Raw genomic sequence first — 121,896 nt, 5'->3', positions numbered from 1 at the left:
TTTGTTTAAATTAGTTTGTCAAATTTTTGTTCCGTTAGATCGCAGTATTGAGTAAAATATATTTCGCACGAAATTTGTAATCTTAAACTTTATACACTTCTTAGTAACCAAAAATTTAAGATTACTAAAATAAAATTATCAAATTTTAAAACTTATAAAAAAGTAAAAATTAAATCTACTTAAACGAAATTTATATTATTTAGATTACTTAGGTCTAAATAATTTAATTAAAAAAGATAATAATTAGGTAAAAAAATTAGCTAAAACTTATTTACTAATTTTAATATTTCAAATATGAAAACTTACCTTTTAACCACAAGAATTAAATTTCAAGATGGCGTAGCCCTGTTGTTGTTTTCTCCTTTTGTTCGCCTCGGTTAAATTCTAAACAAGGAAAAGAAAAAAAGTAGCCTACAGTAATAAACCGATGGGCGAGATTTTTGTGCTCAAACTGTCGGCTACTTCGACCAGCTGTAGTGTAACGCAGCATGATTGCGCAATACAGTGTACAACTGAAATTAGTTGGTTTTTTGTTTTAAGATGTGTAGAAATAGTTTTTTATTGAATTTAAATTGCTATTTAGCTTAAAATAGAGTTGCAATGTTAAAAAACTATTAATAATTTAATTTATGTCAGGGAAACATTAATTTATAAAATTGTTTATGACGTCATAAGGTGTTATAAAAGTTATTTTTTTTTGTCGTTTTAAATAAAAAAATTTTCAGTTTTTTGTTAGCGAACTGTTTTCAGTTTTTAAACTCTTTTTTATCGGTTTACAGCCAAATAGAATTACATTTTAGAAGTAACAAATATTTTAGCTCGTTTTTATTATATAACAAAAGCAGAGATACAAAGATTATCGTCACAAAACAAGTAAGAAGAAAGGAATAAAAGGTGAGCACGAGTAGGCCTACTGATTCACTTTTGTTCATTTTTTACATTTCTTTCCCACGATTGAAGCCTGTTTTGTGTCAAATTAACCCCTATTCGCAAGTAAGTAATTGGTGCAATTAATTATGCGCCTGTTACCGATTCTACCAAGCAATTGGAAATTAAAAAAAATGTATTTTAAGAAATTTGACTTTAAAAATTTAAATTAAAAATGGTTGTGTTATGGTTTTAATGTGTGTGCAGTATATTATATATAAATGGGGCATTTCTAGTTTAATTTTCGCTTGTTAGTAACTCGAAATAAACCGCAATTTTCTAAAAATCGGCAATTTCACAGCGTGCAGTAATTGAAGCATAACCAACGTACCTATATGGCCTATTTTGCAAACGGATAAAACCGGAGTAAAGCCCATGTAAAAACTTAATACCACTTGAGAATATAAAAATGGACACAAATGGTCTATACTTTAGACCTATTGACTGGCACTTGATGTGACCTAAAGCAATTTATTTTGTTTGTTGTTTATAAATTTATAACCGGAGTTAATGTTGTATTTTTAAAGGTGCCTTAACAATATGTTAATATTAGGATAGGGCATATCATTGTAAATAGTTTCAATATATACTTTTCCAATAATTGCTTTAATATTTGTATATGACCTTCGTGTCGGTATTTGACCTTGAGTAGTGCTTTCTGATAAGGATATTTAATATTTGGTTTTCGTTTTTCATGCTATGTTTGAAAATAGAACCCACAATTTGGTTAAACAAAATGTTAAACACTAATTCTTTAAACAGTGAAGTTTAAACAGGATTAAACGTTTATATTTTTAGTTTGATTCACGTATGCATTCACATTACGATCTGAAAAACATTAAACTAACAGTTTTTAAACGAAAAAAGAAAAAATTATCAGATTGTGATTTAACTTAAGCAAAAAAAATGACTGGATCGAAAAATGAACCTAAGTCAGGTAAGAGATATTACTAAATAAACTTTATTATTTACTACATGCTTAAAAAAAGGGTTTAATATGACAGTCAAAAATTGACGTTTAATAGCATGCTATAAACTTATTTGCACAATAAAAATGTTTTTACGATAAATTTACTTTTTTTGATAATTTAAAAATTTTTTAACGACGTAATATGTTATCTATTAACATAAAGCTTACTACTATTATAAGGTAAATAAAAAAACTTTTTTACTCTTTTTTTATTACTTTTACATAAACTTTTTAAACTGTAAAAACTCATATTTATCATTTTTAAAATGTTTTTTTTTTATTAATTCTGTATATTGCTAACCTAATCATTATTTTAATTTTTAAAATAAAAATTTTAAAAAATAAATAAATTTACGCACAAAATAAATGTATAGTTGACTTTGTTATCAAAAAATATTTTAAATTTCTAACTCTTTTAAAATAAAAATTTTTTTTTTTAAATTAACTAGTATTAAATAAGAGCACGATGTGGTAAAAATGTATTGTCATTATTATTTAAAAGTTATGCTATACTACAAATTAATTATTCAATTAAAATAACAAAGTCAATTTACCATTTCAAAATATCTTGTTTGTATTATTAAATCGATTAAATTGTTACGTCACTATCAAAATATTGTTTTTTTACTCAGACAACACTGGACAAGATTACGACAATCCAGTGTTCGAGGACAATAACGATGAAAATCACGTGACTAATGGTCATATAACGAACGACGAGGTACGAGTGGTGTTTAGGGGATCCACCGAAGAAGGCTTGAAGAATGAAAAGGGTGATAGGTAAACAAAATTATTTTGTTTTAATAAAATTTTTGTACATAAAAAGTAAGAATTTCGGCATTTTCTTGTATTACCGAAAACGACGCTTAACCGAAATTTAAGGTCGAAATTTTTGATAATTTAAAAATTTATTTGGCCATGTTTTAGTAAAGATGTTAGGCTAAAAAGGGGGTTATTGGAAAAATTTGTACTATCTATAAAATGTCGTTTTTGAGCATATGGGTTTTAGTAAAAAATATATTTAGTAACTTAACAATTATCAAAATTTTCGAATGCTGTTTAGTTTAAACTTAATTTATAAAAACACTAAGTTGTTGAACGTCATCTTGCAAACAATTAAAAACAAATATTGTCGTTAATAAATTACTAGAAAACCCCCAACTTAAATATTGCGTTTTATGTAATCTTTTTACTTAGTCGTTATCGTTTTTATCGTAAAAGGGGGCGTGTCGACCACCAGGGGCGTAACAATTATTGTCATAGGCCTTGGCATCAAACGACAAACCAAAAGGTTTCGGGTTCAAGCCGCACCAATGTCACATTATTTGCCCTTAAGCCTGACATTTACAAACAGTTTAAACACACCAGAGGGTTTCGGGTTCGAGCCGCACTAATGCCACAGTATTTGCCCTTAAGCCTGGCTTTTACTGATAGCTTAAACACACCAAAAGGTTTGAGGTTCGAGCCGCACCAATGCTACATTATTTGCCCTTAAGTCTGGCATTTAGAAAATAGCTTAAACACACCAAAAGGTTTTAGGTTCGAGCCGCACCAATGCCACACTATTTGCCCTTGAGCCCGTTTTTTACAGATAGCTTACGTCACAACAGCACACCCTTACCCAATAAAATATAAAACTTTTTAAGTTAATAAGAAAAAAATAAAAAAGCCTAGTTAAATATTAAAAATATATTTTTTTTTTAATAGCTCAGGTAATTGTTTCATCATAACAATAAGCGTAATATGACCTCATAATGCAAGATTAATTAAACCGGATATTGCCCAACAATATAAAGAGCCACAATTTAGACCTGTTAATACTATTAACATAAACCGTTTACCATATGTTAATACTTAATAGATATTTACATATTTGGTTGGTATGTTGTTTAAAATGCAGTCTAAATTGTATAGAATGTTACATAGTAAGCTTAGTTATTGTTTATTACAATAGAACTAATAGAAAAAAGTTTTTATTATCAATAGAAACAATATAAAAATATATTTTCCGGTTTGATACGAAATTGGTGCATATGTATATAAAAGAATTAGGCTATATTATCAAACTCTAGTTTAATGCAAAAAAATAACAGTATTATGTAGTAATTTTAACTAAAAAAAAATTGATAATGATTTTTCCGCGTAGGCTGGTATATAAATAAAGGCAGATATTTAACGATATTGTTGTTGTAAGCATAGAAAAAAGATGGATTAAAATCTGTTAAATAAATATGAAAAGCAAAGAAATATACCCGAGCAACAGTTGGTCGGGTAGGAGAACAATAACAATTCCAATTCGGAGGTAGAGCTTTTATGTTTAACTTATTACTTGGTATTGAAACCACAATATTTTAACCTTGCAAATATTTGATTCGGTTTCGTTGAGCTATTGTGTGTTTTATATACTTATAAATCTCATTTTTTAAAACTTTACTATTAGATTCAATTTATTAGGAATTCCAATAATTAAAATCTCTAATATTTCTTATTATTAACATATTTTGCGCATTTATTGCGCAATTTTAGGTAATTTTTAAAGCAAAATAGGGTTGGATTATTGTGTGTTTTATATATATACATATTTGGATTTTTTTCTTTGAAACTTTATCATCAATTTTGATTCAAAAGGACATTTATAAAAAAAATTATTTTTATTCATATATTTTGCAAAAATATTACGCATTCGGTTAAATTTCGAGCAAAAATTCAGGCTATTGTTTATATACATAAATAAACTGACAAATATTGAACAATTTATGCGCAATCTTATTTATTAACATGAAATAATATTTAATTATTTGTTGATTATTTAAATATTAATCATATTATAAACAATAAAACAACGCAAACCTCATTTAATTATATTGGTTGAGCAAACTGTTTACAAATTAAATAATTTTAAATATTCTAGAGATTGTTAAAATAAAAATTAAATATTAACATTAAAAATAATAAATTATTAAAATTTAATTAATTACAAAAAAAAATTTATTTTATTTTTACAGATATCGAACTACTTCTCTTAATCCCAGTCTCGACTACGATGACGTCATATCGGCTGAACAGCTGACTAATGACGTCATCGGGACAGATTTCAAGGTCAACAAAACTACGTCACCAACCAATCTACATAATCGCCGCGCTTCAGTGGGCATCGTGAGAAGTGTTGGAAAGTCACGTGATTTAAAAACCGGTCAGTGATTGGTTCATTTATTGTTCTTTTGTATATATCTTTATCCTCGATGTGGGAAAGTCAAATGTGCGACTTTAACATAAAGTAACATCAGTTACTCCGACCCAGTTTCAAGTTGCCTGTGTCAGTTTGGAATTTTATAGATTATAGTCGCCTGACAATAAAGCTGCTGATTAATATTGGCTGAGCAGGAGTTCATACCGTTTAAAGCGCCTTACTTATAGGTGCTACGACATGAGGACAGTGGGGATCAAACTCTGAACTTTCTTTAGTAAAATTTACAAATATTAACTGTATTATATATAAACTAGAAAACAAAAACCGGACCAAATATAAGGTCGAATAAACCCTTTACAATTTGTCGTGCAGTCGGCATTTAAAATAAAAGATTATTTAAGTTCGTTTACAATAAGCTCAATATTAAATTACATCTTAAATTAAATAAACTTTTAAACCTGACTTTAATTATAACTAAACATGGTAACAGTATCTGTTATAGGTAACTTTATATTGTGAGGTAGCACAAGTTTGTGGAGTTTATGACGTCACAGAACATGTTTTATTCTTGTCACACAATGATGAAGTCACGTAATTTAAATCTGTTTTATTTATTTTTAGAAAGCGATTATTATCATAGAGAACTTATTCTTAAAATAAGAAAGGTAATTTTAAATATATTTCTTTTTTACTTACTTAAGGTCTGGTGTTTAATTCCCACCTTTGACATATCATAAAATATATATTTGTTTTAAAAATCTCTTTTTTTTTGTACTTTTTTTATTTTGATCTAAATTTTGTCAAAATTTTATTTTTACAGACCCTCCCACTCAAAAATTTTAAGGATGAGATTCGAGCTAGAAAGGATTTGGAAAAGTTCTTGGTTCAACCAGTTGTGTTATTAGATACACCTCATACGAGTAAGTTAAAAGTTTTGGTTAATTTAAGTGTATACTAACTTGTGTAGTAAATAATTTAAATTATTTTTAATTATAAGTAAACGTTAGTATATGCAAATTTTGAAATTGTAAAGTTAGCAAAATCGAAATTATAACTGTTGCTCTGTAGGTTCTTGGTTCGATTCCCACTGCTTCCATGTTGTAATAGGTGTACTGCTAGCATTTATAAGCGTATTGTATTCAATTTTCTTCGTCAGCAGTTTAATTATCGGGCAATGTTTAAGTCGCGCATTCGACTTTTCCACATCGAGGATAAATTTATATTTAATTTTTGTTAAACCTTTGTATTTAAATGATTTAAGGTCTTGAACTTATTGTTGACGAATTATTGAAAAAACTTCAGAAAGATTTGGATGTTGATGAGTCTATTACGTCACAAGCGGGCCAAAACTTCTTCACTTTTCAGGAAGAATGGGAGAACTCACGTGAGTGCAATCATGCGTAAACTTTAATTAAATTTATATAACGCTAAAATATTTAAGTTTTTTTTAATTAATTAACAAATATAAAACGAAATTAAGAATTTGCTCGACCTTTGTAATGTAAACCTTAGGTCATACTATTGATTCCTACTGCTGGCATGTTTAATTCTTAAGTTATACAAATACTTGTGTGTGTGTGTGGCATTGGTGCGGCTCGAACCCGAAACCTTTTGGTGTGTTTAAGCTATCTGTAAGCATCGGGCTTAAGGGTAAATAGGGTGGCATTGGTGCGGCTCGAACCCGAAACCTTTTGGTGTGTTTAAGCTATCTGTAAACGCCGGGCTCAAGGGTGAATAGTGTGGCATTGGTGCGGCTCGAACCCGAAACCTTTTTGTGTGTTTAAGCTATCAGTAAACGCAGGGCATGAGGACAAATAGTGTGGCATTAGTGCGGCTCGAACCCGAAACCTTTTAGTGTGTTTGAGCTATCTATAAACGCCGGGCTTGGGGCGAATAGTGTGGCAATAGTGCGGCTCGAACCCGAAACCTTTTAGTGTGTTTAAGTTATCTATGAACGCCGGGCTTGGGGAGAATAGTGTAGCTTTGGTGCGACTCCAACCTATAACCTCTCGGCTCGTAGTCCGATGTCATATGACCGGTATATCACACTACCGGACCCAAACACACGAGTTACTTACAAACTCTATATTATATATTAACAGTAGCTTCGGTCGATCAACTGAGGGAGACAATCCAAGGAGTTCGATATAAAGCGGAGGGTGCGGATTATGAGGAGACGTGGATCACGGCTTTGTAAGTTTTTTAATTTGAATTATCACAGATTATTATTAATGACGTCATAAATACACGTAACAAAGTAACGACGAAATGAATGATAAGTCAACGTCACAAGTGATTACCGATAACGTCATAAATAAAAACTAATAGTGACGTAACAAAGTAGTGACCTAATAAATTATACTAATATGACGTCACGAGTAAACCTAAAAATGACGTCACAAACAAACATAAAAATGACGTCACAAATAAACCTAATAGTAACGTCACAATTAATCTTATAATGGCGTTACAATTAATCTTATAATGACGTCACAATTAATCTTATAATGACGTCACAATATGTAGATGTTCGTTGCCGATGTTGAAGAAGAGTCACGTGGGGATAGCTAGATTGAAGAACCCTTTAAATTTGGGAAACAAATGTGAAGAAGTTAAATTTGTGCTCGCTGTGATAGCTCCCAGAAGAGAGGTAGGGAGTTTTTACTGTTGATAATGTTAATAAATTTACAATTTTTGTATATACATTAATCCTCGTTGTGGAAAGGTCAACTTTACGACCAAAACAGAGTAACATCAGTTACTCCGATCCAGTCTCGAGTTGCCTGTTTCAGTTTAGGATATTATACAAAAGGTTTGGGGTTTGAGCCGCACCAATGCCACACTGTTCGTCTTTAAGCTAGCTCAAAAAGATATCTTAAACACATCACAACAGCACACTCTTTCTAATAAAACTTTAACACATCGCCTAAAAGTGATATGGTAACAAAATTAACCGAGTTTTTGATCCAAAATGTTTAGAAATTCACTAAAAACGCGGTTGAGATCGGTCGAACCTTCTCCTCCATCATGTGCAACGATGAGTTCAGACTCAAACTTCTCGATGCATCTTGTGAGTCTGAGTTCAAGGAAGCTCTCACTCTGGAGAGTGTGAAGTATAAGAAACAGTTGAGTGAGTCGTTCTCCGACGACCATGAAGGCGGAAACGAAGCCGAGGTAAGTGTGTGTGACGTCATGCTTACGCCTTTGTGACGTCATAAAACATTGTATTTGTTTTTAATTTAGCAAAATAAAGTGTTTGTGACGTTTTATACGCACTAATTACGTCATTTAATATGTCATGACGTCATTTTAATTTTGTATGACGTCACATTAGTAAAACTACAGAGTTTTAGTTAACACAAAATATTGATTTTATTTAGTTTGAAGATTATCGTTTTCATGATTTTGGTCGCGGAGTTTTGGATGATTTAAAACGAAGAATACCATTTTACTGGTCCGACTTTAAAGATGGTAAGTACTATATTATTGGTATGTCTTCAGAATCTTTTTATAGTTTGTTTTAATAAAAGGTTAATATCATTTTATTGGTTTATTGTGACGAAGAGTTGGTATCATTTTATTGGTTTGTCTTAATAATTGGTTAATACCATTTTATTGGTCCGACTTTAAAGATGGTAAGTACCATATTATTGGTCTGTTTTGACAATTGTTTAGTATCTTTTTTAAAGTTTGTTTTAATAAATAGTTAATACCATTTTATTGGTTTGTCTTAATAAATGGTTAATACAATTTGATTGGTTTGTCTCAATAAATGGTTAAAATTATTTAATTGGTTTGGTTAACAAATGAAAGGTACCATTTTATTGGTTTGGTTAATAAATGGTTAAAATTATTTTATTGGCCTTTTTTAAAAAAAGTTAGAATTATTTGATTGGTGAGTTTTAATAAATGCTTAATGCCATTTTATTGAATTGTCTTAATAAATGGTTAATACCATGTTAATGATCTGTCTTTAAAAATGGTAGGTACCATGTTACTGGTCTTGAAAATTCTGTTTAACAATGCTAATTTTTGCAGCAAATTTAAATTGTTTTATAAAAATTATTAGAAGATTTTCGGAAAAAATTTTATGACGTCAGAGTTAATGTTATTAAATATTTGATATTTAAACTTTGTTGATATTAAAAACAATATTATAACGGATTAACAAAATTTAAATCAACGATCGAATTTTTCGTAACAAAAATGCTCATTATACACAATAATCTCTTACTTAATGACGTCATAGAATGTTAATTTTTACGTCAAATTTGATTTTCTAAGTTTTGTTTATATGCATATAAGGAAAGTTGACTAAATACGTTAAATTTTAATAATTGTTATTTAAGCTGAAGTATTTTAAACATTTTGCTATTTTTTGATGTATCTTTATCCTCAATGTGGGAAAGTCGAATGCGCGACTTAAACATAAAGTAACAACAGTTACCCTGACCCAGTCTCGAGTTGCCTTTAGCATTTTGGGATATTATAGATTATATTTGCCCGATAATTATACTGCTGATTAAGTGCTGGCTCAGCAGGTGTTCAGACCGTTTATAGCGCCTTACTCAAGGGCGCTACAGCATGAGAGCAGTGGGGATCGAACCACAACCTCATGTAGTGGAGCCAAGTGTTTTGTTATTTATCATTTTTTTTTATTTAGGTATTGTGGGCAAACATACGATCCATAAACTGGTGGCCACCGTATTTTTCCTTTATTTTGCTTGTCTCCTTCCTGATATTGCGTTCGGTACTTTGTACGAGAAAAATACAAACGGACAAATTGGTAAAAAATAAATAAAAGTATTTTTTTTGTATATATCTTTATCCTCGATGTGGGAAAGTCAAATGCGCGACTTAAACATAGAATAACAACTGTTACTCCGACCCAGTCTCGAGTTGCCTTCAGTAGTTTGGGATTTATTTATTTTAAATATTTCGGCATGGTTATTATTCTTATTATATTAAAAAAAAGATGTTCTTTTAGCTATTTTTGCATTGTTTTATTTTTTTTAAGCCAACGCAAGGTACGAATTAACGTTTAAAAAACGATTCGCTAAAAATGAGGTCGCATTTTTAGAGCAATTATTAGGTTCAAGTCATAATCTTCGTTTTTTTGTAACACTTAACGAGTTGCGTGGCATTTTTAAAATGTAACGTATTGTTAAACAATCGTTAATAATTTTTCGCACAAAAAACGAAACATTTTTGATTACTTTAAAACTGTATTATATATTTAAAAAATAAAAAAGAAAACAGTATATTTTAAAATTTTATAAAGTATAAAAAAAATAACTGTATTATTATTTATTTAATTTAAATTGTGGATGTTATTTCTAAATACTGAAAAACTCTTTTTTAGATGTTGTAGCTTGTATTTTATCTCAAACGATTGGTGGATTGTTTTTCGCATTTTTTAGTGGACAACCTATGCTTGTTTTACTTACAACTGCCCCTCTAGCTCTCTATGTTAAAGGTAGGTTATTGCTTTTCTTTAAATGTATTTGTAGAAAATTATAACATTTTCGTTGCCAAATTTAAGTATTTTCTAGAAAGTTATTTCTTTAGCAAATTTTTTGAAAACGCCGGGCTTAAGGGTAAACAGTGTGGCATTGGTGCGGCTCGAACCCGGAACCTTTTGGTGTGTTTAAACAATCTGTAAACGCCGCGCTTAAGAGCGAATAGTGTGGCATTGGTGCGACTCGAACCCGAAACCTTTTGGTGTGTTTAAGCTATCTGTAAACGCCAGGCTCAAGGACGAATAGTGTGGCATTGGTGCGGCTCGAACCCGAAACCTTCAGACTCGTAGTCTCGTAGTCCGATGCTATGACCATTATACAAAACTACCGAACCACGGTTAATTTTTTTAAATCTCTGTTTTTTATTTTGTTTTTACTTTTAATTTTTTTTTGCAGTTGTATTTCTGGTCAGTGAGACGTTTAACTTAAACTTTTTATCAATGTACACTCTGGTTGGAATATGGAACGGAGTTTTTCTTATTATTCAATCCATGTTTAATATCAGTAAACTCATGAAATACTCGTCAAGGTAATCATGTGTTATTTGATTTATTTCGTGGTTGTTACGTCATATTAGCAGTATTAACTATATCATAAAATTTAGTTTTTAAACATTTTTTGTGGCGCGCAGGTGAATTATTGCAGGCAATAATGGTTTAGAGTTAAAATGCCGACTATAGGGTGATTAATTGACTAGTATTTTTTGTATAAATCTTTATCCTCGATGTGGGAAGGTCGAATGCGCGACCTGAACATAAAGTAACATCAGTTACCCAGACCCAGTCTCGAGTTGCCTGTGGCAGTTTGGGATATTATATAGATTATAATTGCCCAATAATTATGCTGCTGATTAAGTGCTGGCTCAGTAGGAGTTCATACCGTTTATAACAGCTTACTTAAAGGCGCTACAGCATGAGATCAGTGGGGATCGAACTCAAGACATGCTGTCGGTATTTTAATATTTCAACTAAATGTTTTTATTTTAGGTCGACTGAGGAAATTTTTGGATTTTTTATTGCTCTTGCATTTACAGCTGATGCAATTAAAGCGGCAAAAATTAGTAAGATTATTAAATATAAGTTAAACTTTGTATTTAAATATTTACAGATTTCCAGAACATTTTTGCAAATTTTTTTAAGAATGTTTTTTTCTTAAAGATATATTTATAAAATTTAGTTATTGTTTTAATTTTTTTTGCTTATAGTAGTAACATGTTTTATATACTACTTGTTTAAAAAATAATTACACGGTTTATTTTAATTCTGCCCTGAGGATATTTAAATTGTTTTCATTTTTTAGATTTCGAGAAAAATTATCATTTTCCATCAACAACGACATCTCCTGGTAAAAAATTAGTTTAAAAATATTAATTGAAATTAAAAAAAATGTAAATTGAGAATTTTTATTAATTGTCAAAGTTTTTAATTTTTTAATTTATTAATTTTAGTCATGAATTCGACTACTGTTGCGACGACAATGGCGAGTGTGACGTCATCGAACACGACCTCCAGCGTAGAGAGTTTACTTCCGGATTGTGTGTCGAAAGATTTTTGTTTCCGGCCGGAGAACTCAGTTTTATTTTTGTTTTTAATGTTGGGAACTTTGTGGCTGGGGATGACTCTGCTCAGATTCGAAGATTCGTGAGTTTTAAAAAAAAGTTAAATTTTTTTTGTATATATCTTTATCCTCAATGTAGGAAGATTCTTTTAAAACATAGGTCTATCTAAAATAATAAAAAAAACTTTTGAATAAAACATTTTAATGACACTATAAAATTTATTATAATTGGTTTTAAACTCTATTAAATATTTTGTTTTAGTCAGTTCCTGTCGTCTACAAAGCGAGAAATACTGAAGGATTATGCCCTTGCTATCACTGTTATCTTCTTCTCATTTATTGGCTCATTCGTGTTTCAAGGAATACAACGTAAGTTTATTATTCTTAATATTTATCCTCAATGTGGAGAGGTCAACTAACATTAAGTAACATCGGTTACCCCGACTTAGTCACGGGTTGCATTTGCCAGTTTTTTTGTATTTATTTATCCTTAATGTGGAAGGGTCAACTTCACGACCTAAACATAGAGTAACATTTGTTACCCCAACCCAGTTTTAAGTTGCCTGTGCCAGTTTGGAATATAGATTATAATTACCCGTTTTTTTCCTTTTTGTTTTTTTGGGGCTTTTAGTTGTTGTGTGATAATACCGTTTTGTTTTCACCTTAAAAACTAAAAAAGTAAAATTATTGGAAGTTTAACATAGTTTGTTTTTAAGTAAGGTTTCTCCTATAAAATAACCTACAAACAAATATGAGTAAAACGTTATAAACGGTATAAACTCCTGCTGAGCCAATACTTAATCAGCAGAATAATTACCAGGCAATTAAAATTTATAATATCCCAAACTGCTAAAGTTAACTCGAGACTGGGTCGGAGTAACTGATGTTACTCTATGTATAGGTCGCTCATTAGACCTTACATCAAGGGTAAAGATATCCACAAAAATACATATAGATACATATAAAAATGTTGTTTAGTTGTTATATAATTTAACCTACTACTTCTTTTTAAAGTGGAGGCGTTTAACTACAGTGGGATATTATTCGAGTTTTCCAACGTTACCGGTGTTTCTATAGAAGGACATTTTCTTGCAGTAGGACTGGGTTTATGTTTAAGTATTTTGTTCTTCGTCGATCAAAATGTTTCGGCTGCCCTGGTCAACGCCCCAGAAAATAAGTAAGTTAATATTGTTTTTATATTTATTTATTTTCTGATGTGGGAAAGTCGAATGCGCCACTTAAACATAGAGTAACATCAGTTACCCCGACCCAGTCTCGAGTTGTCTGTGGCAGTTTGGATATTATGTAGATTATAATTGTTCGATAATTAAACTGCTGATTAAGTATTGGCTCAGCAGGAGTTTATATCGTTTATAGCGCCTTAATCGAAAGCTCTACAGCATGAGAGCATTGGGGATCAAACCCTGGACCTCGTGTAGTAATGCCAAGTGTTTCAACAACTACACCACAGTACTACTTTATAGGTAGTTGAATTTTTTTTGGAATTTTTTATTGTGTACAAATTTTTTTTATGTTCCAAAAAATATCCTGTGTTATTTTTTGTTTTACAAAAAATTGTAATATTAAAAAAATTGTTTGTGAAAATTTAAAATTTGCGATCGTTTTTCAACGTCATTCTACGCCGATTGTTGCGTAATAATGAGTCGACAAATTCACTAAAGCGTAACGACCCTCTCTCGTTTATAATTCTCTCTCTTTTTAAAAATTTTTTGCTTCATCAGCAAATTCCAAACATTTTATTTACACAATAAGTTTATGGTTAACTTATCACAAAAAACTAAAAAAAGATTAATATATTACATTAAATTCAGTTTAAATCTAAGGTGGTGTAGACAAAAAGTATAAATAAGTTTTTAGCTGAATATTAAGAATAATATAAAAGAATTTATTAAAATTTGAAGTTATGAAAATTAGTTAATGAACAACTTAGCATGACTTGCAAACTCAAATTTAAGAGCTTGTTTAAATTAAATTTACTTAAAAGCATTTATGTTTAGATGTTTAAATCTATATATACATCAATTAACAGACAGTTTAAAAGATTTAAAATGGTACGAAATATTGAATGTGTTTTATTTGATGTTGGGGGGGTTATTATCCCCCAACCCCAGATTAAAATTGCTAATTATGCGCAAGAACTTAAACTACCCCTCACATTTTTGAGGGAGGTTTTTATCAATGGAAAAGCATTCAAAAAACTGGAAAAAGGTGAATACACACTCTCTGAATTTCTTCCCATATTTGATGTTGAAGTAAAGAAACTTGCAGAAGAAAAGGGGTTGAATTTAGGCGACAAATTCTCAGCTCAAGAGCTTTTTAAACGAATTTCATCAATTAAAAAATCATCTACAGAACTTGAATCTATTGCTAACCAAGATATTCTAAGAGCGGCTACAATCCTTCGCTCAAATGGAATTAAAACTTGTGTTTTAACCAACAATTGGATCGTTGATGATAAAAACGATAAAATCATCACTTTAAAATTTGTCGCAGGTTTAAGAAACTACTTCAGTGAAGTTGTGCAGTCCGCACACTCGGGTTTAAGAAAACCTGACCCTAAAATCTACGAGCTAGCTTGTAGGAAAATGAAAGTGAGTCCGTATCAAACGGTTTTTCTCGACGATATTGGAGTCAACTTAAAATCTGCTTCCAACATTGGCATCACTCCTATTAAAGTAACCGACCCATTTGAAGCAGTGATGGAACTGGAGAAAATAACTGGTCTAAACTTACGGGACAAAGTCAAATACAGTCCTTTATTTCCAGCTCCTACTCTGCCTGAGGATTTGGTCCATGGGTTTGTGAAAATACGTGATGACATCAAAATTCATTATGTTGAGCTCGGAGAAGGACCGGTCGTGATTCTACTTCACGGTTTTCCTGATTTTTGGTTTGGTTGGAGACATCAGATTCCAGCCCTTGCTAATGCTGGGTACAGAGTAATTGCACTCGATCAGCGTGGCTATGGCGACAGCAGTGCTCCTTATGGGATACATGAATATTGTCAAGAGGAGTTGAGCAAAGATGTTATTGGGTTGATGGATGTACTAGGGGTTCATGTTGCTACGGTGATAGGCCATGACTGGGGTGGCCAATTGGCTTGGAATCTTGCCCTGCATTACCCTGATCGATTTAGGGGTGTCTGTGGGGTAAATACCCCATTTTTTGGGGTTAACCCTAAGCAGAGTCCGCTTAAAAGCATGCTGAAGAATCCCGGGGTGTTTGATTATCAACTTTACTTTCACACTCCTGGAGTCGCAGAAAAAGAACTCGAAAAAGATGTCAAAAAAACTCTGACCATTTTCTTACAAGGTGCAAATGATTATAAATCCAAAAATATCCTGGGTTCGACCTCAAATGTTCGCGCAAAAGGAGGGATTTTAGTCGGAGGGGATAAGATAAAAAGAGGTGGAATGTTAACCGAAAAAGAGTTAGAATATTACACTGAAAATTTCAAGAAAAATGGGTTCCGTGGTCCATTAAATTGGTATCGAAACATGGAAACTGATTGGAAATGGAGGTTAACTGTTGCACATCGCAAAATCTCGGTCCCAGGTTTGATGGTAACTGCTGAGAACGACGGAGTTTTAAAGCCAGAGTTTACAATTGGGATGGAGAAAAGGGTATCAAAGTTGGATAGGCTTCATATTAATAATTGCAGCCACTGGACCATGCAAGATCAGCCTTATAAGTTAAATCAAGGATTGATTGAATGGCTGAAAAAAATTCACCAAGTCTCAGCAAAATTGTAAAACTTTAATTTTTGGAGGCTCTTCTATTTTTTTTAATTTTGTGCTAAAATTATTCTTATAAATTTAAATTTTTTGTTATTTTTTACCATTAAGTATGAGTTAATTATTGTAGACTATTTGATTTTTTCATTTTTTGTTAATTTTTAGTTCTTTTTAAGCTAATTAAAGCTTTAAATCTAATTTAAATATTTAGCTCTTATTGTATGCACTTGTATAACTTTTTGCTTAAAATATTTCTTAAATATTTGATTTTTTAAATTTATTTTTGCATGTTTTATGCAAATTAACAACCATTAAGTTCATATTATATGCAATTATTTGTAATGCTAGTAGTAATAATAAGCTATTTTAATGTTGTGCTGTTATATTTTTGTAATTTTTTCTTTAATTTAAAACATTTTTAGTCAATTTGTAATACTTAAAAAATTAATGATACTTCTTATTTATAAAACCAAATTGTATATGTTAAAACAACTACAGAATATTAAGAAAAAGGCAGTTTAATATTTTAACATTTTAGTAAATTGATAAACATTAAATAAACCGGTCACAATTTTAATAGTTAAAATATAATTGCAACTCTCAACTAACATTTACCTGCGATAATATATGCAAGCCTAAATTCTTTTATTTTATAGACTTAATTAGTTCAACATAAAAATACCATTCACCAAGTTTTAATGTATATTATTAATATGAACATGTGGTTTACTGTAAATTATTTTCTGTAAAAATAAAACAATAAATAAAAACAACATGCAAAATTGTGAAAATCTAACATTTATATTAAATCATAAAAATATAAAATTAACAAAATTTAAAAAGTTATTCTTAAAATTTACAAATAAATAATTACCCAAAAAAAATATAATTTTTCCCAGATTAAAAAAGGGACCAGCTTACCACTGGGACTTGCTCGTTGTAGCGATTATCAACATTTTCCTCTCGTTGTTTAAACTTCCCTGGGTCCATGCAGCTTTACCCCACTCACCCCTCCATGTCAAAGCACTCGCTGATGTGGAACAACATGTCTCGGGGGTCGGGACCGTCACGGATCAGTAAGCACTGTTTTTATTTTAAAATATTCTTTAAATTTAAAATTTTTTTGATCATATTTGTTAAAGTAAAAAATATTAATTAAACAAAGATGATAAAAAATTTTAAACAGATTTTCAAACTATTAAATTTTAATAATTTTAATTACAATAAAAGTACAATAATTTGTGTAATTGACTAAGAGAGTTGGGAAGACAAGGGCATACAATATGTTAATTTGGTTATTGTAATCTGTGCGGTTGTTTTAATTTGACATATTATCATAAATTGATTTAATACAAAACAATAATTTTTAAAAGGTTATAAAAAAAAGACTAAAAAAAAAGATTTAAATTCTGTTTTTGTTTTTACAGGATTGTTAAAGTAAGAGAAACTCGGCTGACAACAATCCTCTCTCATATTTTGATCGGACTTTCTCTTTTATTTATTCCCATCCTCCAGTATATTCCTGTTGCTGTGCTTCAGGTAATAACTAAAATAAATATTAAATTGGGGACAAACCCAAGACTTTATTACATAATAAAGTATCATGTAAGGTCTTTGGTTTGATTCCCAATTGGTATATTCTGTTCCTTTAGTGCAGTATACAATCTGGATTTAATTCTAACTACCTCCATTTTGTAACCCTTTATATAAGGAGCTAATGGTGTTTTCTGTGATGCCTAAAGAATAATTTACAGTTTGGTAATCAGTTAATATACTTAGTCATTCAACCCGACACATTATTTCTAAATGTAAAAAAAAGCTTAAATTCAAAAAAAAAATTAAAAATAAATATACTAAACAGTACTTAATTAAAATTTTAGGGATTATTTTTGTTTATTGGATTTTCATCTTTTGCTGGAAACCAATTTTTTGATCGACTTTTGTTGTTCTTCACAGAAGGGGTAAATATTATTATTTTATACACAAAAGTAATGTTAATGCACTTAAAGTTGCTATACCTGAAACAATATAGCAATGCAAATGAACACATGTTACTCTTATGTTGTGATTAAAACCAACTAAATGTAACAACATTTTAGTGGTTAAAAAAAGAGATCATAATTTTACTAAAATCATTTTTAAATTATTACTAAATGTAAATTTATTTAAATATAAACAAACTTTTGATACAGAGTTCATATCCCCCAAACCATTATGTTCGCAAGGTCCCCCAACGTACATTACACCTCTTCACACTCTGTCAAATTGTTCAACTTGTTATTGTGTCTGGATTTGGTTTCGCTCCACAATTTTATCTCAAAATGGTTTTTCCAGTTCTTATTTTGCTTCTTTTACCAGTCAGGTAAGTTAACATATATTTTTTTTGAATATATCTTTATCCTCTATGTGGGAAGGTTGAATGCGCGACTTAAACATAGAGTAACATCAGATACTCCGACCCAGTCTCGAGTTGCCTGTGGCAGTTTGGGATATTATAGATTATAATTGCCTAAAATTAAACTGCTGATTAAGTATTGGCTTAGTAGGAGTTTAAACTGTTTATAGCGCCTTACTTACAGCATGAGAGCAGTGGGAATCGAACCCAGCATATCTTGTTGTAAAACTAAGTGTTCTAACCACTAGGAGATAAGGCTTTTATAAAAACTGCTAATTAAACACTTTTTTAATTGTAGGCACAAAATTTTGCCGCTTTTTATTGAACGCAAATACCTGGCTGTGTTGGATTCCTAGATTTTAACATTTTTAAAAAAAAGGTGTTTTATTTTTAATTCATTTTTGAATTTGAATTGGTGTGTTATGTTTTCTATAGTTTCTGGTTCGAATTATGCCTTTTTTTAATGAAATATGCTTAGCGTGCTTCTTTAAATTTATTCTATTTAAAATTTCTTTTTACCTTTTAATTTTATTTTTACTTTCTTGCAAATGATTGCTTTGATGTAAAATGTCTAATTTTTAAACTTGTGTAAAATGTGATTTTTTATTCTCTGTAGGGTGCTTGAATTTTTTTTGTTTGAATTTAGTTTTTAAATATTATTACAATCCAATTTCTGATCTTATTTAAAATAATTTTTTGAAAGGGTCGGTGGGATTTCATATTTAAATACCATTAACATATACATTAAGCACATAAAACTTTAAGTTAAGAACCTTAAATTTTAGTCACTTAGAAAGTAAGGATTTTTCTTTTATATTTTATTATGATAAGTTGAAAATCTATTTCAACTATCTTAACTTAATCACAAATTTCATTGAGGACTGTGTTTTATATTTTTTTTAAATTTTAACACAAAAGTACATACTTTAACAATCTTTTTTTAATAAGTGTTTGGCATTTGGCCTGGAACTTCAAAAAAAGCTGTATAAATCAGCAGCTTAAATATCAGGCAAATATAATTAATAACATTCTAAACTACTAAAGTCAATTTGATACTTGGTTGAGAGATATAAACAGTATGCTATGTTTGGCCATAAATTTTGACCCTATGTTAGAATAAATGTAGCCTTATGTTTATCCAAGAAATCAACTTAGCCACCACATCAAGGATAAATAATTTATGTAAACTAAAATAACCTAACAAAGAAAAAATTCTTTATTTAAACAGCTCTTTAATTTCTAACAATATTACTCATCACAAACTGAATTGTTAAAATAATTTTATTTACATTTAAGTCTATGTCACAGTTATGTTAAAACTTACATACCCCAAACTGCATTACATTTCACCAACACATTTTACAAAAAAGAAAAAGGGTTTCTATGCACCTACTGCTTAAATACAAACAAGCATGGGTATAAATTAAGTTAATAGGGAAAATATGCATTTAAGAATTATTGTAAATTTTAAAGTAATAAAGGGTGCATGCATTCACTTAGTTATCAAAAATGTCATGTGAAGAAATAATAATATAATTCAACAAAATAAAAAAAACTGCTATTTGTGGTGCGGGTAAATTATTAGGGGCAAATATTGGTCAAAAATTGCAACCATATAACGACAATTAAAATTTCAACTGTAGGAGTATCATCTAATTGAATTTATTTATGTAACAGGTAGATTTGCATACTAAATTTATTGTTGACATATTTTATGATGACATAGATTGGGTTTTAATGAAGGTGTAATATTTTTAATTTCAAAAATATATAAAAAAAAAAGAAACAAATTGTTTTAGAAGTACTTTTAGAAATAGTGCAACAAAATAGAAAAATAGATTTTTATGATAAAATACAACAAACGTGAAATTTAAAATTCTAAAAAAGTATCATAATTTCGTTTTACAACAATAGGTTTTCGATACAAAACATCAGTTTTTGAACTATTATTCCAACAAATATAATCCTGTTTTTTAAAGAGATTTAAAAAATAAATTAATTTATTTTTGTAAAAAATAAATAAATTAATTTATTTTTGTATCAGTTATTGAACTGGCATTCCAACAAATAGGATCCTGTTTTTTAAATTTATTTAAGATATAAAAAAATAAATCGGCCTATTCAGTAACATTTCAACTTTGGTAAAAGCATATTACTAAACACCATTTTACTGAACATATTTTTTGAAAATATTTTGCCATTTTACAGAGTAGGGTTGAGGGGTTTAATAGGTTTAATAGAGGGTCAGACTAAAAGCGATTTTATTGTCAGAAAAATGGCATTTTTGGGCATCTGGTTTTCAGTAACATTTCAGTATTCTCTTAAACTCTAAAAAGAGAAAATTAAAGGTGTTGGTGTTAATATTTATTGACTAGCACCTTGATTTGGAAGTCTAAAAACTTCACATTTTCCTGAAGGACCCTCCAAAGTAATTCCACCAAACACAAACAAATTGCCCTGAAATGCAGTGGAAGCTGCCGTGCTTCTTGCTGTGTTCATTTCAGTCAATCTTTTCCACTTTTTATTTGTCGGATCGAACATCTCGGTGGATTTCATCGGTTTTCCATCATTGCCGAGACCACCGCTAACAACGACTTGGTTGTCGACGACAACGGTCATAAAATCTCCACGCTTCGTCGGAATCGACATTTTCTTAGATGTGTCCCAGTCACCTTTTTCGTTTTGTTCGGCGGAATAAATCTCACAAGTGTCGCAGAAACCTTGTTGTGCATTTTGACGCAGCCCACCGACCGACACCAAATATTTGTCGGTGTTTGCATAACAGGGAAACACCCTTTTGCTAGGTATATCGGGGTAAACGACCCAGGATCGGAAGTCGAAGTTGTACACCTCGAACGAGGCAACAGGGATTTTACCCTGGCGGCCACCAAGAACGTAACCATTGCTGTTCCGGTAAAATGCAGTTGCAGCATATCTAGCAGTCGGCATGGGTGGAAAAGCTTGCCACTTTTCGTTCGCGGAACTTATCACAAGACACTTGAAATGGTCGCGTGGATTTGTATCCACTGCCATCCCACCAAAAATGTGGATTTTATTATCCTTTAAGAAAAATGCCATTCCCATCAAAGGCTCAGATAATGGCTGTAAACGTTTCCATTTATTTTCGGCAATTGAGTAAATTTCAACGGCATCAACTGGTGCTTGTGTAGGACCTACTCCCCCAATTGCGACAATCCTTCCTTCTATCGAGGCAACAATAGGGGCAGCTCGCTTTGTGGGCATACTCTTTAACTTGGTCCAAGTATTTTCCTTTACGTCATATACTTCTAGTGTGTTGATGGGTTGCCCTTTTTCATCACATCCACCGATTACATAAATTAAGCCGTTGTAACATGTTACTGATGCATAAACACGAGGCGCATTCATCGACGCAATTTCAGACCAAGTGAAGTTAACTAACGACATTTTGATCAACAAAAAAGTTTAAAACGTCAAAGTCTAAAAGTCTAAAAATGTATTTTTAGTTTTACTTTTTAATTATTTGATAACAAAAAAAAATCATTGCAATAGTAAACGGTTTAGGTACCCCTGCCAATAGTTAAATAAATTAAACAAATCAAAAACAAACTTTTCAACTTGTTTTTTTTGCAACCGATAAAGTTACTTGGAAACAACATTGGATAGCTAAGCTCGTGGACAGCTTATTCGGATAACTAAACGCGCGGACAGCTAGGCGTCGGATAACTTATACGCAGATTATTTATTCTAATATTTTTGGGGTAATAAAAGTGTTTAAAATTGTTTTTTATTTTTAAAGTTTGGTTTCGTGTGAACTATCTTGGGTCGATGACGTAATAGTTGTTTTTCCGAAACCGTATTTATGATTTTTCTTTTAAACACGTGATTTCTTATCAGTAAAAAGGTGTAAGTTTCGCACATTTTGCTGATAACACAAGCAAAGTTTGACTTTATCTATGGAATAGTTGTTTTGTTGGAATTTTAAATATTTAATATTAAAAAACAAAGCTTTTGTTGGAAATATTCTTTATTACTTGAAAATCTAAACGAAGACTAGAAGATTTTATGAGAAAAAAAACAAAAAGTTAAGTATAAGAAAATTACATTTATTCAAATTTCAGTAAACTTTAATAAAATATAGTTAAAATAGATTAATTTTTATATTTTGCTAATAAATCAGTAATTTAATCTAAAAGCAATTTTTTTGTAATAGTATATGTTTTAACTTTAACATTAAGCTTTTACTTTTTTGTATTAAATAAGTTTTTTTAACAGATCTTAGTTTGTTCAATGTTGGTTCACTGAATGTGTGTGATAAAGTTACTGAACTCTAATTTATTTGGAGCCTACAAACAATCTGTTAGTGTCAACAAGTGAGTAGTATAATCTGGTATTATAACCAAGGTAAGATTAAAGATTTTAAATTTATTTAAAACCAGTCTGGAAAGCAAGGCAGCGTGCATGCTTAAAATTTTTGTTGTTAAAACGCTTAAAATTTGTGTTGTTTTAACTATATACATTTAATTTAATAGTTATACCAGAATTAGAAAAAAAATATGCGTTAATCATGTTTTGCAGAATTTTTGTTATATTTTTTTATATTAATTAACGCTTGCACGCTGAAAAATGCCTCCTATTCCAGACTAATTTTATTACCCAACTTAACATCGAATAAATTTGGTTACTTAATTTTGGTTATCATAGATATCAATAGTGTTTTGATGTTTTTATTTGCATTGTATATAACCATGTTTAAAAATAATATATGCTTTATGCCTAATGTCATTCACTTTACTGGTCTTTTTTTTCAATTGTGTAAAGTAGTCATAAAGTATCTTTATAATCATTTGTGCTGTGTACACATTCTAAGAATGTTTCTTTACGAAAGCAAGTAAGTTATTTTGCTGGTCCGCAGGTAGCACACATGCTGCTGCGCGTTCTAATAATAGACCCTAATAAAAACGGGAAACCAATCGTTTAAATGCTTTTGACAAAGGTTTTTTAAAAAAATAACTAAAAATATTTCTGATTAAGGCACTAGCATGGAATTATAAAATAATAAAATTATAATTTTAATAAAATCTAAACAACCAACAAACTAAAAAAGAAAAATGTAATAATGAATTTATCATTTTTAAATAATTTTTAGTAATCAGCTTATAGCTATGCTACCCAATTAAAAATTTTTTATAAATTTTTTTTAAAATGTTATTTTATAAAAAAAAGAATTTTACCAACACTGCAGTTAATTATTTTCCAATTTTTCTTTATTTCTTTTTTTTTAATTTTATAGTTTGGTCGTTCCTGGAGTACCTACTATATATTAAAAATCTTTTTACAAAACATTTAAAATTTTTTTTATATTTTTAAATATTATAGTGTGGTCGTTCCTGGAGTACCCACTATAATATCATACTATTTTTTTTCAAAACCTTAACAAAAACACATTGAATTCCATTGAGTTTTATTTGCATATTAATTTTGGATTTTGCCATTAAAATCAAACTGATTTATGGTCAATAAAAAATAAAATTAACAGCAATCAAGAAGCTAAAAAAGTTGAATTAATCTTGCAAATGCATCAAGAACAAAAAAATTAATTCAAAAAGACTATTTTAATAAAAACTGCAAGCGAAGTTGTGATGATTTAAACAAAATTAAAAACTTGAAGAAACAATATACAAACAGATCATCATCTACAAGCAAAGTATTAATGAAAACCAAAAAAAATATTATAACAAAAGAATTCTACTACAGAAAAAAAACAATTTTATGGAATATGTACCCAGAAAATATTGGAATAACTGGTGAACAATCAAAAAGTTTAACATTGTAAATATTGAATTGTTTTATCACAAAAAAGGCAATACACCAAAAATCATGCTGGATTTCATCTAAGCATGCCTTGAAAAAAAAATTATAGTTTACCAATGCAGGAAGAATGAGTAACTACCTAGAACTGCTGACTTGCTGCAGTGGTCCAAAGATTGAACATCGGGCGTTAAAAAAACTTGAGGTTCTTCAAAAAAACTTGGACATCCTGTTGCAATGCTCTAATGTAAATGGTGCTTACTTTATCATGTCAAACAGCTGGAATACAAATGTTTAAACCTAAACGAAAACATTGTCAAATATCCTAAAAAAACATGCAGGAAATTTGAAATGATGAATATCCAAAAAAAACAAGCAAGAAATTTGAAATGATGATAATCTACATTAAAAACTAACAATTTAAAAAAAAAACAAAGACTTAAAAAACAAAAATGGAAATTCGCATCAAGTTCAAAAATTAATTTTGCAAATAAATATTAGGATGAATTTTATGTTTATGTTGTGGTCATTCGAGGCGAACCCAGCATAACATACACAATTAACACACACTAGGTATTACAATCACATATATATAGCATAATTTAAATGCAAAATCAAATATATTTTCTTCCTACAAAGTTATGTTGTGGTCATTCTTTAAAAACCCAATATGACACACACTAATAAATACACGGCATATGGTAAAATTGACATCCAAAGTTAAATATATTTTGTTTAACTTAACATGATTCTTCTGTGTCTAAAATTCTACATTGAAATAAAAAATGTTTCAAGAAAGCAAAAAAAGAAATTCAAATTTCAATAGAAAAAAAATTATACATAGCTGTAAGCTTTAAAATTTTAATAAATATTCCATGTTAGTACAATAATTTATACAGTAAACCTTTGTCAAAAGTTTTTAAACGAATGAACCCGTTAAATTGGGTCTATTATTAGAAATCGTATGCAGAATTGTGCTACAGGCGTGTCACGAAATAGCTTACTTGTTTTTGTAATGTAACATTCTGGCATGTGTGTATGGTATAAACGATTGTAAACGATACTATTATGACTATGATACACAATTAAAAAAGGGGGTCTGTATATATGTATTACATCAAGTATGAAGTGTGTATAATTTTAAATTTGTTTATCATATATTACACATACAAACAAAAAAACTTATATTGCTATTCTTAAAGAAGTGCTAAGTATGCTTAAACAAGTAAATTAAAAAATTGAAATGTAATTTTTTATTAAATTATTTTGGGTAATATTATTGTTTTATAATGCCTATTAAAATGCATAGAAATGACAACCTTGGTTAAATTTTTTTTATTTTTATTAGTATTTTTCTAAATTTTTTACTAACAACATTGTTTTTGAGTATTTTCCAGAATATTAGATGAACTGGGGTTCGATTAATGACCTGTTACAGATTGGTGCCATGTGTTCTTTTTTTCAAGTTTGCTTAATAAGTGAACCTGTTTGTAGGCCTTTGTACATTTCCAATGTCGGTTAAATTAATCAAGCAGTTGCTCAAGTAATTTCAAAAAAAAGAGTCAAAACGTTACCCACAACATTTGTAAACATTTTCCCAATAAAAAAAAGGTAGGTATAACTAAAATTATTTAAACAAGTAAAAATATAATTTGTTCAATTTAAAAAAAAAATTTTATGTTGTTTTACATTCTAGGTAATTTAGCAAGCAATGAATTTGTTTTTTATTACAAAAAATTCAGTAAGTACTAAACAATGCTTAGGTTTTATTTGTTAAGCTTCTCGATTTAATTTAAATAAACCCAATTGTTTAAATATAAATTATATTAAATAGGTTCAAATTCTTGTTACCCAATTCTAGAAACTGTGCAGTCTTGGAGATCATTTTAAGGAAAATAATTTTTCGATAAAAAAATTTGGTAAGCACTTTTATACAGAAATAATTCCTACTAATTTTTGTTTTCCATTTAAAATTTTGTTACTACATTCTAGAAAATGTACAGTCGTGGAGATTATTTTGGAAAACATAATTTTTCGATATAAGCTCTTGGTAAGCACTTTTATACAGAAATAATTTGTAGCAAATTAAGTCTTCCAATAAGCTCTACCTTTTTTTATGCAATAAATATTTCTTTTCTTTTGGCAGGCCTATGTACATTTCCTGTGCAATGTCGGTTAAATCAATCAAGCAGTTGTTCAAGGTTTTTAAAAAAATAAAAGTCAAAAAATTACATGCAACTTTCATAAACTTTTTCCGAAATAAAATAATAGGTGAGTAAAACTTAATGTATTTAAAAAGAGTAAGAACATGAATTGCCTTATGTTTTGTAATTTTTTTTGTATTTTAATATTGTTTTACATTGAATTTTTTAATCATTTGGTAAGCACTTTTATCAAGTAACAATTCCTGATAAATTTTGTTTTCCATTGAACATTAAACTTTAAATTTTATTTCTAGATGCAAAGCCAGACAAAGTTTAAATGAATTTAAAGCATAGGAATGTTTTGACTCTTATTAAAATTCTAATGCTGGGTAAGTGCGTTTTTATTGTTTTGTTTTAATATTAACTTTAGTTAGGCACTTTTTTTTAAACTACAGAATAAAATAAAGGCACTTTTTTTTAACTACAGAATAAAGTAAAGGCACTTTTTTTAGATAATTTTACCCACTACTGTAGGATAGGTTCCGTATTTTAAGGTATTTATTTTGCTTATTTTGTAATAATATCTATTAAGTTGTTAAACTTTATTCAATAAAATAAAATGTTTTTTTTTTTTCAGCAAAATAATAAAGTAAAGAAGAAGGATTTTTGGATGTCAATAAACATCAGCTAAAATTACTCAAGTTAATGTATGCTGATTAACTTTTTTGTCTAACTGTTTCAAAGGCTATTTGAATATATTATAGCCTACAAAATCATTGTAAAGTATATCGTTCATCTTTGTATTTAATATTCTTGTAAAGCTTTGTACTGTATTGAAAACTGTATTACACTTTTGTATAGTGTTGGTGTAAATGTAAGATGAGGTGTAATTTTATATCATGTTTTGTGTTTTAACTTACGCTATATTCACTTTTTACTGGTCATTGATATCTGTATGTTTTGATTAGCTGTCCTATCTTAGTGTTGTTGTTGCTTTGGTATCTGTATGCTTTTTTATTGCTTTGTTATTGCCTTGTGTGTATTGTCTTATAACTTAATTAGGCAGGTACTTAAGTAACTTAATGAAGGGGTTGTATTGGAGAGGGTAGGCACTTAACTTTGGGAAGGCTCTTAACTTTAAGCTTGGGACTTAAACTTCTGTAATTACTTAACATTTGGTAGGCATTCAAGCTTAAGTAGGCACCTAACCTTTTGTGGGCCATTAACTTTAGATAAGCACTTACTATTGGGTAGGCAATTAACCTTAGATAAGCACTTACTATTGGGCAGGCACTTAACCTTGGGTGGGCACCTATCTTTAAAATAGGCACTTAAACTTAGGCAGGCACTTAACCTCAGAATAGGCCCCTTATTTATAAGAACTTAACTTTAGGATACTTAAAATTATGGTAGACACTTTACCTTAGAGTAGGAATTTAAACTTAGATAAGCACTTAACCTTGGGTAGGCACTTAAGGTTAGGAAGGCATTTGACTTTGTGTAGGCACTTAAGCTTGGGTAGGAACATAGCCTAAAATAGGCAATTACCATTAGGTAGGCACTAAACATTAGGACAGACACTTAAAAATGGGTAAGCACTTAAATTTAGATAGCCACTTGACCTTGGGTAGGCACTTAATCTTAGAGTAGGCACTTAACCTTAAATAGGCAAATTAACATTAGGGTAGGCACTTTAACTTGGGTAGGTAGGCACTTTAACTTGGGTAGGTAGGAACTTAACATTGGAAAGGCACTTAACCTTAGGTCAGACACTTAACCATGGGAAAGCACTTAGCTTTAGAAAAAGGCACTCGATCTAAGGTAAGCATTTAACATTGGGTGGGCACTTTATCTTAAGGTAGCACCCAAAGCTAGGTTCAAAAATGCACTTAAATTTTACCTTTAAGTAGGCACTTAATCTCAGAGTAGGCATTTAACTTTAAAATAGACACTTAATTTAGAGCAGATTTTTAACCATGGGTGAGCATTTAGAGCCTTTGACCTTTGTGTAGGCATTTAAACTTGGGTAGAAACTCAACATTGGGAAGGCACTTAAACTCAAGGTAGGCACTTAAATTTGGGTGGGCATTTAACCTTAGGTAGGCACTTAACCTTAGGACAGGCATTTAACCTTAGGACAGGCACTTAACCTTAGGTAGGCACTTAACCTGGTGTAGGAACTCAACATTGGGTAGGCGCATAACCTTAGGTAGACACTTAACATTAGGGTAGACACTTAAATTTAGATAGGCACTTAACCTGGTGTAGGAACTCAACATTGGGTATGCACATAACCTTAGGACAGGCATTCAAGATTAGGGTAGCACCTAAATTTAGGTAGGCACTTAAACTTGGGTACAAACTCAACATTGGAAAGGCACTTTACCTTAAGGTAGGCACTTAACCTTAAGGTAGGCACTTAAATTTAGGTGGGCATTTAACCTTAGCACAGGCACTTGACCTTAGGTAGGCACTTAAATTTAGGTAGGCACTTAAACTTGGGTAGGAACTCAACATTGGGAAGGCACTTAACCTTAAGGTAGGCACTTAACCGTTAGGTAGGCACTTAACATTAAGGTAGGCACTTAAATTTAGGTAAGCACTTAAACACGCGAACACGTACCGCGACGCAAATCGCAAAAAGGGAAAGAACAAGACAAAAAAGTTTGAACTTGGCTTTTCTAATCGCTTGTGTACTCGGCTTGCAATTAATGACAAGTTTTGCTTACAGATATGTAATTATCCTTCGTATTTTTTTAACAAATTTAAACTATAGAAAAGTTATATTTTTTAATAAATTTTAAACAAACTAAAAGTATTTTTTCGTTTATTTAAAAAAATTTTTATAGTGTTTTTAAAATTGAGGATAAACAATAAAAATCAGGTTATGATGACGTATTAACCAAACTAAGCAAAATCCATAAAACGAAATTTTTGCAACGTGTTTTTTTTTCTATTTAACATAAGTTAATTAAATATATTTACTTGTTTAACTTGTTATATATGCAAAAACATTTTGTCTTTATTTTAGAATCAAGTTTTTAAAAAGCTAATATAACGGAAAAGGACAGTGTAGCATAAACATGGTGAGTTTATAAGTAAAACTCAAAAAATTTAACTTTCCCATTTGGATAATAAAAAACTTTCCCATTTGGATAATAAAATATTACATTTGGATAATAAAATAAAGATTTTAAATATAAGTTAAGCGTGTTTTCCGCTTGTTTTTCAAACCTAAATTGATTTATATTTATTGTTTAAAAAGTGAAAAATTTTTAATTTAATTAACCGGCAGTGTGGTGTAGAACCGGCAGCGTGGTGTAGTGGTAAGAACACTTGCTACACCACACATGAGGTCGTGGGTTTAATCCCCACTGATCTCATGCTGTAGCGCCCTTGAGTAAGGCGCTATAAACGGTATAAACTCCTGCTGAGCCGGGCAATTATATTCTCTATAATATCCCAAACTGGCACAGGCAACTCGAAGTAACTGATGTTACTTTATGTTTAGCTGGCGCATTCGACCTTCCCACATCGAGGATAAAGATATATATATACAAAAAAAAAATTAATCATATTTAGTTACAACTAATCCTTTTTTTCACCAGACTGCCAGTTGTTTCTACATAAGATCTATTAGCAAAATTAAAATATGCATCTTAATATTTGAATAACAAATTTCATCTTAATTTTAAACTTTTAAAATATTGTTTTAAGGTTCTTTTAGCTGCTGCAGTTTGCTCTAAAAATGGACGTGCTATTATTTCTCGTCAATTTGTGGAAATGACACGATCAAGAATCGAAGGTCTACTTGCTGCCTTTCCTAAACTTATGAACACTGGTAATTTTAATTTATATCTTCTATAAAAAATAATATTTAAGAATATTTACTAAAAAATTTTTTTTTTTTGTAATTTTAGTTTATATGTCTCATTGTTTTTACCGTTTAAAAATTTCCAAAGAAAAAATAAAAAATAAGTCATAAGTTGCCCTAAACGGCATCAAAATTTAAAGTTAATTTGTTTATTTCAGGTAAACAACACACATTTGTTGAAACTGAATCGGTTCGATATGTTTACCAACCCCTGGAGAAGATGTACATGCTTTTAATAACAACCAAAAACTCCAACATTTTGGAGGACTTGGAGACTTTAAGATTGTTTTCAAGAGTGGTAAGAAATGTTTGTTATTGGCTGTTTGCTTTTTTACATTGTTTTTAAATAAATATTTTTCGACGTATCATTTTTTTAAGCCTTTTTTTTAAAGACAATTTTTAAATAATATTTCATAATGTATTGCTTTTGTAACTGAGCTATGTTAAATAGTTAAAAATATAATTAAGGGTTTGGGTATTTGGTTGAATTTTAATCTAATAGTTATTTAAATGGATCTTGCAATAATAATCATTCTAAACAGTAAATATGTATAGATATATACAATAATAGACTATATACATATCCTGGCACTTCAAAGCAATTCCCATAAAAAAATTTACTTTATTTTCATTTACATTTGATATAAATTTTTAGATTCCTGAATATTGTCGAGTTATTGATGAAACGGACATCCAAGAACATGCATTTGAGTTGATCTTTGCATTTGATGAAGTGGTTGCGCTCGGTTACAGAGAGAGTGTTAACTTGGCTCAGATTCGAACTTTCACAGAGATGGATTCCCATGAAGAAAAAGTTTTTAAAGCTGTTAGAAAGGTAAAACAAAATCTTAATAATCTATATAGTTTTGTTATTTTTTTTGGTAGGTAGCTTAGCTTATGGTTTGTATTTAAATTGTCGTAATATGGTCATAACTCGCAACAAATATTTAAACATTTTTCATACCAAGCTCCATTATGCAACTAAGTCTATACCCTATGAACTGCACGATTATTAAATTTACCTGTAACTATTAAATTGTTTGTCATTATATGGTTACTACTTTTATTGAAGATAATTTCTGTTTTTGTTAACTTTTGTGTATTTTTTATTGATGTCTGTGGTAACATAAATACAAGTAATAACAAATTCCTTTTTTTTATCAAGTTTTAATTATACTAACAAGTTATTTATTGTAAAATAAGAAGTACTAGGGACATCTCATCTTAAAGCTTTGTCACATTGCATCAATGCATTTAATAAACTTTAATTTTTGTAGACACAAGAAGATGAGACGAAAGCAATGATGCGAAGGAAGGCAAAGGAATTACAAATGATGAAGCGAGACAACATGAGAGGGGGCAGAGGAGGTAGGTTCTACTTTAACATTTATTATAAGTTATTAGTTGCCATTGCCAATGTAGCAAAGCTGATTTAACAACCGAAATACTAAGTTTTTTTCTAATTAGAATGAAACAATGAAAAAAAAACTTTTCGACAAAAAGTTATTGTTTATTTTTGTAGTCTGTACTGTTTCTAATTTACCCAATTTAGAAACTATACTATTTATTTACCCAATTTAGAGGGTCAAAAGCAACCCTTAATTTAATATACACAAATAATTTACTTTTCAATTCTAGATTTAGTTTTTGTCGCATTTTGTGGCGTTGTTAATTATGTTATTTTTATTTACCCACTAATTTAAATGTAATTTTTCCTTAGGTATGGGAGGTTATGGAGCTTCTAAGAGCATGGGAGGTGATGTAATAACACAAACAATTGCTCCTGTTCCTAACAAACCTAAACCTGCACCTACAAGGTAAATACTAATTATGAGTTTGTTGTTATTTGTTGGTGCATAAACAAAAATAGTAGAAACATAAAAGTTTTTTTAAAGCGTTGATGGCTATAACCCAAAAAATAGTTTATTTTGTTTTCTGGATATTGCATTTTTAGCCTAAAGGTACTAAGTTTGATTCCTGCAGCTAGTACCTATTGAGAAAAACAATAGCACATTACTGGTGTGATATAACTAACATATATATGCATTTTGATGCAAAACAAGGAAATTGAAAGATATTTTAAAATTTTTTTTTGGCCATTTTGTATTTAAAATAAGCTAAATTATAAAAAAAATCATTTGAAGTAGGGTAGTGGTGTTAAGGCAAACACTGAAAAAAAATATATAGTTTTATTAAATAGCGTATAGAATTTTACTACATATGGTCCAATAACTTTTGTATATTTGCATGGTTAAGTCAGCCTTCTTTTATCCCTTTATCCAGGTTTAAATAAATCACACTTTAAAAAACTAAATTAATTATTCTACAGGAGCACAGGAAAAGCAATGAAGTTAGGTGGAAAGTACAAAGATGTCGATAATTTTGTTGATAAGTTGATATCAGAAGGTGAAAGTGTTCGAAGTTCTGCTTTTAAATCAAAGAAAGATGTTGCCAAGACAACAGCCCCTGCTGCACTAACTGAAAGGTTTGTTTTATAAGTTGTTAAAAAGTTCAATTTTTTTTCTATTTTTTTATACAAATTTGTATTTTTTAATTGAGCTTTCTAATAAAATAAGTTTTTTAAACTATTTTAATTATATATAAACTTTTTTTAATGTGTTTCTTTCTAAATGTTGGTATTTATTATTTAAAAATATACTTTTTCATAGTGTTACAAGGTTTTTAAAAACCCAAACTTTAAACCTCATATCATAATCAAAATTTTATTTTTATAAATGTTTTTAAATTATTAGTTAATGCATTTTTTTCTATAGTTTACATGTTTTGTTAAATCTTTTTTGTAATAGTTTTTTTCAAACTTTAAACCTCATAATTAAATAAATTTTATTTTTTCTAGTGTTCATGTCCGAGTGGAAGAAAAGTTTACAATCACAGCCGACAGAGATGGCGGGGTACAACAATTTCTATTGAGTGGATTCTGTATATTGAGAATTACTGATTCCCAATTTGGTTGTGTTAGAGTTAAACTTGAGAATAACGATGACAGGGGTTGCCAGATGCAGGTAAAATATATTTTAAACTGTTTTGTTATTAAAAACTCATAATAACTTGAAAAATTTATGTAAAAAATTTGCGAAAAATGTTTTTTAAAAGTTATAAAAATGTCCTAGTAAAAAGTTTAAAAAATTGAATAGAAAGTTTTAATAAAACATAGAAAAATGCGAAAAGGACTGAAAAATTCTAAAAAACGTATTTAAATTGTCTAGAATAAAGATTTTAAAAAAATCTTTAAAAAAATTTTAAAACATGAAAAAAAAGTTCAAAAAATGAATAAAACTATATAATTTTTCTCTACCTCTAATTTTACAGACCCATCCTAATGTGGACAAGAAATTATTTTCTGGTAAAGGTTTAATCGGTTTAAAAAGCCCAGAAAAACCTTTCCCAATCAAACAAGATGTTGGGGTTTTAAAATGGAGATTGCAAACAACTGATCCTAATTTATTACCACTAACTAGTCAGTGAATTTTTTTTATTTTTTGTGTCAAAATTTAAAAAATATATTTGATTTCAATTTTTTTAAATTTATAAAAACTGTTGGATTACTTGTACTTTACAGTTTTTGCTAATTCTTCTTTGTATTCTTGTGCCTTGGCTAATTTTTTTTTTGTACTTTCTTTACTAAAAAAACAATCTTTACTAATTCTCTCTCATACAGTTCTTCCCTCTTTTATCTTATATTTTTTAGTCCTAGCAAATTCTCTCTCATACTTTACAGTTCCCGCTAATTCTCTTTTTTTTAAGTTTTGCTATTTTTCTTTTACTTTAAGGTCCTTGCAAACTTTTTCTTGTACTTAACAGTTTACTCTACTTTTTTCTTGTATATTATGGTCCTTAGTAATTCTTTCTCATACTTCACGGTCTTAATTTTTTTGGAAAACCAAAAAAGAAGTAAATTTGATCCAAAAAATTATTTAAAAAAATTGTTTTTTCTTTTTAAGTAAATTGTTGGCCTAATGAGGACGGGAACGGGGGTTGTGACGTGAATATTGAATACGAACTTCAAATTGACGACCTTGAACTTGTTGACGTAGTTATCAGCATTCCACTGCCCTCTGGTGTTGGTTCTCCAAATGTTCAGGATCTGGACGGAGATTTTAAACATGACTCAAGAAAGAATATTTTAGAATGGTAAGATTTATTGTTTAATAATATTAAGTTAAAAGTCTATATATAATAAAGCTTAGTGAACTATATATATGTGTTTTGTCGAATTCAAATGTCTACAAATAATTAAAACTGTTTTTGGTCTGTGGGTAAATTATTAAGGGCAAATATTAGTTGATAGTTGCGACTATATTTTGACTACTAGTCAATAGCTCGCCCTACGACGGGATTTTAATTGTCATAATATGGTTGCAATTCTAAACTTATATTTGCCTCTGATAATTTACCCATGCACTACAAACAGCAGTTTCGTTTATGTTGTATGTTTATAAATTGGACATTTATACACATATATTTGTAGCCACTTAGCTTTATTATGTATAGATTAAAATGTCGACTGTAGGGTGGTCTATCAACTAGTTATTAGAATGATAAAATTAAGTTTTCTAGAATGGTGTATGAGATTTTGGAAATTGTTAAGTTTTTGTAAATTTTATCTTAATTAATTTTTGTTTACAGGAGCCACCCGGTGGTTGATGCTAACAATGCAACGGGATCGATGGAATTCAGCATCCCAGGTTCTCCCGACGACTTCTTCCCCATCTCGGTCTCTTTTCATTCCACAAAGAAATCATTTACCGATATTCAGGTTTGTAAGACTTTTTTAATATGTTTCTAAGTTATTTATGGGTTAAAGTTTTTATTAAAATACTATTCCATAGTGATATCTGCCCATATGACCCAAAACTTTTTAGACAAATTTTCAGAAAAATCTTTGATTGATTGTTTTTTTTTAATCTATTGTTTTCCAGAAAATGGAATCAATTAATTTCTTTTGCTTTATTTTTTATAAGGCTAATTTTCCACTGAAGGAAAAAAAACTTCTGGTTATGTTTATAACTATTCCTCGTTCAATTAGCTTTTAAATCTGATTTCAGCCTCACAAATTTCCTTATTTACTGTTTATTGTTATTAGATTGGTAGTCATTGCTTCCAATTAAAAACCCAAGGTCGAAAGTTTAACAAAAAAAAAATATTTGTACTTAATATTGAAAAACAAAATATATTTAGGTGATTGGAGTTGAGACCAGTGATGAAGGATCCCCAGTTAAATATTCATCTGAAACTGCCCTATTGGTAGAAAAATATGAAATTGTTTAAAAATCCCATATTTGTTTTGTTTAGACTTACCTAAAGTTATGGACAATTTAAAGAGGTTATATATTATATTTCTTAGGCCTATGAGGACTTTTACTAACTTTGAATACTCTGCTTTAGTATTTAAAGTAACATATTTTGTATATAGTTTATTATCTTTTAAAGGATTTGTTTAAGAATTATGAATTTTTTTGTATTAATATTGGGCATTTTCAAGAAACAATATACATATATTGCTTTTTTATTATGGGGTTAAATTAAATGGTAAAATTTGTTAAAAAATGAATTTTTATTGACCATTTTTTACTCTTGATTAGGGCAAACTAAAAACCTATTATTAAAAATGTAAAACCCCACTTAGATCTTTAATATTACAAATTGAATCCAAAAAGTTTTTTTATATAAGCAAACATTAAATGCATGTTAAAAAGTTTGTTATATGCTAGTAAATTAAATATTACAAATTTAAAAGGCATAGATCTGTGCAATAATGCATTCAACTTGCAAATAACATTTCGTTAAAGTAGCAACATCAATCAAACTGTTTAAATTCGTCAATTGTCAAAAGAGGACAAACTATTAAAACTATTTTATTTCTGTTAAAATATTGAATTCTTTGTTTGCAAATGTCGAACACTTTCTTTTCTATGAATGTTATTTGTAACGAAACGATTAGTTTTTGTCTGGTGCAAGGAATTAAATTGTGACGCAACACTATTTTATTTATTACAAACAATCTAAGAGGTATATAACAAAGGTTAGAAATATTATTATTAGGCCCATCAATTTCGCAAAAAAAGGCAATTTTTTTACAAAAATAGCAATTTTTATTAAAACAAACCATTTTTGGGATTAATAATTTACAATTATTCAATTTATCTTCTAATTAATAAGTTGAAAGTTGGACTGGAAACCCTGTTTAGTTACAGTGTTGTCAGATCTGAAAACCACCCTAAACTGAAGCCCAGAACTTTGTTGATATGGCAACTCTATATTTGAGGGGTTTTCTTCGCCACAATATCTCCCTATAATAACAACAACAAAATATCACGTTTTAGGATAATACAATTTTTCTACAAAATTTTCTATATAATTAAAGGTCAAATGGCATTTTTGCAATATTTATTTAGTTTAACCAAAAATAAAAATTCTCAATCGTAATTTAATGTCTAATGTTATTTTGGGTAAACAGATTGAATGTCTTTGCAAATAAACTAATCCTCGTCCTTGAGTAAGGCGCTATAAATGGTATGAACTCTTGCCGAACCAACAGTATATTTATCGGGCAATTATAATCTATAATATCCATTACAGCAAAAGTCAACTTAAGACTGGGTAGGAGTAATATATGTTACTCTATGTTTAGGTTATGAAGTTGACCTTCCCATATCTAGGATAAACAAACAAAATGTTAAACATAACAAGTTCTACTAACCCAGTAACTGCCGAAAGTTCTTCCCATAATAAACTTCCACATAATCGTATCTACACATGTTATCAGGACTCGCCTCCACGTCGAAATTTGAGAATGAAATCAACAATTTTGATGATGACGTCACTTCTTCCTGTTGAGACATCTAAAAATGAATATGTGATAAATGTTTAGTTTGTGTATTTTACAATTATCTATTGTTTTTAATTGTTTATTATTCATCTTATTATTTTTAACAATTTCACATTATCTATTAAAATTTCTCATTGTTTTTAACACTTTCCCATTGTTAATTTAATTTTTCCATTGTTTATTAACTCTTACATTGTTCTTAACATTAACCCATTGTTTTTTAAATTTTCCCATTGTTTAAATAATCCCCATTGTTATTTTAATAATCAAAAACTTACATCCACGTCCCACAAACAGCGAACACTTCGCTGATAATTCTCACCCTCCAGGAACCCGGGACTCGTCATAATACCCTCTTTGTTCGTTAACTTCACTCCACTATATTTACATGGATCGTTGTTTATTACAGGTGAGAGATCTAAATAAAAAAAAAATATTTTAAAAAAATTGTGTTTTAGGTGAAATGGTGACGTCACAATTATATTCTTGTTTTTGGTCATTTGACATCATATATTAGCGTGGTTAATGGGAAAAAACACGGTTTCAGGTAAAATGATGATGTCAAAAAGTTTTTTTGTCTTTCATAATATGACGTCATAAATATTATCTTAGCAAATCAAAAAAATTAGTGTTTTAGATAAACTGTTGACGTCACAATCTAATTCTTGTATTTATTTAATAATATCATATAACAACTAAAATACATCTAGTATGATATCACCGAGTTTTACGCTAAAGTGTTTGTCATACTTTCTATGACGTAATAAGAAGGTTTTAAAATAGGAAGCGTGTAAGAAATAGCACAATTCGAAATACAACAAATTTCGGCCAGATTTGAACTTGAGACCTTTAAGTAATTTTACTAAATTTTATAGCATTTAGAAAAAGTGCGAGACCATAAATCGATGACGTAACAAAGTCACAACAAAGACAGCAACACCAAAGAACTGTCAAAAACAACTAAAAATGTCACTTGATGACGTCATGATTTCGTCACAATCACAATTATGTTTTAACTCGATGATCGAAACTTACCCAAAGTTTCTAGAACCCACTCCAAGTAAGATTCGACTCGGGTGTAAACCCCCGCTTCACCTTTCTCTCCGCACCCGTTACCCCACGACACAATCCCGGTCACCACTTCTACTCCCCCGGCACCCCGGGGACAGGTAAGGGGACCACCACTGTCGCCCTATAAGAGGATAAAAATAATTGCTATTTTTAAGAGAAAAGTTTTATGTAAATTAAAAAAAATTAAAGAAAAAAAAATTTTAGTATATTTAGTTGCTACGATAAAGAAGAGGACATGCTCTTTTAGGCCTTTTTTGAAGCAAAAATCCATGCCAAACAATATTGAACTTATGTATACTTTTGTATTACAATACTTTTATTGAATTTTAGTTGAAAAGAAGAATTTTATTGAATTTTAGTTGAAAAGACCTGAAAAAAAGCAGAAAAGAAACCAAATATTTTCATTCTTGAGACTTTGAAAACTAAACCTGGACAAAAAACTAAAACTAAGGTAAATTAACTATTTTAAGTTTATGTTTTGATAGTTCTAGTTAAATCTGTTACCTAGATATACCGGGTATGGAATAACGAGCTAAAAGGTTTCGGGTTCGAGCCGCACCAATGCCACATTATTTGACCTTGAGCCTGGCGTTTACGGATAGCTCAAAACACACCAAAAGGTTTTGAGTTCAAGCTGCACCAATGCCACACTATTCGCCCTTGAGCCTGGCGTTTACAAATAGCTTAAACACACCAAAAGGTTTTGAGTTCAAGCCGCACCAATGCTTATGTATACTTTTGTATTACAATACTTTTATTGAATTTTAGTTGAAGATTGTTTTACAATAAAGCTTTAAACGTATTTGTTAAGACACTTTTATATCTATTTATTTTAACCAGTGAACTAGACAACTTTAAAACAATGTTTTTTTAAAGATTTAAAGTAAAAAATGTTTTTTTTTTACCCAATAATAATTTTATTTTTTACCCTACCTTGCACGGGTCTTTCCCTTCCTTTAAGTCCCCGGCACACGTCATATTGGAGAGGAAGACTGCTGACGTAATCCCAGGTCGGTGGATGATCTGACACATCTTGTGCGGGAAGATCGGGATGTGGAGTTTCATCAAAGTATCTGGTTTCGTAAACGGGGTATCGAACCCCCAACCTAAAGAAGAGAGAAAAACTAAATTTAAAAACAGTCAAGTTTTAATTTAAAACCGATTTAAACAAAGGAGCTAAATACAAACAAAAAATTATCAAAAACTGCAAAATCAAATAATTTTTTGTTGTTTTGTTTTAGTTTGACCAGTTTATGTTTGTTTTTAGCACTACTGTCTAAGCCATCAGATATGTACTGATCACACGTGTATCAGTAGCATTATAGCACTAGTACTGTCAAATATATCCTAACATACAACATATTAATTATCAAAAATATAACCTTATAAAAAAAATTTCAATTTAAAAAAAAATTAAATGTTTAAAAATAAGTCATCCATACAGCATCACTTTCTATTGTTTTGTTTGTATAAAAAATAACCATTTATTTTTTTATTATGTGCTATGTATTTATAACGTAATTATATGCAAATACGGTTTAGTAATCTTTTTAAGTGTATCTATGTTAAATATATTCCAATTTTTAACACATATAATGATTGTTACCTGAAACAGTGCATTCAGTGAACGGATAAGGAGCTTCGTCCAAAGTTGGCAAACAAGCTGGAATGACGTAATCATTGTATTCGAATGCTCTATCCACCTCTGTTAAAACAAGTTTTTGTTAGTTTTTTTACACCAATATAAAATTATATTTTAGTAGATTTGTACTCAGAATCATTATTTTTTTTACATCTTTTATTTAGGTTTTTTCGCGCATTAATAAAAGAAAAAAAAACAATAAATATTACACTTATGCAACAGGTAAAAATTACTTAAATTTTATTGAATTTTTTTTAGGTCTTTTGCGTTTTATTTAAAGTAGATAAAAAATATACAATAAATATAACATTAATGCGACGGAAAAAATGACAAAATCAATTTAATGATTTAAAACATTCCATAAATATTATTTTTTTTACATAAAAACTACAAATATATTATGGCATGGTCATCAAACCCAGAGGTAATTAGAAATTATATAAAATGTGGGTGATAATGTCCCAAATTAAGTTTTAGTAACTACAAAATATTTTAACTTAAGTCTTAATTGTGATTTAAGTATTTTTTGTCATAAGGTCTAAATTTAAAGTTCTACTTAACTTTTTGATATATTAACCCTATATAATAGGGATTTTTATAATATCCCAAACTGCCAAAGGCAACTCAAGCAAGGTCGAAGTAACTGATGTTACTCTATGTTTAAGTCGTGCATTCGACTTTTCCACATTGAGGTTAAACATATATACAAAAAAAACCTTAATAGAGAGATTTTATATTTTTCTGAGTTAAAAACATTGAAATTAAAAATAATTTACCCAGTAAAGCGATGTCGTGGATTAATGTAATAGTGTTGAAACCAGGATGAAGCTCTATCCTCACAACATATCTATCTTGCTCATATTCATCAAACTTGGATACTGAGTGATCGCCAGCTCGGATCTGGTATTCTTTCTTTGCATTCTGATTTAAAAAGCTGGATATACAGAAAAATATGGTTTTATTTTATAATCACTTTATGGGGTTTTGGGTTTGATCTTTAATGCTTCTATGCTGTAGCGCCCTTGAGTAATGCGTTATAAACGGTACAAACTCCTGCTAAGCCTACACTTAATCAGCAGCATAATTATCGGGCAATTATAATCTATAATATCCCAAACTACCACAGGCAACTCGAGACTGGGTCGGAGTAACTGATGTTACTTTATGTTTAGGCAGTGAAGTCGACTTTCCCACATCAAGGATAGTTTATTACTCAACAAATTATTAAAAAAAATATTGCTTATACTTACCTTAATATAACGCAGTGAGTTGCAGTTAAAACCCATTTAGGATGCACAATCGTTCCTCCACATTTACGATTACTTAAACACAAAAATTTTAAAGGTTACAATTATATTAACTTGATAGTCTAGCTTACGGTTAGCATAATAATATGGTTGCACGCACTACAAACTTCAATTTTATATATTTTGTAGGCCTATATCTTGGGCATACATATATAGTGCCATTTAACCCTTTTAACTATAGATAAAAGTCATTAATCCTTCTTATTATAAAGTATTTTTGTATATTTGTTTAACAATGTAATGATGTTGTTTTATCAAGTATATTGTTAAAAGTGCCAACAAACACAGTAACGGTTAGAATCGAATCCTGAACCTTCGGTTTCGAATGGGCATCTACTTCTATTAATTTATTCAACTTACCCGTTTTCAAATAACCCCACTTGCCAGGGGATTTCCCCGTATGTTGTACTCTCCCCGCCAAAGATACGACTACTTATTCGATTGAATTCAACACTTCGCCCACATTGTTGGGAATCTAAAAATTAAATTTAAAAAAAAAATTAAAAACTTGATTAACTTTGTTTTTTTTGAAACAAAATTTTTAAATTCATAGATTTTGTTATTTTTAAAAAATTCAATACATTTATTAACAATTGTAATTATATACATAATATTAACTTCGCTATTTAAATAGTTAAAAACAAAATTTATTTTATTAAACATATTTTTTTTAAATAATGCAAAAAAAAAATTAAAAAAATCTTCTATACCTATTAATTAATTTATAATTACCTGCTAGCAATATAATTGCAAGTCCAAGGCAAAATAAAAACGCAAAATTTTTCATATTTTTTTTTCTAAAAAAACTTTATCTGATAGCCAACTAGTAAATAATAACAATCGCATTGTTAAAACACATTGTTTTATAAGGTGCACATCACAATATTATCTATTATTACGTCATATATGACTCATTGTTAGAGGATTGTGTTTGAAACAATGACTAATATACATGTCCGGTGTTCACATTATAACATTCCTTATAAGATTAAAATAGGAATTTTTATTCGAAAATTAAAATAAAAATTAAAATGGTAAAGCGAAATTCAATTCGTTGTAATATTACGTTTAACACGATTTTATTAAATATTAAACATTTATATGCATATTAACTTGAATAACCTATCTAATTATGACTATTATTTCAACGAAAAATTTATTTTTTATTCTAAATTTGTGCTTAAAAAGGACCTAAATGAACTTTAGAAATAATTAAATTCATTCTCAGTTAAACCTTATTCTTATTTGGCGATTCAGGATTTAAATATTAAACAATAAAACTATGACGTAATAATCGTTTTTAGCTTAAAATAAATCGGTAAAAATGACCTTATATTAGATAATATAATTAACATTTAATTTACAAAAAAAAATTGTAAATTTTTTTAATGATTTTTTAATAGTCATTAAATATTTGCAATATCCTAGATAACTTTTAATAGACTTGTTATATTTTATAAGCTTTACACATTGAATATGTATATATATTTTTAGCACTATTTGGCATTATAAAAAAGTTGATTATCTGGTAATTATAATCTATAACATCTTAAACTGCCAAAGTCAACTTAAGACTGAGTCGGAGTAACTGATGTTACTTTATGTTTAGGTCGTGAAGTCGACCATACCACATCTAAGATAAGTAAATACAAAAAATATATATATATAACATTGAATTATAAAGACATATAAATTCATATAATATCAAACAATTACTTAATTCTTTAAAATTGTATTTAACAACTACCTTGTCTATTAAAGTCGAATAAGTTTGCATACACATGTGGGTAGGTTAAACTTAGTCAAAAAATATGTTGAGAATATATTGGGTAGGCGTTTGATTATGGTTTAACGAATTTGTTTAAATTTTTTAATTATATTTATCCTCGATGTGGTTAAAATGCGATTATAAAGTCTTGTTTTCTGATATAGTTTATAGTCTTTTTTCTTATATTATTTTTTTTTGAGATATTTTAAACTAATTTCTTTTTATTTATACGATCTTTATGGTAAAATTCGACTTAAAATATATTTATTAACGCAGTATTTAAACCCATACCAAAATAGCAGTAGTGGGTTTCGAACGCACGACTTACGGTTTCTGAAAAATAAATTATTTTTAAATTTTTTATACAATTATTTTTTACTACAAATCGTATTTTGGAACAAAAAGTTGTTTAACCCCATTTAGCTTATAGTTAAATGCGTTAATTTTTCTTGTTTTGACCGAGATAAAAAAAGAAACAAAAAAACAAACGTAGGCGTCTCTCCCCGTTTCCTGTGAGAGGAAAAAAGAGAAAGAGAAACAGAAACGAGAGAGGAAAAAAACGAGCCCAGTACAACGTTGTGCGCAAAAATGCGCAAAAATGTTTTGTTATTATTAAACAAGACATAGCAAATTTAAAGTAAAGTTTAATTTGCAGGTTCAAGTAGATATGCAAGCTCATACCGCGTCTCAAGCTAGCCCAACAAGCTATATAAGTCTATAAACATACATTTAACTTAAGAATACAGTTATTAGTCAGTGTGTCTGTTACGTACAGTACGTTGTGTATAATTTAGGGTAGTTTTATTTAAATTCAAACACTCTATAATAAACATATTTGTATTTAACTTAGCTTTATTTAACTATAACACATAACTTTATGTTTTGTATGTAAAACCGCATAAGAAAGAACAGAGAAAATTGGTGATAGTTTAACTTAAAGAAACATAAACTTTAAGGGCGATTTATTTAACTTAGTACACAGCAAAAGAGTTTTAATAATTAACTAAATGCAAAGATGCAAAACTTGGTTAATAATTACTTATATGCAAGTTTAAATTTAAGCTGTAAGTGACTTTAAATTTAGCCCAAAGCTATACAAACACTGTTATTATACAGCAGTAAAGTTAAGGTGCCTCTGCAATTAAATCTAATTTTTCTACAAAAAGAATGTCTGATATTTTTAAATTGCTGGCATAATTTGGTTACGTCATCTTAAATCGAATTTAAGGCTTGTGACGTTTTTGCCTTCGAATAACAACGTAACAAGGAAGTAAATTGACTGGTACTATGACGTCACATAGAAAATAACTGTTTTAAAGCGACCGGCACCTTTATCGGTTCTTATAACGCGCTAAAACGTGAATTTAATGCAATAAAATTTAAATAAAGTTTATAAAGAATAGGCTTGAGCAGAATTAAGCAAGAGTTGTATTTGTTTACAGTTTTAGCTTAAAGATTTTTTAAATCAAATAAAATTAAACAAAAGTTACAAAAAGTTTTCTTATTATTAAGCACACGTATTTATTATTGAGTCATAAGCACATCATATTGTGTGGATATATTACATGATAAGCAGTATGTTAAAATTACTAAATCCTTTGTAAAATGCTTGCATTTTAAAATGATTAATTAACATAATATTAAACTGTTATTTTAGTGTTTAAGATATGTATAATGCGTAGTGTTATGTGAAGTTAGTAATGGTTTAAATAGTTTAAGTTAATATATAGAAAATTACTAGTTTTGTTCAAGTGAAAAGCATACTCAAAACTAAATAAACCAAATTATATGATTTTTAATGCTATAGTATAGGCACTATTATATTAGGTTTAAAATTCTTTAATTTTTAAGAAATGTTTAAAAAAAATTGCAAGTTTAAATCCCAACCGATACAGTTTTAAAACAAGCCGAAAAAATCAATTCCATTTCTTTGTGGACTCGCTCGTAAATAACGATTATAGAGTCGCCGTATGTTCTAGTATTGTTGGCTTATGTACAGCGCTTATAAGGGCTTCTTATAACCGAAATTTATTGAACTTAAATTCCATTGGGAGGCTAGAATAAGAAATCTATTTTCAAGCAAGTGTTATTATATAGAACCTAATAGTAAACTGTTAGTAATACTATTAGTATTGTATAGATCTATAGAGTAGCTAATAATATAACATACGATTAGTTTTTTTGTATATAAAACAGTATTGAAACTTATAATAGTAAAAGCATTGTACTGTTAGTTTTAATATGCTCAGTAAGGGTTCAAATGCATGTAAATTTTAAGTGTTTAATTTTTGTATAAAGCCATTAAAATTATGTTAAATTTTGTGTAAACGGCTATTTATTATTTTAAAAATATTTAACAGTATTTTAACTGATATTGTGTGGTTTAAATGTTGTTTTTAAAACTACATTTGCGTTTAGAAATTGGTTAAAATAGCTTTTTAATTTAACATAGTTTTTCAGATATTGGTTTTGCAATAAAACATTTGAATAAAAGTTACTATGACCTTATTGTTGCATTGTTGTCATAATAATTAATTGTGATGTCATCAAGTAATTAATTATTAAGTTATTTCCTGTTTGTGGATTTAAAGTAATAGAAATTCAAATGTAATCAAGAAAAAACTATTGATTTTTAAAAACTTTTTGTTTTGTTATTATTGGCTAATTTTGAAGTAAATTTTAAGCTTTAATTTATATTTAGACTTATATATTTTGTTGTAGTTTTGTAAAAGTATTTTTTAACTGACAATGCTTTAAATTTTTAATTTATTTTTGTAGATAATAATAAAAAAAATGATTTAGCAAATTTATAAAAAAATTGAATTGTCAAAATGACTGAAAAAGAAAACGGACAAATGGTAAAAAAAAACATTTTAAAATATATATAATACAATTTCTTTATTTTTAGGGTTCAAAAATTAGCAAATTTAATAACTTAAAACTTTAGTGCATAATCCTATGTCTACTAGCTCTTTAAATTATTTATGATCTCGTTAAAATTAAGTTTAACTTTTATTACTTTAAACAATACCTCGTTCAAAACAATATACCTAATTTAGTCATGTAAATTATATTCTATTTAACGCGAATTTTAACTTTGAAGTTGGTGGTTTGATTCCCACCAACAGCATTTTTTTATACTTTTAAAAGATTGTTTAAAAGCGTTTTTACGCAATATTTTAGTTAGTTTGTAAGAAAAAGTGCATTTTTTTTATATTTTAAACAATGACACAAGGTTAAAAAAGTGGTCAGCATTACATGAGGTCGTGGGTTCAATCCCTACTGCTCTCATGCTGTAACGCTCTTAAGTAAGGCGCTATAAACAGTATAAACTCCTGCTAAGCCAGCACTTATTCAGCAGTTTAATTATCGGGCCTTTATAATATCCCAAACTCTCACAGGCAACTCGAGACTGGGTCGGAGTAACTGATGTTGCTCTATGTTTAGATCTTAAAGTCGACCTTTCCACATCAAGAATAAATTAATTAAAAAATATAATTAAAAAATAATATTTAAAATCTCAACATATACTTGTATGATTTAGGATGAGCAAGTCGCTCAAACTGACGATATAGAGAATGGTGCGGGATGGTTGTTTCGTAAAATACAAGAGGGATGGTTGCGTAAAAGATGGAGAAAAAGATGGTGTTTAATTAGAGACGGAAAACTTTATTTCTTCGAATTCACGGTAAGTTATATTTTGTTTGTAAATGGAAGATTTAAATAAGGATTTTATTTAGTTAAAATTATTATTAGTAGTTGATAGCCCACCCTAAAGTTTGGGATTTTAATTTGTTGTAATATGGTCGCAACTTTCGACTAATATTTGCCTGTGATAGTTTACCTTAAATGCCGTTTTTTTATTGTAAAAGCATCTAAATTGGACAAATCTAAACATATATTTGTCGTCCACTACGTCTTATTTTAAAGACGAAGAAAAAAGGATTTTTGCTGAATTTTTTGTATCGTAAATTATAGTATAAAGGTATTGAAAATACCACTTTTTAGGATTTTCGCTTTTTTTAATGTTTTAAAACTTTAAATAATTTCACTTAATTTAAGTTATTTTGCAAACATTTTTTATTTTTTATTTTCTAATTTAATGCAATATTAGAATTTATCGCCCCTTTAGTTTTTCTTATAAATTTTTGCAGACTACTGATAAGAAAGATAAAAACTGTGGAGTTGTAGACTTATCTCTATATCAAAATTGTGTAAAAGCGAGCAAGAAGGAAGCAGAAAAGAAACCAAATATTTTCATTCTTGAGACTTTGAAAACTAAACCTGGACAAAAAACTAAAACTAAGGTAAGTTAATTACTTTAAAGATTATACTTTGATAGTTCTAGTTAATTCTGTTACCTAGATATACCGGGTATCCAATTACGAGCTAAAAGGTTTCGGGTTCGAGCCGCACCAATGCCACATTATTTGCGTTTGAGCCTGGCGTTTACGAATAGCTTAAACTCACCAAAAGGTTTCGGGCTTGAGCCGCACCAATGCCACACTATTCACCTTGAGCCCTGTGTTTACAGATAGCTTTAACACACCAACAGGGTTTCGCGTTTGAGCCGCACCAATGCCACATTATTCGCCCTTGAGCCCGGCGTTTACAAAAAGCTTAAACACACCAAAAGATTTCGGGTTCGAGCCGCACCAATGCCACACTATTTGCCCTTGAGCCCGGTGTTTATGAATGGCTTATGTACACCAAAAGGTTTCGGGTTCGAGCCGCACCAATGCCACACTATCGCCCTTAAGCCCGGTGTTTACAGATAGCTTAAACACACCAAAAGATTTCGGGTTCGAGCCGCACCAATGCCACACTATCGCCCTTAAGCCCGGCGTTCACAGATAGTTTAAACACACCAAAAGGTTTCGAGTTCAAGCCGCACCAATGCTTCATTATTCGCCCTTAAGCCTGGCATTTAGAGATAGCTTGAACATGTCACAACAAAACTCCCATTCCACATAAAATATAAAAGCTATCACCTTAAAGTGATATAAAATAAAAAACACGGCCCTCTATTTATTTTAGATTTTGGCAAACACGTCAAAAATAAAATTTACTTATAAATTGTGTTTTAGTTCACTCTAAAACCTAGTAAAACTATTTATATCTTTATTAGGATAATATTATCGCTTTAAGAGCCTATTATGTCCCAAGTTTAATGATTAAATTTATTGAAATAAATTTTGCTCGTAAATTTGTTTTTTATGATCTAAAGACTTTCGTTTTAGTTTAAGAGCATTTTGTAAAATCTTGATTGTAAAGTTTTTTTTTTGTATATATCTTTGTCCTCGATGTGAGAAAGTCGAATGCGCGACTTAAACATAGAGTAACATCAGTTACTTTAACCCAGTCTCAAGTTGCCTGTGGCAGTTTAGGATATTATAAATTATCCTAAACACCGTTTATTTCACACCGTTTATAGAGCCATACTCAAGGGCGCTCCAGCATGAGATCAGTGGGGATTGAACCCACGACCTCATGTGTGGTGTAGCAAGTGTTCTTACCATTACACCACGCTGCCGGTTTAATCTTAAATGGTTAAGTGTTTAACTCTATGACGTAATTATGTTGCTTATTTAGTAACATTATGACGTAATAAGTGTTAAAATTTTTTGATTTTAGGTACAACGCGAAATGTTTTACACTGAAACAAGTGACGTCATGGAGAAATGGTATCAGAAGTTGAACGAGGCGATTTCCTCAACTAGAATGGTGAGTGTGACGTCATTGTGGTGTTATAGTGACGTCATAACATCACTTACATGTTGTGTTTTTTTATATTTACAACATTAGCTTAAAAATTACCTAAAGACATTTTGAATAATTATTAAGTTTTTTTAATATTTAGAAATGTTTTATTTTTAGGGTGGTGACGTCAAGTTGAATCACGTGACCAAAATGCGCGCCAAACCTGCTGCCGCCAAGCGGCGACCTCCGAGCAGAACACATTTAAAAGAACGAGTAAGTTACAATAATAATTTGCTTCATAGAAATTTAAAAAATATTATTTTCAATTTTAAGGTTATAAGGTCACTCTTAATACATATATTTTAAAAAACATTTTTAAATAACTTAAAAAGTGAACTAAGTTTATGTTTAAATGATTTACTTTAATCTTTTATATACTACCAATTAAAAAATAAAAATCTTTACTAAAAAAAAAACTTTTTTTGAAAAACCTTTTTTTGTTGTCTTGTTGCTCAATTTATTAATTTTTTTTCAGGCTTTAACAAGTGAAATGGATATTGAAGCGCCAACAGTTCCAACAGGTATGACATCATAATAATTGAAAAAAATAAAAGGGTTGCAAAAATGTTTATTTTTAATTTTAAATTTCATTTTTGTTATTTTAAAATTTTCCTTATTTTTGTTGTAGTTTAATTTTTTTTAGTTATTTACGTTTTAGTTTATAAAACCTAAAAGGAAATGACGTCACTTTCCCTAATTGGTGGAATTGTGAGATGTGTAATGTCATGATAATCTTTATAATCTAACTTGAAAGTTTTATAACCAAACAAAAAAGAGATTTTACCAAAATGATTGAATTTTGTTAAGGCTTTTTAGTTTAATTTATATTGCGGTGTTTTAGCATAGAATATACTGAAATAACGCCCTCCTAATCAATTTTATTTAAATTTTAAAAATTGAAAAATTTTAATTTTAAAATTGAAATTATTTTTTTTTAGAACCGAAGAAGCGAGGTCACGTGCCCTCAAGTGCAATTAAACCCCCTCCTCTCGGTCTCAAGGTCAAATCCACAGGGGAGACTACCGACGTTCCTTCAGGGGGGTCAAACTCGCCCACTGATGTTTCTTTAAATGACCTTCCATCGCCCTTACCCCTAAATAACGACAAACCCCCAGTTCCCCTTTTTAGCGATAAAGAATTACCGGAACCACCCCAAAACGGGGATTTTCCCGAGCCTGATACTAATGAAAATGAGGATTTACCCTTACCTTCGCCTTTAAAAGACGGGGAAACACCTCTAGAACCCTCAGTGGATAACCTACCAATTCCCCCCGCTCCGCTGCCACCTTCTAAATCTTTAAAACCCAAGGTCGAAGGCAAAAATTCACTCCCCCCATCTCCCCTTATCCCTAAAGAAATGCTCGATAAATGCTCTCCGACGTCATCTCGCGGATCTTCATTTACGGGAAGTGTTCAAAGTTTAAACTCGGTTGGGAGTGCTGAAAACGACTCAGGTCTGAGCAATCACGGTTCCTTTAAACGTGATAATGTTGATCAAAGAGCTGAACTTCTAAAAACCAAAGTTCTACAAACACTTAAACTTAGCGAAGAGAGTTCCACCCTAACCAAAGGTCATAGGTCAAGGTCAATGGCGTACTTGGATGACATTGACAACGATTTACCCCCTCCGCCAGAGTTACCCGAGGGTTATTCCGAAATCGAACCCTCTCTCATTATTAAAAAAGGCAAAAAAGAGAAAAAGAAGAAAAAGAAACGTCCAGCTTCTCTCATTTTTAACTAAAACTTCTTTCTTTAATCTCTCACACGATTACCTGTAATGTTTATTTAATTAATCGAACGTATCTTACTTTTAAATAATTGATGACGTCACGGGAAGGTGTGATGACGTCGTGTGTAGCTATAACGCAGTATGTTGGTTCATGTGTTGATTATAGTTAGTTTAACCTGAATTGATTTGTGTTGACTGTTTTTATAGGCAATTAAGGACAAAAATAATTGATATGTGTACTAACTAATAGCTTTAATAATTTGTTTAATCGAGTTTAAACTTGTATATGCAAAACTAATTTGTCTTATAAATTGTTTAGGAAAAATAGTTACCGTATTAAGAATAGGATTTTACATTTTATGAATTTGTTTTTGTGTATATTGTTGCTATATTAAACACGCAATAAACAAGATATAATTTCTTAGGCAGTTATTTAGTCTTCTTAACGTAAAAAAACAATAAATTTAAACCCAAAAGAAATGGGTGATCTATAAACATCTTTTTTTTTTTTTTTTTTTTGTTTTTTTTTTTTTTTTTTTTTTTTAGCAAAAGTTTTTTTATTCGACATACAGTACAACACAGGAAAGAATAGCGTAGCACGTAGTAGTACATATTAAAAAACAAATATTAAAAATTTTAAATAGCTAAATACAAACATAAACATAGTTTAAGGCAAAGTTGACCATTTTGTAAAAAATTTTTCCATTTTTTTAAATTTTTTATAACGATACAAATCACAATCTCTTAAGTTGGTTACAAAAAAAATAAGTTCCCTAATTGTTGGTGTCCGTTCAGCATATTTACAAATATAAACAATATATCTAGAGCATAATAATAATAAATTAATTAACGAATGAGAGTGATCATGCGAGACCACTCCAAACAAACGTTCGCTGTTAGAAATAATTAAAGGAAGTCTTAATGTGGCCGCAATCCAGGATATGGCATCTTCCCAGAACACGTTGGTTACTGGGCATTTACAAAAAATATGGTAAATGGTCTCACTTTCGGCTTTACAAAAGGAACATACAGGCGTGGTCTTCACCCCAAACGCAAAGAGAGCATCGTTAGTAACTATGGCCCTAAGGTTTAATTTAATTTGAAAAGATCGCAATCTAGTCGTCAAACTTGTGTCCGCAGTTAGTTTATAGACTGATTTCCATACGTGTTCGTTTAAACTCGGGTCGTTAATAGTAGATTGCCATTTTAATTTTTGTTTAATCGGAGTTTTTGTATTATTTAATTGGTAATTGTAAATAGACTTAACTGTACCGCCGTATGTTTTAAGAAAAAGTAAAATATCATCTATGTATTTTAAACCTGAGCGCGTGTTATTGTTAAAATAAGAGTCGTCAACATATGGTAGCTTGGATTTTAGTTTTATATAAAAAATGTAATCGTCATTTGTATTTCCAATGTTATATTTTGAAACTAGGTCGCTAAATTCAATGTGTTCGCCATTGTTTGTATATAGTTGTGAGAGGTCGGTCAATCCACGTTGTAGCCAGTTGGGGTTAAAGAGATATTTTCCTCGATATTTAGTGGTCTTATTAAGAAATATTGGTTCGGCGACATCGTCAGGTGGTAACATTATTTTTAATAGTTGTGCTGTTGTTCGTAAGTTACGAAGCGGTAAAATCCTCGTTATGTCTTTATGGTTGTAAATCAGTTTGGAACACATCACATTCGCAATTGTTTGCAGGTTTCCTGACGCACTTTCTATGTTTTTCCATTGAGACTTAAAGTTCTTATCAAAGAGTTTTGCTGCCCAACGTGTGTATAAGGCTAAGATGTAACTTTCTATATCAATCATATTAATTCCTCCCTCTTTATAATGAAGATGTAGTGTTTCGCGTTTCACACGTTCCCATTTGGAACCCCAAATAAAAACAAACAATTTTCTTTTTAATTTTGCCAAAAAAGCCTTTGGTGGCAACACTGGTACAACGCTAAGTTTATATATTAAAGTAGGTATAACTAGGCTTTTGATTATCGTTGTTTTTCCGATTAAAGTAAGGCCCCGAGAGGACCAGATTTGGAGTATGTTTGCAATTTTGTTAAGTGTTTCGCTAAAGTTTAAGTTGAAGAATTGTTTATCACTAATGTATTTGGAAATCGGTATGCAAACGCCCAAATATTTAATGTTCTCCGACGGCCATTGAAGGCCAGCGGAGGCGAAGGGATGATCTTGGTTATTTCTACTTGCGCCAATATAAAAGGCTTGGCATTTTTCTATGTTCATCTTACACCCGGAGATGTCCCCGAAAAGATTTACAGTTTCAAAGACTTTATCAAATTCATCCGAGTCACCGTTGAGAAACACCAAAGTGTCATCAGCTAAGAGCGATACTTTAAGCCGGTCTTCATTTATTTTAATACCTTGAATAGATTTGTTTATTCGTATTGCCGTTGCCAGACATTCTATGCAAAGAACAAACAGCGTTGGTGATAACGGATCGCCCTGGCGCACCCCCCTCTGTATAGAAAAATAGCTGGATAGAAAATTATTATTGATAACTGAGCATTTAGGCCATCTATAAAATGTATTTAACCATGATAGTACATATGGGCCAAATCCAAATTGTATTAGAACCTCTTTCATGAAGACCCAGTCTAAGGTATCAAAAGCTTTATATATATCTAGGGCAATAATCGCCCCAGGAAGATTTAAATTATCCACATAATCAATAACATTGAATATAAGTCTTAAATTTTCCCCTATATATCTGCCCGGTATAAACCCAGTCTGGTCTCGAGAGACTAGATCATCGATGTGCTGTTTAATTCTAGAGTTAATTAATTTAGCTAGTATTTTATAGTCTGCATTTAGTAGGGTTATAGGTCTATAGTTTATGGCCAAAAGAGTATCTTTGTTTGGTTTAGCTATTAAGGTAACCACACCTTGGCATTGAGATTCACTTAAAGTGCCGGTGGCCTGCGAATATTTATAACATTTAAGTAATGGGTCCTGCAACTCTGACCAAAATTTTGAATAAAATTCAATAGGAAACCCATCAGGGCCAGGAGATTTGTTTGTTTTCATACTTTTCATGCTTTTATGGCACTCATTTTTACTTATAAGAGACTCGGTTGCAGTTCTTTGGGGCTCTGATAGCTTCGGCAGGTTAAGGTTTGTTAGAAAGTGTCGGATTTTATCCAACGGATATATATCTTTTTTCCGAGCAAACAAGTTTTTATAAAATATCGAGAGCTCTTTTAAAACAGAATGTTGGTCCGTCAAAATGGAATTTTGAACTTTTAATCGGTTAATAATTTTTTTATCTCCGTGGCGCTTTTCTAAATTTAAAAAATATTTCGTGTTCTTTTCACCTTCTTCCGCCCACTTTGCTCTAGACCGAACAATCGCGGCTGATCTATAAACATCTTAAAAAAGTACACGGGAGTGAAAATATAGCGCCACCTTGCTGAAAAAGTAATGTTATGATTTTCCGACTCGCTCCGGTCTTTTTTACTCGGGTTTCTTAAACAGGTTGGAAAAAATGGTAGGTCGACTTTTAGCTGGTTAAATCAAGATATTTAATTAACACAAACCTTAATTAACAGAAGAAATCTATAAGAGTATGTTAGAACTTTTATTTTGTGTGTATTTAGGCAGACGCAGCGGCCCCAGCTCCTAGAAAAAGGACTTTTCGTAAATACACCTACAGAGGTGTAGATCTCGATCAATTGCTTGACTTTTCCAGGTAATATTTGAAGAATAGTTTTAGAGTTAAAATTAATAAATTTAAAGTATAATTTTAGTGTAGTTTTAACGTAAATTATGCGAACATTTTATTCTTTCTTAAAGTTCGCAATTTTTGTTTTTTTTCTTACAATAGGGGCAGTGGGACTTAAACTTATGACCTTGAGTGCTCATATTAGTGTCCTAAGTAGTTTTAGCAATGTTGTTTATTTTTGCAATTAATTCTAAATATAAATTATTAGAGAGCAAATGATGGAAATGTATTGTGCTCGTCAGCGCAGAGCTTTCAACCGAGGAATTAAACGAAAACACAACGCTCTTCTTAAAAGACTTAGAAAGGTAAAGTTTTAACTTTTTTGTAGGTTTTATTTTTTAAAAGTTTTTATTAGGTTATCTAAACTATCAGACTATAAGAACATGTGTAAACTAAGGTCATGATAAAAAGATAAAATTTGTTGTGCATTTTTATCATTTGTTAGGTTCATTTTATTTATAGTTCAGATTATTACTATTATTTTATTATTAAGAACAATTATAATCAAAAATTGGGCATGTGTGTGTGCAAAATATTTCCAATGCAAAGTTATTTAGAATTGGTATATATACTAAAATAGGAAAAATATGATCAATTTAATAAAATATTTCAGGTAAAAGTTTTTTTCACTTGCATAAAATTTCTAAAATAAAAATTTCAATTCTACAATGTCACCTCCAATAAATACTTCAGAACCTAATTGTGCCATGCCGCTAAAAGTTGTTTATTTCAGTTTTAAGTATATATAAAATAATCTTATTGGTCTAAACTCAAAAATGTCTCAATGCCACTATTATTGTGGTCAGCCAAGCTTAAAAAATGATTCCAGATATTCTAACACCTTAAATACTTATTACAAAATTTGTTAATTTAGGCCAAGAAGAACACCCCAGCTTTGGAGAAACCAGAAGTTGTTAAAACTCATCTTAGAAACATGATCATCGAGCCAGAGATGGTCGGAAGCATGGTCGGGGTTTATAACGGAAAGACTTTTAACCAGGTCGAAGTTAAGGTGAGATTTTTTACTTAAAAGGAAATTTTTTTTTCAAAAATAAACTTTGAAACAGTTTATATTTAGTGTGTATAAATCGCATCCTAGTATAAAGTTGAAAAACGCTGTAATTTTAGCTAGATTTATTTAAACTGCGAGAGAAAACTAACATTGTTTTTTTTTCTTAGTTTAGAATGGTAAAACAGTTTCCTTATTTAATATTTTTAGAATAGTTCAAATTAAATATAAATATGAAATTTTATGGATTAATTTAGTCTTAGTTTATTTCTTATTTAACTTAAATTTTAGGCGAATGTTAATCGGAATTGCCAAATAAATTATGAAATATTTGTTTGATATTTAGACAATAATTGCAAAAATAATTATTGTCAAAACATTAACAACACTATCTGAACCGGCAGCGTGGTGTAGTGGTAAGAACACTTGCTACACCACACATGAGGTCTTGGGTTCAATCCCAACTAATCTCATGCTGTAACGCCCTTGAGTAAGGCGCTATAAACGGTGTGAACTCCTGCTGAGCCAGCACTAAATCAGCAGTAACTGATGTTACTCTATGTTTAAGTCGTGCATTCGACTTTCCCACATCGAGGATTAAGATATACACAAAAAAAATCTTTAAATTAAACTTTTAAATTAATTCCCCAGTTTTTGGTGAAACTTTGTTTAATTTCAAGAATAAATATAGTCAACACATTAACATTACTATATTTAAACTGATTTTTGTTTTTAGCCTGAAATGATTGGTCGTTATTTGGGTGAATTCAGCATCACCTACAAACCAGTTAAACACGGTCGTCCAGGTATCGGAGCCACTCACTCTTCTAGGTTTATTCCTTTGAAATAAATCAAACAGCAAATTATTAAATCTTGTTTTATGGCAGATATGAGTGTTTAGAAAAAAAACACATTAATAAATGTGATTTACAGGTCTCACATAAATACATTCTTTTGGGGGTCACAAAAATAATTTTTTTTTTGAATTATCACCTGGTCCCGTTTTTTACCAGAAAAATGCAGCCATTTATTCATTTGCAAAGGTTTTTTAAATCTACAGACTAGTTCATGTTGTCTTATGGCCCATTTTAAAAGGGTCCAAAAAATAACAGTCATATAAGCTTAACACATTATTTTTTTTAAATTTAAAAACATCAAATTAAAATTATAAGCTATTACTAAATTAATAATACCTTGCTTCGAATGATGCATGTCATCAGTTTCTGAGTTTGGAAGCCAGTCCTTTAAAAAAGCAATGTTTAAAAGAACCAATGATCAATAGTAAGTATCCTTCTGCTATTTGTCACCAAATGAAGATAACTCTAGCAATTTATTATCTTATATTGGCTGGCGACAAGGGTCTTTTAAATTAGGTGTATTAACCGAAAAAGCCTGGTTTTATTCTATATTTAAAACCACTATTCTTTTTGCTAGACCAGTTTTATAAGTTGAAAGGTTAATAATTTTTGCCACATCCCTTTTTTAAACTTTAGTTTAAAGATCATGCAAAGTCGATTTGGTTTTTTACAATTTTATTTAAGCATAAACAACAAACTGTTGCACATGGATAATAACAGTGTTAAAATGTATTAGGTTTATAAATATGGTAAAAAAAATTTGGAATAAGAGTTTGTTCACTAGTAAGTTAAACAGCATTTTGGCTTTTTTTGTCAAAATATACAAACAATTAAATACGGCAAGAGTTAAACAACATTTAAAACTGTGCACACCAAAATATTATATTTTAACCACATAAAAAAAACAAGACAATAATTTTAGTTTAATCGGCAATGTGTTTTAAGTATGGCTTATTTGTGTTTAAATTTTTTTGTGTAGTTTTAAGTTGTTTTTTTATTCAAAACAATAACATAACAAATTTATAAAAGTTTTCGATATGCTGAAACAATTTTGAGTAAATTCTAAAAAAATACAGTAATACCAAACATTGGAACATCTTGGATAAATAATTACAATGCAATAAATATATGAAGCCTATCGGAGAAATTTTTTGGCAGATTTTCGCTTGTCTTTTAAAGCCTTTTCAATCGCGTTATCGTAACCGTCATGTTGAAACGACAAACTTATAATATTTTCATGCGGTAATGTACCTCGTAATGGAAAAAAGAAGTGGTCAGGGTAATAACGGGATAAATTATTGATAGATGAAGTATACACGTCTGCTATTCTACATAATCTTCCGGCAAAAAATGAAGCGTTTAAGTGGGATCGAAACACTGAACCAAAATGAACGTTAAAAACTTCTTTTACCGAAACTTTGAGTTCGTTTCTTTCTTGTAACCAATCATGGATTAATTGTTGACATTCTGCATCTCTGTATACCTTAAAATTCATATGAGTTGGTTAAAATTTCAGATCAAAAATAGTAGTTTCCGATTAATTTTTTTATTGGTATAGGAATACAGTTTAGTTACCAAAAAATGCCTTTTAAAATATTTAATCCTTTATAAAAATGTATAAGGCTGTATACCTTAAAAATGATTAATTTTGTTAAAATTTCAAGTAAAAATTGGTAGTTTTCGATTAATATTTTTATGTGTAGTTTTTTACTAAAAATATGAATACAGTACTAAAAAAGGCCTTTTAAAATATTTTATCCTTTATAAAAATCCATGTGTAAGGCCTTTCAGAGTGCTTATTTACAGATTATTTAATTTAATTACATTAAATACAAACAATTTTCCCATCTGCAAGATCTATGTTATACATAAAACAATTTTTCTATCCGGCCATACCTATATATAATTTTTATGGAAAATGACAACTAATTTATACCTGCATTCTCTCAAGCAATTTTTCAAGAGTTTGTAACCAGACAACAGCTTTGCTGAAAGACTCTCGATTCATGACAATCAGTTCATCTTCTAACTCTGGAATAACTGCCCCAGTCCTCCACCCATAAGCATGAGTCACATCCGAGAGATCGGCGTAAATCTGATCGCCAAAATACAAAACCTCGCTACCATTCCACTTTGAAAGCTTCATCAGTTCGGAGATGCAACCTTCGGTATAAACTTGTCCTTTTGTAAGGTTATTCACATGCTCCCATGACACATATGGGTCTTTAGAATCAGTGATTATTCTCTTAAAAGGTCGTTTCCCTTTGTAGAAAAATCCTGGCTTTTTAGCTTGGACGATACAGACATCAAAAACATCTTTCCAGTCGGGACCAATTAAATGTTTAAGACCGCAGTTTACAAACTCATATCCACTGTTTGTAATCAAAAATAGAGTTTTACCGCTAGATACTAGGTAGTTGGTTAGCTCACGAAGACTATCTTTGGTTAAGTACTTGTCAACATTATTTATAACTTCTTTGTGTAGTTGGTTGATATGAACACTCCGAACAGCATCTTGAACACTTTCGAATAATATCGTCGGATCATAAACAATATTGTTGCTTGTGAAATACTCGACAACATTTGATAGCAACATCATTTCTGGCATCGAAAAAATATCCATTAACTGCCGAATTGAATCTCCACCAACATATGATTGATCTAAAATATGTTTTGGAATATGGCGCGACCCTCCAAATAATTCAACAACTTCATGATCATCTAGTTTTTGTAAACCTCTGTACACGGTCCCTAGTTGGATAATATTACAAGCATCCACCTTCATTAGAAGACTTCTTTGGATATCATAATGTAAACCTCGAATACAAAAGTCTGAACAGTGCGAAAAATTAAGTAATTGTTTTGGGAAGTTGTGTTTTTTGACGAGTACTTCAGTTGCGGCTTCATAAATAAAATCTTGCATCACATCCGAGTATTGAGCAAGCGTATAATCATAGTCAAATCCATAGACATTTATATCAGCAAAATTGATTTGGTTTATGGCAAAAATGCCTTGAGAATCGAGGCTACAAACTTGGGTATAATTCTCGTTAATTAATCGTTTTAAATCTTTGTATCTTGTTTGCATAAACTCAATATTGTTACAGTCTGTGACATCTGTTAAATATCGTTGACTGCTTCCAGAATGGAATGAACTTACAGAAAATTTGTTGTTCAAGTTTTTCAATCTTTTTATTAAAGTTGTTCTTGCAAGTGACAGCATCTTGTTTTATTTTTGTTACTTTAAAACTTTACAGTTTGCAGGGACAGACAAACACAAATAAAACTTGTAATTTTCTGATTCCTATATCCATTTTTACACCTGACAATGTAAATAAATTAACCAATAGTATATATATTTAATTTCACAAAATCTAATAAAGTTTTAAGCTTAAATACATGTAACGCTAACCTTTTATTGGTATATTAAAGCGCAAATGCTGGTTTAGCATAGTATCCGGCCGAACGTATTACTCAGTACTTACTAATTAACAAAACTGACAATTAATTAATATAATCTGTCAACGCCTTTTTATAATACACAGGGTTAATAAACGAATAAATTGCTTTGGTTTTAAGCCTAGCATGCAATATGAAAACTCAGTAAACAAAACATATTTACTTTTATTAAGATTTTCCAACCTGCAGACCTGACGCCTTTTTAAAATTTGCCGATCAAGCATTTTATTTTCTAATTGTAAATGTTTAATTTGTGCTATTGGAAAAGTATGGAATAATTCGGGTCGACTGAAAATGAGGGAATGGAAATTGAAGGAACGGAAAATGAAGGAACGGAAAATGAAGGAACCGGGAACGGAAAATGAAGAACTGATGAGCGATAATGAGTTAATTTTTATTACCCCAGCATACCCTAACCCCTTTTCTATAAAATTCTCGTTTATTTCTAAAATATTATTGAATTTAATACAAATAAACAGTCAACGGAATTTCCGCGTTTTATTTTTTTAAGATTCCGCCTCTCCTTTTTTCACTTTCCTTCAATTTCCGTTCCTTCATTTTCCGGTTCCTTCATTTTCCGTTCCTTCATTTTCCGGTTCCTTCATTTTCCGTTCCTTCATTTTCCGGTTCCTTCATTTTCCGTTCCTTCATTTTCCGGTTCCTTCATTTTCCGTTCCTTCAATTTCCGTTCCTTCATTTTCCATTCCCTCAAATTCCGCGTCCCCGAATAATTCTATAACTGAACGGTATATATACGAGTTTTATTTCAGAAATAACACATAACAAATGAACTTCTATAAACCCCACCGTTTTTATGGCGGAGCGCTATTGAGTAAGACGCTAAAAACAATGCGAGCAGTCGGGCCCAAACGACAAAAAATAAGATATTCAACAAAATGAAAACGTACTGAATTCATTCTTGGTGCAGTGTAAATCCATTTATAGCAGTCCATTTCTTTGGTGCAGTGTTAACAAATAGCTCATACACGTCACGTATTCAGTCTTGAATCCATCGTTAACAAATAGCTTATACATGTTTCATATTTACCCTTTGGACCCACTGTTAAAAGATGGCTTATACACGCCCCATATTCACCCTTGGACCCAGTCTTAAAAAATGCCTTTTACATTCCCCATATTCGCCTTTGGATCCAATGTTAACAGTTATCTTATACCGTCACATATTCACCCTTGAACCTTTCGTTTTCATATAGCTCATACACAACCTATATATTGCCTTAAAATCAGGTTATAAGTATATAACCGTATACACACTTTATATTTAACCTTGAGGTATATATGATTAATCAGAGCTTGATCATATATACCTTTTATTTACTCTTTAACTCGCTGTTTTTATATAATTTATACATAATGGCTTAATCTTAGACACACTCTATATTAAGCCATTATATTCTATTCAGTTATAACAAATAACCTAATCTTACACCTATATTTATCACCGAACCCAGTATTATTAGATAACTAATACATGTCCTATCTTTACCCTTTAATACTCCATATTCAGCCTTAAACCCAGTTTTAACAGATAGCTTAATCTTATACACACCCTAAATACAGTCTTGAACCCAGTTTTAACAGATAGCTTAATCTTATACACACCCTAAATACAGTCTTGAACCCAGTTTTAACAGATAGTTTAATCTTATACTCACTGCATATTCAACCTTGAACCCAGTTTTAACAGATAGCTTAATCTTATACACACCCATATTTAGCCTTAAACCCAGTTTTAATAGATAGCTTAATCTTATACTCACCCCATATTCAGTCTTTATTTAGCCTTAAACCCAGTTTTAACAGATAGCTTAATCTTATACACACCCATATTTAGTCTTAAACCCAGTTTTAACAGATAGCTTAATCTTATACACACCCCATATTCAGTCTATATTTAGCCTTAAACCCAGTTTTAACAGATAGCTTAATCTTATACACACCCATATTTAGCCTTAAACCCAGTTTTAATAGATAGCTTAATCTTATACTCACTCCATATTCAGTCTATATTTAGCCTTAAACCCAGTTTTAACAGATAGCTTAATCTTATACACACCCATATTTAGTCTTAAACCCAGTTTTAACAGATAGCTTAATCTTATACACACCCCATATTTAGCCTTAAACCCAGTTTTAACAGATAGCTTAATCTTATACTCACTCCATATTCAGTCTTAAACCCAGTTTTAACAGATAGCTTAATCTTATACACACCCCATATTCAGTCTATATTTAGCCTTAAACCCAGTTTTAACAGATAGCTTAATCTTATACACACCCATATTTAGTCTTAAACCCAGTTTTAACAGATAGCTTAATCTTATACACACCCATATTTAACCTTAAACCCAGTTTTAACAGATAGCTTAATCTTATACTCACCCCATATTCAGTCTATATTTAGCCTTAAACCCAGTTTTAACAAATAGCTTAATCTTATACTTACTCCATATTCAGTCTTAAACCCAGTTTTAACAGATAGCTTAATCTTATACACACCCTTATTTAGCCTTAAACCCAGTTTTAACAGATAGCTTAATCTTATACACACCCCATATTCAGTCTATATTTACCCTTAAACCCAGTTTTAACAGATAGCTTAATCTTATACACACTCATATTCAGTCTTAAACCCAGTTTTAACAGATAGCTTAATCTTATACACACCCATATTTAGTCTTAAACCCAGTTTTAACAGATAGCTTAATCTTATACACACCCCATATTCAGTCTATATTTAGCCTTAAACCCAGTTTTAACAGATAGCTTAATCTTATACACACCCATATTTAGCCTTAAACTTAGTTTTAACAGATAGCTTTATCTTATACTCACTCCATATTCAGTCTTAAACCCAGTTTTAACAGATAGCTTAATCTTATACACACCCATATTCAGTCTTAAACCCAGTTTTAACTGATAGTTTAATCTTATACTCACCCCATTTTTAGCCTTTAACCCAGTTTTAACAGATAGCTTAATCTTATACACACCCATATTTAGCCTTAAACCCAGTTTTAACAGATAGCTTAATCTTATACACACCCATATTTAGCCTTAAACCCAGTTTTAACAGATAGCTTAATCTTATACACACCCATATTTAGTCTTAAACCCAGTTTTAACAGATAGCTTAATCTTATACACACCCATATTTAGCCTTAAACCCAGTTTTAACAGATAGCTTAATCTTATACACACCCATATTTAGCCTTAAACCCAGTTTTAACAGATAGCTTAATCTTATACACACCCATATTTAGCCTTAAACCCAGTTTTAACAGATAGTTTAATCTTATACTTACCCCATTTTTAGACTTGAACCCAGTTTTAACTGATCGCTTAATCTTATACTCACCCCATTTTTAGTTTTGAACCCAGTTTTAACTGATAGCTTAATCTTATACTCACCCCATATTCAGTCTTGATCCCAGTTTTAACAGATAGCTTAATCTTATCTTCACCCCATTTTTAGCCTTGAACCCAGTTTTAACTGATAGCTTAATCTTATACTCACCCCATATTCAGTCTTGATCCCAGTTTTAACTGATATCTTAATCTTATACTCACCCCATATTCAGTCTAAAACCCAGTTTTAACAAATAGCTTGATCTTATACACACCCATATTTAGTCTTAAACCCAGTTTTAACAGATAGCTTAATCTTATACACAACCATATTTAGCCTTAAACCCAGTTTTAACAAATAGTTTAATCTTATACTTACCCCATTTTTAGACTTGAACCCAGTTTTAACTGATCGCTTAATCTAATACTCACCCCATTTTTAGTCTTGAACCCAGTTTTAACTGATAGCTTAATCTTATACTCACCCCATATTCAGTCTTGATCCCAGTTTTAACAGATAGCTTAATCTTATCTTCACCCCATTTTTAGCCTTGAACCCAGTTTTAACTGATAGCTTAATCTTATACTCACCCCATATTCAGCCTTGAACCCACTTTTAAATGACTGCCTAATCTTATACACATTTTTATTCAGACTTAAACCCAGTGTTACCAGATAGCTTATATATGTCCCATATTCCCCTTAAACCCAGTGTTAACAAATAGCTTATACATGTCCTTTATTCACCCTTAAACACAGTGTTACCAGATAACTTATACTTGTCCCATATTTACCCTTGAACCCAGTGTTAACAGATAGCTTATATATGTCCCATATTCCCCTTAAACCCAGTGTTAACAGATAGCTTATACATGTCCTTTATTCACCCTTAAACACAGTGTTACCAGATAACTTATACTTGTCCCATATTCAGTCTTAAACTCAGTGTTAACAGATAGCTTATAAATGTTCCATATTTAACCTTGAACCCAGTGTTATCTTATTGCCTTTTCTTACTCTCATTTTCCTAATAAATATGAGGTAAAAACAGTTTGTTGTATTTAAAATTTGCATCAAAATTCAGAAAAACTTAATTAGTAACTTAAAACAATTCTATAAAACTGAAACAGTGTTTGCTTTTAATTAATAGAATAATTCATTTTTACGTACAACATATTACTCAGGGCACAGCAGTGTTTGTTTTATTATCAAAATAAAAAGTCATTACATATATTAAAATTGGATATTATTTTAAGGCTGGCAATCAGTCGTTTCAATAAAATATAGCATTTAACATAACTTCAAAATTAGTGTATGTTTATTCTATATCTAAAATGTATAAAATAACATAGAGGGTTAAAAAACTGTAAAACTAACAATTTTGTAATTTTGCAAAACTGAATGCAGCAAAAATCTTGCTTGTTCTTAGAAATTGTTGTTTTTGTTTGTCTTTGGTGCAAAGTCTGTGAAAAAAATCACCTTATCTTTAGATATATTGCTAGAACAATCTTATATATCATTTTGTACCAATAGTAAATCTTTTCAAACTAGTTTAAACCTTGCTACTCTTAATCAAAAAAGCAGTGTAAATATTTGTTAATTTTAAAAGCTAGCTTTCATATGCTTTTCTACTAAAAATTTACATTAATTTGTACATTTAAACATGTATATGTATATACATCTTTAACAAAGATAACATAAAAAAGTACTACAGGAGTTACAATTTTTTGTAACTGTAATTTAAAGCTTTTAACTGGATTAAAACATAAAATAAAAGTGCAACAAATTTTTATAAATTTAAATATAAGTAATATTTCGATTATAACACCATTTTTTAAATCTCAGAACCTGTAATTGATTTAATTCTTGATTTAATATCATGTTAAATTTAATACTTATAAAAAGCAAATAATTTTTGCCCAAAACTAATAAATATATTTTTTATGTCTAAAACATTAAATGGATAATGTTGGTAAAATTTTGCAAAACTAAGAAAATCTGTAATTTTTTAAAGCCTAAATGCAGCAATAAGCTTGTTAAACAAACTTGTTCTTGGAAATTGTTGTTTTTGTTTGTTTTTAGTACAAAGTCTAATGAAAAACCACCTCAGCTATAAATATGTCTTTAAAACAAATATTTGTATATCACTTTGTACCAAGCGATTGTAAAGCATTTTGTACCGGTTCAAACCTGCCCATATTTCATTAAAAAAGCAAAGTTAATATTTGGTTATTTTGAATGCCAGCATTCATATGCTTTTGCTAGTTACAAATTACAATAATATGACATTTAAAACAGTTTTATGTAAAATAATCCTTAATATAAATAACATAAAAAAATAATATTAGTTGTATTTTATGGTAAACATAAATTGTAGCTTTTAAATAAATTAAATCATATTAAAAGTTAAACAAATTTGTATACATTGGAATATTTATAATACTTGAAAAAGTAATTTTAAAAGCCGTGGTTGTTTTAACACTTGTAAAAAGTAATTGTTGTTGTCTGGACTCGTGTAACTAAAGTTAAAGTTCTAGATACCCAAATTATAATAAATTAATTTTGCAATATTTGTTGTACCACGCAGTTCTTTGTTTAAGCAGCTTATATTAAATGCCTACGTGACTAGTAAAATGTTTGGAATGGTACAAAAAATTGTTTAATAAATATTTAATAATTTGTGTTTTTTGCAAACTTTTCTCTATTGATAAGAAATAAAATTTTTGGTTCAAATTTTAAATGCTTCACCTCATAAACAATTATTTTTTATTTATGTTTTGCATACACCAATGACAGTAACATTTTAATAAACACAGTTACAAAGGAATAATGCATGTAAATAGGAAGATAAAATAAGTTTTGTTTTTTGATGGTAAGGATAGTTTGTTATTAGTTATATCTGCACCAAAATGCAGAAAAGTTCATTCATTTTTAAAAAATGTACTGGAGAAATTTAATATTGTTCGTGTTTGCTTTGTTTTCAAAAGAAAGTAGATTTCGCTTTACAACATATTACTAAGAGCATAGCAATGTTTGTTTAATGATGAAACCTCTCGTGGCTAGCTTTATTCAAATTTTATTGTTAGGGGGAAATCACTTATCTAAGGAATCCTTTTTATTCATTTTTTATTTAACCATTGTTTTGTTTACAATACTCAGATGTAACAACCTAAGTTTTTTTTTTATTATTTATAGGTGGCAATTTCTTGTTTATAAAATACCTTAGCCTATAATTTTTGCCTAAAACTAATAAATATATTTTTCATGTCTACAACATTAAAAGGATAATGTGGGTAAAATTTTGCAAAACTAAAAAAATCTGTAATTTTTTAAAACCTAAATGCAGCAACAAGCTTGTTAAACAAACTTGTTCTTGGAAGTTGTTGTTTTTGTTTGTTTTTAGTACAAAGTCTAATGAAAATCCACCTCAGCTATAAATATGTCTTTAAAACAAATATTTGTATATCACTTTGTACCAAGCGATTGTTAAGCATTTTGTACCGGTTCAAATCTGCCCATATTACATTAAAAAAGCAAAGTTAATATTTGGTAATTTTGAATGCCAGCATTCATATGCTTTTGCTACTTACAAATTACAATAATTTGACATTTAAAACAGTTTTATGTAAAATAATCCTTAATACAAATAACATAAAAAAATAATATTAGTTTGGCTTTTATGGTAAACATAAATTGTAGCTTTTAACTGAATTAAATCATATTAAAAGTTAAACAAATTTGTATAAATTAGAATATTTATAATATTTGTAGTATAATATTATTTATTTGTAAAAGTAATTTTAAAAGTCGTGGTTGTTTTAACACTAATATAAAAAATGGTGTTGGACTCATGTAACTCAAGATAAAGTTTTAGATACTTAAATTATATTAAATTAATGATGCAATAGTTTTTGTACCAGGCAGTTCATTGTTTAAGGAGCCTATATCAAATGCCTATGTGACTAGCTTAATATTGAGAGTGGCACAGAAATAATCTAAAAAAATAAAGATAATTTGTGTTTTTTTGCGAACTTTTTTTCTGTTGATAAGAAATAAAATTTAAGCCTTAATTTTTAATGCTGTTGACCTAAAAAACATTTATTTATTTTTTTATACACCACTAACAGTAACATTCTAATAAACACAACTACAAAGTAGTAATGCAAAAAAATTATAAACCCTGTTTATTTAATTAAAACAATCTCTCAAATTTACATGCTTTTAATAATATATGTTTCGGGCAAAACTAATTAAAATAAATATTAAACTAATTTTACAATTAAAAATTCAAGGGAAGATAATATAAGTTTTGTTTTTTGATGGTAAGGAAAGTTTGTTAATAGTTATATCTGCACCAAAATGCAGAAAACTTCATTCATTTTTTAAAAATGTACTGGAGAAATTTAATATTGTTCGTGTTTGCTTTGTTTTAAAAAGAAAGTAGATTTCGCTTTACAACATATTACTAAGAGCATAGCAATGTTTGTTTAATGATGAAAGCTCTCGTGGCTAGCTATATTAAAGTTTTATTGTTAGGGGAAATCACTTATCTAAGGAATCCTTTTTATTCATTTTTTATTAAACATTGTTTTGTTTACAATACTCAGATGTAACAACCTAAGTTTTTTTGTTATTATTTATAGGTGGCAATTTCTTGTTTATAAAATACCTTAGCCTATAATTTTTGCCTAAAACTAATAAATATATTTTTCATGTCTACAACATTAAAAGGATAATGTGGGTAAAATTTTGCAAAACTAAGAAAATCTGTAATTTTTTAAAACCTTAATGCAGCAACAAGCTTGTTAAACAAACTTGTTCTTGGAAGTTGTTGTTTTTGTTTGTTTTTAGCACAAAGTGTAATGAAAATCCACCTCAGCTATAAATATGTCTTTAAAACAAATATTTGTATATCACTTTGTACCAAGCGATTGTAAAGCATTTTGTACCGGTTCAAACCTGCCCATATTACATTAAAAAAGCAAAGTTAATATTTGGTAATTTTGAATGCCAGCATTCATATGATTTTGCTAGTTACAAATTACAATAATTTGACATTTAAAACAGTTTTATGTAAAATAATCCTTAATACAAATAACATAAAAAAATAATATTAGTTTGGCTTTTATGGTAAACATAAATTGTAGCTTTTAAATAAATTAAATCATATTAAAAGTTAAACAAATTTGTATAAATTGGAATATTTATAGTATTTGAAAAAGTAATTTTAAAAGCTGTGGTTGTTTAAACACTTATAAAAAGTAATTGTTGTTGTCTGGACTTGTGTAACTAAAGATAAAGTTTTAGATACTCAAATTATAATAAATTAATTTTGCAATATTTGTTGTACCACGCAGTTCATTGTTTAAGCAACCTATATCAAATGCCTACGTGACTAGTAAAATGTTTGAAATGGTACAAAAAAATGTTTAATAAATATTGGATAATTTGTGTTTTTTGCAAACTTTTCTCTATTGATAAGAAATAAAAGTTTGGATCTAATTTTTTAATGCTGTTCACCTAATAAACAATTAGTTTTTATTTATGTTTTTTATACATCAATGACAGTAACATTTTAATAAACACAGTTAGAAAGTAATCATGCAATAAAAATATTAAAAAAATTATAAACTCTGTTTTTTTAATTAAAAAAATCTTTAAAATTTACATACCTCTAATAGTTAATATTTTGGCCAAAAATATTTAAAGTAGAAATTAAACTAATTTTAAGTTAAGGAATTTAAGGGAAGATAATATAAGTTTCGTTTTTTGATGGTAAGGATAGTTTGTTATTAGTTATATCTGCACCAAAATGGAAAAAAGTTCATTCATTTTTTTAAAATGTACTGGAGAAATTTAATATTGTTTGTGTTTGCTTTGTTTTAAAAAGAAAGTAGATTTCGCTTTACAACATATTACTAAGAGCATAGCAATATTTGTTTAATGATGAAAGCTCTCGTGGCTAGCTATATTAAAATTGTATTGTTAGGGGGAAATCACTTATCTATGGAATTCTTTTTATTCATTTCTTATTTAACCATTGTTTTGTTTACAATACTGTGATGTAACAACCTAAGTTTTTTTGTTATTATTTATAGGTGGCAATTTTTTGTTTATAAAATACCTTAGCCTATAATTTTTGCTCAAAACTAATTAATATATTTTTCATGTTTAAAACATTAAAAGGGTAATGTGGGTAAAATTTTGCAAAACTAAAAAAATCTGTGATTTTTTAAAGCCTAAATGCAGCAACAAGCTTGTTAAACAAACTTGTTCTTGGAAATTGTTGTTTTTGTTTGTTTTTAGCACAAAGTGTAATGAAAATCCACCTCAGCTATAAATATGTCTTTAAAACAAATATTTGTATATCACTTTGTACCAAGCGATTGTAAAGCATTTTGTACCGGTTCAAACCTGCCCATATTACATTAAAAAAGCAAAGTTAATATTTGGTAATTTTGAATGCCAGCATTCATATGATTTTGCTAGTTACAAATTACAATAATTTGACATTTAAAACAGTTTTATGTAAAATAATCCTTAATACAAATAACATAAAAAAATAATATTAGTTTGGCTTTTATGGTAAACATAAATTGTAGCTTTTAAATAAATTAAATCATATTAAAAGTTAAACAAATTTGTATAAATTGGAATATTTATAGTATTTGAAAAAGTAATTTTAAAAGCCGTGGTTGTTTTAACACTTATAAAAAGTAATTGTTGTTGTCTGGACTTGTGTAACTAAAGATAAAGTTTTAGATACTCAAATTATAATAAATTAATTTTGCAATATTTGTTGTACCACGCAGTTCATTGTTTAAGCAACCTATATCAAATGCCTACGTGACTAGTAAAATGTTTGAAATGGTACAAAAAAATGTTTAATAAATATTGGATAATTTGTGTTTTTTGCAAACTTTTCTCTATTGATAAGAAATAAAATTTTTGGTCCAAATTTTTAATGCTGTTTACCTAATAAACAATTATTTTTTATTCATGTTTTACATACACCAATGACAGTAACAATTTAATAAACACAGTTACAAAGGAATAACGCATTGGAAAGGGAAGATAAAATAAGTTTTGTTTTTTGATGGTAAGGATAGTTTGTCGTAAGTTATATCTGCACCAAAATGCATTTTCTGAAAATGTTCTGGATAAATTTTCTGAAAATGTTCTGGAGAAATTTAATATTGTTCGTGTTTTCTTTTTTTTGATAAGAAAGTAGATTTCACTAAACAACATATTACTAAAAGCATAGCAATGTTTTTTTAATGATAAATGCTTTTATGGCTAGCTATATTAAATTTTTATTGTCAGGGGGAAATCATTTATTTAAGAAATCATGTTCTTCAACCATTGCTTTTTTTATACTTATCTAATTTAACAGCATAAGTTTTTTTGTTAATATTTTGAGCTGGAATTTTTTTGTTTTTAAAATACCCGTAATTAACCAAAAAAGTTAATACAAATTTGTTAATTTTAAATACTTGCTTTTATACACTTTCCTACTACATTTAAAACAGGGTTTTCAGGCATTTGTTGTGGACATTAATTACAGCCATAATAGAAGTACAATAAAAGTTGTGAATATGTATAACATTTAAACTAAAACACTTGTTTTTCTTAATAAAATTAATAATTAATGGCAATGTTTTTTAGTGATCGTTACAAAGGTCGTTGCTGAGTACCAAATAAATATTGTTGTCTCGCCGTTACTGCTAATAGAGTCAAAAAACTAAAATTATAATAAATTAATGTGGCAATATTTGCTATACCAGCAGTTCTTTGTTTAAGCAGCTTTAGCAGCCATTTTGTCTAAGTCGCCATATAAGATGCGTACAAGACTCAAATTTTACATTTTAACAGATTTTGGCAGGGTTAAAAGAAACTAAGCACTGTTTTTAAGAGTTAGTATGTATAGTTATTTTATATTGAAGAAAATAAACATATGTCTTAGTGATGTACAATTATCAGTAAATTTTAAAATACTAACTTTTTCTAATATTGAAATTCTAGAAATGTTTTGTTACTCTAGATTAGTTGTGTTTTGCTTGTTTGAATTTGGTTTTATCTTTAACTAAGAATAACTTTTTTTAAATTTTATATTGTTTACTAAATATTGCAATGGCTACTGAAAGTTTTCACACAACAAAAAATTTAAGAAAAATTAACTTACATTTAATATATTTATTATATTAGGCATTATTTTATTTTTTTCTTTTATTGCTTTTCTTCTTGATAACCTACGGATACCACCTAAAAAAAATTTAGTTTTCTTTCTTTTATTAAAACATCAGTTTAGTTTTCTTTGTTTTCCAACTTAAAATACTTTTGGAATTTCAAAACTAAGGTAAGTTTTTAGTTTCGCACCAAAAGGTTTCAGTCGGCTATCTGCTTGAAATTGTTGATTTGAATGTCACTCTGTTTAATGCGGATCTGTAAATTGTAAGTTTTGTTGATAATTTTGTGCAATAATTTGTTTCGCAATCAATTTAATATTTCTGCTTAAATGGTTGTAGTAACTAATCCATGCTGTAAAATAATCTAATTTATATTTATCCTGAAAAAAATAAATTAGCATTTTGTTTTTTTGCTTTATAAAATTTTATATTTAGGGTTGTTTACAAAATTCAGAAAAGTTAGATAGCATAAATTTAGTCTACACAATAGGTAAAAAAGTTTTAATATTAAAAGCTTTAAAATTACAAAATATAATTATTTTTAAACTATATATCTTATTTACATAAAAAATTTAATTACTTAAAAAATGTTACTAATTTTTTTCACCCAAATCCACTGAATTTTATATTTTTTTACAATAGCAGTACATTAATTTGCCTGCTTAACATATTTAATTTAAAATTTATTAATTTACTAATGTTTACAATACAATTCTAAACTTGAAACTGTGAAGATTAAAGAAGGATGTTTTAAATTAAGTAAAATCAATAATTTGCACATAGCTCAAACGACCTGTATGATGTCCAAGCAAAGTAAGTAAATGTGTTTGTATGTAATAAATATAATTTATTTAAAGAAGTTTTTGGGGGAGCTTGTTTCCCCGTGTCTAGAGGTTAGTTTTTATCACCTAGTAGTTTTAAAATATTAGAAAAAGTTAAATCAACCTTTTTATGAAAGGATATTCCAACTTTTTTGATCAACTTTATGTTTTACTTTTGTTAAAATGGGGGCTACATATCTAACTTTACTTTTTCACAACTAACAAAAGTTGGTGCAAAATTACAGAAAAATTAAATGCAGAAAAATATCATTGAAATTTATTAAAACATGTGTAAAAAAAATACTAAAAATAAGTACAATTTGTTTACTTTTGAGTCTTTAAAAAAAGTTCTTTTTAATTACTTTAAATTCTTGGTAATTCTTGGTAGGTAGTTTAGTTATTTTGATATTTATTTTGTCAGAGAGTAAAATTGTTTGTAAAAATTATGTTTATGATTTAAAAAGATATTAGGTGCTGTGTTATCCTAAAAAATAACAACAGTTGTCACTAAAGGCATTTGATTATACTAATCTAATTTTCTGCTTAGTTACATTAGCATACTTGCCTAATTTACACACACAATACTTCACATTTTGTTTAAGAAAAGTTTTTTTTTTATTCAGCAGGGTGTCTTTATATCAGATTTAAAAAAAAATAATTTTAATTTTTTTTTAAACACCTTAATGAAACAATGCAATATAAGCACTACAAGAAACATACATTGAAAATAAAAGCTAAATGCAAAAGTTAAAAACAATTAATCTTTTAATAAATGTATTCTAAAACAAAAAATTACTTTTAAATAGGTTACATTTACATTGTGTAAATACAGTTGTTTTAATTATATAATGGCTAATAAAGGTACTGTTGTCAAAAAAGAAAAACAAATAATAGAACAAATAAAACGTACATTAGATGATAATAAAAAAGAGAAAAAACCCAAAAGATCTGCAAAACTTTTTTATGAACTTGGTTTAATTTACAAAAATAAAGCTTTAAGTCCCACTTACAAAACAAGAAGTTTTACACAGAACCATAAAATAAATTTAATTCGAAGTGCAACTCTATTTAATGCAGCCATTGTTCGGAAACCTAGAAATGTGCAAGAAATTAAACAAGATCTTCGACATTTATTCTCACATTTACTTCAAGTTGCCAAAGCAGAAAACTTACATTCAGATTTGGTAGAATATTCTAAAATAATTACCAACGACATCAGTATTATGAGAAACAAGGTTAAAAAAAAACTTAAAAACTTTCGAATTATTCCTGATCACATATCTGAACATCAATTCAGAAATCTCAAAAAAAAAAAAGTGGAGTTTATGCGCAATCTACAGGATGATGTAAGTAAGGATTATACAAAGATTATGAATTGTATTAATGAATTTTGTGAAAAAATAATGGGAAATCCTCCATGTGAATATGCTTTAGTCGGACTTGGATCTCTTTCGCGAAAGGAAATAACTCCATATTCTGATTTTGAAAACATCATTATTCTTGAAAATAAAATTGACCAACTGCCATTAAATAAACAAGATGAAATAAAAGAATATTTTAGATGGTTTTCAGTAATTTTTCAAATGATTTTAATCAATCTTGGAGAAACAAATATTTCTCGAGTTCGTATTCCAGGTTTGTGCAGTAAAGAACCATTTGAATTTTATGATATTTTTACACCAGTCGGAATTTGCTTTGATGGAATGATGCCACATGCTTGTAAATTTCCACTTGGAAGACAAGTAGAAACAGAAAACAAACCTTTTACACTTGAACTAATTCAAACTGTTAGCAAAATGGCAAGTTTTATTGGGTCAGATGAAGATATAAAGAATGGTTACCACTTGGCTGATATGTTAATGACAACATGTTTTGTTGCTGGCAATAAACAAATTTACAAACACTTTAAAATAATGTCTACAAAACATAAAAATTATATGGATAAAAAACAATATTTTGATGTGCTAACCACAGAATTAAAACAAATTACGGACAAGTTTTATACTCAATTTGATGATGTAACAAATCAATATAGATTTAACATAAAAGAATTTATTTACAGAAGTTGTACTTTGTATATTTCATTTACTGGCAAAATGAATGAAATTGAAGAAATAAGTTGTTTCGATATTTTGGAGGGACTTGCCAAACATAATATATCTAAAAATGTTTGTTTTGATCTTAAATTTGCCGTTGCTGTTGCATGTGAAACAAGATTAAGAGTTTACACGGAGAAAAAATCTCAAGATGATTTAATAAATGCATCTGACTTAGAAATTAATAAATTAGAAAGTACAATTGGAATGAAAAGCTTGTTACAATATTTTCAAATAGTATTCTTTTTACTGAAAACAAAAATACAAGTGGATAAGTTTCAGCCTGATATATTAATAGTTCCCGAAGTATGTTTCACTTTTTGGAACTATGAGTATTTATTAAAATGGTCAAATCGGGTTTTTAATGAAAATGGTTTAATAAATACCACTTACAACTCAATTTATAAACCATCCCCAGAACAAATTGCTGTTTGTTTATATTACATTGCAGAAGTATTTACCCGTTGTAACAAAATGGAAATTTCCAGGTATGAAATGGCAGTTAAAGCTTCGGAACAAATTCCCAATCATTCAGATAATTTTATATATTATCCTTTGAGCCTTACAGCGTTAGGCTTTGCACAATATTCTACCTATCAGTATGAAAAAGCTATATCCAATCACCAGGCCTCAATTAAAATTTACAAAGAAAATTTTAACCGTTTAAATGATTCTTGTTACAGAATTGCTGAAAACTATAAATTTATGGGAATGTGCCAGCATGAACTAAATGAATATGATCAGGCATTATCTGATTTTAAAAATGCTAAAAGTAAATATATAAAAAGTGTTTTTAATAGTGAACTTAAAAAAAAAAAAAATGTTGCTAATTGTGATTTTTACATGGGAAAGTGCAAAACAGGTCAAAAAGAGTTTGAAAGTGCAATTAAGTGTTTTAATGATGCAAATATTAATATTGAGTATGACAACCAAGCTCATGTTTATTACTGGATAGGAATATGTAAATATAATCTTGAACAAAATCTTGCTGCTTTGCATTATTTCCAAACCTCTCTTGAAAAGATAAAACTAATTGAACTTAAATTACAACCAAAATTGAGTGATTATCAATATTGGATTGGACTGTGTTACTATAAACTTAAAAATTATAAAGAAGCAGTAAACAGTTTTCAAGCTTCTTTTGGGATATTTAAATCATTTTCTGACGATTTAGCTAAAGGGATAATGATTAACATTAACAATCATCAATATTGGATAGGAAGATGTGAATTTTATTTAGGCAAGTACGTAATAGCTCTTCACTGTTTTCAAACTGCCCTAGAAAATGTTGAAAATAATTTTAACGACACAAGAAAAAGCAGTGATGCTGCTATTTATAATTTTTGGATTGGAAGATGCAAATATTGTTTGGTTGAATACAGTGAAGCTTTAAACCATTTTCAGTTGTCTTTTAACTTTTTTGATAACATTAATGATTCTCCAACAAAAAACACTGATATTTTTTGTTGTCGTTATTGGATAGGGAGGTGTAACTTTTGTTTAGACAATTACATGGACACATTTAATATATTTCAGTCATCTGTTGGAATCTTTTCAAATTTTACCTATTCAGACAACATAAATGATATCGCTGACTGTCATTATTGGATGGCAAAGTGTAAATATAAACTTGGTAATGAGAAAGAAGCTTTGAACAATTTAAAAACCTCCATTGAGTCATTTGAAGAAGGTATTATAAACACAGAAAAAGACAGTGATCGTGGTGAATATTATTATCAGATAGGAAAGTGTTTTTATTATTCTTACAAATATGATAGAGCTTTAAAATATTTTAAGTTATCTATAAAAGACTTTGAAACTGTTAATAATTTTCAAACATTAATCATTGAAATTTTTTGTTGTCATTACTGGATAGGAAGGTGCCATTATGATCTTGGGAACTATAAAAAAGCATTACACAATTTCCAATTTTCTGTTAACATTCCTAATTATGTTGTTAAATTTTCAAAAGTATACAGTGATGTTGCTGACTGTCATGAATATATTAAAAAATGTAATTCTAAACTTGGCCACCGTAAGAAAGCAGTTACCAATTCTCACTAAAAAACTTTACATTATAAAAATATTTATCCAACAAAAAAGTGACAGTGTTTATTGGCATTATTTATTGGGGGATTAGTTACACTTTATGTTTTATTACTTAAAATGGATGTAAATTAAACAAAAAGTTTTTAATTGGAAAATTTTGAATTTATAATTGTTAAAAGTTGTAATCAAAATTGCAAAACAAAATTTTATTTCTGCTTTGAATGATGTTATTTATAAAATAAATGTTTTTGATTTTTAATGATAATAATTATTCTGTCATAACTGTTTGGTATAAAAATTTTAATAACTCATAATTCTCTTAATTTAAAAAATTATTGTAACAACATTCTTGCATTGTGACATCATTTTTACATTTCATTTAACATTATTAGGTAACAAAAGTATTTTGTAAATTAAAAAAAAATGTGGTATTAAAAAAGATGTAACTAAATGTTCTATCTTAATCACTGAGTAAATTGTTTAAATTTTGTTTAATTTAAACCAGTTGAGAACTTTTTAGGGATTGAGAATTTTTTGAAACTTTGCCAAAGGTATCTGATTAAAAAATATAATTTTTTTATTGTGGCTTTAACCATAATATTTCCACAGAAAATATAAATAAAAAAAAATTAAAACCTTACTAGAGTAGACTTTTTTTAATTTTTTGCTGAAGCTAAATATTTTATTTTTACTTGTACTGTTTTTTTAGGTATTCAAACTGCATGTCGGCAATATGTCTAAGAAGTGCTGTATATAGCAATCTAACCCACGGCTATTCAGGCAAAAACATCCACAACACTGTGGCGCACTACACAAAACCTGACATTTTAAGTTCTACTTTTAGTGCTACATAATGTACAAGGTAAGATTTAATTTTACATGTTTTATAATACTATATGTCACACAATTTTTTATGTAATATCATAATAAAATTTAATGTCCCGACTATTCACCCCTCTAAAAATGACATGGTTAACAATGGCTTTAAATTAGGTAATAAATATTTCTTGAGGCTGTCGAATTATTTTTTAGATCAGCCGCTAAAGTTAGCATATTTTAACATATTAAAAAACTACAAATTTGTTGTTAGGCGCATACTTTTGCATCTGGACCAAAGCTAAGCTTAACAGTGGTTATATGAAGCTAAAGATCCTTAGTAATTAATTTGCCATTTAACTTTCCATTTATTTGGCTTTTTGATATTTAAGGTAAGTTTAACAAGACATCAATAATTTAAAAACATGATATGGTCACTGTGTTAGTAATAATAGCATGTTTACACCCTGCCAAAAATGTGATTTTTCGTAGTCATTTTTATTTAGGCAATTAAACAAAAATTGAAAAAACTTTACTAAGTTATATTATTTATTAATCGTGTTTGCTCGCTTAACCATCTGGGCAAGTAAACAGTGTTTTGTTTTTTTTTAATAATTTTAAAAAAGTGCTTTGCCTACAAGTTAGATGGCCATTCTATAAAATACTTTAAATTTATGTGTACGTAATTATTAATTAGCCGAACTTAAGTCATATAGCTTAATTAAAAGTTATTTTTTATGTTTTGTTGTTATTTAGAACTAACAAGCCACCTAATGACAACTACATTCGACTGCTATTTCGACAAAAAAATACCAAAACCACATAATATGGTAAGTTACCATATATATAGTTAATTTTATAGTTAATTTTTGTTATAGTTAATTTTTGAAAAATAGTTGTGTTAAATATCAATTAAGGGGCGACACTTGTGTTTTATTTAAAATCTTTTAGGTAAACTACTGGATTGATAAGCAAACTTGAATATTTAAAAAAATAAAACTTGTAACAAGATTAATTTATTAATGTTAGACTAGTGATACACTATTAATGTTAGACTAGTAAATAACCCTTTTTCATTGTGCCAAATTTAGTAACAATTTTTGTGATGTAATTAAATAAACACTATTTAAATGTTTTATAGATATGCCAAGGAAAATTCTTGATTCATAAAGCTAAGCTTAACAGTGGTTATATGAAGCTAAAGATCCTTAGTAATTAATTTGCTATTTAACTTTCCATTTATTTGGCTTTTTGATATTTAAGGTAAGTTTAACAAGACATCAATAATTTAAAAACATGATATGGTCACTGTGTTAGTAATAATAGCATGTTTACACCCTGCCAAAAATGTGATTTTTCGTAGTCATTTTTATTTAGGCAATTAAACAAAAATTGAAAAAACTTTACTAAGTTATATTATTTTTTAATCGTGTTTGCTCGCTTAACCATCTGGGCAAGTAAACAGTGTTTTGTTTTTTTTAATAATTTTAAAAAAGTGCTTTGCCTACAAGTTAGATGGCCATTCTATAAAATACTTTAAATTTATGTGTACGTAATTATTAATTGGCCGAACTTAAGTCATATAGCTTAATTAAAAGTTATTTTGTATGTTTTGTTGTTATTTAGAACTAACAAGCCACCTAATGACAACTACATTCGACTGCTATTTCGACAAAAAAATACCAAAACCACATAATATGGTAAGTTACCATATATATAGTTAATTTTATAGTTAATTTTTGCTATAGTTAATTTTTGTAAAGTAGTTGTGTTAAATATCAATTAAGGGGCGACACTTGTGTTTTATTTAAAATCTTTTGGGTAAACTACTGGATTGATAAGCAAACTTGAATATTTAAAAAAATAAAACTTGTAACAAGATTAATTTATTAATGTTAGACTAGTAATACACTTTTAATGTTAGACTAGTAAATGACCCTTTTTCATTGGGCCAAATTTAGTACCAATTTTTGTGATGTAATTAAATAAACACTATTTAAATGTTTTATAGATATGCCAAGGAAAATTCTTGATTCATAATGGGTGATTTGCAGGCTCTTATGCCAAGAGGCAATTTTAAGCCAATGCTGTTTTCTATTTTCATATCGATAACATTTGAATTGTTAAACAATATATATACTCTTTTAGTGTATTATACATTTAACATTATTAAGTAAATTATTATTTTTTGCATTTATTGATAATTTCATGTACCTTTTGTTGTTTTTTGCGTTTATTTTTTGATTAATTATGTGTTAACAAATTAAAAAATTAAAATCCTAACTGGTTTTTTTCTAACAATTTTGTTTTTTTGTCAATTCTCTATTTTTATACCAATTTTCAATTCTCTATTTTTATACCAATTATTTTTTTTATACCAAATATTTTTAAGTGTGTATTTTTTTTTGTATTTTATTATATCGTAATTATTATTAAATGATTTGTACTGAGTTTGATGACCATGCCATAACATATTTAAAATTTTTATATAAACATTAATACTTTTGGCATGTTTCACATGATTAAATTGATTTTGTTTTTTTTTTCGTCGCATTGTTGTAATATTAATTGTATATCGTATTTATTATTTACTTTAATCAAAAAAAAAAAAAATTAAAAAAACATATTAGTGCTACTTTAAATATTATTGTTTGTTATTGTTATACTAATTAATTTTTTGTTTTAATTCTTATAATTTTTTTTTATGAATTGTATTCAAAATACTTTTCTGTATATTTGGTGTTTTTGTAAATCATGTTTACAGTTTACTAACTAAATAATAGTGCAATGAAAGGAAATGACAATAATAAAATTATTTTTTTATTTTGTTAATATTTTGTTTTGTACTGTGGTCACCTAACCTAATCTTAGAACCTTAAAGTATTATATGTTTAATTTTTTGATGTTTAGTGAAGGACAATTTTATTGCCGTTTAAACCCAGTATTAAATGATACATATAACCCAATAGTTTACCAAATAAAAGATTACGTCAATTTTGATGCCAAGTCCTAACTAAAGAGAATATTGACGACAAAATTTTGAGGATAAACGCTAAATAAAACTGGTAAACACTTTAATAAGAAACTTGAAGTTACTACCCTTTAAAAATAACAAGTTTTTACGAAAAACTACGAATAAGTTTTAATTTTAAATACAATCTCACAATGGGACGTTCAAGATCAAGAAGTCCACGACACAGAATTGAAAGAGGTAAGTTAGAATTGGATTTACTTTAGGCCGAGGTTTTGTATTATATTAGCATTTGGTCAAAAAACCCACGTATTTATTTATGTACATTGTTAAACCTAAAACCGACCCAGTCTCGAGTTGCCTTTAGCAGTTTGGGATATTGTAGATTATGATTGGCCGATAATTATGCTGCTGATTAAGTGCTGGCTCAGCAGGAGTTCATACCCTTTATAGCGCCTTACTCATGTCTGAAAAGTAGGGCAGTTTTCGACGAGATCTCGTGCGTGCAAGCGTAAAAAAATGCGTGACCGCGCGTGCACACATAACAAAATTCCGGGTCTAGGCGTGCACGCGTGATTTATGTTAGCGTGTTTTAGGCGTCAGTACTGCGCGTGCATATTTTTTTAAGGCACCAGTCGTACAAAACGCTAATTCCACGCGTGCCTTTTTTTTAATGAAAAAAATCTCCTGCATGCACGCTGCCCTACTTTCCAGACTGGATAGTCAGTATATTTTTAAATATATATATTTTTTTTGTATAGAACGAAGAGGAGAAAGAAGAAGAAGAAGTCGGTCTCCTCGGAGAAGATCAAGGTCACCACGACGACGTCATAGGTCAAGGTCACCGGGGTCATCATCGAGGCGACCTCGCTCACCCCCCGGAAGAAGGCATGTACATTTTAACAATTTCTTCGGATTTTATTTTTTAATGTAAAAGGACTTATATAAAAGTTTTGTAATAAAAATGTGTAAAAATTTTAATTAATCGTTTATTATGACATCACAGACACGATGACAGAAGTCGGAGAGAGGAACCAAATTGGAAAACTCCTCATGACGCACAAGCTTTATTAACACTGGGTGGCAGTCTTGGGGTCAAAGGTCCTTCTAAGAAGAAAAAGAAACAAGCAGTTAAAACAAGTAAGTTATAAATATATACGAATATATATTTATTTATATGTCTGATTTATGGGTCTATGAGTAAACAAAACTCCCTTTTGTAGTATGCTGGCAAATTATTGCGGGCAAATATTAATTAAAAGTTGCGATCATATTATGAAAATTAAAATCTAGACTGTAGGGCGGGTTATCTACTAGTTTTTAATATAAGCTTTACATAAATAAAACATAAAACATAAAGTAATTTTATCACTACATTTAATTCTTAAGTTACCATTTTCTTGTTTGGATATTAAAAACCTGGTAACATCTTCATAGTCAGCTTAGTCAAGTATTTATGTTGTTAGCTCCTTTAGTTATTTTGGGTTTTTTGAAAAAGAATTCCTTCATAGTCTTAAAAATATCATTTTATATTATGTTAAGTATGGTAAACAAAAAACCTTCAATTTTTATTATTTTATGGGGTGTTGTACAACTGAACTATTTTTTAAGTAAAAATAGTTTTTAAAATAGTTTACGTACTTGTAGCACTTTTACAAATTTGTTTTAGTTTGATTGTGTTTTTTTGCACCCCAGAAATAGTAAACCTAAACTTTTGTTAACTTAAAATTATAAAGTTATATTTTATTATACATTTTGTAATGTTGTAACTTCATTTTAATATTTTGTTGTTTTAGCAATTCTACCAATCAACCCTGAAGATATGACAGATGAAGATAAAAGGATGCAAGAACTGATGGGGTTTGGAAGTTTTGATACAACTAAGGTAAGGTGGTACTGATATTCATAGTTGAAATATCGGTGAAACTTTAAAAGGTTTTTATATAAAAAAAATATCGAAGTTGAAGTCATGAAAACTTAAATTTTCTGATTTTGTACAAATTTTAAAACTGTTTAATAACTATGTTAACATTAAAGTGTCGATATATAAAAAATATTTGTACTTTGCGTTCCTCGAACGAACTCTTAGAATTTGCTGTTCTCACTATTTTTTTGTTGTACTCTCCAGTTTTATCAAATTTTTTCTTGTATTTCATGGTCTTTGCTAGTTTTTTTTGTACTTCATGGCCCTTGTTGATTATCTTTCATACTTTATGTTCCATTCTTATTTTCTCTCATAATTTAGGCTTTAAGTTACTCCAAAATCGAAAGTACAAGTGACACGAATATTTATACCAATAAGTAAATAAATTAATTCGTGATAACCTATTTATGTCTAATATAATTTTGTTTTTTTTAGAATAAAAAAGTTGAAAATAACGACACTTACGCAATAAATAGAAAAGTGGAACGAAAATATAGGTAAGTTAAACTGTTTGTTTATTTAGTATGTATTTTAAAATCATAACAAATAGTTGCTTTATTTTAAATATAACATTTATTCTTTTTTCAGGCAATATATGAACCGAAAAGGTGGCTTTAATCGACCTTTAGAATTTATGCCTTGATGAAAAAAACTAATTATATTCACATTTAAGGCAATACTAGTGTTAATATTCAACATATTACACTTGCTTTATGATCTTGTTTACCAAGCATAAGCAGGTTTAAAGGTTGTGTTATTTTACTGAAAAATCTGTTTAAAAGATCTGGCAACTCTGACATAAAAATATCTGGCAAGCCTGAGTTTCTTAATGACTTGAAAAATTTTTTTTAAATGTTTGCTGCTAGTATAAATGATTTTTTGTTGTTTTTTATTAATACAAAAATAAATGTAAAACGATATGCACTAACTTTATAGGTAATATTTAAACTACCAGCGACGATGTGTAATTGTTAAAACACTTGACTTTACCATGTTAAGGTAATGGGTTCGATCCCAACTGCTTACATGCTGTAGCGCCCTCGCTAAAAGGCTATAAACAGTATAAACTCCTGCTGAGTCAACTCTTAATTTGAAGCCTAATTATCGTGGAATCATAATTAATAATTTTTTCCCAACTTGAGACTGGGTCGGGGTAACAAATGTTACTCTATGTTTAGGCTGTGAAGTCGACTTTCCCACATCGAGGACAAATTTTGCGAGAAAATATAGGTTAGATTATAATATCTGTACCGGCACGGTAATCAATTATATTACGAATGATAAACTATTTTTGTCTGGTGTTTTGACACCAGCGTTATTATATGATTTATAGACATATAACCTCTACTATCAGGTAATAATAATACACAATAGGGCGGTTTGACTTATTTGAAATATTTTAGTATGGAAAATTAAATTTGCTAAAATATTCAGCCTTTTTAAATAAATACTTTTTATAATTTAAATTAAAAAGCGTTTATTAATATGATTTATCATTTTTAGCTATACCTTATTTAAGTTTATTAGCTATTGCTTGGCAGAAAATATAGTTAAGGTAAAGTTTAAGTAAAGTAACTGAATCAAAATGGAAAATAATACCAATTCTTCTGGAGAAGTTGTTTATTTTCACGGGGTGTATAGTTACGTCGAACTAGTAGGAATCAATATTTTACTGGTTATTTCAATCTATCTAAACACAACTGTGTTTTCTTACGCTATAAAACATATAAAAGAAAGAGCGCGTACTTCACACGACCGAATTTCAAGGGTCTTGATGCCTATTGCAACAACTTGCGGTTTTATTCGTATTATCGTGGTGTATGTAGGGTTTTTCTACCAAACTAGATCAGAATTGCTTTGCTTTCTTTCGCCAAAGTTTGAAAACTCTTTATACGGTGTAAGTACATGTTCTCTTCACAGTATCTTATGGTTAAGACAGGACAACCTGTACTCAAATCCCTCAATGAAGCATATTAAAACGAAGGCACTGCGATATTTCAGCAGGATAACACTGGGTTTTATTATTATAAGCACTACATTTGCGGTTGTTATGGAATCTGTGACAACAGTACTCACTAATACTCCTCTAGGGTGTTTACCGGACTCTAAACGAGTTATTTTTCCTTTCCTTTACGGATTATGCCTGCTTTTAGTTACTTCAATAACTTTTGAAATAATGCAGCTATTTTTGGTGCTCTACCCTTTGGTCAGACATATAAGAGAAAGCAAATCTATTGGGGAACATAAAAAGGTTCATTCTCTTATAAAAAGGGTGGCAGCTAGTACGGCAGTCAGTGTTACATCCAACCTAATTTGTATGGCTGTTGGAATTGTTTTGGTGTTTAAGGTACAAACTTTAGCATCGACTACAATATATAGCTTAAACTTGACATTGATTATAATCTGTGTGCTTGCTAGTTATGTTGATTGGCGTAGGCAAATTTTTATTTGTGGTTCTTTGCGTAAAAAGTAATGTGAACGAAATTTACAAACATTTTTGAATTTAAATTAACTGACTGTTTAAGATTTTGGTTGCCCTATTTTAAAAAACATATTGGATTTATAATTAAAAATTGTTCAATTTGCATAATTTGTAAGTTTTTGTGATAAATACAAAGGATTTATTTCTGTTGCATATCATTTTATCGTTCATATTAGTTGTCATAGTTGTGCTTCCTTTTCAAAATAATCGTAATAAATTACTTTTTAACAAAGGAAGTTTACAATATGTTTTGTGTATATTTGTACTCTTAACTTATTGTGATTCGAAATCTTAGATTTTGAGCTTTTAAATCATCTGTACAACGTTTTAAATGCAAATTTTTTTTGAAGTTTAAGTCATAAAAACTTAAATTATAAGATTTTGTACAAATTTTAAAACTGTTTAATAACTACGTTAACATTAAATTGTCATTATATAAAAATTATTTGGATCATTTTTACTTTACGGTTCTCGAACGAACTCTTAGAATTTGCTGTCCTCACTATTTTTTTGTTGTACTCTCCAGTTTTATCTAATTTTCTCTCGTATTTCACGGTCTTTGCTAGTTTTTTGTACTTCATGGCCCTTGTTGATTATCTTTCATACTTTATGTTCCATTCTTATTTTCTCTCATAATTTAGGCTTTAAGTTACTCCAAAATCGAGAGTACAAGTGGCCCGAATATTTATACCAATAAGTAAATAAATTAATTTGTGATTACTTATTTATAACTAATATAATTTTGTTTTTTTAGAATAAAAAAGTTGAAAATAATGACACTTACGCAATAAACAGAAAAGTAGAACGAAAATATAGGTAAGTTACATTGTTTGTTTTGTCCAATACATATAAAACCATAACAAATAAGTGCTTTATTTTAAATATAATATTTATTCTTTTTTTAGGCAATATATGAACCGAAAAGGTGGCTTTAATGGACCTTTAGAATTTATGCCTTGATGAAAAAAACTAATTATATTCACATTTAAGGCAATACTAGTGTAAATATTCAACATATTATACTTGCTTTATGATCTTGTTTACCAAGCATAAGCAGGTTTAGGGGTTGTGTTATTTTACTGAAAAATCTGTTTAAAAGATTTGGCAACTCTGATATAAAAATATCTGGCAACCCTTAGTTTCTTAATAAACTTGAAAAATTTTTTTTAAATGTTCGCTGCTAGTATAAACGATTTTTTGTTGTTTTTTATTAATACAAATTTAAGGTAAAACGATATGCACTAACTTTATAGGTAACATTAAAACTACCAGCGACGTTGTGTAAATGTTAAAACACTTGACTTTACCACGTTAAGGTAATGGGTTCGATCCCAACTGCTTACATGCTGTAGCGCCCTCGCTAAAAGGCTATAAACAGTATAAACTCCTGCTAAGTCAACTCCTAATTGGAAGCTTAATTATCGTGGAATTATAATTAATAATTTTTTTCCAACTCGAGACTGGGTCGGGTTACAAATGTTACTCTATATTTAGGCCGTAAAGTCGACTTTCCCACATCGAGGACAAATTTTGCGAGAAAATATAGGTTAGATTATAATATCTGTACTGGCACGGTAATCAATTATATTACGAATGATGAACTATTTTTGTCTGGTGTTTTGATACCAGCGTTATTATATGATTTATAGACATATAACCTCTACTATCAGGTAATAATAATACACAATAGGGCGGGTTGACTTATTTGCAATATTTCAGGATAAAAAATTAAATTTGCTAAAATATTCAGCCTTTTTAAATAAATACTTTTTATAATTTAAATTAAAAAGCGTTTATTAATATGATTTATCATTTTTAGCTATACCTTATTTAAGTTTATTAGCTATTGCTTGGCAGAAAATATAGTTAAGGTGAAGTTTAAGTAAAGTAACTGAATCAAAATGGAAAATAATACCAATTCTTCTGGAGAAGTTGTTTATTTCCACGGGGTGTATAGTTACGTCGAACTAGTAGGAATCAATATTTTACTGGTTATTTTAATCTATCTTAACACAGCTGTGTTTTCTTACGCTATAAAACAGATAAAAGAAAGAGCGCGTACTTCACACGACCGAATTTCAAGGGTCTTGATGCCTATTGCAACAACTTGCGGTTTTATTCGTATTATCGTGGTGTATGTAGGGTTTTTCTACCAAACTAGATCAGAATTGTTTTGCTTTCTTTCCCCAACGTTGGAAAACTTTTTATACTGTGTAAGTACATGTTCTCTTCACAGTATCTTATGGTTAAGACAGGACAACCTGTACTCAAATCCCTCTATGGAGCATATTAAAACGAAGGCACTGCGATATTTCAGCGGGATAACACTGGGCTTTATTATTATAAGCACTACATTTGCGGTTGTTATAGAATCTGTGACAACAGTACTCACTAATACTCCTCTAGGGTGTTTACCGGAACTTAAACGAGTTATTAGTCCTTCCTTTTGCGGATTATGCCTGTTTTTAGTTACTTCTACAACTGTTGAACTAATGCAGTTATGTTTGGTGCTCTACCCTTTGGTCAGATATATAAGAGAAAACGAATCTATTGGGGAACATAAAAAGGTTCATTCTCTTATAAAAAGGGTGGCAGCTAGTACAGCAGTCAGTGTTACATCTAACCTAGTTTTTATGGCTGTTGGAATTGTTTTGGTGTTTAAGGGACAACTTTTAGCCGCGACTCTAATATACAGCTTTAACTTGACATTGATTATAATCTGTGTGCTTGCTAGTTATGTTGATTGGCGTAGGCGTATTTTTATTTGTGGTTCTTTGCGTAAAAAGTAATGTGAACAAAATTTACAAAGATTTTTGAATTTAAATTAACTGACTGTTTAAGATTTTGGTTGCCCTATTTTAAAAAACATATTGGATTTATAATTAAAAATTGTTCAATTTGCATAATTTTTAAGTTTTTGTGATAAATACAAAGGATTTATTTCTGTTGCATATCATTTTATTGTTCCTATTAGTTGTCATAGTTGTGCTTCCTTCTCAAAATAATCGTAATAAATTACTTTTTAATAAAGAAAGTTTACAATATGTTTTGTGTATATTTGTACTTGTACTCTTAATTTATTGTGATTCAAAATCTTAGATTTTGAGCTTTTAAATCATCTGTACAACATTTTAAATGCAAATTTTTTTTCGAAGTTGAAGTCATAAAAACTTAAATTTTAAGATTTTGTTCAAATTTTAAAACTGTTTAATAACTATGTTAACATTAAATTTTCATTATATAAAAATTATTTCGATCATTTTTACTTTACGGTTCTCGAACGAACTCTTAGAATTTGCTGTTCTTACTATTTTTTGTTGTACTCTCCAGTTTTATCTAATTTTCTCTCGTATTTCACGGTCTTTGCTAGTTTTTTTGTACTTCATGGCCCTTGTTGATTATCTTTCATACTTTATGTTCCATTCTTATTTTCTCTCATAATTTAGGCTTTTAGTTACTCTAAAATCGAAAGTACAAGTGGCCCTAATATTTATATCAATAAGTAAATAAATTAATTTGTGATTACTTATTTATAACTAATATAATTTTGTTTTTTTAGAATAAAAAAGTTGAAAATAATGACACTTACGCAATAAACAGAAAAGTAGAACGAAAATATAGGTAAGTTACTTTGTTTGTTTTGTCCAATACATATAAAACCATAACAAATAGTTGCTTTATTTTAAATATAATATTTATTCTTTTTTCAGGCAATATATGAACCGAAAAGGTGGCTTTAATCGACCTTTGGAATTTATGCCTTGATGAAAAAAACTAATTATATTCACATTTAAGGCAATACTAGTGTAAATATTTAACATATTACACTTGCTTTATGATCTTATTTACCAAGCATAAGCAGGTTTAAGGGTTGTGTTATTTTACTAAAAAATCTGTTTAAAAGATCTGGCAACTCTGACATAAACATATCTGGCAACCCTGAGTTTCTTAATCAACTTGAAATTTTTTTTTTAAATAGGAAAAATGTTTGCTGCTAGTATAAATGATTTTTTGTTGTTTTTTATTAATACAAAAATAAATGTAAAACAATATGCACTAACTTTATAGGTAACATTAAAACTACCAGCGACGTTGCGTAAATGTTAAAACACTTGACTTTACCACGTTAAGGTAATGGGTTCGATCCCAACTGCTTACATGCTGTAGCGCCCTCGCTAAAATGCTATAAACAGTATAAACTCCTGCTGAGTCAACTCCTAATTGGAAGCTTAATTATCGTGGAATCATAATTAATAACTTTTTTCCAACTCGAGACTGGGTCGGGGTAACAAATGTTACTCTATGTTTAGGCCGTGAAGTTGACTTTCCCACATCGAGGACAAATTTTGCGAGAAAATATAGGTTAGATTATAATATCTGTACCGGCACGGTAATTAATTATATTACGAATGATAAACTATTTTTGTCTGGTGTTTTGACATCAACATTATTATATAATTTATAGACATATAACCTCTACTATCAGGTAATAATAATACACAATAGGGCGGTTTGACTTATTTGCAATATTTTAGTATGGAAGATTAAATATGTTAAAATATTCAGCCTTTTTAAATAAATACGTTTTATAATTTAAATTAAACAGCGTTTATTAATATGATTTATCATTTTTAGCTATACCTTCTTTAAGTTTATTAGCTATTGCTTGGCAGAAAATATAGTTAAGATAAAGTTTAAGTAAAGTAACTGAATCAAAATGGAAAATAATACCAATTCTTCTGGAGAAGTTGTTTATTTCCATGGGGTGTATAGTTACGTCGAACTAGTAGGAATCAATATTTTACTGGTTATTTCAATCTATTTAAACACAGCTGTGTTTTCTTACGCTATAAAACATATAAAAGAAAGAGCGCGTACTTAACACGACCGAATTTCAAGGGTCTTGATGCCTATTGCAACAACTTGCGGTTTTATTCGTATTTTTGTGGTGTATGTAGGGTTTTTCTACCAAACTAGATCAGAATTGCTTTGCTTTCTTTCGCCAAAGTTTGAAAACTCTTTATACGGTGTAAGTACATGTTCTCTTCACAGTATCTTATGGTTAAGACAGGACAACCTGTACTCAAATCCCTCTATGAAGCATATTAAAACGAAGCCACTGCAATATTTCAGCAGGATAACACTGTTCTTTATTATTATAAGCACTACATTTGCGGTTGTTATGGAATCTGTGACAACAGTACTCACTAATACTCCTCTAGGGTGTTTACCGGAACTTAAACGAGTTATTTTTCCTTTCTTTTGCGGATTATGCTCGTTTTTAGTTACTTCAATAACTGTTGAAATAATGCAGCTATTTTTGGTGCTGTATCCTTTGGTAAGACATGTAAGAGAAAGCGAATCTATTGGGGAACATAAAAAGGTTCATTCTCTTATAAAAAGGGTGGCAGCTAGTACAGCAGTCAGTGTTACATCTAACCTAGTTTTTATGGCTGTTGGAATTGTTTTGGTGTTTAAGGGACAACTTTTAGCCGCGACTATAATATACAGCTTCAACTTGACATTGATTATAATCTGTGTGCTTGCTAGTTATGTTGATTGGCGTAGGCGTATTTTTATTTGTGGTTCTTTGCGTAAAAAGTAATGTGAACGAAATTTACAAACATTTTTGAATTTAAATTAATTGACTGTTTAAGATTTTGGTTGCCCTATTTTAAAAAACATATTGGATTTATAATTAAAAATTGTTCAATTTGCATAATTTTTAAGTTTTTGTGATAAATACAAAGGATTTATTTCTGTTGCATATCATTTTATCGTTCATATTAGTTGTCATAGTTGTGCTTCCTTCTCAAAATAATCGTAATAAATAACTTTTTAATAAAGGAAGTTTACAATATGTTTTGTGTATATTTGTACTTGTACTCTTAACTTATTATGATTCGAAGTCTTAGATTTTGAGCTTTTAAATCATCTGTACAACATTTTAAATGCAAATTTTTTTTCGAAGTTGAAGTCATAAAAACTTAAATTTTAAGATTTTGTACAAATTTTAAAACTGTTTAATAACTACGTTAACATTAAATTGTCATTATATAAAAATTATTTGGATCATTTTTACTTTACGGTTCTCGAACAAACTCTTAGAATTTGCTGTCCTCACTATTTTTTTGTTGTACTCTCCAGTTTTATCTAATTTTCTCTCGTATTTCACGGTCTTTGCTAGTTTTTTTGTACTTCATGGCCCTTGTTGATTATCTTTCATACTTTATGTTCCATTCTTATTTTCTCTCATAATTTAGGCTTTAAGTTACTCCAAAATCGAAAGTACAAGTGACCCGAATATTTATACCAATAATTAAATAAATTAATTTGTGATAACTTATTTATAACTAATATAATTTTGTTTTTTTAGAATAAAAAAGTTGAAAATAATGACACTTACGCAATAAACAGAAAAGTAGAAGGAAAATTTAGGTAAGTTACATTGTTTGTTTTGTCCAATACATATAAAACCATAACAAATAGTTGCTTCTTTCTAAATATAATATTAATTCTTTTTTCAGGCAATATATGAACCGAAAAGGTGGCTTTAATCGACCTTTAGAATTTATGCCTTGATGAAAAAAACTACTTATATTCACATTTAAGGCAATACTAGTGTAAATATTCAACATATTATATTTGCTTTATGATCTTGTTTACCAAGCATAAGCAGATTTGAGGGTTGTGTTATTTTACTAAAAAATCTGTTTAAAAGATCTGGCAACTCTGACATAAAAATATCTGGCAACCCTGAGTTTCTTAATCAACTTGAAAATTTTTTTTTTAAATAGGAGAAATGTTTGCTGCTAGTATAAATGATTTTTTGTTGTTTTTTATTAATACAAAAATAAATGTAAAACGATATGCACCAACTTTATAGGTAATATTAAAACTACCAGCGACATTGTGTAATTGTTAAAACACTTGACTTTACCACGTTAAGGTAATGGGTTCGATCCCCAATGCTTACATGCTGTAGCGTCCTCGCTAAAAGGCTATAAACAGTATAAACTCCTGCTGAGTTAACTCCTAATTGGAAGCTTAATTATCGTGGAATCATAATTAATAATTTTTTTCCAACTCGAGACTGGGTCGGGGTAACAAATGTTACTCTATATTTAGGCCGTGAAGTCGACTTTCCCACATCGAGGACAAATTTTGCAAAAAAAAATTGGGTTAGATTATAATATCTGTACCGGCACGGTAATCAATTTTATTACGAATGATAAACTATTTTTGTCTGGTGTTTTGACACCAGCGTTATTATATGATTTATAGACATATAACCTCTACTATCAGGTAATAATAATACACAATAGAGCGGGTTGACTTATTTGCAATATTTCAGGATAAAAAATTAAATTTGCTAAAATATTCAGCTTTTTTAAATAAATACTTTTTATAATTTAAATTAGAAAGCGTTTATTAATATGATTTATCATTTTTAGCTATACCTTATTTAAGTTTATTAGCTATTGCTTGGCAGAAAATATAGTTAAGGTGAAGTTTAAGTAAAGTAACTGAATCAAAATGGAAAATAATACCAATTCTTCTGGAGAAGTTGTTTATTTCCACGGGGTGTATAGTTACGTCGAACTAGTAGGAATCAATATCTTACTGGTTATTTCAATCTATCTAAACACAACTGTGTTTTCTTATGCTATAAAACATATAAAAGAAAGAGCGCGTACTTCACACGACCGAATTTCAAGGGTCTTGCTGCCTATTGCAACAACTTGTGATTTTATTCGTATTATCGTGTTGTATGTTCAGTTTTTCTACCAAGCTAGATCAGATTTGTTCTGCCATTTTTCTTTAACTTTGGAAAACTTTTTATACTGTGTATGTACATGTTCTCTTAACAGTATTTTATGGTTAAGACAGGACAACCTGTACTCAAATCCCTCTATGGAGCATATTAAAACGAAGGCACTGCGATATTTTAGCAGGATAACATTGTGCTTTATTATTATAAGCAATACATTTGCGATTGTTATATTATCTGTGGCAACAGTATACACTACTACTCCTTTAGGGTGTTTACCGGACCCTAAACGAGTTATTTTTCCTTTCTTTTACGGATTATGCCTGTTTTTAGTTACTTCTACAACTGTTGAACTAATGCAGTTATTTTTGGTGCTCTACCCTTTGGTCAGACATATAAGAGAAAGCGAATCTATTGGGGAACATAAAAAGGTTCATTCTCTTATAAAAAGGGTGGCAGCTAGTACAGCAGTCAGTGTTACATCTAACCTAGTTTTTATGGCTGTTGGAATTGTTTTGGTGATTAAGGGACAAACTTTAGCCACGACTACAATATACAGCTTAAACTTGACATTGATTATAATCTGTGTGCTTGCTAGTTATGTTGATTGGCGTAGGCGTATTTTTATTTGTGGTTCTTTGCGTAAAAAGTAATGTGAACGAAATTTACAAACATTTTTGAATTTAAATTAACTGACTGTTTAAGATTTTGGCTGCCCCATTAAAAAAAAAACATATTGGATTTATAGTCAAAAAAGTCAAAAATCGTTTAATTTGCATAATTTTTAAGTTTTTGTGATAAATACAAAGGATTTATTTCTGTTGCATATCATTTTATCGTTCATATTAGTTGTCATAGTTGTGCTTCCTTTTTAAAATAATCGTAATAAATTACTTTTTAACAAAGGAAGTTTACAATATGTTTTGTGTATATTTGTACTTGTACTCTTAACTTATTGTGATTCAAAATCTTAGATTTTGAGCTTTTAAATCATCTGTACAACATTTTAAATGAAAATTTTTTTTCGAAGTTTAGGTCATAAAAACTTAAATTATAAGATTTTGTACAAATTTTAAAACTGTTTAATAACTACGTTAACATTAAATTGTCATTATATAAAAATTATTTCGATCATTTTGACTTTACGGTCCTCGAACGAACTCTTAGAATTTGCTGTCCTCACTATTTTTTTGTTGTACTCTCCAGTTTTATCTAATTTTCTCTCGTATTTCACGGTCTTTGCTAGTTTTTTTGTACTTCATGGCCCTTGTTGATTATCTTTCATACTTTATGTTCCATTCTTATTTTCTCTCATAATTTAGGCTTAAAGTTACTCCAAAATCGAAAGTACAAGTGGCCCGAATATTTATACCAATAAGTAAATAAATTAATTTGTGATTACTTATTTATAACTAATATAATTTTGTTTTTTTAGAATAAAAAAGTTGAAAATAACGACACTTACGCAATAAATAGAAAAGTAGAACGAAAATATAGGTAAGTTACATTGTTTGTTTTGTCTAATACATATAAAACCATAACAAATAGTTGCTTCTTTCTAAATATAATATTAATTCTTTTTTCAGGCAATATATGAACCGAAAAGGTGGCTTTAATCGACCTTTAGAATTTATGCCTTGATGAAAAAAACTAATTATATTCACATTTAAGGCAATACTAGTGTAAATATTCAACATATTACACTTGCTTTATGATCTTATTTACCAAGCATAAGCAGGTTTAAGGGTTGTGTTATTTTACTGAAAAATCTGTTTAAAAGATTTGGCAACTCTGACATAAAAATATCTGGCAACCCTGAGTTTCTTAATGAACTTGAAATTTTTTTTTAAATGTTTGCTGCTAGTATAAACGATTTTTTGTTGTTTTTTATTAATACAAATTTAAGGTAAAACGATATGCACTAACTTTATAGGTAACATTAAAACTACCAGCGACGTTGTGTAAATGTTAAAACACTTGACTTTACCACGTTAAGGTAATGGGTTCGATCCCAACTGCTTACATGCTGTAGCGCCCTCGCTAAAATGATATAAACAGTATAAACTCCTGCTAAGTCAACTCCTAATTGGAAGCTTAATTATCGTGGAATCATAATTAATAACTTTTTTCCAACTCGAGACTGGGTCGGGGTAACAAATGTTACTCTATGTTTAGGCCGTGAAGTTGACTTTCCCACATCGAGGACAAATTTTGCGAGAAAATATAAGTTAGATTATAATATCTGTACCGGCACGGTAATCAATTATATTACGAATGATAAACTATTTTTGTCTGGTGTTTTGACACCAGTGTTATTATATGATTTATAGACATATAACCTCTACTATCAGGTAATAATAATACACAATAGAGCGGGTTGACTTATTTGCAATATTTCAGGATAAAAAATTAAATTTGCTAAAATATTCAGCCTTTTTAAATAAATACTTTTTATAATTTAAATTAAAAAGCGTTTATTAATATGATTTATCATTTTTAGCTATACCTTATTTAAGTTTATTAGCTATTGCTTGGCAGAAAATATAGTTAAGGTGAAGTTTAAGTAAAGTAACTGAATCAAAATGGAAAATAATACCAATTCTTCTGGAGAAGTTGTTTATTTCCATGGGGTGTATAGTTACGTCGAACTAGTAGGAATCAATACTTTACTGGTTATTTCAATTTATCTAAACACAACTGTGTTTTCTTATGCTATAAAACATATAAACGAAAGAGCGCGTACTTCACACGACCGAATTTCAAGGGTCTTGATGCCTATTGCAACAACTTGCCATTTTATTCGTATTATCGTGTTGTATGTTCAGTTTTTCTACCAAACTAGATCAGATTTGTTCTGCCTTCTTTCTTCACCGTTGGAAAACTTTTTATACGGTGTAAGTACATGTTCTCTTAACAGTATTTTATGGTTAAGACAGGACAACCTGTACTCAAATCCCTCTATGGAGCATATTAAAACGAAGGCACTGCAATATTTTAGCAGGATAACATTGGGTTTTATTATTATAAGCAATACGTTTGCGATTGTTATATTATCTGTGGCAACAGTATACACTAATACTCCTCTAGGGTGTTTACCGGACCCTAAACGAGTTATTTTTCCTTTCTTTTACGGATTATGCCTGTTTTTAGTTACTTCTACAACTGTTGAAATAATGCAGCTATTTTTGGTGCTCTACCCTTTGGTCAGACATATAAGAGAAAGCGAATCTATTGGGGAACATAAAAAGGTTCATTCTCTTATAAAAAGGGTGGCAGCTAGTACGGGAGTCAGTGTTACATTTAACCTAGTTTTTATGGCTGTTGGAATTGTTTTGGTGTTTAAGGGACAACTTTTAGCCACGACTACAATATACAGCTTAAACTTGACATTGATTATAATCTGTGTGCTTGCTAGTTTTGTTGATTGGCGTAGACGTATTTTTATTTGTAGTTCTTTATGTAAAAAGTAATGTGAACGAAGTTTACAAACATTTTTGAATTTAAATTAACTAACTGTTTAAGATTTTGGCTGCCCCATTTAAAATAAAAACATATCGGATTTATAGTCAAAAAAGTCAAAAATCGTTTAATTTGCATAATTTTTAAGTTTTTGTGATAAATACAAAGAATTTATTTCTGTTGCATATCATTTTATTGTTCATATTAGTTGTCATAGTTGTGCTTCCTTCTCAAAATAATCGTAATAAATAACTTTTTAATAAAGGAAGTTTACAATATGTTTTGTGTATATTTGTACTTGTACTCTTAACTTATTGTGATTCGAAATCTTGGATTTTGAGCTTTTAAATCATCTGTACAACATTTTATATGCAAATTTTTTTTGAAGTTGAAGTCATAAAAACTTAAATTTTAAGATTTTGTACAAATTTTAAAACTGTTTAATAACTACGTTAACATTCAATTGTCATTATATAAAAATTATTTGAATCATTTTTACTTTACGGTTCTCGAACGAACTCTTAGAATTTGCTGTCCTCACTATTTTTTTGTCGTACTCTCCAGTTTTATCTAATTTTCTCTCGTATTTCACGGTCTTTGCTAGTTTTTTGTACTTCATGGCCCTTGTTGATTATCTTTCATACTTTATGTTCCATTCTTATTTTCTCTCATAATTTAGGCTTTAAGTTACTCCAAAATCGAAAGTACAAGTAACCCAAATATTTATACCAATAAATAAATAAATTAATTTGTGATTACTTATTTATAACTAATATAATTTTGTTTTTTTAAAATAAAAAAGTTGAAAATAATGACACTTACGCAATAAACAGAAACGTATAACGAAAATATAGGTAAGTTACACTATTTGTTTATTTAGTATGTATTTTAAAACCATACCAAATAGTTGCTTTATTCTAAATATAATATTTATTCTTTTTTCAGGCAATATATGAACTGAAAAGGTGGCTTTAATCGACCTTTAGAATTTATGCCTTGATGAAAAAAACTAATTATATTCACATTTAAGCAATACTAGTGTAAATATTCAACATATTACACTTGTTTTATGATCTTATTTACCAAGCATAAGCAGGTTTAAGGGTTGTGTTATTTTACTGAAAAATCTGTTTAAAAGATCTGGCAACTCTGACATAAAAATATCTGGCAACCCTGAGTTTCTTAATGAACTTGAAAATTTTTTTTAAATGTTCGCTGCTACTATAAACGATTTTTTGTTGTTTTTTATTAATACAAATTTAAGGTAAAACGATATGCACTAACATTATAGGTAACATTAAAACTACCAGCGACGTTGTGTAAATGTTAAAACACTTGACTTTACCACGTTAAGGTAATGGGTTCGATCCCCAATGCTTACATGCTGTAGCGCCCTCGCTAAAATGCTATAAACAGTATAAACTTCTGCTGTGTCAACTCTTAATTTGAAGCTTAATTATCGTGGAATCATAATTAATAATTTTTTTCCAACTCGAGACTGGGTCGGGGTAACAAATGTCACTCTATGTTTAGGCCGTGAAGTTGACTTTCCCACATCGAGGACAAATTTTGCGAGAAAATATAAGTTAGATTATAATATCTGTACCGGCACGGTAATCAATTATATTACGAATGATAAACTATTTTTGTCTGGTGTTTTGACACCAGTGTTATTATATGATTTATAGACATATAACCTCTACTATCAGGTAATAATAATACACAATAGAGCGGGTTGACTTATTTGCAATATTTCAGGATAAAAAATTAAATTTGCTAAAATATTCAGCCTTTTTAAATAAATACGTTTTATAATTTAAATTAGAAAGCGTTTATTAATATGATTTATCATTTTTAGCTATACCTTATTTAAGTTTATTAGCTATTGCTTGGCAGAAAATATAGTTAAGGTGAAGTTTAAGTGAAGTAACTGAATCAAAATGGAAAATAATACCAATTCTTCTGGAGAAGTTGTTTATTTCCATGGGGTGTATAGTTACGTCGAACTAGTAGGAATCAATATTTTACTGGTTATTTCAATCTATCTAAACACAACTGTGTTTTCTTATGCTATAAAACATATAAAAGAAAGAGCGCGTACTTCACACGACCGAATTTCAAGGGTCTTGCTGCCTCTAGCAACAATTTGCCATTTTATTCGTATTATCGTGGTGTATGTTCAGTTTTTCTACCAAACTAGTTCAGATTTGTTCTGCCTTATTTCCCCAACGTTAGAGAACTTTTTATACGGTGTAAGTGCATGTTCTCTTCATAGTATATTATGGGTTAGACAGCACAATTTGTACTCAAATCCCTCTATGGAGCATATTAAAACGAAGGCACTGCGATATTTCAGCAGGATAACATTGGGTTTTATTATTATAAGCACTACGTTTGCGTTTCTCATAGCATCTGTGACAACTGTATACCATAATACTCCTCTAGGATGTTTACCGGACCCTAAACGAGTTATTATTCCATTCTTTTACGGGTTAATCCTGTTCTTAGTAACTTCAATAACTGTTGAAATAATGCAGCTATTTCTGGTGCTGTATCCTTTGGTAAGACATGTAAGGGAAAGCGAATCTATTGGGGAACATAAAAAGGTTCATTCGCTCATTAAAAGGGTGGCAGCTAGTACGGGAGTCAGTGTTACATCTGACCTAATTTGTATGGCTGTTGGAATTGTTTTGGTGATTAAGGAACAAAATTTAGCGTCGACTACAATATACAGCTTCAACTTGACATTGATTATAATATGTGTGCTTGCTAGTTATGTTGATTGGCGTAGGCGTATTTTTATTTGTGGTTCTTTGCGTAAAAAGTAATGTGAACGAAATTTACAAACATTTTTGAATTTAAATTAACTGTTAAAGATTTTGGTTGCCCCATTTTAAAAAACATATTGGATTTAAAAAAGTCAAAAATCGTTTATATTAAATAATTTTTAAGTTTTTGTGATATATACAAGGGATTTATTTCGGTTGCATATCATTTTATTGTTCATATTAGTTGTCATAGTTGTGCTTCCGTTTCAAAATAATCGTAATAAATAACTTTTTAATAAAGGAAGTTTACAATATGTTTTGTGTATATTTGTACTTGTACTCTTAACTTATTGTGATTCGAAATCTTAGATTTTGAGCTTTTAAATCATCTGTACAACATTTTAAATGCGTTTGGTTATTTAATACATGGTTTGTTAAAATAATTAACCATTTTTAGTAGTTAAATTTTAAGTTTATGCTTTTATTACGAAAACACGAATTAAATTTTTTTTTTTTTTTTTTTTTGGTTTTTCGCACATTGATAAAAGTAAATAATAAATACGATATACAATTAATATAACAACAATGCGACGGGAAAAAATGACAAAATCAATTTTGTTACAAATTAAACTTTCAACTTTCGATTTTATTAAAAAAATAAATATTTGGGACGGTCAAAATAACTAAAATACAATTATCGGCTACCAAAATATTGGATGTCAATTCCAGAGTGGGTAGCAGGTCGCAGTTTGGAGAGACATAAATTTAAATTTGGGTTTTAACTTTTCCGAATATTAGCAAATCATAATAAGATATAAATTGCTATTTCTCTTTAGTGATGAATAAACAGAATGTGGTATGTTTTTGTATATATCTTTATCCTCGATGTGGAAAAGTCGAATGCGCGACTTAAACATAAAGTAACATCAGATACTCCGACCCAGTCTCGAATTGCCTGTTGCAGTTTGGGATATTATAGATTATAATTGCCCGATAATTAGGATGTTGATTAAGTGCTGGCTTAGCAGGAGTTTATACCGTTTATAGCACCTTACTCAAGGGCGCTACAGCATAAGATCAGTGGGAATTGAACCCACGACCTCATATGTGGTGTAGCAAGTGTTCTTCCCACTACACCACGCTGTGTTTCGCAACTTGATATTTCTTAACATAGCGTAAAATTTTTTTTAAAAAAAAACAACCTTAAAATAGATCTAAAATTTTTCGGATATTTGCATGTTGAAAGTATGGTTATTCTTCTTAATACACATATTATCAGTAAAAACAATACACAGCTTATTTACCAATTTACTAAAACTTACTTATGGGCATCATCTAGCGTTTGTAAATTAACGGGACTTTTACGAAAAGCGATACTTTTAAAATAGTCTGGTAGTGTGGTATACCGGTCTTTGCAGCGGACTACGAGCCGAAAGGTTTTGGGTTCGAGCCGCACCAATGCTACACTATTCTTTCTTATGTTCAGTATTAACAAATAGCTTAAACATCCAGAAAAATCAATATATATATAAATTGTTGAATTAACTTAATCAACTTTCTGTTTTTTAAATATAAGCCAGTATAATTGTTATGCTTTATTATTAGTATTTCAAGTAGGTAATGTTGTTTTAAAGGTTAGTTAAGTAAGGCATGCAATTTCTAGTTTAATTTAATTTTAACCACAATCGTTTTTATACAAAATCCTTAAAGTAAAGTAATGATTAAACATGCTAATATTACCGTAAAATGCTTTAATTAACCTTGAAGTTAACTCGCTCAAAAATACAGTAAACTGAAAACTACCAAGGGCAGGACCTAATCACGTGACTTGCGATCACAATGGCCATTATTACAACATGGGAAGCTAAATTACTAAAAAAATGTATTTAAAAATATATAACAAATATAAGCTATATATGCAATATATTATGTGCAACTTAAGATAAGGATCAAGACGTTTTCAATAAGAATAGAATAGTTTAAACCTCTTAACTAAGGAAAAAAATGGCGAATTTTAAACAATGAATAATCATTTCAACAGTACCATCTGCTACAAACTTTTAATTTTTCTTTTTCTTTAAGCGAGGCGCAATGAATGCCGCGTCTTAATTAGTGCGCTTCCACGAGACATTCCTTTAACAACCCGATTGTTGCATCATAAAGCGCTCTGTTAAAACACGTGCTCGTTTTTAGCCCAAATTATAAAAATTAAACCAAATAATAAAATTTGATTGACAGCTAGAACGGCGCTTTTTTAGTTTAAGACGCCGTGCATACACACACACACGCAGGTTACTGCACATGCGCAGTGGCCAGTGACGTAGAATTTTGATTTCGAAATCGGAATTCTAGTGCTTTCCAGATGGACTTTCGAGGTGAGTACACGTGTTTTTGTTAGTGCTTTGTAAACCGTTTTTTAGAGTTATTATTAATTGTAACAGTCTTTACATTATATAAGGGGAATATTTAATATATTAGTATTTTTTATTAATAGTTTAATTTTTATTTACAAACGTTTTTGTTAAATTTTTTTTTATTTTAATTTAAGAACAATTAATTATGGCGAAAAATATTTGTGTAAGTTATGGATAACAATTTTAAATACAATATGTTTGTGTAGTAGACTTTAGTTAACAATAAATTTTATTGTTTTAGTGTAAAAAGTGAGCAAAGTAAAGAATGAACTTGAGCAACATCTTGTGATCAGAAATTTCTGCAAACTTTCCAGGTGATCTTTTGTTAAATTTTTTAAATATTAAAAAAAAAAAAAAATTAATTGGATATGGCGTTATTTCATTTTTTTAAATTAAAAGTCATAATTAAACATCCCAAATAAAAAATTTAAGTCAATATGAGTTTTTACTAGGAAAATATTAATTTTAATATATAATATAATATTATTTAAGTATTTAAACATTTATGAACATTATTAAACCTGTGTTGATGCACAGGTACTTCCATGAAATAGTAAAACGAGGTATTTAGTCTATAAACTTAGTTAAAAAACTTTGGCATATCTATGATAAGCAATTAAATATAACATATCATAAAATTATTTGGCATATGACAATTCAAACATTGGCATATCTTAATTTCTTTGGCATATGAAAATTAAAACTTTAGCATTTCTTAAATTATTTGGCACATAAAAATTAAAAATTGGCATATCTTAAATTATTTGGCATATAAAAATTAAAAATTGGCATATCTTAAATTATTTGGCATTTAAAAATTAAAAATTGGCATATCTTAAATTATTTGGCATTTAAAAATTAAAAATTGGCATATCTTAAATTATTTGGCATATAAAAATTAAAAATTGGCATATCTTAAATTATTTGGCATATAAAAATTAAAAATTGGCATATCTGAAATTATTTGGCATATGAAAATTAAAAATTGGCATATCTTAAATTATTTGGCATTTAAAAATTAAAAATTGGCATATCTTAAATTATTTGGCATATAAAAATTAAAAATTGGCATATCTTAAATTATTTGGCATATAAAAATTAAAAATTGGCATATCTGAAATTATTTGGCATATGAAAATTAAAAATTGGCATATCTTAAATTATTTGGCATTTAAAAATTGGCATATCTTAAATTATTTCGCATATAAAAATTAAAAATTGACATATCTTAAATTATTTGGCATATAAAAATTAAAAATTGGCATATCTGAAATTATTTGGCATATGAAAATTAAAAATTGGCATATCTTAAATTATTTGGCATTTAAAAATTAAAAATTGGCATATCTTAAATTATTTGGCATATAAAAATTAAAAATTGGCATATCTTAAATTATTTGGCATATAAAAATTAAAAATTGGCATATCTGAAATTATTTGGCATTTAAAAATTAAAAATTGGCATATCTTAAATTATTTGGCATATAAAAATTAAAAATTGGCATATCTTAAATTATTTGGCATATCTTAAATTATTTGGCATATAAAAATTAAAAATTGGCATATCTGAAATTATTTGGCATATAAAAATTAAAAATTGGCATATCTGAAATTATTTGGCATATGAAAATTAAAAATTGGCATATCTTAAATTATTTGGCATTTAAAAATTAAAAATTGGCATATCTTAAATTATTTGGCATATGAAAATTAAAAATTGGCATATCTTAAATTATTTGGCATATAAAAATTAAAAATTGACATACAAAAGTACAAATTGCCGTATCTTTGTTAAGTTAGGGTTTAGTGTCCATTATTTATTCTAAACAATATTTTCCATGCAGCAAAAATGGATTATATTTGGATTATAAAATTGGAGGAAAAAGATAATGGCAGGAAATGGAGGAATGGAAAATGGAAGGAGTTAATATAAGTCTTCCTTGCAACTAGCAAGGAAGAAGTTAAGTTTCGAAAAAACTCGGGACCCGAAGACAATCATCTTACAAACTTAAAAAATAGTCTCAGGACCTCATTTTAACTCGATCAACTCAAAAAAAGTCTCAGGACCTTTATTATAGTTAATATTAAGATGAGGTCTGTAGAGTCTGTAGGTTTTTTCGTGCCTGATTTTTTATATGTGTAATACTTCATAATAAAGCGCTTTAAAATTTTTACGGGTTAAAAGTTTCACGTGTCTGCATTTTCTTTTTATGTGGTTAAAAAACTCATAATTTTGCGCTTTAAAAGTAGTATAGTTGACACAGTCCCAAGTGTGTTTAGGTTTCTGTGTGTAATCATAATTTTATTAAACGGGACTGTTTAATGGTTTTTTAAAAGTTTGGTCTATAAAAGTTTTTGGCGCTGTAGAATTTACATTAGAATAGGCTTTTTTTAAAACTAGGCCTATGTGTGGTATATATATAATTATTGTGTGTTTTTTATGCAATTTACTGTATATTTATTTGCCCTATGTTAAACATATGCTGTATATAAGTTAGTAAAAAAGTAGATGGGAGTTGCTAGTACGTGCCTATTCTCTTTTATTTGTGACTAGCTAAAAACTCATAAACAAGCGCTTTGCTGGTATTTTAAGTGTGAAACTAGGCTTAAGTGTGTGTTATATGTGTATATATAGTATAGTAGAACGTGCCTATTCTCTTTTTATTTTGTGACTAGTTAAAAATTCATAAACAAGCGCTATAGTGGTTTTTAAAGTGTATAAAACTAAGCTTAAGTGTAAGGTGCAGTAGAATAGAAGATAATTTAAAAGCTAGGTCTAGGTGTGTTATGTATTTTTAACTGTATATATATTTTATTTATGCTGTATATTATTAAATTTTGTGGGCGTAGCCTAACGTAAATACTACTTAATGTTTGTGGGTTGGAACCCAAAGTAAATATTACTAAAATGTTTTCGTGGGAGGTACCCAAAATAACATTAGCAACAGACATTTAGATTAAAACATACAAAAACTAACACTATGAAAACATACAAACAATTTTCTAATAATGATTTTATTACAGACATAACTTTATTTTTCTCTGCATTTTAAAATCTTTTATTTATTACAGGCGTTTCTTATTTTCCAATTTCTGAATTTCTTTATTTTTTTACAGGCGTTACTTATTTTTTCTGCATTCCAAAATATACAAATTCTTTTCTTTATTACAGGCGTTTCTGTTTTTTTACACAGGGGGCCTTAATAACCCAATTTTTTCTCTAAACAGGGGCCTTATTAACCCAATTTTTTCTCTAAACAGGGGCCTTATTAACCCAATTTTTTCTCTAAACAGGGGCCTTATTAACCCATTTTTTTCTCTATACAGGGGCCTTATTAACCCAATTTTTTCTCTGAACAGGGGCCTTATTAACCCATTTTTTCTCTAAACAGGGGCCTTATTAACCCATTTTTTCTCTAAACAGGGGCCTTATTAACCCAATTTTTTCTCTATACAGGGGCCTTATTAACCTATTTTTTTCTCTACACAGGGGCCTTATTAACCCAATTTTTTCTCTGAACAGGGGCCTTATTAACCCATTTTTTTCTCTAAACAGGGGCCTTATTAACCCATTTTTTCTCTAAACAGAACCTTATTAACCCAATTTTTTTTCTAAACAGGGGCCTTATTAACCCATTTTTTTTCTCTAAACAGGGGCCTTATTAACCCAATTTTTTCTCTAAACAGGGGCCTTATTAACCCAATTTTTCTCTATACAGGGGCCTTGTTAACCCAATTTTTTTCTATACAGGGGCCTTATTAACCCATTTTTTCTCTATACAGGGGCCTTATTAACCCATTTTTTTTCTATACAGGGGCCTTATTAACCAAACTAACTCTTTTTTACAGGCTTTTTTTTCAGGTTAGATTACCAAAAACAAATTTTAACATTCTTTTTTTTATTTTTAGATTCTGGTTGAATATTTCGGAGATCTCGTCGATTTGTTTTTGGCCAATTTTAATTTGTTCTTTATTTTTAGAGTTCCTGTTACAAGAAGACTTCAATCTAATATTTTTATTCATTTTCCTTGCAGGGTAGATTACCATAAACAAATACTAACTCTTTGTTTTTTTTGTTTTTAGTATCTGGCCGAGCACTTTTTTGTATGATTGGGTTGATGACCAAACTAAATGCAATTTATTAAACTTTAAGTAACTGTAATGCCAATTTATAGTAGTTTCTAATGTTATGTGTATTTTTTTATAATTATTACAATTTATTCTACAGTGCGACTTTATATTCTTACTTAAATGTAAATTTGTTTCTTTTATCACAAATATTTATTCTTCTTATTTACATAAATTAATTAAACTCTTTTATAAACCATAAAATACATCCAGTTAATTATTATACCTTTACTTATACTGTATTGTAATTATTTGTGCTTGCAATAATGAATAAACATGAAAAAAAAAACAGTTATTATTTAATATAGCTTTTAACTTTGACCTGCCAAACTTAAGTCATAACTTAATTAAAACTTTGTCCAATACTCCAAAAATGAATTTAATCTTTGTCCAAAACCTAAAAATGAATTAAAACTTCGTCCAAAACCCGAAAATTAATTTAAACTTTGTCCAAAACCCGAAAATAAATTAAAACTTTGTCCAAAACCCGAAAATGAATTAAAACTTCGTCCAAAACCCGAAAATTAATTTAATCTTTGTCCAAAACCCGAAAATTGATTTAAACTTTGTCCAATACTCCGAAAATAAATTTAATCTTTGTCCAAAACCTGAAAATGAATTTAAACTTTGTCCAAAACCTGAAAATAAATTTAATCTTTGTCCAAAACCTGAAAATGAATTTAAACTTTGTCCAAAACCTGAAAATTAATTTAATCTTTGTCCAAATCCCGAAAATGAATATAAATTCGTCCAAAACCTGAAAATTAATTTAATCTTTGTCTAAAACTCCGAAAATAATACAAAACTTTGTCCAAAACCCGAAAATTAATTTAAACTTTGTTTAAAACTCGAAAATAAATTTAATCTTTTTCCAAAACCCGAAAATAAATTTAACTTTGTTCAAAACCCGAAAATAATTTAAACTTTGTCCAAAACCCGAAAATTAATTTAATCTTTGTCCAAAACCCCAAAATAATTTAATCTTTATCAACAACCAAAAAATTGATTTAAACTTTGTCAAAAACCCGAAAATTATTTAAAACTTAGTTCAAAACCCAATAATAATTTAAACTTAGTCGAAAACTCAAAAACAACTTAATATTATTAAAGTAATATTATGCTAAAATTTTACAATAATTTTATACAAGCTACGAATAAAAATTATGCCCAACCACCATGCCAAGTTTAACCAATAAGGAAGTGACATTATGTCAAAATAGAAATATTAAATTGATTTTAATACTGGTACCAAGATTAATTATTACTTCAGTAATTGACAAAATAGAAACCAGTTTAAAAGCTGATACTATGGCATAATTACTACTATAAAAGTACATGTAATATAAAGTACAAAAAGTGTTTTTTTTTCGAGTGGAAATTGATTAGGTAAAAAAATATTGAGATGAAGTAATGGACCTAGGTTTGCCAATTAATATAATAGGAGTTATCTTTGTAAAAAAAGAACCACTTACACACGAGCATTAAGATGGTAATTTTAACTATTTCTAATTTAATTAAGGACAATAAATCAATTAAAAGTTTTAAATTTCGTTTATTTTTATTAAATACATTCAAAATTTTTGAATGGAAACTAAAGTCACTGAGCCGTACACGCTCTATATTTTTTCGGTTATCCTCAATATTCCATATTTATGACCTTTTGTAATAAAAACATAAACTTTGAAGTTAATTTAGTAAAAAAGCTTATTATTACTAAATTAAACATATTTAATAACTAAATACATTTAAAATTCTGTATGAATGATTTTAAAACATTCTAAAGTTTTCGCGATATTAGGTGACGTCACGAATGTAGCGATTCGCTCTCAAAAACCCATGAGCTAGGGCTTGAGCTTGATTAGGGTTAAAAAAACCAGGGTTAGCGATTCCAACAAAATTAAATAAAACACACAAAAAAATTCGAAACAATAAGAAAAAAAATGTATATAGGTAAGTTAAGTTAGCATATATATACGTTAATAAATAATTACTGTTTGTTATTTTTACCTTAATATTAACATAATATTGTAGTTATAATATTGTTTTTGTTATGTAATGACGTAAATTTTGCATTTCTAATTCTATTTCCTTCGACAAACTTTAAAAAGGGCAATATATAATATAGGTTATAAAGGAATTGGTATAGCGTGTAATAGCTTTAAAGTTGTAACGCAGATAAATTATATTTTTAAATATTTGAAAATTTAAAATAAAATCGTTACATGGTACGGCCCTATATAAGTAAAACGGCCCTATATAAGTAAAAAAATTGATGTGTAAAAATAAAAAAAAGTAACAGATACGCTACATATTTTTGTATAATCTATTTTATACTTTTGTTTTTTATAGTGCGTCGAACAAAGTAAACTCAAAAATGTATTGTTAATATAATAATATGTCAATATTTTAATAAAAATAACAGACGTTAACTTTTTATCAACTTATATGTTAACTTAACAGTACAACATTATATTAATATTAAACGTAATTGCTATCTAAAATTAATTTTAAATAGAGTTTACATATTTTTTTCTATAGTTTCGAATTGTTTTGTGTGTTTGATTTAATTTTGTTGGAATCGCTAACCCTGTTTTCTCTAACCCTAATCGAGCTCAAGCCCTAGCTCATGCGATTTCAAGATGAAAAGCGAGGTTCGTGATGTCACCATATAGCGCTAAAGCTTTAGAATCCTTTAAAATCAAAAAACACTATTTAAAGTTAATTTAAATACTAAATACATTTATTATTATGTGAATTCGTTAGGTAAGCATATATATTAATAAATAATTAATGTATGTTATTATGGTTCGAAATCTTAGATTTTGAACATATTGTTATAGTATTATTATTATTCTACAGATTAATCTTTTCCAGTGTCTTATAAGCCGTAAATTTTGAGTTAAAATAACGTTTGTTCTAGAAACATTTGCAGTTTTGTTTAATTCGTTACTATATTTAACATTTTGCTAATAAAATATGATTCTTTTTGGTATTTTAATTGGTCGTAAAATATGGCTACAATTTTTGAGTTAAACGAAATATACATTTAAAATTTTTAAATTATAAATATTACAATATACCTACATAATAAAAGTTTTAATTTTGTTTATATAAATTGCTTAGAATTGACTTCGAATTTAATTTAAATAAAATTATTCAGAATTGAGGATAAACAGTTAAGTTGCGCTACTTGTAAAAAAGAGAAAGGACGTAAAAGGAAAAAGGCAACGGGGCGCGGGGTTTTCAACTTTTTTCGAAATCTTTTAATTTGTTTTTCACGAACAGACGAAGAAATTTGTAAAAGCTGAATTTTACACTTTTGTTTAGATTTAATTCAAGTATAATTAGTTGTATAATTCTAGAGTGTTTAAGGAAACACTAACTTAGTTTAAAAAATATTATATTATTGAATAATGTGTTTTAGTAGCATTTTTTGTTAATCTGTGCAAAGATAAAAATTCGTAATGTTAAATGTCAATAAAATTACTTAATCAAATTAGAATGACTGACTGACTAACGAATCAGCAGGTAAATTATAGTTATCAGATTATAATAATCAGATAAGTATTATCCAAAACTTACAAACAGACAGACAAAGTAACTTACTAAGCAGTTTATTGAAAATAATATATATATACAAAAGAATTGAAAAAAAATTTACTTTATATTTTTATTAACAAGAGTTTTTTCATAAAAAAAAATGAATACTGGTGAAGAGATTAACTCTTCAGCACCTCCAGTGGTGATCGTTGATGACGAGACGACTCCATTGACCCCTATATCACGAATTTTTTCCTCAATGAGGGTAAGTTTTAAGGGTTTATTTTAAATTGCAACATAAGGCATGGTTTAAAATATGAAAAGATATATCTGACAGAAATTATTTATAAATTAATGTAAATGGCCTAAAATTGAAAATTTTTGACCAATTAATGCTTAAATTGGCATATAAAATATTGCTAAAATTTTAACTGACATAGATTAGTGGGTAGTTACTTGACAATGAATTTTATTATTTTTTTGTTTAGACGCCGACTATTTTAACAAATGATTCGCCCCAAAGTTCAATGTCACCAGCTTCTTTATGTTTTCAATACAAGGTGATTTTATTTATAGTTTTGCTCAGATTATTTAAAATATTAGTTAGAAATGTGTATATATATACCTGTATATATTTATTAAGTTCTACTTTTTTTAAATATACAACTTTTTCCTTGATGTGGGAAAGTTGAATGCGCGACCTAAACATAGAGTAACATTAGTTACTTCAACCCAGTCTCGATTTAACTTTAGTAGTTGGATTTTATAGATTATAATTGCCTGATAATTATACTGCTAATCAAGTGCCGGCTTAGCAGAAGTTTGCACCGTTTATAGCGCCTTACTCAAGGGTGCTACAGTATAAGGGCATTGGGATTGAACCCACGATTGCATATATTGTAGCAAGTGTTTTGATCACTACATTACGTTGCCGGTGTTGATATGATAAAATGTCTTCGTAGTTTTATGTATTCTAATTTCATACCAGCACAACTTAAATTTTACATTTTCTTATGTTTTTGCGATTTATTTGTTTAGGAGGAAAATGAGCAAACAGGTCGAGAGTTAGAGTTGTGTAAGCACCACAACCAGCAGTTGAAAAAGTCACTTGAAGATGAACAACAACTAAGAGAAGAAACAGAAAAAGAAGTTGAAAAACTTTCCACAGAACTCAAAATTAACGGTAGTTAGGACTTAACATTTTGTGCAATTCTATAAACTTATATTTAATGGCTTAACTAACTGGTATTGATATTAATTTATGGTCTAAAGGTCTTAAGTTTAATTACCAGTAATGTCATAATATTTATTCTTTGGTTTGAAGTTTGCTGTTGGCTTTAAAACCATATTATTACTTTGTTCTTCTACAACATTAATTTTTTTTTTATTATTTGTTTTAAATCTTGGCATATTTGTATTAAAATTTCAAAATTTTTTTAATCATTTAATTGAATTTAAAATTATTTTAGTTCGAAAGTTGGAAACACTGGAAATAATTAAAAATGAATTGGCAACACTGAGGAATGAAAATAATGAAATTTCTTCAATTATCCCCGACAGAAACCGACTTCAAACTCAAAATATCAAGTAATAAATTAAGTTTTTTAATTTCAAAAAATTTGTTTTTTTTTATAAAGCTTTTAAAATCAAAATTAGAATAAACTTATAATGGTGTTTAACTGTATTTTTATTTTTTAGTTTATTGGAAAAATGTAAAGATTTTATTGAGATAAAAAATGAAAATATTTTGCTCAAAAAAGAATTGGAAAAAGAAATTGAACGAAGAAAAGAAAGTGACAGCAAGGTTGGATTTTATTTTTATATTTGAAATGATGAATTTTAACTAAAGACCAAGTTTTTAAATTTTAGAACTTTTGTAGTTAGTTTTGAAAACAAATTATTTGGGTATTTAATTATATATTAGCTGTTGATATCCCCCTCTATAACTAATATTTGAATTGTCTAAATAGGGTTGCAACTCTCAACTAATATTTGCCAGCGATAATTTACCCTTACCACAAACAACATTTTTATTTATTTGGGGTCTAAAAATTGGATATTAACATATGCATATTGTTTACTAAGCTCTATTATGCAAATAGTGTTTTTAATTCTATAATAAATAACTGTTTTTATATAAAACCAGTCATTTTTACCACCTCACCATCACAATTCTGGTTTAAATAATTTTTTTCCCATTTTAGAAATGTTAATTTTTTTTAAAAATTTAAAAAAATTTCAGGTCAAATATTTGGTTGAGTCGAAAAAAGAAAATGAAAATAATGAAAACGAATTTCTTTATTTGCAAGAAAAAAATGAATTTAACAAACAACAAATTGAGAACCAGGTTTGATTTATTTTTTAAATTTAAGGGATACAGAAAAAAGATTCTGATATTTAAACAACTTAAAACTTAAAAATATTTATGTATATGAGTTAAGTGTAGTTTTGTCTTATTTATTATACATAAGTGATATATATAATTTAAATATACAATTTAAATCTTATCTTACTATGTTTTTTTTAATGTTACTTTCTAGGTAATTGAGATTGAAAATTTAAAATTAGAAAAAGAGAAATTTGAACAAGAAATCAACTTTTTAAGAGAGGATCGGAGAATTAAAAATAATGTGGATTTAAACAAAGATTATGGTATTATATATATATTTTTTTGTATATATCTTTATTCTCTATGTGGGATAGTCGAATGCGTATCTCTAACTGCCTTTGGCAGTTTGGGATATTATATAGATTATAATTGCCCAATAACTATACTGCTGATTAAGTGGTGGCTCAGCAGGAGTTCATACCATTTATAGTGCCTTACTCAAGGGCGCTACAGCATGGGAGCAGTGGGGATTGAACAAATGATCTTATGTGGGGTGTAGCAAGTGTTTTACCACTACACCACGCTGCCAGTCAGATATATTATTAAATAGTTATAACAACAAAAACATTCTTTTTTCACTGCCTATGTATTAGGGTATATATATTTAAAAAAATAAAAATAAATTTACAAAAAATTATATAATTTTACTGCTAAGATGTAGCATCTTTTAATAACCATTTAAGAATCTAAATTTATTACAAATAAATTTTGTCTCATCAAAATTAAAGTTGGATTTTTATTTTTTTAGAGTTACCTTTATATGAAGGTGAAAACTTGGGCGCAGTCACTGAATTAGAGGTATTTTAAAATTGGTTAATTGGAATTTTTTATAAACTAAGAATATTTAGCCATGAAAACTATTCTCATTTGTGTTATTAATTATAAAATTAATTAAACATTAATTAATCATAAAAATAAATTTATATTTTTTGCTTTAAAAACAATTTTTTTTTGTTATTATAAGGTGGTTTTATAGCTTACTAAGAGTTTAATTATTTAAATTGTTGTATATATACTTTTTATTATATAGAGATATATTCTCATATTTTTAAATTTTTTATTCAGCTTCAAGAATTAAAAATTAAAATAACAGAAATGGAACAAACTTGGTTGGAACCCCAATCTGTTCTTAAAATTAAACAACAAAATGAAAATATGTCATCACAAGTTCAAAGTATGGAGGAAAAAATAGAAGAATATAACCAACAGAATAATCTACTTAGAAATGAAAATATTGAATTGAATTCAAAAGTTGAAAGTTTTACTAAACAAAATAATGAACTTGTTTTATTGAATGAAGAAGTAACTGAGAAGTTAAACATGGCTAAGGTAATTGATTTTTGATTCTATTTTTTAGTGTTTTAGATATATTATTAATAATCATAATCTATAGCCCATCTCTACAGTCAGCATATTAATTGTCATAATATGGTCACAACTCTTAACTAATATTTGCGGGTAATAATTAACTGCATATCACAAACTAAAACTTTATTTATTTTGTAGGCCTATAAAATACACTTACATTTATAGATATATAAACTAAGCTCTTAGCTCTTTTTATATTTTGATGTTGAAATTATTCAAAATATATTTTAAACAAATATAATTTAATGTTTTATGAGAGTTTTGTTTATTTTATTTTTCTCTTTTTTTAAAATTAATGTGGGATGATATTTTAGATGGAAACTGTAAAGCTGAATTCTGATTGGTTGAAAAAGGAGGAAAATTGGAATTTAACTGAGGATAAACTGAAAATAGAAATTGAACAAATTTTAAATCACAACAAAAATCTTGTAGAAAATTTTTTTTTAAATTAAAAAAATGTAGCAAAAATCAATCTGTATATTAATATAAGATTCTACTACCAAAAGCTTAATAATAGTTATTTTCTTAAAATTTAATTTTTTTTGTTTTTTTTTGTTTAGAAAAATCGACTTGATCATTCTGAGAATCAGGTTGAAAATTTAAAAGAAAATTTAAAGAAAACAGAAGAGGTGACTTATTTGTGACAAATGTTTTATAAATGCCATGTTTTATTTTATTTTTTATATATATAACATTAAATTCAAAAATTTAGGAAAATATTTCGTTTCTGGCTTCAGTTTCACTGATGGAAAAACAAACCGAAATTTTAATTAAAGAAAAAAGTAAGTTTTGTGTTTTAATTAAAAAATTAGGCAATAATAATTAAAATAAATCATTTTATATGAAGTAGTTTATCAACCTTAAAGTAGTTATCCAAAAATACTTTGGTTATCCCTAATAAACAATACCATGTTGGCATTGGAAATTAAGCGTTAGGGGTTAGCTTGTAGTTTTATTAAAGATTAAATAGAGAGTGGTGAATATCAACACCTTTTCTATTTTGAACTTTTTATGTGATTTTAAAGATGCAGCAACATTTGAAATAAATCATCTTGAACAAGAATTAGATGATTTAAAACAAGAAAGAACAAAAAATCTGAATGAAGCTCAAAATGTTGCAGAAGACAACAAAAATTTGGTAAATTGATTTTTAATGTAAAGAAAAATCCAAATTTACATCTTAAAAATTAACTTATGATATTCTTTCTAATTTACAGTTTACTTTAATCTTTGGTGTATTGTTGACTTCTTGTTATGGCATTTTAATCTATGTATAATAATTATGTTTAGTTTAAAGGCCTACAAAATAACTAAAACTACCATTTTTGGTGCACAGGTAAATTATCATAGGCAAATATTAGTTAAAAGTTGTGACCATATTATGACAACTAATATACTGACTATAGGGTGGGCAAGTAGGGTTTTTTACTTTATAATTCAATTAGTTTTTTTATAAACTAAAATATTTCTACATTTATTCCAGAAAACTGAAATTGTGAAACAAGAAATATTAATTGCAGAACTGAAAAACAAATTTGAAAATGTAAGTTTGTTAAACTTTTTTAAAAAATTTAATATTTAAAATAAGCAGTCTAAGTTAAATATTCGATCCAACGTTGTTTTGTAATAACACGTCTAAAATTAAAATTTGCTTTAAAATTAAAAATTAAAACTTTTCACATTAACCTGATTATTATTTTTTTTTTATTTAGCTAATTTAATATTTTAATAAAATTATTATTTATTTAAATTACTTTATTTGACTATAATTGAATTTTTATTTCTAAAATTAAAATTTTTTTAAATATTATTTTTTTTAACTAACTTAGGATATAAATGAAACTAGAAAATATGAAGATGAAAAAACTAAAAACGAAAATGAACTCAAAGTTAATGAATTGTGTTCACAAATTGGTAAGTTTTATCAATTTATATATTTTATATAAATAATTCTTATTTAAATTTTAATTAGTATGATTATGATTAGTTTATTTTAAATCGATTTATTTTTTTAGATTTGTTAAATAATGAAATTACTCAATATATTGAAGAACTAAAAACGAAAGAAGAAATTATCAGAAATTTAAATATTCAAATTCAACAATTTCAAAATCAAATAATTAATAAGGTATTGTAAAAGAGCATTATTCATTTTTTGTACATTTGATAAAACATTTTTTACTTTATTAAATTTTTATTTGCATCTAATTAATTTCTATCAATTATTGTTTTTTGGTGTTTATTAAAATTTATGTTTTTAGGATAATAATGAAACAGAATTATTAAATGAAATTGAAAAATTTAAAACTGAAAAAATCACCCTCGAAACTGAATCAGAAATTTTAAAAAAGGTTTTTTAATTTAAATGAATTATTTAAAGTTAATCTAATTTGTATTTTAAAAATAAGCAATAAAATTAAATTTTTAAAATATGTATTCAATTAACAAATTTTTTTTAATTTTTTTAAATTTTAAATACTTCTAATAATTCATAACTCAAAAATTCAATAGTTTTTAAACATTTATTAATATATTTTCACTATTATTTTTATTTTAATTCAATTATTTACTTTTACAAATTGATAACTTTTAAATAAATTAATAATTTAATTATTCAATTGCAATTTTATTTAAATTTTATTTCTTAGAACACAGTTGAGATGGAAACAGATTTAAAAGAAATGGCCTCAAAATTAAATTTACTTGCTCACAATTTAAGTGAAATTGAACTTGAAAGAAAGATTATTGTTAAAGAAAGAGGTTTGTGATGTCATAATCCAAACTAGAATGTTATTTGAATAATTGTTACATATAATTAGTTTTGTGTGATGTCATAATCAAAATAAGAATGTCATAATTGGTTTAAAAATTATAATAAATATATAATTGGTTTAAAAATTATGACATCATATTAAATAATTGTTACTTATAGTTAGTTTTGTGATGTCATAATTAAATGTCTGTGATGTCATAACAAAAATATAATTGTATTGTTAAGCCTTTTTTTATGAATAAATAACAATATTTTAGATGAAATTCAACAACATGCAGATAATTTAACAACCCAATTAACTAATGCTCATCAACTTATTGAACTTAAACAAGCACAGGTAAAATTTTTAATTAATTAAAATTAACATATTTTATTTAAAGTATACAAAAGTTTATTTTTTTTTATTAACTTTGTTTTTTTAGGCAAATAAAGTTCATAACTTGGAGGTTACAGTGGAGAATTTAAATAAAGAAATGGAATTATTAAAGAAAAATAACCAGGTTTGTTGTTAGTTTATGAACTGTCTTTATAAAAGCCAAATTTGTATTTTATTTTTATTTATGAAATATAATATAAGATTCTAAATATAAAAAATTTAGACTCAAAATATTAATTTTTGGCCATTTTTTTATTTTGTAGAATTTAAAACGACTTTTCAAATATTTTCGATTGTTTTTTTTAGAGTCTTTCAAATGAAAAAGAATTGAGAATCAAAAATGAACAAAAATTAAGCGAACATCGAAATATTGTTGAAGATTTAACCAAAACTTTAGAGACTTCCGATTTACAAATGAAACAACTTAACAATGAGAAAGGTAATTGTGTTTTACATTTATATAAACTCTTTCTGCGTTGTGTACTACTTTAAATCGTGGGTTTGATCCCCACTGCTCTCATGCTGCAGCACCCTTGAGTAAGGCGCTATAAACGGTATAAACTCCTGCTGAGCCAGCAATTAATCAGCAGCATAATTTTCGGGCAATTATTATCTATAATATTCCAAACTGTCAAAGGTATAACTCGAGACTGGGTTGGGATAACTGATGTTACTCTATGTTTATGTTGTTAAGTCAACACTTCCACACCAAGAATAAATTTTTAATTAATTTTCAGATGAGATCAAGTTAAATTATTTGGAATCGGTTGATAATTTAGAGAAAATGAAAAAACAATTTTTAGAACTCGAGAAACTAAATAAAACTGAACTGACCACTTTCCAAGCTCAGGTTTAATTAAATTTTTTAACAATTTTTTTTCCTTTTTCGCACCATTTAAAGCATTCCTTTTTAATATTTTAATAAAAAGTTTTTTTTCATTTTTTTAACTTTTTGTTATAAAGATTTAAGTTAATAAATCTTTAAAGTAATTTTAAGTGATTGGTTAGTTAATTATTTTTTAGAAAAAGGAAATTAGAGATTTACAAATCAGGGTTTCCGAAACAAATTTTGCAAAATACGAGGCTCAGAATTTGACGGGAACACTCAAGAATAAATTGGCAACACTGCAGAAAGAATTTGAAAACTCGAATCATGAAAATGATCGGGTCTGGGAGGTTGTAAAACACAGAGAAGCAGAAATCAAAAGTTTACAAGAAAAATTTAATCAAAAGTAAGTTTAAAAAAGTAAATAAATTATAAAAAAAAAAATAGAAATAAAAATTAATATTATTCAAAGTTGATATTTAAAAAAAAAATAGTAAAAATTAAAAACTTTTAAAAATCATAGCTTGTTTAAAATTTATTTTTACATTTTACGACATTTTTATTAACTTTTTTTATTTGCCCAACTTAAAATATATAGAACTTTAAAAGCCATAAATTTGTTTCAAAACAATTTTTTTTAAATTTTTTGGTTAGTTTTTATTTAAGTTAACTTCTGTAATATTTTTAAACTTAAAACCAAAAAAAAAATTTTAAACAAGAAATGCTCTTATTTATTCTCACATTTATGCATGTTTTTACAGAATATCAACTTTAGAGGAGCAGTTGAAGCAGCGTGAAAATGAAGTGAAATCGATTCAAGATTTCAAAACATCGCAACAATCAATTGCTTTCATTGATGAGGTAATTAACTAATTATACATTGATTTAAACTGTTTTTGAAAGAATTCTATATTTTAAAAAGCATATATTTAGTATTAAATATATTAGAAATGGTTTTTTAACGGCTATAACCCACAGTCTTATAAAACTGATGACATATTGTGGTTAACTGTGTTAGAGATCTTCTATATTTTAAGATCAGAGGTCTTGGGTTTGATTTTAACTGCTTTTATTTTAAGATGTTTTACCTTATGAATTTTTGCAGTGGGTTTTAAACCCAGGACCTTTATTTCACTATAGTTTTGTTAATTATTTTTAAACTTAATAGTCTGGTAGTGCAGTATACATGTGATGGCATTGGATTTGCGTCGCACCAATGCCACACTATCTAAAAGTTTACTCAAAAAAGGCCCCAACAGCACACTTTTTTCCATAAAATACGTGTAGTTTTAGGTGGTCAGATTTCGGGTTCGCGCCCCACCAATAACAAACTATTCACCCTTGAGCTCGTTGTTTACAAATGGCTCAAAACAAGTCACAATAATACCCCCTTAGCCAAATTAAAATCAAAACTGTCCCTAAATTAAAATGAAAAAAATCCCTTTTTTAGTCCGTTGATTCTCGAATATTGGGTAGTTCATATTTGACCCCGACCAAACTAAAAAGGTCCCAAAGTGAGGATAAACTATGTACCCCTACTAATCAAAACAAATATTTTGAACACTTGAGGGCAGTGAGTCAAGATTGTTTGAACGACTCAATGGTGAGTAATTTTTTTTTTTTAATTTTTTTTTTTATTTTAGAAATAATTTTTGATATTTTTTTATTTTTAAGGAATGTGAAAAAGTTGTCAAAAAACGAAATCTGCTTCCAAATGTTAATTGTAAGTTGGACAAAATTTTATTTTTGTAAAATTTAGTATATTTAAAAAAAGGAATTTCAGTCATGTTATATACATTAAAATATTATTACATCATAGTGGAGTCCACCCCTTCTAAAAAGGACCAATCACGAAGCTGTATGTCAATTGAAAGCAGTTTGATTGGACGAGAAGTTAAAGATTTGTTTGCATATAGTGAGTTTTTATAAACATTGATATTTTGTAAAAAAATGGTAGAAAGTAGTGTTTAGTTTAATATTAAAATGGTAAAAGCATGGTGTAGTAGTTTTAACACTTAAATTCACAACATGAAGTCTTCGGTTAAATCCCTACTGCTTCCATGCCATAGGGCCCTTAAGAATGGCTAAAAACCATTTGGCAAATTAGCTATCATCAATATCCCAAACTGCCAAAGGCAACTGGGTGGGTCGGGGTAACAAATGTTACTCTATGTTCAGGTGTTAATGTCGGCCTTCCCACATCAACGATAAATAAAAATAATTTTTAATTTTTAGGCACCAATGATCTAAGTTGTTCGACCCAATTCCCAGCAAACATCACTCTTGACTCAAATGTGACACGGAACAGGGGTCATGACAAAAATGTCACACCAAGACATGCCACTATGGCCACGACACAAATCCAGTGGCTTGGCGCAAAAAGTCATATAGATGGTAAGAACTTTTATTACATTATCATGGTAAACACTTTTTTTAATTAATAAATTTTTTAATAAATTTTTTTAGTAAAATTTATTACTTATTTGGTGTTTATTGATAAACTATTTTTAAAAGTGTTATCTAACTAGGTGAAATAAAACTTTTTTTGTTAAAAATAAATATTTTTTTAGGTCTTAACAAGTATTTAGGTAAACTGCTTTTGCTTATTAATAGATTGTTTTAGCTTTTAGTAATTAACTAATTAAACACAATAATTAAATTTATATTAATTAAAACAATATCATAATCAATTTAATTTAAACATACAACTAATTTAACACTTTTGACAATTTTAATTTATGAAAAACATAAAACACAAAAAGATATTATTTTTTTAGCATAATTTTTAACTTTTTCCGTATTAAAATTTGGTTAAAACAATTATATTTGTAGGGATTAATCTAATACAGAAAAGTAAAAGTATGTTTTCTCCTGCATGCCTTTTAATTTTAATTATTTTAATTTTAAAACACAAATTTATTTTTTATTTTAATTAACAATTTTTTTTAAACTAACTTTTTTTAAGGATTTTTTTTTAAATTTTGAGCATATATGTTATTATTTAATTATTTGATTTATGAAATGCATGATTTTGCATAAATACACTTTGAATAAATCAAAAAAAATCATTTTTTTGCTGTTATAAATTTTTTCGTTATGCTAAGTCTTTAATAAATGTAAATTAAATTTAGATTTTATATTTAAAGAAGTACGATGAATTTAAATTTCTTTTATTAAACTGTCTAAAATTTAGTTAATATTGTTTCTAAATTTTAATTATTTTTAATTAGTTATTTTAATTATTTCTAGCTATGATGCCAACTCAGGATGAGTTAGAACCTCATCTTTATGAATCATCAATTTCAACCCATTTTCCACACATGGTTGCGTCCACTCTCAACCCTCCAATGGGCACTTCCACTTATTCCAACTCCCAAGTTGGCAAATCCAATTTTAACCCAAACACAGATACTTCGAATACTTCCAACCCTAAAGTTGTCCAACCCACTACTTCCAACCCCCAAATGGTCATGACCACTCCTATAGTTGACCCCTTAGTAAGAATTGCAGAGTTGCAGAGAAGAAATGTAAAAGCACAAGCCCATTTAAAATCTTCTTATCCAATTGAAACACAGGTAAAATTAAAGTTCACCAAAGTTTTTCCCAAAATTTTAAAACATAAAATTAACAGCTTTTTGTATTTAATTGATAAAGATAATATTAAATTTTATTATTTTAACTAAATACTAAATTTTTTTGGCATTTTTTTTGTAACTTGTTTGTTTTATATAAAAATGACGTTTTAAAATATTTTATACAGTTAGATTTAAATAGGCCTATATTATAATAAATGCAATCTAGGTTTTACAATTGGAAAACTTATTAGTTAAGGTAATTTTTTCACCTGTTTGGATCTACTCACTTTGGTGTGTTTTAAAATAGAGTTTTTTGGTGCTTTTGTTCTAATTTAAAATTTAATATTTTAAGCTTTTTGAGATGAATTTTACACTGTTTAAAATTTTCACACTTTTGGTTGATTTTTTCAAATTTCTTTGTAATTATTTTTTGATACAAATTAACGATATATTGTTTATCCCCGACCAGGGTAAAACTCCGAGCAAGTGCGATGAAACGGTGAGAATCGGTGATCCACGACATACTTTGGAAAGATTCGGAAATTCTAACAGAAGTTTGTATTTTGTATTTTTTCATTTTTTTTTAAACTTTCATTTACAATATTTAAATTTTTTACTTATATGTCTTTAATAAGGGATGGTCGACTTCCCAGCCTTAACATAGAGTAATAACAGTTACCCCAACCCAGTTGACTTTGACAGTTTAGGATATTATAGATTATATATATTTGCCCGATATTTAAGCTGCTAATTGGTTTTTGGTTTAGCAAAAGTTTATATCTTTTTAGAGCATTACATGGTAGCAGCTTTTTTAAAACCCAAGATCTTATTTAGTGAAGTATTTTAACCACAGCCTCATGCCACCAGTTTTAAAATTCCAAATTTTGTTTAGATTTAAATTCCACTTTGGATATTCCACATGGAATAAAAAGAAAATCCACCAAAGAATCAAGTTTAGCTGGATCAAAGGTATTTCCTAACATTTTGCCCAGTTTCAAATAAATTTACAAATTCTCCTTTTTTCTAACTTTAAATTTAACAAATTTTTTACCGAATTATCCTTAATTTTGTTTGCAGACTCGTCGTGAAACTCTAAGTACTTATAGCCTTCAAGCTCCGTACCAAACTTCATTTAATTCCTTTAATAATGCCACAAGTTTAAATGAATTAAGCAAGGTATTTAAATATAACTTTTATTATTTTAAAATATATATAAGCATTTTAACCCAAAAATTTTATAGTAAAGTTACACTATTGAATGTTATATTCTGATTTTTTTTATTAAAATTTTTATTTTTTTACCTTAAAAGTTTATTCGTTACATGGTTTTATTAATAAAAACTTTTTTTTCTAATTATTTGTTAATTAATTTCCAATTAAATATTTCAGGAAAACTTGGAACCTCGTCGAAACCCTAGAAGGGAAAGTACCATGTTCGAGATTCCTAATACCCCACCCAGTGGGAAGGAAATTAGGAGAAGTAAGAGGAATAAACAGGCACAAGATGGAGCTGGCAAGTTGTTTTGGTTTTTATTTATATAAAGGCCAACAACTTTGTCTGGTAGGGTCTGATACAGCTTGTGGTAGCAGACTATGAGTCAAATAGTTTTGGGTTTGAGCTGCACTATTGCCACACTATTTGCCCTTAAGCCCTGCGATTAAGAATAGCTTAAACCTGTCATAACTGTACACTCTTCCCCAATAAAAAAAATATAAAAACCTATCACTTCAAGGTGATATGGAAAAAAAAGGGGGGCCAAAAAAAGGCCAATAACTTTGTCTGGTAATGTGGTATACTGGTCATGGCATCTTATTACAAGCCAAAAGGTTTTAGGTTCGAGTCACGCCAATGCCACACTTATCGCCCTTAAGCCCGGTATTTCGGGGTAACTCAAACATGTCACAACAATACACCCATACCCAATAAAAAACTTCTTATCATAGGGTTATGTGGAAAAAAAAGGGTTGAAATTGTATAGAGAAATTTATTTTGTATCAATTTTTATTTTGTATCAATTTTAATTTTATCTACTTTTTTTAAATAATTTATTTATAAAATTTAGTTTTAATTTTTCAATATTTTTAACTTATTTAAAAAATTTTAATGATTTGAACCTATTTTAAAAATATTTTTCTCCAAACTAAAATAAATTTCTATTTTTTAGCTTCTACAAGTAAAGATTTAAAAACTTCAAACAAAATAATTGGGGAAAAAAGGACTCCTAGTATGGTAAGATCAATTATTTTAGTTTACCATTTAAATTTCAATAATATAGGTAATAGTATAAGAGTACAAAGCTTTAAATTTTTGTTTTTTTTTCAGTTGGACCGATTTCGAAAACCTTTACGAAAAAAAACTGCCAAAAAATAAGAAAAAATTTTTAAAATGAAATGTAGTATATTGGTATTAGACCATTGTTGAGTTAGTTAGAATAAAAATTTATAAAAACACTTTTTTGCTTTTAACTAGTGCATTTTAAATATA

General features: G+C 28.5%; 10 protein-coding genes across 12 annotated transcripts in view; 7 read left to right on the top strand and 3 right to left on the bottom strand.

Moving 5' to 3' along the window:
• Window positions 1-777: 777 nt before the first annotated feature.
• On the top strand, window positions 778-19,951 carry LOC145741940 (solute carrier family 4 member 11-like). The gene is made up of 24 exons (XM_082559638.1): window positions 778-894; window positions 1,726-1,864; window positions 2,530-2,677; window positions 4,903-5,090; window positions 5,709-5,752; window positions 5,908-6,007; window positions 6,349-6,471; window positions 7,190-7,280; window positions 7,614-7,737; window positions 8,067-8,261; window positions 8,468-8,558; window positions 9,751-9,873; window positions 10,450-10,563; window positions 11,003-11,135; window positions 11,593-11,666; window positions 11,906-11,950; window positions 12,054-12,246; window positions 12,426-12,532; window positions 13,178-13,340; window positions 16,818-16,994; window positions 17,346-17,457; window positions 17,799-17,879; window positions 18,111-18,280; window positions 18,612-19,951. Exons 2-24 carry the CDS (start codon window positions 1,834-1,836, stop codon window positions 18,667-18,669), a joined length of 2,685 nt encoding a protein of 894 aa, XP_082415764.1. The 5' UTR covers window positions 778-894; window positions 1,726-1,833; the 3' UTR covers window positions 18,670-19,951.
• On the top strand, window positions 14,190-16,779 carry LOC145741797 (bifunctional epoxide hydrolase 2-like). Its single transcript, XM_082559449.1, has one exon. It carries the CDS (start codon window positions 14,233-14,235, stop codon window positions 15,934-15,936), a length of 1,704 nt encoding a protein of 567 aa, XP_082415575.1. The 5' UTR covers window positions 14,190-14,232; the 3' UTR covers window positions 15,937-16,779.
• LOC145741941 (kelch-like protein 40) lies at window positions 19,621-21,776 on the bottom strand. Its single transcript, XM_082559639.1, has one exon. It carries the CDS (start codon window positions 21,737-21,739, stop codon window positions 20,678-20,680), a length of 1,062 nt encoding a protein of 353 aa, XP_082415765.1. The 5' UTR covers window positions 21,740-21,776; the 3' UTR covers window positions 19,621-20,677.
• A 7,403-nt stretch (window positions 21,777-29,179) lies between these two features.
• On the top strand, window positions 29,180-36,118 carry LOC145743669 (coatomer subunit delta-like). Its single transcript, XM_082561701.1, has 12 exons — window positions 29,180-29,333; window positions 29,965-30,088; window positions 30,280-30,419; window positions 30,777-30,956; window positions 31,399-31,489; window positions 31,842-31,938; window positions 32,451-32,606; window positions 32,979-33,144; window positions 33,452-33,599; window positions 34,084-34,273; window positions 34,769-34,898; window positions 35,321-36,118. The coding sequence occupies exons 1-12, from the start codon at window positions 29,331-29,333 to the stop codon at window positions 35,408-35,410; spliced, it is 1,515 nt and encodes a 504-aa protein (XP_082417827.1). The 5' UTR covers window positions 29,180-29,330; the 3' UTR covers window positions 35,411-36,118.
• Window positions 36,119-36,261: 143 nt separating this feature from the next.
• On the bottom strand, window positions 36,262-41,808 carry LOC145741165 (trypsin II-P29-like). Its single transcript, XM_082558696.1, has 10 exons — window positions 41,724-41,808; window positions 41,352-41,466; window positions 40,935-41,006; window positions 40,461-40,618; window positions 39,649-39,747; window positions 38,976-39,148; window positions 38,007-38,163; window positions 37,250-37,389; window positions 36,843-36,984; window positions 36,262-36,432 (listed from the first exon to the last, which is right to left on the bottom strand). The coding sequence occupies exons 1-10, from the start codon at window positions 41,776-41,778 to the stop codon at window positions 36,290-36,292; spliced, it is 1,254 nt and encodes a 417-aa protein (XP_082414822.1). The 5' UTR covers window positions 41,779-41,808; the 3' UTR covers window positions 36,262-36,289.
• A 3,697-nt stretch (window positions 41,809-45,505) lies between these two features.
• On the top strand, window positions 45,506-50,663 carry LOC145743143 (uncharacterized). The gene is made up of 7 exons (XM_082561051.1): window positions 45,506-45,617; window positions 46,304-46,447; window positions 46,914-47,066; window positions 48,394-48,483; window positions 48,637-48,732; window positions 48,995-49,040; window positions 49,458-50,663. Exons 1-7 carry the CDS (start codon window positions 45,591-45,593, stop codon window positions 50,258-50,260), a joined length of 1,359 nt encoding a protein of 452 aa, XP_082417177.1. The 5' UTR covers window positions 45,506-45,590; the 3' UTR covers window positions 50,261-50,663.
• Window positions 50,664-53,695: 3,032 nt separating this feature from the next.
• On the top strand, window positions 53,696-55,889 carry LOC145741598 (small ribosomal subunit protein uS19-like). The gene is made up of 5 exons (XM_082559203.1): window positions 53,696-53,751; window positions 53,861-53,952; window positions 54,194-54,290; window positions 54,860-54,997; window positions 55,731-55,889. Exons 1-5 carry the CDS (start codon window positions 53,749-53,751, stop codon window positions 55,842-55,844), a joined length of 444 nt encoding a protein of 147 aa, XP_082415329.1. The 5' UTR covers window positions 53,696-53,748; the 3' UTR covers window positions 55,845-55,889.
• Window positions 55,890-56,515: 626 nt separating this feature from the next.
• On the bottom strand, window positions 56,516-59,166 carry LOC145741667 (5'-nucleotidase domain-containing protein 3-like). Its single transcript, XM_082559292.1, has 2 exons — window positions 57,788-59,166; window positions 56,516-57,334 (listed from the first exon to the last, which is right to left on the bottom strand). Exons 1-2 carry the CDS (start codon window positions 59,072-59,074, stop codon window positions 56,987-56,989), a joined length of 1,635 nt encoding a protein of 544 aa, XP_082415418.1. The 5' UTR covers window positions 59,075-59,166; the 3' UTR covers window positions 56,516-56,986.
• A 20,597-nt stretch (window positions 59,167-79,763) lies between these two features.
• Window positions 79,764-82,453, top strand: LOC145743227 (uncharacterized). 2 transcript variants are annotated; one of them, XM_082561142.1, is made up of 6 exons: window positions 79,764-79,858; window positions 80,380-80,506; window positions 80,625-80,758; window positions 81,415-81,503; window positions 81,978-82,039; window positions 82,131-82,453. In XM_082561142.1, exons 1-6 carry the CDS (start codon window positions 79,813-79,815, stop codon window positions 82,183-82,185), a joined length of 513 nt encoding a protein of 170 aa, XP_082417268.1. In that variant the 5' UTR covers window positions 79,764-79,812; the 3' UTR covers window positions 82,186-82,453. The 2 variants fall into 2 exon arrangements, with proteins under 2 accessions (XP_082417268.1, XP_082417269.1); XM_082561143.1 differs by having other exon boundaries at window positions 80,380-80,508; window positions 80,618-80,758.
• A 25,793-nt stretch (window positions 82,454-108,246) lies between these two features.
• Window positions 108,247-121,896, top strand: part of LOC145742062 (uncharacterized) — a 13,674-nt gene continuing 24 nt past the window's right edge. The window contains exons 1-37 of one of the 2 annotated variants that reach the window (XM_082559807.1): window positions 108,247-108,369; window positions 108,593-108,664; window positions 109,143-109,287; window positions 109,574-109,691; window positions 109,803-109,908; window positions 110,347-110,451; window positions 110,645-110,756; window positions 111,242-111,291; window positions 111,559-111,822; window positions 112,176-112,289; window positions 112,422-112,490; window positions 112,574-112,643; window positions 112,887-112,999; window positions 113,345-113,404; window positions 113,691-113,775; window positions 113,877-113,989; window positions 114,123-114,212; window positions 114,510-114,621; window positions 114,892-114,971; window positions 115,057-115,134; window positions 115,317-115,449; window positions 115,748-115,860; window positions 116,034-116,242; window positions 116,598-116,697; window positions 117,287-117,439; window positions 117,511-117,559; window positions 117,656-117,751; window positions 118,072-118,230; window positions 118,407-118,424; window positions 118,669-118,695; window positions 119,086-119,411; window positions 119,881-119,965; window positions 120,304-120,380; window positions 120,489-120,587; window positions 120,801-120,924; window positions 121,577-121,641; window positions 121,735-121,896. The exon at window positions 121,735-121,896 is cut by the window's right edge and continues 24 nt beyond it. In XM_082559807.1, the coding sequence (XP_082415933.1) occupies window positions 108,265-108,369; window positions 108,593-108,664; window positions 109,143-109,287; window positions 109,574-109,691; window positions 109,803-109,908; window positions 110,347-110,451; window positions 110,645-110,756; window positions 111,242-111,291; window positions 111,559-111,822; window positions 112,176-112,289; window positions 112,422-112,490; window positions 112,574-112,643; window positions 112,887-112,999; window positions 113,345-113,404; window positions 113,691-113,775; window positions 113,877-113,989; window positions 114,123-114,212; window positions 114,510-114,621; window positions 114,892-114,971; window positions 115,057-115,134; window positions 115,317-115,449; window positions 115,748-115,860; window positions 116,034-116,242; window positions 116,598-116,697; window positions 117,287-117,439; window positions 117,511-117,559; window positions 117,656-117,751; window positions 118,072-118,230; window positions 118,407-118,424; window positions 118,669-118,695; window positions 119,086-119,411; window positions 119,881-119,965; window positions 120,304-120,380; window positions 120,489-120,587; window positions 120,801-120,924; window positions 121,577-121,641; window positions 121,735-121,782 (3,942 nt within the window). In that variant the 5' untranslated portion in view covers window positions 108,247-108,264 and the 3' untranslated portion in view covers window positions 121,783-121,896. The remainder of the gene's footprint in view (window positions 108,370-108,592; window positions 108,665-109,142; window positions 109,288-109,573; window positions 109,692-109,802; window positions 109,909-110,346; window positions 110,452-110,644; window positions 110,757-111,241; window positions 111,292-111,558; window positions 111,823-112,175; window positions 112,290-112,421; window positions 112,491-112,573; window positions 112,644-112,886; window positions 113,000-113,344; window positions 113,405-113,690; window positions 113,776-113,876; window positions 113,990-114,122; window positions 114,213-114,509; window positions 114,622-114,891; window positions 114,972-115,056; window positions 115,135-115,316; window positions 115,450-115,747; window positions 115,861-116,033; window positions 116,243-116,597; window positions 116,698-117,286; window positions 117,440-117,510; window positions 117,560-117,655; window positions 117,752-118,071; window positions 118,231-118,406; window positions 118,425-118,668; window positions 118,696-119,085; window positions 119,412-119,880; window positions 119,966-120,303; window positions 120,381-120,488; window positions 120,588-120,800; window positions 120,925-121,576; window positions 121,642-121,734) is intronic. The other variant, XM_082559808.1, reaches the window with a different exon arrangement.

This window comes from Corella eumyota, chromosome 2 (assembly GCF_963082875.1).
Source record: "Corella eumyota chromosome 2, kaCorEumy4.1, whole genome shotgun sequence".
NCBI lineage: Eukaryota > Metazoa > Chordata > Ascidiacea > Phlebobranchia > Corellidae > Corella > Corella eumyota.
Note: the sequence above shows the minus strand (reverse complement) of the source record. Positions and strands in the feature narration are given on the sequence as shown.

Coding starts and splice junctions, on each gene's coding strand:
- LOC145741940 (XM_082559638.1), top strand. CDS start 1,834: ATGACTGGATCGAAAAATGAACCTAAGTCAG. Junction 7,281..7,613: donor GAGACGTGGATCACGGCTTT/GTAAGTTTTTTA, acceptor CACAATATGTAG/ATGTTCGTTGCCGATGTTGA. Junction 18,281..18,611: donor TTGCTTCTTTTACCAGTCAG/GTAAGTTAACAT, acceptor TTTTAATTGTAG/GCACAAAATTTTGCCGCTTT.
- LOC145741797 (XM_082559449.1), top strand. CDS start 14,233: ATGGTACGAAATATTGAATGTGTTTTATTTGATGTTGGGGGGGTTATT.
- LOC145741941 (XM_082559639.1), bottom strand. CDS start 21,739: ATGTCGTTAGTTAACTTCACTTGGTCTGAAATTGCGTCGATGAATGCG.
- LOC145743669 (XM_082561701.1), top strand. Junction 30,089..30,279: donor TCCTAAACTTATGAACACTG/GTAATTTTAATT, acceptor TGTTTATTTCAG/GTAAACAACACACATTTGTT. Junction 34,899..35,320: donor AATCATTTACCGATATTCAG/GTTTGTAAGACT, acceptor AAATATATTTAG/GTGATTGGAGTTGAGACCAG.
- LOC145741165 (XM_082558696.1), bottom strand. CDS start 41,778: ATGAAAAATTTTGCGTTTTTATTTTGCCTTGGACTTGCAATTATATTG. Junction 40,619..40,934: donor ACTCACTGCGTTATATTAAG/GTAAGTATAAGC, acceptor CTGTATATCCAG/CTTTTTAAATCAGAATGCAA. Junction 36,433..36,842: donor GAACTTTCGGCAGTTACTGG/GTTAGTAGAACT, acceptor TTGTTATTATAG/GGAGATATTGTGGCGAAGAA.
- LOC145743143 (XM_082561051.1), top strand. CDS start 45,591: ATGACTGAAAAAGAAAACGGACAAATG. Junction 48,484..48,636: donor CGATTTCCTCAACTAGAATG/GTGAGTGTGACG, acceptor TTTTATTTTTAG/GGTGGTGACGTCAAGTTGAA. Junction 48,733..48,994: donor GAACACATTTAAAAGAACGA/GTAAGTTACAAT, acceptor ATTTTTTTTCAG/GCTTTAACAAGTGAAATGGA.
- LOC145741598 (XM_082559203.1), top strand. Junction 54,291..54,859: donor TTCTTAAAAGACTTAGAAAG/GTAAAGTTTTAA, acceptor TTGTTAATTTAG/GCCAAGAAGAACACCCCAGC. Junction 54,998..55,730: donor TTAACCAGGTCGAAGTTAAG/GTGAGATTTTTT, acceptor TTTTGTTTTTAG/CCTGAAATGATTGGTCGTTA.
- LOC145741667 (XM_082559292.1), bottom strand. CDS start 59,074: ATGCTGTCACTTGCAAGAACAACTTTAATAAAAAGATTGAAAAACTTG. Junction 57,335..57,787: donor AATTGCTTGAGAGAATGCAG/GTATAAATTAGT, acceptor ATGAATTTTAAG/GTATACAGAGATGCAGAATG.
- LOC145743227 (XM_082561143.1), top strand. CDS start 79,813: ATGGGACGTTCAAGATCAAGAAGTCCACGACACAGAATTGAAAGAG. Junction 79,859..80,379: donor ACGACACAGAATTGAAAGAG/GTAAGTTAGAAT, acceptor TTTTTTGTATAG/AACGAAGAGGAGAAAGAAGA. Junction 80,759..81,414: donor GAAACAAGCAGTTAAAACAA/GTAAGTTATAAA, acceptor TTGTTGTTTTAG/CAATTCTACCAATCAACCCT.